At 50.4% G+C, this 139,192-nt stretch overlaps 7 protein-coding genes across 10 annotated transcripts; 2 read left to right on the forward strand and 5 right to left on the reverse strand.

Moving 5' to 3' along the window:
• Positions 1–4,473: 4,473 nt before the first annotated feature.
• Keap1 (kelch like ECH associated protein 1) lies at positions 4,474–13,049 on the reverse strand. 2 transcript variants are annotated; one of them, XM_059267421.1, is made up of 6 exons: positions 12,901–13,049; positions 10,879–11,564; positions 8,087–8,772; positions 6,539–6,744; positions 6,036–6,212; positions 4,474–5,668 (listed from the first exon to the last, which is right to left on the reverse strand). In XM_059267421.1, the coding sequence occupies exons 2-6, from the start codon at positions 11,515–11,517 to the stop codon at positions 5,502–5,504; spliced, it is 1,875 nt and encodes a 624-aa protein (XP_059123404.1). In that variant the 5' UTR covers positions 11,518–11,564; positions 12,901–13,049; the 3' UTR covers positions 4,474–5,501. The 2 variants fall into 2 exon arrangements, with proteins under 2 accessions (XP_059123404.1, XP_059123403.1); XM_059267420.1 differs by lacking the exon at positions 12,901–13,049 and adding an exon at positions 12,615–12,747.
• A 10,192-nt stretch (positions 13,050–23,241) lies between these two features.
• Positions 23,242–25,625, reverse strand: S1pr5 (sphingosine-1-phosphate receptor 5). The gene has a single exon (XM_059266712.1). It carries the CDS (start codon positions 25,623–25,625, stop codon positions 24,423–24,425), a length of 1,203 nt encoding a protein of 400 aa, XP_059122695.1. The 3' UTR covers positions 23,242–24,422.
• A 21,031-nt stretch (positions 25,626–46,656) lies between these two features.
• On the forward strand, positions 46,657–55,590 carry Atg4d (autophagy related 4D cysteine peptidase). The gene is made up of 10 exons (XM_059267422.1): positions 46,657–47,056; positions 48,075–48,158; positions 48,240–48,413; positions 49,617–49,896; positions 49,973–50,037; positions 52,132–52,262; positions 53,426–53,504; positions 53,595–53,671; positions 53,750–53,869; positions 54,228–55,590. The coding sequence occupies exons 1-10, from the start codon at positions 46,822–46,824 to the stop codon at positions 54,408–54,410; spliced, it is 1,428 nt and encodes a 475-aa protein (XP_059123405.1). The 5' UTR covers positions 46,657–46,821; the 3' UTR covers positions 54,411–55,590.
• On the reverse strand, positions 54,436–69,708 carry Kri1 (KRI1 homolog). The gene is made up of 19 exons (XM_059267425.1): positions 69,576–69,708; positions 69,407–69,483; positions 68,107–68,212; positions 67,060–67,174; positions 63,725–63,779; positions 63,598–63,647; positions 63,351–63,447; positions 63,197–63,274; positions 62,582–62,700; positions 61,969–62,095; positions 61,771–61,866; positions 60,906–61,076; positions 57,957–58,032; positions 57,786–57,874; positions 57,436–57,562; positions 57,214–57,344; positions 56,766–56,830; positions 56,600–56,698; positions 54,436–55,261 (listed from the first exon to the last, which is right to left on the reverse strand). Exons 1-19 carry the CDS (start codon positions 69,667–69,669, stop codon positions 54,934–54,936), a joined length of 2,100 nt encoding a protein of 699 aa, XP_059123408.1. The 5' UTR covers positions 69,670–69,708; the 3' UTR covers positions 54,436–54,933.
• Positions 69,709–70,204: 496 nt separating this feature from the next.
• On the reverse strand, positions 70,205–72,773 carry Cdkn2d (cyclin dependent kinase inhibitor 2D). Its single transcript, XM_059267423.1, has 3 exons — positions 72,646–72,773; positions 72,214–72,373; positions 70,205–71,089 (listed from the first exon to the last, which is right to left on the reverse strand). Exons 2-3 carry the CDS (start codon positions 72,352–72,354, stop codon positions 70,730–70,732), a joined length of 501 nt encoding a protein of 166 aa, XP_059123406.1. The 5' UTR covers positions 72,355–72,373; positions 72,646–72,773; the 3' UTR covers positions 70,205–70,729.
• Positions 72,774–76,400: 3,627 nt separating this feature from the next.
• On the reverse strand, positions 76,401–92,769 carry Ap1m2 (adaptor related protein complex 1 subunit mu 2). Its single transcript, XM_059267426.1, is given in 13 exon segments — positions 76,401–76,841; positions 77,373–77,448; positions 78,542–78,667; positions 80,238–80,396; positions 83,284–83,355; positions 83,449–83,591; positions 86,332–86,458; positions 86,543–86,690; positions 86,782–86,912; positions 89,752–89,790; positions 89,792–89,820; positions 89,998–90,154; positions 92,636–92,769. Coding segments are annotated over 13 exon segments (1,272 nt in total). The 5' UTR covers positions 92,678–92,769; the 3' UTR covers positions 76,401–76,818.
• A 10,908-nt stretch (positions 92,770–103,677) lies between these two features.
• Slc44a2 (solute carrier family 44 member 2) lies at positions 103,678–137,012 on the forward strand. Of its 3 annotated transcripts, none has more exons than XM_059267428.1 (23): positions 103,678–103,811; positions 120,313–120,361; positions 121,916–121,989; positions 122,112–122,196; positions 122,399–122,483; positions 122,614–122,724; positions 122,828–122,888; positions 122,971–123,094; positions 123,190–123,273; positions 123,362–123,474; positions 126,192–126,323; positions 126,847–126,946; positions 127,029–127,121; positions 127,779–127,863; positions 128,531–128,793; positions 128,876–128,970; positions 129,782–129,885; positions 129,970–130,043; positions 130,178–130,248; positions 130,387–130,475; positions 134,356–134,440; positions 134,882–135,052; positions 135,688–135,801. In XM_059267428.1, the coding sequence occupies exons 1-22, from the start codon at positions 103,781–103,783 to the stop codon at positions 135,004–135,006; spliced, it is 2,133 nt and encodes a 710-aa protein (XP_059123411.1). In that variant the 5' UTR covers positions 103,678–103,780; the 3' UTR covers positions 135,007–135,052; positions 135,688–135,801. The 3 variants fall into 3 exon arrangements, with proteins under 3 accessions (XP_059123411.1, XP_059123410.1, XP_059123412.1); XM_059267427.1 differs by lacking the exon at positions 103,678–103,811 and adding an exon at positions 119,677–119,826; XM_059267429.1 differs by lacking the exons at positions 103,678–103,811; positions 134,882–135,052 and adding an exon at positions 119,679–119,826 and having other exon boundaries at positions 135,688–137,012.
• The last annotated feature ends 2,180 nt before the right edge of the window (positions 137,013–139,192 follow it).

Genomic DNA, 139,192 nt, shown 5'->3' on the forward strand with positions numbered 1-139,192 from the left:
ATATAAACATATATATAACAATTTTATTTTTTAAAGGTTTATTTACTTTATGTGTGTGGGTGTTTTGCCTGCCTATATGTCTGTAAACAATAGGCCCTTGAAGGTCAGAATAAGACATCTGATTTATCCCCAGGAACTGCAGTTATAGAGGGTTGTGAGCTGCCATGTGGGTGCTGGGAATTGAACCCAGGTCCTCTGGAAGAGCAGCAAGTACTCTTAATCTGAGCCATCTCTCTAGCCAACATATAAAACTTTATTTATTTTTATTATTTACTTATTTGTTTGTTTGTTTGTTTGTTTTTTGAGACAGGTTTCTCTGTGTAACAGCCCTGGTTGCCCTGGAACTCAATCTGCAGCCCAGGCTGGCCTCGAACTCACAGAGATCTGTCTGCCTCTGCCTCCCGAGTGCTGGGATCAAAGGTGTGCACCACTACTGCCCGGCATTTTCTCATTTTTTAAAAAAATGATTTCCTAGTTAGCTTCAGCTGTCAATTTGACGGCCCAGAGTTATCAGAGGCCGTCTCAATTAGGGAACAGCCTCAGATCAGATTAGCCATAGGAATGGCTGTGGAGCATTTTCTGTTTGTTTTTGAAACAGAGTCTCTCTAGGTAGCCCTGGCTGACCTCTAACTCACAAGGAGCCTCTGCATACTGAGTGCTGGGATTAAAGGTGTGTACCACCATGTCCCATGGAGAATTTTCTTGATTGCTAACTGATGTGAGAGGATCACTGTGGGTGGCACCATCCTTGGGAGGGGCGGTCCTTAGCTGCGTAGAAGCTAGGAATTAAACCAGTAAGCAGTTTGCCTGCTGGTTTCTGCCTCAAGCTCCTGCTTTGAGTTCCTGCCATCACTGACTTCTCTCATTGATGGACCTGGAAGTGTGAGCTGAAACAGACCTTTCCTCCCGAAGCTGGTCATCTTCAAGGTCTCAGAACATCACAGCAACAGAGACTAGAAACCAGAACAAATGAGTTTGTTAGGAGTTTCGAAGCCCAGCAAGTCCTCCCTGCTTCCCAGCCGAACAGTTTGTAATGTGGGCCTCGCTCCAATGCACATTTCTTTGCACTGGGTTGAAGATTTCAGCCCAGGAGCGTGGTGGCTTACTGTGGCTCACCACACAGATTTCATGGCCACTTCCTGTTCTTAGGGAGGGAGGGCAGATGTGTGTGTTCCTCCACGGCGAAAGCTCTTCCAGGCTTGATTTTCCCTTTCCTGTTAATTATTTGGGCTTGCCTTGTGCTGCTGGACATGGGTGCTCAGGCCTGTGTTTGCCGTGCTTGGGCCTGCTAGAGCCCTTTACTGAGACTCAAACCTGGGTCCTCTTCCCTAGCGCTGTGCTCTCTTAAACTGCCGAGAGTCTCCCCGACCCTTTTGTTTTTTTCCCATAAGTAAATGTAAACCTGCTTCACAGACAGTGTGGCATTGGCAAGTGACCACCAATACCTGAATTTGCTGCTGACCCCGCCAGACTGCCATCCTTAAGAATCATGAATCAGAGCCAGGTGTGGTGGCACAGCCTTTAACTCGAGCACTCAGGAGACAGAGGCAAGGGGATCTCTGAGTTTGAGATTCTATGTAGCAAGTCTAGGACAAACAGAACTACAGAATTACATAGTAACTACATACTGAGACCCTGTCTCAAAAAAAAAAAAAAAAGTTGGAGTGATGCCCTGGAGGTGAGAGAGAAGCACCCGCATTGGGAGGCTCTCAACCAGCTGGGGTAGAACCCCTCCTGCCTTGTGAGAATTGAGCAGTGCCCAGGCAATGGTGGCACATCACATGACTAATCCCAGCACTTGGGAGGCAGAGCCAGGTGGATCTCTGTGAGTTCGAGGCCAACCTGGTCTACAGAGCGAGATCCAGGACAGCCAGGGTTACACAGAGAAACCCAGTCACGAAAAACCAAAAATAAAAAAGAATCTCCCAGTGAGGGGCTGGAGACATGGCTCAGTGGTAAGAGCCCCTGTCTAGAATCCTCGAGTGAGGGCCTGGGGGTGTGACTGGACAGTGTACTTAAACAGCATATACAAGACTTTGAGTTTTTGAGTTTTAGCTCCAGCATAGTGTGTGTGTGTATGTGTGTGTGTGTGTGTGTGTGTGTGTGTGTGTGAGAGAGAGAGAGAGAGAGAGAGAGAGAGAGAGAGAGAGAGAGAGGAGAGAGGAGAGAGAGAGAACGTCAGAACTTGCTAATAATCTATCATTGGCTTCACTCAATCCAATTAGCTTACTTGTATTTTTTCTTTAGTACGTGCCTACCCACACGCGCCCAACCTGAACAGCCATTCCCTCCCCCCTGGATTATTACCAACACCTTTCACCTAGCTTTCCCTAATGCATCCCGTCCCCAGACAGACTGAGTTGACCTGAGGTACCAGGCTCATGAATGTTGAGGTTGAAGTTTGACCCCCATCCACCTGCCCCTCCCATGCTGGCTGTTGAGTTTATTTATTTATGGCCGTGCTGGGGGATGGGACCAGGGCTTTGCACACGCTCAGCCCATGTTATATCAGAGAGCCCCACTCCCCGCCCTACCTGCTTGCAATCCTTCCTTGCAGCGTGACCAACAAGGTTTTTGTTTCTCATTTTTGCATGTGTGCATGTGTGGAGGGGACGCTTTTCTGTGAAGGCCTGAATTTGAGATCCTGGGGTAGCTTCCTCCACTGGTCTCTGCCTTACTTCCCCAGGCAGGGTCTCAAGGAACCTAGAGCTCTGGGATTCAGCCAGTGGGGCTGGGGGTTTGCACGTGGGATTCCTGTCTCCGCCTCCGTGGGCTATGACTACAGGCCACCACCTGGGTGCAGGGTACTCGAGATTCCCCTTGTGTGGTAAGTACTTTACCCACTGAACCATCTCCCCAGCCCTTGTGTTATTGTTTTGCTTGAAAACAAGATCTTGGACTGGCCAGCAGGTAAAGATGATGTCCACTAAGCCTGATGCCCACGAAGCCTGACCTGAGTTGATTGCCAGCACCCACACGGTAGAAAGAAAGAGTTGACTCCTTCAACTTGTCTTCTCACCTACACCCTAGTGCTCTCCTCTCGCTCTCTCCCTCCTTCTCTCTCAAATGTAATAAAAATTAAAAGTCAAATTAAATGAAAAACAGACTCTCACTCTGAAGCTCGTTAGCCTGGAACTCCTGGAAATCCTTCTACTTCAGCCTCCTGAGGGCTGGGATTACAGGTGAGCCACCATACCCAGCTCACTCAGATGTTTGTAAAAATGTAGGCGGGGCACCACATGCATGCAATACCCGTGATGGCCAGAAGAGAGCGCTGGAGTTCCCTAGAACTGCAGACAGGAATGAATGGTTGCGAGCCACCTTGCAGGTGCTGGGAACCGAACTGAGTCCTCTGCAAGAGCAACAAGTGCTCTTAACTGCCCTCTCTCCAGCCCTCAGCTGGATTTGACTGACTTAGGTGAGTGGTGAGTGTCCAGGGCTGCTGAGTTTCCAGTATTCAAAATGAGAAACTCCCAAGCCTTGTAACCTGGGCACTTGGGAGGCTGAGGCAAGCAGCCCATGTGTTCAGTTCAGTCTGGACTTCACAGGCAAGTGGCTCTGTGAGTTCCAGGATCTGTTTTAAAACAAAAACAAGTGTGAGTCACTTGAAGTCACAACCATCAGTAAAATGCTCGCTGCACAAGCAAGGGAACCTGAATTTGACCCCCTGGCACAAAAATAAAAATCCAGGCTTGGTGAGGCCTCCCTTGGGGGCGGTCAACAAAGTCAGACATACTGAGTTGAGGCAGGACCAAGCCCCTCCCCTCTGCTGAGCTATCTCAAGCTCCGGAAATTTGTTGACCTTGTCTCATGTAGCCTAGGCTAGCCTCCAACTTCCTATATAGCTGAGGATGACCTTAAACTTCCTTTCTTCTATGCTTTTAAAAATATTACCAGAGCCAGGCGGTGGTGGCGCACGCCTTTAATCCCAGCACTCAGGAGGCAGAGGCAGGTGGATCTCTATGAGTTAGAGGCCAGCCTGTTCTACAGAGTGAGTTCCAGGACAGCCAGGGCTGCTACACAGAGAAACCCTGTCTTGAAAAACAAAAATAAAATAAATAAAATAAAAATATTACTAAGAGCCAGGCATGGTGGTACATGCTTTTAATCCCAGCACTTGGGAGGCAGAAGCAGGTGGATCTCTGAGATGTAGCTAATACCAGGGCAGCCAAGGCTACACAGGGAAACCCTGTCTTGGAAAACCAAGTGTGTGCATATGTGTGTGTGTGTGTGTGTGTGTGTGTGTGTGTGTGTGTGTATAAAATATAATTATTACTATTATTTTTGAGACAAAGTCCGGTATAGGTCAGGCTGGCCTTGAGTTGGCTTTGTACTCACACATGACTCTGAACCTATCTCCTGCTTCTGTCTCCTGCTGCGGTGAATACACATGTGGTCTACCAGGGTTTATGTCTGCGAGGGATGCCACCTGGGACTTCATGCATGATTAGCTCTCTATCCACTGAGCCACACTCAAGGTCCCAGAAATCTTTATTTTGCTGCTTGGGTACAAAAAGGACAAGCAGGAACCAGGCGTGGTGTATACAACTGTAATCTCAGCACTCAGGAGGCGGAGGCGGAGGCAGAGGAAGGATCAGGAGTTCAGGGTCTGAACTGAAGGCCATCCTGGGCCACATGATACCCTGTCTCAGAATCAAGCGAAACACAGGAGTCCCCAGGGAAGTGGCACAGAAGTTAGGTCATTGGCATCTACTGCACCTAAAACTGACGGGACTGTGTGGCCCAGAGGGCGCAGGATGTCCTATGTGAGCAGAATGCACAATGGTAAGCAGAAAAACAGACAGGTTTCAAATTCCAGCCCGATCAAGAGCTGAGTGTATTTCAATAGAAGAGCTGTCTCTCCCTGAGGGATTCCAATCACCCTCTGAGGACCTGTGTGCAAGACACTGCTTAATCTGTTTTTAATTTCCATGGGAAAGTTAAAGGGCTACTTAACAAAATAACCATCCAGAGCTTAGAGGCCCCGTGTTCTCTGTCCAGGCTTGTCCCTGGGGATCACAGCTCCTGAGGGAGCCTCAGCCCCTTGGCCTCACCTGGCCCCCGCTTCCCCTTGTCTCCTAGAATTGATCACCAAGTTGCAGGGACCAAAGAAAACACGTGTGACCCCTGCTTTGCCTGTGCCCCCTGGAAGAGGGTCTGGATGCTGGTGGCTTCATCCCCAGCCAGAGGGTATAGGGGTCTCTCACTTGTGAGGTGCCCCTTCCATACCACATCCCAGGCAGGCTGTCTTGGATGCTCCAGGGGCTGTGACAAATGGACACATGGATTTTAGTTCTGGTCTTCCACAATGTCATTTACAAGGCATCCCAGCTGCCCTTCCTGGAGAGGGATGCTTTCTTCTGCAGCCTCTTCGGTCCCTGTGGTTTCTGTTTGTGGGTTTGGTTTTTTCCTCTCTCTTTTCTTCCTTCCTTTCTTGTTGTACAAAGAAAGCAGTAGTCTGGATGGACTGTTTTCTTGTCAGTGCTCAGGAACCCAGGGCTTCAGCAGGTACAGTTCTGTTGATCAATCTGTTTCCGACAGGGTTCCATGGTGACGGCAACACCCACCCCACTGCGGCCAGATGTCATACGGGTCACCTCACTCCAGGTGTCAGTGTCTGGGTCATAGCATTCCACACTGTCTAGAAACGTGTGCCCGTCATAGCCTCCTGCAGAGAGAGTGAAGAGGAAGGTCACCTCCCTCAGAGGACTCAGTCTAATGCCCATGACAAGACAACAGAAAACAGGAGGAAAAAAGCCTCCTGTCTGTAATGGATGGGGATGAGGTGGAACCCTTGCCTAGACTCCCTGGGGAAGCAGCGTGGAGATGTGGGGGTGTAAGGGTGGGTGGGGTGGGGCTCAGTGGTAGAGCCCCTGCCCAGAATCCCCCAGTGAGGGCCGGGGAGTGGCTCAGTTATGGAACACTTGCCAAGTATTCAGGTGTTCCTTGGGTTCTATCCTCAGCACCAAAACTTGGAAAAGAAAAGATATGGAGACAGGAGTCTTTTTCACCCTGACCCTCCTCCTGGGCCTCACCGAGGACATAGATCCTGCCCTGGTGCACAGTGATCCCCAGCGCACTCCGTCGGTGCTTCATGGGGGCCACAAAAGTCCAGGTCTCTGTCTCCACATCGTAGCGTTCCACACTGTTCAGCTGGTCCTGTCCATCGTAGCCTCCCGCTGCGTAGATACAGTTGTGTAGCACACAGACCCCTAAACAGAAGCACACAGTGCAGAGTCACTCAGAGGCCTCTTTAGGGGCGACCTCGGCAGCTGCCTTCCGCCCCTCCATCCCCCTCTCCAGGAGGAACGCCTTAGAAATCAAGCTGGAAGTTGGTGTGGTAGAGCAGGCCTGCCCTGTCGTCCCAGCACGAGAGGCTGAGGCAGGAGGACCGTGAGTTCAAAGTCAGCTACATAACAGTTTTGAGGCCAGTCTGTCACGTATGCTCCTGACTCAAACAAGCTGGAAGACAGGAGGACAGCTGAAGGAAGTCTCTCCAGAGCTGGGCTGGGCGTGGTCTTCCCACTCACCCACTCACCTGCCCCACTCCGGATGGTATTCATTGGTGTGATCATCCGCCACTCATTCCTCTCTGGATAGTAACACTCCGCTGAGTTAAGCCGGTTAGTCCCATCGAAGCCCCCCACTGCATACAGCAAGCGGTTGAGCACTGCCACGCCCACGCCAATCCTCCGTGTCAACATTGGCGCAACTAAGTGCCATTCATCCCGATCTGGCTCATACCTGCGAAGGACATGATCACACCATGGTCACCCTAGGAGCTACAGCTGCCTTCCTTACAAGAAGCCCCATCATCTACTAGCACTTTTTTATTCACTCTACTTTAGAGCTAAGGGCTTGCTGTGTAGCCCAGGCTAGCCCAGAATTCCAGATCCTCCTGCTTCAGCCTCCTCAGAGCTGGGGTGACAGGCGTGCAGCACCTCCTGGCCCTGATCTCTTTATTCTTCTCAAGGGAGGGGGTCAGCAGCTCCATTTCCAGAGGAAGAAACTGAGGCTCACAGCCACCAGTTATGGAAGTGACAGCCAGGTCCCTTAAACCTCAGGTGTATCAGCTGTATCACCTGTGTGCTTCACCTCAGAGCTCATGAGCTCACATCGCAAGTAAGATTTGCATCAGAAATGTGGGGTAGGACATCCAGGATCACCAAGTGACATCGGAGCAGTTGTCCAACTCCAGAACCCCAAGAAAGTCTAACAACTAGGCTACCGCTCAGATGGTACTCCTCCAAGCAACATGATCAGAGATGGGGTGAACACGTCCCGGTTGGCCCGGCAGCATCCAGTCCATACCTGTGTTCCTGGAGTTATTAATAGTGCCCCTGTCCTTCTTGAAAGCGGCCCGCTCAGGGTGACACATCATCCCACCATCCTATTCACAGACCACACACATTAGAGGCCCCTAGGGCATTTGTTTAAACTTCCATTTTTAGGCTGGGGGTGGGGTTAGCTCAGGGGTAGAGGGCTGGCCTAGCATGCACAAGTCCCTAGGTTCTATTCCCAGCACCACAAATACACATTTGTCAAATTTTCTCATTTTCCTATCCTTACTCCAAGCCCTAAATTTGCAGGGGACAGTTGTCTGTCTGGAGACGGTCTCTTGTATCCCAGACTGGCCCTGAACTTGCCATACAGCCAAAGATAACCTTGAATTCCTGATTCTCCTGCCTCCCCCTCTCAAGAGCTGGGATGACAGGCATTAGAGGCTGATGTGGTGCTAGGCAAGCCTCTGCCAGCCGAGTCACATCCCTAGCTCGGTTCTTTCTTCCTTTCTCTCTTTTGGCGGTACTGGGGATAGAACCTAGAATTGGATTCAAGCCAGGGACCAGAGTCCAGGGACTACATCCCAGTTCAGAAGATACATCTCAATGTAAGCACACAGTTAGCATAACATAGTTCACATGTTGTGGTGATTCCCATTGTCCCCAGAGTGCTGATGATTCCTATAGGTTTGGGAAGGCCCCCTCCAGCACTCCCCAACCCTGGACACTGAGGATGAACATCGGCTCGGCCTCCTCTGGAGGCCGGGACAGGAGCAGGTGCCCTCCCTTTGGGCTCAGGTACTCACCTCTCCACGCTGCTGTGGTGGATGCAGCCGTGGGAACCCCCGACTGCGTAGATGTGGCCGTCTATGACCCCCACGCCAATGCGGTTGCGCGGCACGCTCATAGAGGCACAGGGCGACCACTGGTTGGTCATGGGGTTGTAGCAGTCCAGGGCGCTGGAGTCAGTGTTGCCGTCGGGCGAGTTGTTGCGGCCGCCCACAGCATAGAGTAGCCCGCCCACCACGCAGCCCGCCAGCCCGCTGCGCGGCACCTGCAGGTCGGCCAGGCGCAGCCAGGAGCCGTCGCTCGGGTTGTAGGCCTCCAGGTAGCTGAGCGACTGTCGGAAGTAGCCGCCCGCCGTGTAGATGAGGCGGCCCACCTTGGGCGCGCGGCAGGGCACGGCCTGCGTGGGCTTGTGCAGCGTGAGCTCCTGAAAGATCTGCACCAGGTAGTCCTTGCAGCGCGAGTCGGCCTGCAGGATCTCGCACTTCTGCAGCTGCGTCTGCAGGAAGCGCGGCGTGAGCGCGTGGCAGCGCACGGCCCGCAGCAGTGCCTGCACGTAGAAGCGCCGCTGCGGGCAGTCGTACTTGACCCAGTCGATGCACGCGTGGAACACCTCTGACTCGCAGCGCACGTTCAAGTCATCGCGGCTGATGAGCGTGGCCAGCTGGCAGTGTGACAGGTTGAAGAACTCCTCCTGCTTGGCTACCTGCAGGGGGCGCAGGTGAGAGGCTGCGCTGGGAAGCCCTCCCGGCCGGGGGGCCCTCCTGGCCCAGCACCCGCACACAGTGGGGTCTCTTTAGGGCATCTGTATTGTTTGATTTGGGTTTTAACTTTAATTGAACCCAGTCTGGCCTTTAATCCCTAGAAGGTAGAGGCAGGCAGATCTCTGTGAGTTCCAGGCCAGACAGGGCTGTTACACAGAAAAACCCTGTCTCCTAAAATCAAAATAAAATAAAATATAAAATGATTGACAGGCAGTGGTGCAGATTGGCTTTTTTATGTAGAAATATTTTATACAAATGATGAGGAATCTCAAGGATGAAAATGAGGCATAAACAGAACTTCACGTGGGCTTTGGTGGCCCAAGACTCACCACTTGGAAACCGGACACATGAGAATCTTGGTTCCCAGACAAGCCTGGGCTATGAAAACCAGCTGTCTCCAAAATCTAAATAAACAAAATACATTTATGCTGGTCCATATTGACCTTACACAGCTTGAAGGATGTGTGTGTGTGTGTGTGTGTGTTGGGGAACTGGCCTGGAACTCACTATGTAGCCCAGGCTGGCCTCCAACTCATAGATCTGCCTGCCTCTGCCTGCCCAGTTCGAGGATTAAAGGTGTGCGCACCACATCTGGTTTATGTGCGGTGGGGATGGACCTCACGCATGTGGAACAAGGCTCTGTCAACTGAGCCACACTATGCCAGTCCCATCTTGTGAGGTCAGGTGTGGGACTGTCCACCTGAAGGTGACACATGGGCATTCAAAACGGTTTTGGAGCATTTGAGACTTGTGGTTTTGAGGGCTGGTGATGTTCAGAGTGCACTGTCGTGTCCAGGGCACAGCCTTTCTGGTCACTGCCACCCTGAGCTGCTGACTGTGACTTTTGCCAGGGACTCTCACCTTACCTTGAAGACTTCCTGTACTGAGAAGTGAAAATGAAAGTGAGCTGACAAAGCCCACGCAGGGCTGCAGCATGAGGCTGGGGTGCTCGCTGACCGGCTGTTCATATGGAAACACTTTTTCTTTCCTCCCTCCCCCCCTCCTCCCTCCCCCCCCTTCTCTCTCTCTTCTCTCTCTCTCAAGATCTCACTGTGCAGCCCAGGGTGGCCTCTGTCTCCAGACTGCTGGGATTAAAAGTACTAGCCATCACATCTGGCTTGTCCTGACTTCCGGCCCCAGAGACAGCAGCTGCTGAGGCACTATGAGAACTTATCTTCCCCTGTTCCAGGGTCTCACTATATTCCGATTAGGGGCTCAGAACCTGAGTTTTCAGGCCAGCAATATGGTTTTGTGGGTAAAGGCACTTTCTGCCAAGCCCTCTGACCAGAGTTTAAGCCTAGAAACATATGTAAGGTAGAAAGAGAGAACCAGTTCCTTCCAGCTGTCCTCTGACCTCTACACAAGATCAGCCTGTCCATAAGCACAAGCACACATACAAGTAAATGTAAAAGAATTTTTAATTTTTACTTTATCGGGGTATGGTGTCACCCGCCTGTGATCGCAGCACTCAGAATGTGACAGCAAGGACAGGAGTTAAAAAACAGCTGAGCCGGGCGGTGGTGGCACACGCCTTTAATCCCAGCACTTGGGAGGCAGAGGCAGACGAATCTCTGTGAGTTCGAGGACAGCCAGGTCTACCTGTCTCCAATGAGAGACCCTATTTTGTAAAAACAAAACAAAACAAACCCAAAACCAAAAAGAATAAAAAAAAAAAAAATCAGTTCACCTAAAAAATACTGTCAAAAAAATGAAGTCCTGGGGCTCGGACTCTACGGGCAGCGTGTTCGCCTAGCAAGCACAGAGCCCTGGGTTCCATCCCCAGCACCACTTAAGTCAACTGTGAGTGAGAATGTCTGTAATTCCAGTACTTAGGAGGCCGAGAGAGGAGAATCAGGAGTTTAACGCCATCCTCAGCTACATAACCAGATTAGGGCCAGCCTGGGCTACGTGAGACCCTATGGAGGAAAAGGAGGGAAGAAAAGAGCATCAAAGGACTTGAACAACTGTTCCAGTCTCCAGGGGAGATGGCTGTGATGGCCTGTCGCACTCCTTGTGACCGCTGAGCCCAAGCTCCAGGCCTCACTTACCTCCCCGAAGTGCATGTAGATATACTCCCGGGCACGCTGGTGGAGTTCAGTGCAGCCGATCTGCTCGGCGAAGTTGGCGATGCCAATGGCATTGCTGGGGTCCAGCTGCTGCACGAGGAAGTCGCTGCAGGCTCGGACCACGCTGTCGATCTGATACATGACTGCCCCGTTCATCACGTGCAGCACACACTTCTCGCCCACGGAGATGGAGGCCGTGTAGGCGAACTCAATAAGCCGCTCCATGACCTTGGGGTGGATGCCTTCGATAGACACCACCTCCATGCCCTGCTCCCGAAGCCCGTTGGTGAACATGGCCTTAAAGACCGGGCTGGAGGAGGCCAGCACCACCTTGTGAGCCATGAATTGGGCAGCTGGGGTGTCCTCATATTTGACCTGCAGGGTCACGTCGCAGAGCTGCTGGCTCAGCCGAAGCTCGTTCATGATGCCGAAAGCCTGCTTGGTGTGGTCCTCCAGTGTGTAGCTGAAGGTGCGGTTGCCGTCCTGCGAGGGTGTCACCTCGGCCTTGCACTCCGTGGAGGCGTACATCACCGAGTCCCCTGCCCCCTCGGGGCACTTTGACCACAGGGGCAGGAACTGGCTGCTGCGGGGAGCCCCGCTAGGCCTGGGTTCTGGCTGCATGGGGTTCCGGGTGACAAGGTACAGTTCCACCACTAGCAGTTGGGGGCCTGGAGGGAGGGAAGAGTACAGGGCTGGGAAAGAGGGTTAGGTCAGACCCTGCCACGCTTCCTTTTTTTTTTTTTTTTTTTTGACACAAGGTCTTAGGTAGCCCAGGCTGGCCTCAAATTCACTAATGTAACTAAGGCTGGCTCTTAAACTACTGATCCTCCTGTGTGCTGGGATTACAGTGTGTGCCACAAGCCCAGCCAGGCTTCCTTTTGAAAAACTAAGCAGTGGTTTCTAGAGCAGTTTGCCAAGCCAAGTAAACTGGACACACCCGGCTCCATTCAAACTAACTTCTCCCCAACTCACTAGCCCGAAGGCCCGTCTAAGAAACGCGTCACATCATGTCCCCTTCTGCTCAGAATCGCCCCACACCTTTCACCAAGCCCGAGTGGAAACCCGCGTCAATGGCCTGCAAAGTCCCACATAGGCCCTTTCCAACCTCTTCACCCACTCTGTGCCAGCCACCCTTCCCTGCCCTTCCTCCAGCAAGTCAAATTCCTTCCTTCAACACCTCACCAAAATTCACAGAGCCTGCCAAGTATGAACTAGGCACTGTTCTGGGCTCCAGGGACACAGCAGGAAGACAGAGAAGGCCTGAAAATACAAGGTCTGCAGAGGAAACACTAAGCGGCCAGGGTTGTGGGGCAGAGAGTGTGGCGCACCGGGAACGCCCACGGTGAGCAGGGCAGGGGTTCAGGGGACCCTTGGAGACCTGAGTTATGTTTGGAATAGGGGGTCTGGAGAGAGGATCTGCATCTGGCTCCCCAGGGTCTGGGGCCCAGCCTGGAGTCGCGCCCCCCTCCCCGCCGTGTTGTGTCTATTGGAGCTCCGTGGGGGGCGATGAAATGCTCCGGGGGCCCCGAAAGTGAGCGACTGTCACGCGTGACCACACTGCCGGAGCTCAGGCCTGGCACTGCGCGGGGGGCCGTGCAGCGGCGCCCCGGTGCCCGGCGCCTGCTCGGACGGCCTCCCCACCGCTCGGAGGCGCAGCCCAGCGCCTGGAGAGCCCGCGGGGCCTGGTCCCGGGCCCCGGCCCGGTGCGGCGCACTCACCCCGCCATGGCCGCGCTCCGCCTCCGCCTCCGCCGCGCGGGTCACGGTGACTAAGCACAGCGCGCCACCCTGTCACAATAAGAGTCCCGGGGCGCCGGCCGCGGGCGACCCCTGCCCTCCACCGGCCGGCCGCGGCCGCCACCCTACGCGGGCGGCCGGGCTCGGCGGCCGGGGTGCGCACCCGGGGGGACGCGCGCTGCCCCCCACCGCGTGCACGGCCCCACGCGCGACCGCGGGCGGCCCTCGGAGCCGCCTCCCCACCGCATCTCCGCGGGCGCTCGCTCACCTCCGTCCCACCCCCCGGGTGTCTCTGTCGGTGCCACGCGTCCAATCCGCGCCGCCGGGCCGCCACGCGCCACGCTTCCGGGAGGAGCCGAGGGGGACCCTGGGGGCCTTGGATCGGGGACAGCGGTGCTGCGGGGTCGCGGGCGGCACGCGTGGGAGGAGCGGGAGGGCGGAAACGAGCGGCGGGCACGCAGAGGCGGTTCCAGCCCTTCCTGCAGGTGCCGGGCGGAGGGAGCAGGGCGTGGGTCTGGGCGGCCCTAGGAGCCTGCCTCCGGGTGAGGCTGTCCTGCACCCTGGGACCCTCCCACACCCCACACGGTCCAGCTAGACCCATCTACCTCTTGAGATACATACATCTTCTTTTAAAATAACTTTTTAATGCTTTTATCTCAATTTGTATTTTACTTGGTGTGTGTGGGTGCTTTGCCTGCATGTACGTCTGTGCACCGTGTGCATGCTGTGCCTTCTCAAGTCACAGGTGGTTGTGGGTCTGGTCCTCTACGAGAGCTGCAAGTACTCTTAAATGATGAGCCATCTCTCCAGCCCTATAACTTTAAAAAAAATTCCATTTATTAATTTTATGTATGACTGTTTTGCCTACATGTATGTAGGTACAGGACGTGAATCCTTGGTGCCCACGGAGGCTGAGATTCCCTGGAGCTGGAGATACAGATGGTTGTGAGCATGCGGGAGCTGGGAATCAAACCTGACTCCTCTGTAAGAGCCACGAGTGCTCTCAACCACTGAGCCATCGCTTCAGCCCTTAACTTCTTTTTGAAACAGGGCCTCGTTGTCTGTCCTTGGCTGGCCTTGAACTCAGAGACCCTCCTGCCTCTGCCTCCTGCGTGCTGGGGTTAAAGGCTGTGACATCACTTGAGCTTGTTTACGTTACTTTATGTTGTGTGTGCTTGTGCAGAGGTCAGAGGACAACTTGCAGAAACTGATCCCCAGCTTCCCCTCTGTGGGGCCTGGGGATTGAGCTCAGCCTGTCAGACTTGGCAACAAGCTCCTTTACCTGCTGAGCCATCTTGAAGGCCCCTTGTGTTTTACAATCTCATTTTCTCCCTCCCTCGGTTTATCTGTCAGTAGGAGAGGTGTGGTGTTCATCTGAGGGCACTGGAATGCCCAGATCTGCCTCTGTGTTTCTCACAAACTTGATATTTTTTTATGGTAAGAGATACTTATTTGCTGCACGTGGCATTTATGATGGAAAGTTATTTCCTGAACTGTCAAGATGGCTCTGTGGGTAAAGGTGCTTTAGGCCACTCCTAGCTACCTGAGTTCCATCCCTAGCATCCACATGGTAGGAGAAAACCAACTCCTGCAAGTTGGTCTCTGACCTTCATGTACCCACATAAACTAATTTTAGAAATAAAGTTGTAGCCGGTGGTGATGGTGAATGACTTTAATCCCAGTACCTGGAAGGCAGAGGCAGGCAGATCTCTGAGTTCGAGGTCAGCCTGGTCTACAGAGTGAGTTCCAGGACAGCCAGGACTACACAGAGAAACCTGTCTTAAAAAACAAAAACAAACAAACAAAAGTTGTTTCTTATTGGTGCTGGAGAGATGGCTCAGTGGTTATGAACACTGACTGTTCTTCGAGAGGACCCAGGACTCAGGTTCAATTTCCAGCACCTGTATTAGGGTAGGAACAAACATCTGTAACTCCAGTTCCAGGGCACGAAACACCCTCCTTTGCCCCCCACTGTGAAGACAAAATACACATAAGATAAAGAAAAACAAAAATTATAAAATATTTACTATATTACTATTATTTTTGTTTTTGATATAGGGTGTCTTTGTGTAAGAGATCTGACGGTCCTGGAACTCACTCTGCAGACCAGGCTGGCCTCAAACTCACTGCCTCTGCCTCCTGAGTGCTGGGATTGAAGGAGTGCACTACCACCACCCAGCAACATTTATTATTTGATTAATTGATTGAGACAAGATGTTATGTAGCCCAAGCTAGCTTTGAACCCTGAATCTCCCTGCCTCCATCTGCCCAGGGCTGAGATTACAAATTTGTATTCTCTCCCCTAGCTTTACTTATTTTTCAAATTAATTAATTTTTAAAAATTTTATGTGTATTGATGTTTTGCCATGGGATGCCAGGTCCCCTGGAACTGGAGTTAGAGACAGTTGTGAGCTGCCACGTGGGTGGGTGATGGGAATTGAGCCTGGGTCCTCTAGAAGAGCAGTCAATGCTCTTAACCATCAAGCCACCTCCCCAGCTCCCAGCTTTACTTATTTATGTTTGAGACTGTGTAGTCCAGGCTGGCCTTGAATTTAAAGTGGTTATCCTGCCTCCCAAGTGCTGGGGTTTTTAGTGTAGCCAGCCACCATGATTGACTATATAACTTTTAAGTTAGTGTATTTGTGTTTAGCAACTGAGTAAAGAAAGGAATGCCAGTGGAAAAGATGTTGGTCCGTGTGGGAAATTCCTGGAAACCCCAGGTGAATTCAGCCTCTTCAATGTTCATTTTCAGGACTTGGAACCAATGCAGATAAAGCTGCAGTTCCAGGCTTCTCCAAAGGTGGCATCTTGTCACACTCTACCATGGTGGTGTAGTCCTGACACCCTGGCTAAAACCACAATGTCTATTTCTCAAAGTCCAATCTACTGGCTCTGTGAGCTGGCTGTAGAGATTTATCAAGGCTCATTCATGTGCAGATATTTATTGCATGACAATGTAACTGGCAAAGTGAATCATAAGTCTAATTAATCTTATCAATGAAAACCAGGAGTCAGATATTAGGGTAAAACCTGAAAAATCAGAGAAGCAGAGGAGCAACCATCCATGACTTCGTACCTCTCTGGATCTTCTGCTGGGTCTATTTCTGCCAATTGAAAAAGTCTCAGTTCCTTTTAGAATCAATTCAGAAAGCTTTTCTACATAAGTCTTTAATTTTTTACTCTGTTTGTGTGGTAAAAATATCCATTCTAAGGTATTATCTTCTCTCTGAATTAAAATCCCTGTAGGGGATTGTATAGAAGGTAAAATAACCAGAATGCAGTCAAGCTCTGGATCCAAACAACCCGCATGTGCATCCTGTGATTTCTATTCTACCAAAGCCAATTCTCTCTCAACTTCAGCTGATAAATTTCTTGGACTATTTAAGTCCTTGTCACCTTGTAAGGTTTGAAACAAATTATTCAGTTGAGTTGTTAACCCAATTATGTGTCATAGCCAGTTAAGGTCTCCCGACAATTTTTGAAAGTCATTAAGAGTCCACAATTAATGCAGGCAGTGGTGGCACATGCCTTTAATCCCAGCACTCGGGAGGCAGAGCCAGGTGGATCTCTGTGAGTTCCAGGAAAAGCACAAAGCTACACAGAGAAACACTGTCTCGAAAAACAAAAACAAACAAACAAAAAAAAGAGATCTCTCCTGATTTGTACCTTTTGGGGTTGAAATTTTTATAAACCTATTATATATATATATTCTCCTTTTTATATTTTTTCAGGAGCAATTTGTAATCCCCAACAAGGCAAAATTCTCTTTACTTCTTCAAAAGTTTTCTCTAAAGTATCTACATTTGAATCAGCTATATCATACATATAATGGTAAATTATAGATTGAGGAAACTGTACACAAATTATTTCCAATGGCTGTCGTACAAAATATTGGCAGAGTGGAGATGTTTAACATTCCTTGTGGGAGAACCTTCCATTGCTATCTCTTAACAGGCTGAGAATTATTATAAGTAGGCACCGTGAAGGCAAAATTTTCTCTATTCTTTTCTTTTCTTTTCTTTTTTTTTTTTTTTTTTGGTTTTTCAAGACAGGGTTTCTCTGCTTTGTGCCTTTCCTGGAACTCGCTTGGTAGCCCAGGCTGGCCTTGAACTCACAGAGATCCGCCTGCCTCTGCCTCCCGAGTGCTGGGATTAAAGGCGTGAGCCACCACCGCCCTATTCTTTTCTTGTAAAGGTATAGTGAAGAAACAGTTTTAAATCAATGACTATAATAGAACATCCTTTAGGTAATAGAGAAGGCTAGGGAATTCCAGGTTTTAAAGAGCCCATTGGCTGAATCACCTTATTAACAGCTCTTACATCAGTTACCATTCTCCATTTTTCAGATTTCTTTTTCATAACAAATACTGGAGAATTCCAAGGACTGGTCAATTCCTTAATATTTTGAGCATTTAGCTGCTTCTGCATCAGCTGTTCTAAGGCCTGCAGTTTCTCTGATGTCAAAGGCCATTGTTCTACCCAGACAGGTTTGTCAGTTAACTGAAGGTAGGGCTGTTGATACCTTTGAAAGATCAACAGCTGTTGTGCCTTGTCCTTGTACAACCTGAATGGTTGGTGACTGTTCCTTATAACACCTTCTAATATTTTTTCCAGAAACATACATTAGTTTATGGTTTGTTTCTGATATTGGAGGAATGTTAATCTGGGTATTCCATTGCTGTAACAAATCATGTCCCATAAATTCATTGCTATATTAGCCACATATGGCTTTAATTTTCCTCTCTGTCCTTCTGGCCCTATACATTTGACCCATTTCACACTTTGCTTTACCTGAGGTAAAGTTTCAATCCCTAAAAGCTGAACATTTACCTCCTGAAGAGGCCAATTTGTATGCTAAGATTCTGGTGCAATTATTGTTACATCTGCTCCTATGTCTACAAGACCTTCAATTACAATGTCCTTCATTTGTATTTTTAGCTTTAGTCTTTGATCATTTATAAAAGTTTGCCAAAATATTTGCTTTATAGTTTCTCCTGAAATTGTTTTATCTTCTAAAGCTGGTCTATCATCCAGAGCAGTATGTTTTTACAATAGGCATTAGGTCCTTTAATTGTTCTGTGGAAGAGTTTCCCCCATGGTGACAGGGAATGACTGAGCCAAATTTGACATGGGGGCCTGTGAGAGGCCCCCTAAGGCATTTCCTAATGGCAAAGGGTTGTCTGTCCCTTGTTGATCTGCATTTATTGGTCCAGTGTCGGCCTTTGCTGCATCTTCTGCATACTCTAGAAGGCAGGGGCCTTCTGTTTGGATTATTCCTAGAAAAAAACGTTTCTAGGAATGCTCTGTCTACAGTCCCTTTTTAGGTGACCTTGTTTGCCACAATTAAAACACCTGACATTTTGATTTTTCTTCAAGCCTCTGGAAATCACCTCTCCTATGCAAGCATTATCATGGTTATGAGATTCAATATTGACTGTATCTCAGATCCATTCCTCTCAGGGTTGTGGTGGTATTGTGTTCCCCAAAATATTGTGCACCCTAATAAACTTATCTGGGGTCAGAGAACAGAACAGCCACTGGATACAGAGGCTAGAAAATGGTATCACACACGCCTTTAATCCTAGCATTCCAGAGGCAGAGATCTGCCTGGATCTCTGTGTGTTCAAGGATAGAGCCAAGAATGGTGACTTATGCCTTTAATCCCAGAAAGTGATGGCAGAAAGCAGAAAGGTATATAAGGCATGAAGACCAGAAACTAGAAGCTTTTGGCTGGTTAAGCTTTTAGGCTTTTGAGCACCACAGTTCAGCAGAGAGGCATCCAGTCTGAGGAAACAGGAACAGCTGAGGAATTGGCAAGGTGAGGTAGCTGTGGCTTGTTCTGCTTCTCTGATCTTTCAGTGTTCATCCCAATACCTGGCTCCAAGTTTGTTTTTATTAATAAGAACTTTTAAGATTCCTGCTACACAGGGGTGCCTTTTTTTTTTTTTTTTTTTTTTTTTTTGGTCTGGAGCTGAGGACCAAACCCAGGGCCTTGTACTTGCTAGGCAAGCACTCTACTACTGAGCTAAATCCCCACCCCATCCCCCTTTTTTTTTCGAGACAAGATTTCTCTGTGTAGTTTTGATGCCTGTCCTGGATCTTTCTCTGTAGACCAGGCTGGCCTCAAACTCACAGAGATCTGCCTGCCTCTACCTCCCACGTGCTGGGATTAAAGGCGTGCCCCATCACTGCCTGGCTAGGGTGCTCTTCTTGTCTTTAAAGGCCTAATTACCCATTTACATTGGGAATTAGCATTTTCAAAAGCCACAAATTCAATTATTATTTGTCTAGCTTCTGAATTTGTTATCATTCTATTTTCAGCTGAAGTCAATCTTTGTAAAAAGTGATTGAAGGTTTTTTATGAGCCATGTACAACTTTAGTAAATGACTCAGTTCTCTTTCCAACTTCTTCAACTCTGTCCCAAGCATTCAAAGCTGCTGTATAGCATAGAGCAAGGATGTGGTCATCATATAGAGACTGTCTTTGTACATCAGCATGATCACCCTCTCCAAGAAGTTGGTCTTGGGGAGATTTCAATACCTCTAGCCGTACTCCTTTGTTCAATGGTCCTAGTCTCATCTTTCCACCAGGTCCTCCACTGTAATTGAGGACCAGACTCCAATACTGCTGTAACCAAGTCTTTCCATTCCTCTGGGACAAGTCTGTTACTAGTTGACCATGAATTTAACATCTGCTTCACAAAAGGTGAATGCATACTATATGAGAATATTGCTTCCTTAAATCTCCTCAAATCTAACATTTCCGCAGGAATCCAGACAACTCTTGCATAGCCCTGGGGATGCCTGTCATTTGGAAGTTGTTCCCATAAAGTGACTGGATAGATTAAGGTTGCTTGATAACCTTGGGCTGTTACTCTCTAATTCTATAATGTAATGATGAGGTTGGTTCTCCTTTAAATTCCTCTATGTCTGAATATCTCTATGATCTGTTTTAATAAGTTTTTCTAAGGTTTGTATCTTGGCACTCATATCAGTCAACATTTTTAGGGATAAAACAAGAATTATCAAAATGATACTTAACATTGTGTCAATCCCAGTTAAGTTGATTTAGGAGTTGGAGTGATGACTTGGTGGTTTTGAGGACTTGTTGCTTTTGTAGAGAAAGGAATCTGGATTCCATTCCCAGTACCCACATGATAGCTCACAGCTATCTATGACTCCAGTTCTAGGGGACCCAATGCCATCTTCTGACCTCTGTGAGCACCATGCAGGTAGGTAGTACACAGACATACATGCAAGCAAAATACCTATATACATAAAAGAACATAAATAAACCTATCAAAAATAAACCTGGATGGGGTCACACACATCTGTAATCCCAGCAGTTAGTAGAATTACCTCCAGTTCAAAGCAAGTCTGGGCTACCTTGACCTTGTATCAGAAAACAAATGAATAAATAATGAAAAAAGGAACAGGGTTTTTTGGTTTGGTTTGGTTTGATTTTTCGAGACAGGGTTTCTCTGTGTAGCTTTGCGCCTTTTCCTGGAACTCACTTGGTAGCCCAGGCTGGCCTCAAACTCACAGAGATCCGCCTGGCTCTACCTCCCGAGTGCTGGGATTAAAGTCATGTGCCGCCACTGCCTGGCCAAAAGGGAACAGTTTTAAAAGATATTTACCACAAAGGAGTGTGGAGCAGAAGAGTTGAATGTTTGAGAACAGCTCAGGCTGCATAGTGAGATTCTGTCTGAGAAAGAAAAAAAAAAAAAAAAGCTGGGCATGGTGTCACAAACCTTTAATTTTACCACTGAAGAAGCAGAGGCAGGCAGATCTCTGTGAGTTTGAGGCCAGCCTGGTCTACAGAGCAAGTTCCAGGACAGTCAAGGCTACATAGAGAACCCTATCTCAAAAAACAAAATAATTTAAACAAAACAGAAGAATGATGTGGGACAGCTGAGTGTGGTGCACACTTGTAACCCGAGCACCTTGGGAGCTGAGGGAGGAGGTTGGAGTTTTTGTTTTTGTTTTGAAGCAAGATTTCACTCTGTAGCCCTGTCTCTACTGGAGATCACTCTGTAGACCAGGCTGGCCTGGCCTGGAACTCAGAGATCCCCCTGCCTCTATCTCCCAAGTTCTGGCATTAAAGGCATGGGCCACCACCGCCCGGCTAGGATCAGAACTTTTTTTAAATAATTCATTTATTTGTATTTTATGTGCATTGGTGTTTTGCCTGCATATCCGTCTGTCTGTGTGAGGGTGTCATATCCCCTAGTACAAGAGTTACAGACAGTTGTGAGCTGCTATGTATGGGCTAGGAATTGAACCCAGATCCTCTGGAAGAGCAGTCAGTGCTCTTAACCCCTGAGCCATCTCTCCAGCCCCATAGGGTCGTATTGGTGAAATTATTAAGGCCACTCCACGTAGTTAAAAGGGAGGTTTATTTTGTGAGGTAACTTATAAGTGAAGGGATAGGTAACAGGGTCTGGGAAAGGTGTGGCGCAGTTCAGCTGTGTTCTCTGGAGAACTCTGCTTGATCTACCTCCAGCGTCCAGGGTCCAGAAACCAAGAGAGCTGGCGCACCTGAATCTCGAGTCTTCAGGGTCCTCTCTAGGCCCCACCTTGTAGGTGTGACAGTTACTGAAGCCTCAATGGGGCTTGGAACTTCCAGATCAAAGCTGGAATGGCTACCCACTACAGGGTCAGAAATTTTAAGGACATCCTTGGCTACATAGTGAGTTCAAAGCCAGCCTGGGCTACATAATGAGACCCTATTCCAAAACAAAAAACAAAATGGGAATTTTGCGTTTCAGGTCATTTTCCCACAGAATACTTCTGGAAGTTCCCAGAAAGTTCCAACTTTTTAAAATTAATATTTAAATAGGGAACTGGGTGTGTTTTCAATTTAATGTCAGAATCTCTAAATTCGCTGCTGTCAAACCGACACACCAGGAAAGGTATGAGAACTGTGAGGAGGATCCTGCTGTGCCCCCAGACTTCGCAGGAACTTGCCTTCTAGGAAAGAGACTCGGGTTTTGTTTTTGTTTTGTTTTTTGCGCACGTGGCCTACAGCCCCAGCCTGCGCTCATCACCATCACCACCCGCTTTCATGCTCCTTGTAGTTCCCATGATGGTCTCAAGGAGGCACGCTGCACCTTATCCAGAGGCCAGAAGCCGATTTTCCGCCAGCCCTTTGATGCAATTCCCAGGGCTCCTGCAAGGTGGCACCCTGCACTTTAAACAGCAGACAATATCCTTCCCCTACCCACACACCCCTCCCTGCACCCGCCCACCAGCCAGGCAAGTGCCAGGGGTCTTGAATGCTTCTGGGGACTTGCTAGGGATGGCATGGGAAGCAAGTGTTTTGTGGACACAAATCAGAGCTCTGTACTGCCCCCAGGCAGCAATGCAGAACCTTCGAGGGAGTGTTAGTCTAGTCTAGCCAGACCCCTTTAAGAGCAGCAAATACCAGGTAGACAGACCTCTCCCGCATAGGGGCCCTAGGGTCACCTTGCTAAGACACTGGGGCACCGGGGGAACTCAGTGTTTACAGTTTTTTTCATCTACCAAATGGAGGGTGACGGTTGAGACTGTAACTCTGTGAGGCTCCTGCTAGCATGCATCAAGCCCGTTGTTCTATCCCAGCACAGCACAAGCCATGTGTGGCAGGGCACACCTTTACCCACAGGAAACAGAACTCACAAGTTTAATAAGGTCTTTGGTTTCATAGCATGTTCAAAGCCAGCCTGGGCTACAAGAAACGTTGTCTCAAAGTGGGACCTGGCCGGGCGGTGGTGGCGCACGCCTTTAATCCCAGCACTCGGGAGGCAGAGCCAGGCGGATCTCTGTGAGTTCGAGGCCAGCCTGGACTACCAAGTGAGTCCCAGGAAAGGCACAAAGCTACACAGAGAAACCCTGTCTCGAAAAACCAAACAAAAAAAAAAAAAAAAAAAAAAATCAAAGTGGGACCTGGAGTGAGTGGCCTCAACACGCAGAACCAAGGAGTCTGTGGACCTGCGCAGAAATGTGCAGTGAGCAACGGCATCATCAGTGCCAAAGACCATGCGTCCATCCAGATGAACATGGCCAGAGGTGACAAGGTCACAGGCAGGTTTAACGGACAGTTTAAACCTATGCTATCTGCGGGGTGGGCGAGTAAGATGAGTGATTCTCCGGTTGGCTAAGGCTGGTGGAACAGTCTAAAAGAACTTTTCACCAGAGGAAATAGGGTAATATTTGTCATAAATAGTGAGAAACCGCTGGGCAGTGGTGGCTCAGGCCTTTAATCCCAGCGCTCTGGAGGCAGAGGCATGGATCTCTGTGAGTTCGAGGCCAGCCTGGTCTACAGAGTGAGATCCAGGACAGCCAGGGTTACACAGACAAAACCTGTCTCAAAATACAGGGCGGGGGAGGGGAAGGACAGGGTCTCACTATGTAGCCCAGGCTGGCCTGAACTGATATGCCTGGAAGTAAAGGAATTCCCCACCAACTCCAGCCCAAATAAAATACCTTTAGTTCTAGCACTCCAGCCTGGTCTACACAGCGAGTTCCAGGCCAGCTGGGGCTGCACAGTAAGGGCCTGTCTCCCAATAAATGAATAATAAATAAACAAATTTTAAGGTTTTTAAAAAAGATTTATTTAGTTTATGTGCATGAGAGTTTTGCCCGCATTCATTTCTGTGTACCATTCGATGTCTGGTGCCCTTGGAGTTCAGATGAGGGCACTGGATGCCCTGGGACTGACGTTACCAATGGTTATGAGCCACCGCTTGGGTTCTGGGAATGAAACCCAGGTTCCCTGCAAGAGCAACAAGTATTCTTAACTGGTGAACCATCTCTCCAGCCCCAATAAATAAAATCTTTTTTTTTTCAAGGCATGATTTCTTTGTGGGATAGCCTGGGCTATCCTAGAACTAGTTCTGTAGCTCTGTAAACGATGCTGGCCTGGAACTCACTCTGTAGCCCAGGCTGGCCTGGAACTCACAGAGATCCTCCTGCTTCTGCCTCCCAAGCACTGAGACTAAAGGCGTGCACCGCCATTGCCTGACAAATAACTTTTGAAAATGATGATTAGGGCTATCTGGGGAAAATAAAATAATAAATAAATAGATGAATGCGTTTATTCTGAAAGAGCACAGGGAGGCCAGCAGCTCAGTTGTTCTATTGTAGTTGTGTTTTGTATGGAGAACCTGACTCCACGCTCTGAAAGCCTGGCAGCTGAGGTCTGGCTGAGGCTCCCGGGTCAAAGTTTTGGAGCCAGGCTTACCTCGCTGTCTTTCTCCACCACTCTGTCTCGCTCTGTAGCCAGTCACTCATCCCGCCAGCTCCTAGCCCACCCTATCCAGACTTCATCTGCTTCTGAGCATGCCGGGAGCCCCCATTTACAAGATCCTTCATCTGGAGTTACAGGGTACCTGTGGAGGTCTGAATCCTGGCAAGTTCCACCTTGGTTTAAAAGTCTCTATGGCTTCCACCTGACTCAGCCGGGTCACAGGCCTTCCTCAGAGCCAACAAGCCTTCCCACAATCTGCCCTTTAATCTCAGGCCTCCAAAACTTCTGCTCCAGCCACACTGAATGGCTCTGTTTCAGGGGTTCCCAGCTCCGGTTACGTCACCACCTGTACACCTTCCCATCACTTTCTTCTTCTCCTTATTGTCCCGTGGCAAACCCACGAGGGGCATGCATTTTTGTCTGTTCCTGTTAAGGGACAGTCAAGCCACTTCCCTTCTTCCTTTTCTGTCCCTGCTGTCTTCAGCCGTTCCCTACAGATGATGCGCTTGTTCGGAGAATCAGTCTGCTTTTGCGAAAGGGCGACAGACAGCGGGTTAGAGAGCATCAGTCTGTAGCAGCAGGCACCAGGGTCCGGTCGGCGGTTGCTGCTCCCGGACTGCCGGTGGAGTAGCTAGTGTCCACCCTGTCCCGATGAGGAGACGAGTGTTCTGATGGGCTGGAGCTGCGATCCAGGCTTGGTGGCAAGCAGCGTCTCAGGCCACCACCCGAAGGCCCAGCGGCACTGGGGGATCGCTGCAAGCTGTTGGAGGAGCCTTGGCTGCAGGGCCCGCGGCCACAGCAGAGCAGCCGCAGGAGCGCGTGGCGCAGGTCTCGGTTGGTGAATGTATAGATGATGGGATTCAGCAGTGAGTTAGCCATGGCTAGACCCAGGAAGGGGTCGGCCTGCAGGAGCACCGGACACGCGCGAGCTGGGCACGCGACATCCAGCAACAGCAAGAGAAACAGAGGTCCCCAGCAGACCACGAAGGCTAGGAGCACCACGCTGAGCGTGCGGAGCAGGGCCAGCGACCGTGGCGTGTGCCGCGATCGCGAGGACGTGGTGGCCCTGCGGGACCCGGGCCGCGCCCTCAGGCGACGCGCGTTGGCCCGCACTTGGCAGTAAATCCTTGCATAGAGCGCACAGATGGCAGCCAGGATGCCCAGGAAGGCCAGCACGCAGAAGAGCACGTAGGCCTTGGCGTAGAGCGGCAGCACGGTGGAGCAGGTTTCCAGGCGTCCCAGACAGTTCCAGCCCATCGCCGGCAGCAGCCCGAGCAGCAACGACGCGCCCCAGGCGGCCACCGCCAGCGCCAGAGTGCGAGCGCGACTGGTGGCGGGCGCGGGTCCTCGACGGGCCATGGTGAGGTGGCGCTCCAGCGCGATGGCCAGGAGGCTCAGCACCGACGCGGCCAGTGCCACGAAGACTCCCCCCTCGCGTGCGAACCAGAGCGCGGGCGACAGGCGCAGCGTGAGCGGCCCCGACAGCAGGATGTTGGTGGCGTAGGCCGCCCCCGCCAGCAGGTCCGACAGGGTGAGGCTGCCCAGGAGCAGGAACATGGGCGCGTGGAAGCGAGGGTGGCGGCCCAGCACCAAGAGCACCGCCAGGTTCTCCAGCACGATGAAGGCGCACACAGCCAGGCACACCGCGGCATCTGCGCGCAGACCGGCGCCGGGCTGGTAGCGCGCCCCGCGGAGCTTGCCGGTGTAGTTGTAGTGAAGGGCGATGACCTCGCTCACCGGCGCGGGCCGCAGCAGCCCGGGATCCATGGGCCGCCGGCCGCCCGCCCCCTGCGGAGAGGTCGCTGCTGTGTCCCGCCGGCTGTCCACCCGAGCGCTACGTGAAAGTCTACGGGAGGCAAGGACAGTCAGGATCTAGAAGTCCCGGAGAAAGAGGCCTGGAAGAGGGTCTCTAACCCCTGCGCCCTCCCACCCCCCCAAAAGTTGTCCTCTGACCTCCACATATGAACACAAAATAAATAAAGGTTAATTTGTTTTTAAACTAGCCATGGTAGCCACGTCCCTGTGATCCAGCAGTCAGTCCAGATGCAGACAGGAGGACAGCCTATCTCAGAAAGTTGGTGGAGGAATAAGCTGGGCCTTTTGGTCACCCCAGCACTTGATAGATGGAGGCAGGAGGGTCAGTAGTTCAAGGTTATCATCAGCTACATAGTAAGTCTGAGGCCAGCTTGGGCTCTGAGACCCTGTGTCAAGTTGAAATAAAATAAAAAGAAACTCCCATAACACAAAAGCGGAGACACATCCATACTCCCTCATAAACAAATGAGAATTCAGAAAATCACGGCTGCACAGACAGCCTCAGACAGGTACACAAGGGACGGAGCGCCACACAGATGAGGGCCCAGATACACCGGCCCAGCTCTGGGGCCGTAGCTCTGTGGAAGACTTCGTGCCTGCACCCAGGAGGCCCTGAGCTCCAGCCCCTGCACTGACCCCCTCCCTCCTACAAAAGCTGCACACTCCCTCTTAACCAACCGCAGGGGAACATGAGAATACATTTCTACATGAAACATTCACACACAGATTCAATGACAGAAGCCACCACAGAGGCTCAGCCCTGGGAATGGCTCACACCCTGTACAGGCCACAATTTCACAACTTCCACCCACAACCAGCCTGGGGCCCAGTGCCCCATACTACGCATGCTTTGAGTATCATCAGCTTTTGCATGTTTAAAAAAAAAGAAAGAAAGAAATGTCATTCCCTCAAAGCCCCAGTGAGAAAGTTAATCCTGACCGCTCATTGCCCAGTGTCAGAGCCGCAGGGAGCCCTCAGTAGAGAGACATTAAATCACAATGGCTCTTCGAACCTGCCAGCAACCCTTCGATCCTCTCCGGAGTTGTTCCTTTAGTCCCAGTTTACAGATGAGCAAAAATGGGTTCCTAAAGAAATAACTTGCAAGGCTGGCAAGATGGCCCAGTGGGTAAGGGAGCTTGTACCCAAGCCCCATGAGTTTAGCTTAATGTCTGGAACCCACACAATGTAAAGAGAGAACCAACTCCCACAAACTGTCCTCTGACCTCTACATGCGTGTTGTGGCATGCATACATTCACAGTCCCACCCAACCATCCGCCAACACACACACACACACACATACACACACACACACACACACACACACACACACACGTAAATGAGCTATGCAACCCTGACTGGCCTGGAACTTACAGTGATCTACCTGCTTCTGCCTCCCAAGTGCTGGGATTAAAGGCGCACACCACCATGTCCTGTAAAATTTTACAAAAAGAAAGCCTTGCATAGAAGCCTTGGACTCCATTTAAGTAGAGGGCAAGGGCTCAGGTACCTCATGCTGGCCTCAAACCAAGCAGCTGAAAATTACATTGAATTTCTCTCCTCCTGCCTCCACCTTCTGAGTTAGGAGGTCACAGGAACATGCCACCACCCCAGTTTATCTGGACATGCATCCCTCCATCAAATCCTAGGTCCTCTTAGTCCCACTGTACATATGAACAGAAGGAGGCGCCATGGGAGGCGGAGAAGCAAGTGGATCTCTGTGAGTTTGAGGCCAGCCTGGTCTACAAAGAGAGTTACAGCCAGGGCTACAAAGAGAAACCCTGTCTAAACAAACAAACAAACAAACAAACAGAACAAAAAAAAAAGTAAATCCAAAGGTGTCCTTCTCTCTCACAAACAGTCCCACAAAAATAGTGACATGATTCACAGAAGTCCCCCTTAGCAGATAGAAAACCCGGGCCCGCGGGACAGATTTCTCAATTCCAGGAAGGCAAAGGGACAAAGAGGTCCCAGGCAGCTTCAGAGTCGCACAGGGGACCAGCTGGGAAGGCAGACAGACTTGGAGGTACAGGTTGGGCCACTCTGGGTGCCGGAGAGGCATCAAATACAGAGGCACGGGTCACCCAGCCTTCTCTGCTCTGGTACACTCAGCTGAGGGTCGGTCAGGATTTTTGTACCAACACCCCGTGACCTGACTTGCCCAGGAAAAGGAAAAGTTTGCAGGAGCCCAGCCAGGCTGAGCTGGAGGATTGCTGGGGTCTCCACTTCCTCCCAGCAGGGGACCTGCGAGTACTCCTGGGGTTTTCAGTTTTCTCTGCTGCGGGTGGGAGTGGAGGGGGGTCTAGGAAAAGGGATCTAGAAACTCCAGCAAGGAGCGCTGTGCCCTTCCAGCCCCGCAATCGCTCCAAGGAACCTAGTCCTACTTCCTTCAAGGTCCCCAGTGCTGGACACTTACCGCTGCGCCCGGGTCGTGCGCCCAGGGCTGTGCGCCTGGGTACACTTCACAGCTGCACCGCGGGCCGGGCCGGGCTGGAGGTGGCAGGCCTGGGGGCGGGCCCGCGAGGCGGAGTGCCGGCGATCGCCAGCAATTGCCCCCTCCTCCTCCCAGCCCCGGTTGCCAGCCTGTGCCACCCGCCGAGGCACCGGAGAGCGTCCCAGCGGCGACTGGTACCAGCAAGTCCTAGCTTCTCCCTCGGGTCCCCTCCCAGGGACACTCGGGGTGGGAGGGCCCAGAATCGTGGGGAAGGGAGGATCTTTCCAGGTGAACCACTCCCCTACTCCAATTAAGGGGTTCAGTCTGTCCACTGAAGCCTGGACCCCTGAGCCTGCATCCCAAAGACACCTAAAGGGCACAGTATCTGGACAACGCAATTTATGAGATACTTTAAGTGGGTGCGGCTGCTGAAGTCTTCGAGTCCTCACGGGGTGCTCCAGCAGCACAGGCCCCTCCTGCATTTTCCGACGGTTCTCAGGGGCCAGACGGGAACTTCCAGGTCCCCAAATAAGTAGGATCTGACCCCTCCCGCCCTTCAGCTGACCCCTCCCCGCCCCGAAGCTTCTCTGTCCCTGCCCCCACTTCTCCCAACCTTTAAGATCTCAACCACCGGGTATAGATAGCTTTTGTTGTGTTTGGGGGGACAGGGATTTTTTGTTGTTGTTGTTTTGATTTGTTTTATTTGTTTTTCCAAACAGGGTTTCTCTCTGTGTGGCCCTGGCTGTCCTGGAACTCACTCTGTAGACCAGGCTGGTCTCGAACTTAGAGAGATCCTCCTGCCTCTGCCTCCCAGGCACTGAGATTAAAGGTGTGTGCCACCACCATCCGGCTAGGGACAGGGTTTGAGGCTGTCTCGGGCACTTCTGAATAAGTAAGATAATAAACGAATGCCTACTTGTTGTGTCTCTTTCCTGGGGTCTATTTTAAAATTTCTTAAACTTATGCTTATTTATGTATTTGTGTGTGTGTGTGTGTGTGTGTGTGTGTGTGTGTGTGTGTATCATGTCATGTGTATGGAGGTCAGAGGACAACTTGTTAAAGTTGGTTTTCTATATGTCCTCCCCTTTTGGGTCCCCAGGATTGAACTCAGGTCCTTAGGCTTGGCAGCAAGCACCTTTAGACACTGAACCATCTCTCTGGTTCCTCTTAGAGCTTCTTGGTATGTTTCTCCCTGTCTCTCTGTGTGTCTCTCTTTCTCCCTGTCCCTGTCACTCTCCCACGCCTCTCCCAGGCCACTCCTCCAGCAGGCTAGCCTCAGCTGCCTCTACACACAACCAACCCCCTTTAATTCCCTGGAGATTCCTGCCATGGCCCAGCTCTTCCAACCTCGGGCCAGCGGCCACAGCCCGGGTTCTGGTGTCTGTTTGAATGACCTTCCTGCGGACCATACCCTTTGCGCAGGGTCACTCCAACCCCAGCTGGCCAGATGTCAGGGACGGGGTGAGAGGTGAGCACATGTCAGAATCCATAGGAGGCTGGGGGTGGGAGTGAGTCTACAGTTGTTCCTGGTGGGAGGAATCACGAGATGTCCCAGGCTAGGTCATGCCTCTAGTGAACCCTCTTGAAGAGGTCTGAGTCCTGCCCCCTAACGTAACCCCTGGTGTAACCCCTGGCCTAGCTGTTCCCAGTGGGCAGAACCACTCCTCCCAGTTTTAACCAATCGAAACCACCCGCCCCGGGAGCGTAGCCAATAGGATGGTTGGGGCCGGACCTTAGATGCCTGGTTCCTCACAAATCCAAAGACCAGGCATTTCTCTGGGTGCTTGGGAAATGAGGCTCCGGGCCTTCCCTGGGTAGTAGGCACTAGACAAATGGCTTTTTTTTATCAGAGGGGAAGCAGTGTGGGAGGCGGCTGCTTCACACCTCCCAGGCGACAATATCACCTCCTGTGAGCTCTGTCATGCATGGTGAGACTCTTCCGCCCACCACTGGCCATAGGTCCCAGGCCCAGTGCCCTCCACTCCTGCAGACTCTTTGCTTCCTTTCCCACAGACTGCGACCTGGACTGTTGTCATGAGTTCCATGGACCACCCATGCTTCTGTCCCTCACGTCACACCTAGAGCCAACACTTGTTACCACTGGGATTGTTCTCTCCCCTGCTCCAAAGCTTGCCGTGGCTCCCTATGTCTCTCAGGCTAAGTAGCAGACTCAGCCCCACTTCCTGACGTCTATACAGGGAACCCTCTCAGTTCCAGCCCTACTGGCCTCCTTCTTCAAAGAGCCTGGGCCAGCGGGCCGGCCAGATGGCTCAGCCAGCTACCAAGCCTGGTGACCTGAGTTTGATCCTTGGAAGGAGAGCCAACTCCAGAGAGTTATCCTCTGACCAACACAGGAGCACCATGGTGCTGGAGTACCTGGATACACACGCACATACACACACACACTCATCTCACACACACATACACACTCATCACACACATGTGCATACACACACTCATCACACACACATGCACATACACACTCATCACACACATGTGCATACACACTCATCACACACTCATCACACACACACACACACACACACACACACACACACACACACTGAATTCTAACACATAGAAGAAGAAAAACAGAACTTCAGACCTTAGAATCGGTCAGCACTGTTTCCTGGCTGCTCACCTCCTCACAAAGGCCTTTTATAGTTTAACCCAGAGGAGGTCAGAGTCAGTCACTCTGAGGCTGCTGAATTTCAGGGCTCACTGTTGGACACTGACTCTGCATACAGCTGGAGTTCTGTCAACTTCTGTCACCACTGTATCCCGACAGAGGATTGGGAAGGGTGGCATCCGCACCCTGGCATCCACAACACCGCCCCAGTTCCCACTCACACCCACAGGTACAGCTGGAGTCCAGCCCTGGCCCCACACTCCTGCCACAGCCTGCCCCCAGGCTTGTCTGGGCCACTCGCCTGCCCAGCCTGTTCTACACAAGATCCCCAGGCACAAAGGACGACACGCCCATGCTGTGCCCACTCTGTGGGAGGCAGGGCCGGGCCTCACCAAGGGACAGAAATGTGCTCCCCTCAGAACACCACCAACCTGCATCAGAGCCAGAGGGATGCCAGGGGCCGCTGGTTCTCACCCTTCCTTCCCACTGCCTTCTACAGGCCCCAACGTGAGCAAGGTGGGAAGTGTGGCCTTGAGTTTCACAGGGCCAGATGAACTGGTCAGGGTTTGGGAGTTTCACGGAGGCTGGAGGGCCAGTCAGGAGGGCTAACTCAGTCTCCTCACAAGCTTGGTTCCTCAGCTCAATGCCCTTCCCTCAAACAGCAGTGGTTATCGTGTGCTTCTCGTTTATTTAGTTTGTGTTTTCCGGGGAAGGTGGGTATGCACCAGTGTACCGTGTGTGCTGTGGGTGTCAGAGGACAACTCTCTGGAGTGGTTCTCCCTCCACGTGGGTTCTGGGAGTGAAACTCGGGTTGTCAGCTCTGATGGCAAACTCCTTTAACCAGCTTGCTGATCCATGAGTTTTGTTTTGGGAGACAAGGTCTCATGTAAACTAGGCTCAAATTCCGGATCCTGTTGCCTCCAGCTCCCCAGCCCTGGGATGGCAAGCATTCCCAGTTCTGGGGCTGGAACCCAGGGCCAGACAAGCGCTCTGCTGACTGAGGTCCAGCACCAGCAGGCTGTAGTGCGGTTCTTAGCAGGAATCCCCGTGGTCTCTAAGGCCAGATGTGAGGGTGAGGAAAAGGTACTATGGGGCTGGGGGACACACCTTCTCTAAGGTGCAGCGTGAGTCTGAGGCAAGATTCCACCTCTCTCCTCTCACCTGTTCCTCCTCAGGCTCGGAGAACTCTGCAGAGGAAAATCTAACCTCACCTACCCACAAGGGCCCTCCTGTGCAGCTCCGGTGTGTTTCAAAACAAAGCCAAGCACTTAGGAGGGGGAGGGGAGGAGGCCCTGATTGTTTCCTCCGGGTGACCCCCTTCACCCCCTCCCTCCGGAGCACTAGGTTTGGAAGCCTGGCGAGTCAGCCCTCTCATCCCCTCTGTCACCTTCACGTCACAGGCTAGGTGAGACAGGGAGAGGAAAGGACAGTCACCCAGCAGGCTTGGACCAGCACACGCAAAGGCCTGCAGACTGGAAAGCACCTGCGGTAAAAGACATTGAATTCAGTTTGGCCTGGTGTGAGATCGGCTTAGGGTGAGGATGGAACGCGGGGTGGGGGTGGGGTGGGGGTTGGTGGTGGAGGTGGGACAAGAATCTGGTCTGGCCAGGCCTTGAATGCCAGGCCTAAGGAGTGTGACTACCTCCTCACTGGGAGACTGGGCACTGCTTGCTCAACCTCTCTGACCTGTTTGCTCACCGGTGAAATGGAGACATGAGGGCAGTTTTATGTGACAGTGACCTTAATCCCAATCATGTCAGTGAGAGGAGGTAGAAGCCAGAAGATGGTGAGTTTAGGGCCAGCTTGGGCTATGTACCAAGACCTGTTAGAAAGTAGAATGTCCACCCGGCAGTGGTGGCACACGCCTTTAATCCCAGCACTGAGGAGGCAGAAGCAGGCAGATCTCTTGAGTTCGAGGCCAGCCTGGGATACAGAGTGAGTTCCAGAACATCCAGGGTACACAGAGAAACTCTGTCTTGAAAAACCAATAAAGAAGGAAAGAAGGAAGGAAGGAAGGAAGGAAGGAAGGGAAGAAAGAGAGAGAGAGAGAGAGAGAGAGAGAGAGAGAGAGAGAGAATTTCCATCCTCAGCCTTCTGGCTATAATCAAAGGTTAAAAATAGGAATTTCAAGGCTGTGGCTGCAGCACGGTGAAGACTGCTTGGCCAGCAAGCAGGAACCCTGGGCTCCTTCCCCAGCACCACACGAACCTGGCAAACCTGGCGTGGTGGAACACACCTGTGATCCCAACACTTCCGAGAGGGAGGCAGGAGAATCAGAAGCTCCAGCTCAGTCTCAACTAAAAGGTAGCTCCAGACCAGCAGGGACATGTGAGACTCTGTCTCAAAAAACAATAAAGGGGCCTGGTGTGGTAGCACACGCCTTTAGTCCCAGCACTCAAGAGACAAAGGCAGGTGGATCTCTGAGAGTTCAAGTCCAGTCTGGTCTAGATGGCAAGTTCCAGGACTACACAGTGAGTCTTGTCTAAAATAAAAAATAATAAAGAGGGCTGTAGAGATGACTCAGCAGGCAAGAGCACTTGTTTCTACTGCAGAAGACCCGCGTTCGGTTCCCAACACACATGTTGGGGTGGCTTACAGCCACCAGCTCCAGACGGTGTAACTCCAGCTCCAGGGGATCTGATGCCCTCTTCTGGACTCTGCACGTCCTGTACTCATGTGTACAGACACAGACACGTAGACATACACAAATACACATAAATAAAAGCAAATCTTTAGCCAGGTGTGGTGGCGCACGTCTTTAATCCCAGCACTAAGGAAGGAGAGGCAGGTGGATCTCTGTGAGTTCAAGGCCAGCCTGGTCTACAGAGTGAGTTCAGGACAGCCAGGGCAGTTAAACAAAGAAAAACAGAGAAACCCCATCTCAAAAAAAAAAAAAAAAAAAAAAAAAAAAAAAAAAAAAAAAAAAAAAAAAAATCTCGGGCTGGAGAGATGGCTTAGAGGTTAAGAGCACCGACTGCTCTTCTAGAGGTCCTGAGTTCAATTCCCAGCACCCACATGGTGGCTCACAACCATCTGTAATGAGATCTGGCGCCCTGTTCTGTATACATAATAAATAAATAAATCTTTAAAAAAAAATCTCTAAAAGAAAAAAAAAAATGAAAGGACTAGAAGAGATAGCTCAGGAGATAAAAATGCTTGCCGTCAAGCCTGCCGACCTGAGTTTGATTCCCAGGACTCACGTGGTGGAAGGAGAGAACTGACTCCTGTAAGTTGTCCTCTGACCTCCACACGTGGGTGCACCATGACACACATGAACGTGTAGATACATGCATCTACACATAAACTGTACACATATATATCGGTGTAGCCCTGGCTGTCTTGGAACTCACTCTATGGACCACCCCGGCCTGGAACTCAGAGATCGCCTGCCTTTGCTTCCCGAGTACAGGGATTAAAGGCGTGCTCCACCATGCCTGGCAGAGTGTGGTTTTAACAGCTCCGAGATGATATAATTTACACACTATAAAATTCTGGGTCTAATGTGTCGCTGTGCCTCTGTGCCTCTGTCATCCCAACACCCAGCGCTCAGCAGGTGGGGACAGAAGGATCAGGAGTTCAAGGTCATCCTCAGAGCTGCCCTGGAGTACGTGGGACTCCTCTCCCCACCCCCAAATCATTGATTTTATTATTTTATTATAGCCATTTAGTGAGTATGAAGTACTGTCACTGTGCTTTGAACACTTCCTACTGTCTTTAATTTTTTCTTGTTGTTGAAACAGGGTATCATGATGTAGCCCAGGCTAGTCTCAGACTCACAGAGATCCTCCTGCCTCAGCCTCCAAAGGGCTGAAATAAACGCCATGCACCACCACAGCTGGTGCCTGCCTCGTTTTGTATTATCCGTACTCTCTGGTCCTTACTTTGTTTTGAGGCTGTTTGTTTTGTTTTAAAGGTTTATTTATTTACTTAAACATGTGTTGGCATCTATCTGAGCACATGTGTGTGAGCACGTGTGTGCCTGTGTGTGAGCCTCTGTATGTGCCTGTGTATGAGCACGTGTGCATGTCTATGTGTGTGCCTGTGTGTGTGAGCCTGTGTGTGTGAGCCTGTGTGTGTGAGCCTGTATGTGTGTCTGTGTGTGGGCACATGTGTGTGTGCCTGTGTGTGGGCACGTGTGTGTGACCCTGTGAGGCTAATCCCAGTGACCCTCCCGTCTCTGCCTTCTTTGAAGGTAGGAGGGCGCTGGATCAGAACTCAGGTCCTTTCGATGGTGCAGCAGGCACTCACGATGGCTGGGCCATCTCTCCAGCCTCTGTTGTTTGCTTATTTGTTTGTTTTTGTATCTCTGAAGCAGGGACTCACTGTGCTATCCAGGCTGGCCTGAAACTATGTAGACCAGGCTAGCCTCCAACGTGAGGCCATCCTCCTGCTTCTGCCTCACAGATGACAGGCACATTCCATCATGCCTGAGTCTGAAACATGGTCTCTGCCATGCTGCACAAGGTGCACTGGAACTCCTGCTTGTGCCTCGGCCTTCAGAGTGGCCAGGATGATGGGTGTTCGACAGGTGTGCACTGCTGTGCCTGGAGCCGGTTGGTGTCACTGATCACACCTTACACACAGCATTCTTCCTGCTCTCACTCTGCTCACAACGCTGTGGCTCCCTACTGCCCTCTGACTGGAGTTCAAGCCGCCTGGCCGTTGGCATCTGGCTCCAGTCCTTGTTCCCCAATACCAGCAGCGTCTGCTGCTTCACCCTCAACCTGGGGCCTGCTCCTCATCTTCAAAACAGGAGAGACCCGGTCAGACAGGTAGGTCAGAGTTCGAGTCCTGGCTGCAGCTATCTGGTGTGTGTGTATGTGTGTGTTTTGAGACAGGGTCTCATTTTGTAGCACAGACTGGCCTGGGACTTGCTATGTTCAAGGCTGGCCTTGAACTCACAACGATCTACTTGCTTCTGCCTTCCAAGTGCTGGGATTAAGGGTGTTAATTAAGCTGGCTGCTTTAAAAAAAAATTTTTTTTTTCAGTAAGTGTATGGATTTTTTTTTCCTGTATGTTTGTGTACCAAGTGCATGCCTGGTGCCCACAGGGGCCAGAAGAGGGCATTAGATCCCCTAGGTAACACAGGTGGTTGTGAGTCACCACATGGGTACTGGAAATCGAACCCCGGTTCTCTGGAAGAATGTCCAGTAGCCATTGCTCCTGTTCGATTCTTTTTTTTTTTTCTTCTTTGAGACAGGGTTTCTCTGTGTGTAGTCCTGACAGTCCTGGAACTTGCTCTGTAGACCAGGCTGGCCTCAAACTCACAGAGATCCACCTGCCTCTGCCTAGTGCTGGGATTAAAGGACATGCTACCACTGCCTGGCTTTTTTTTAAAATGATTTATTTATTTTTATTTTACATGCATCGGTGTTTTGGCTACATGTATGCCTGTGTGAGGGTGTTGGGTCCCCTGAAACTGGAGTTACAGTTGGAGCTGCCATGTGGGTGCTGGGAATTGAACCAGGGTCCTCTGGAAGAGCAGCCAGTGCTCTTAACCACTGAGCCATCTCTCCAGGCCCCAAATTGAGCTTGCTTTTAAAGATTAATATATATGGGGGCTGAAACGATAGCTCAACATTTAGGAACATTGACTGCTCTTCCAGAGGACCCAGTCTCACTTTCTAGCACCCACATGATGACTCACAACCATCTGTAACTCCAGTTCCAGGGATCCCCAAGGCACCAGGCATGCCGGTGGTGCACAGACATACATGCAGACAAACGTTCATACACATACAATAACATAAATATATATTTACATGCAGACAAACGTTCATACACATACAATAACATAAATATATATTTACATGCAGACAAACGTTCATACCCATACAATAACATAAATATATATTTACATGCAGACAAACGTTCATACACATACAATAACATAAATATATATTTACATGGAGACAAACGTTCATACACATACAATAACATAAATATATATTTACATACAGACAAACGTTCATACCCATACAATAACATAAATATATATTTACATGCAGACAAACGTTCATACACATAAAATAACATAAATATATATTTACATGGAGACAAACGTTCATACACATACAATAACATAAATATATATTTACATGCAGACAAACGTTCATACACATACAATAACATAAATATATATTTACATGCAGACAAACGTTCATACACATAAAATAACATAAATATATATTTTAAAATCCTATCATTGTCATCTTCACTCAGCAACCAATTGAAAAGAGACCTGGGCCGGGCGGTGGTGGCGCACGCCTTTAATCCCAGCACTCGGGAGGCAGAGGCAGGCGGATCTTTGTGAGTTCGAGGCCAGCCTGGTCTCCAAAGCGAGTTCCAGGAAACGAGCAAAAGCTGCACAGAGAAACCCTGTCTCGGGAAAAAAAAAAAAAAAAAAAAAGAAAGAAAGAAAAAAAAAAAAAAAAAAAAGACCTGAGCAACACTAGAAAGCCACCTGTCATAAACAACCTATCAGCTGGCTTAAAGGAAAATAGGCTGCTCTGATTGGCCAGGCTGAGCAGGCTGGGGGCGGGCTCTTCTCAAGGTCTGTGTGAGTGCCTCTGTGGACCCCTAAGGAGTCCTCAAATGATAGTAAATTGCCTCTCTGGCACCTGAGCTTTTTGAAAGCCCACAGGCTCTGGAAGGTCAGAAGTTCAGGTTGGGATTGGTTGGGGTTTGAGAGCCTTCCAGACATCACGTGGTTCTACTGAGTCACCGACCTGAAACAAGACCACACTTGATGGCTTGGTGGCTCATATTGTTTTTATTGCTCTTATGAGAACGTAATTCCGTATTGCTTTGCGGAATACAATTGAGAATTGTAATTAACATGAGGTATCATTTCCCACCGGGAGCTGCCTGACCTCCCTTCCCTTCCTGCCTGGACTTGACTTTGACTGCCTTTCTAGCTGTACATCTCAACTCCGTTTTCTTTTCTGGTTTTTGTTTTGTTTTGCTTTGTTTTTTCAAAACAGGGTTTCTCTGTGTAGCCCTGGCTATCCTGGAACTCACTCTGTAGACCAGGCTGGCCTTGAGCTCAAGAGATCCGCTTGCGTCTGCCTCTTGAGTGCTGGGACTAGAGGTGTGCTCCACCATCATCCAGCTGTTTTTCACTTTGAGACAAGTTCTCACTATGCAGCTCTGGCTGTCCTGGAGCTCATAGACATGCTCCTGCCTCTGCCTCCTGAGTGCTGAGACTAAAGTTGTGTCTGGCTAACCTGGTGTTCTCGTGTTACTTGGTTTATCTTTTTGCTTTGGTGAAAGTAACTTTCACAGAATGTGAGAAGTAACAGCAGTTTTGATCTATTTCATGTTGTGAAATGTTTTGCTTGGTTGGTCTTGACACTGAGTCTATGTTTTGTGTATGAGTGTACAACCTCAGATGCTCTCAGACCCAGGGAAGGATGTCAACTATCCTGCTCTGTTGTTCAATACCTTGTTCCTGAATCTGGTGACCAGCAAGCTTCAAAGATCCCCACAGCACTGGGGTTACAGGCATGCTGGCCACACCCAATTTTTATGTGGGTGCTTGGGACTCAGGTTTTCTTTCTTTTCTTTTCTTTTGTTTTTCTTTTTCTTTCTTCCTTTCTTTTTTTCTTTTTCTTTTTTCTTTTTTTGTTGTTGTTGGTTTTTCCGAAACAGGGCTTTTCTGTGTAGCTTTTGGAGCCTGTCCTGGAACTCACTCTGTAGATCAGGCTGGCTTCGAACTCACAGAGATCCGCCTGCCTCTGCCTCCCAAGTGGTGGGATTAAGGGTGTGTGCCACCACTGACTGGCAGGGACTCAGGTTTTCATGCTTGCACATCGAGTGCTCTTACGTCTTGTATAATATTAAAAGAACCAGCTTTAATAATATACTTCCTAGGGGCTCAGGAGAGAAACTATGAACAGTGAGAATTATTTTTGGGAAAAGAATGTAAGTACATCGAGCTCTTTTTTTTAAATTTATTTTTCTATTATCAGCTTGATACAGTATAAATTCTTATCCTAATAGTGAAATGTTTCATTGAGGCTTGCCCAGTAATTGGGTATAACCAAAACTTATTATAAGCCACAGTCATCCTAGGGTCCCCCCTGCTATGCAGCCTCCCTGGTTCTGTGGGTTGCAGTCTGATTGTTCTTTGCTTTAATCTAGTATCCACTTATGAGTGAGTACATACCATGTTTATCCTTCTGAGTCTGAGTTACCTCACTCAGGATAATATTTTTCTAGATCCATCCATTTGCCTGCAAATTTCATGATGTCATTGTTTTTCTCTGCTGAGTAGTACTCCATTGTGTATACGTACCACATTTTCTTAATCCATTCTTCAGTTGATGGGCATCTAGGATGTTTCCAGGTTCTGGCTATTACAAATAATGCTGCTATGAACATAGTTGAGCATGTATCTTTGTGGCATGATTGAGCATTCCTTGGGTATATGCTCAAGAGTGGTATGGCTGGGTCTTTTTTTTTTTTTTAAGAGTACACCAAAAGGGTCTTTTAATCACCAATTTAGTGGCCTTGGCAATTAAGGCTTCCTATGTATTTCCCAGGCTCCCTCCTTAGCCACATGTTTCATAGTTCGGTGGAGGGAGGGTTTTGTCATTATGAGATTTGAAGGCCTTCACACAATATGGCTGGGTCTTGAGGTAAATCGATTCCCAATTTTCTGAGAAACCGCCATACTGATTTCCACAGTGGTTATACAAGTTTGCACTCCCACCAACAGTGGAGGAGTGTTCTCTTTGCTCCGCATCCTCTCCAACATAGACTGTCATTAGTGTTTTTGATCATAGCCATTCTGACAGGTGTAAGGTGGTATCTCAGAGTCATTTTGATTTGCATTTCTCTGATGATTAAGGATGTTGAGCACTTCTTTAAATGTCTTTCAGCCATTTGTGATTCTTCTTTTGAGAATTCTCTGTTTAGCTCTTCAGCCCATTTTTTAATTGGATTGTTCAGTATTTTGATGTCTAGTTTCTTGAGTTCTTTATGTACTTTGGAGATCAGTCCTCTGTCAGATGTGGGGTTGGTGAAGATCTTTTCCCATTCTGTAGACTATCGTTTTGTCTTATTATTATTATTTTTTTTTTCGAGACAGGGTTTCTCTGTGTAGCTTTGCACCTTTCCTGGAACTCACTTGGTAGCCCAGGCTGGCCTCGAACTCACAGAGATCCGCCTGGCTCTGCCCGGCTCGTTTTGTCTTATTGACTGTGTCTTTTGCCCTTCAAAAGCTTCTCAGTTTCAAGAGGTCCCATTTATTAAATGTTGTGCTCAGTATCTGTGTTACTGGTGTTATATTTAGGAAGTGGTCTCCGGTGCCAGTGCATTCAAGAGTACTTCCTACTTTCTCTTCTATTAAGTTTAGTGTTACTGGGGCTGGAGAGATGGCTCAGAGGTTAAGAGCACTGTTTGTTCTTCCAAAGGTCCTGAGTTCAATTCCCAGCAACCACATGGTGGCTCACAACCATCTGTAATGAGATCTGGCACCCTCTTCTGGCCTGCAGGGATATGTGCAGACAGAACACTGTACACATAATAAATAAATAAATCTTAAAAAAAAAAAAAAAAAAAAAAGTTTAGTGTTACTGGATTTATGTTGAGGTCTTTGATTCACTTGGACTTGAGTTTGTACACCAAGCTCTTTAGTCCACTTGCTTTAATTCCTCCTTCAGTCTCTAGCTTTACAGTTATATATCCAAACAATCACAATCCTCCCCCCAAGCCAGTCGCCAGGCCTGAATTCCTATAGGGTCATTAAGATAGGTAAGAGTTTCCTCAGGCGGTGATTGTCAGTCAGGCTTTCTTCTACAACCTGAAAATGGAGTGGTTAAGGGAGGAGATCAGCTGAGAGCTAACATCAGTTATCATATCAAAAAGGGAATGTATGTACTTAGTCTACATTCCTAGGAGTGGTTAGGTAAGAAGTTAGGGGTCTGTAAAGTTAGTAAGGCTGTAAGAAAGGAGGGTCCAGGCTAAATTGTGCGAAGCTATTACTTAAGGTCCACCTGGCCGGAGGTGGTGGCACATGACTTTAGTTCCAGCATTCCGGAGGCAGAGGCAGGCACATCTCTGTGAGTTCGATGACGCCAGTCTGAGCTACAGAGTGAGTTCCAGGAAAAGGCTCCAAAGCTACACAGAGAAACCCTGTCTCAAAAAGGAAACAAACAAACAAACAAACAAAAACAAAACAAACAAAACCCCTGTCCTTGTGGAATTTACCTTAAATCAGGAGACTAGCTTGTGGTGGTTTGGACTGTTATTCCCTGAATGTGGCTAAGGGAGATATCTGATTCCAGCGTTAAAAGGATAAGAAACAGATGGGCCTGAGGGAAGGAAGTCTTTCCTGAGGTTGTTCTCCAAATACCTCAAAGGTATATATGTCCAAGTAGTGATCAGTCCACACTGTTAGCAATTCCTAGGAAAAAATCAATTGGGAAAGCTATGAAGGCACACACGATTTTCATAACAGAAGACAGCTGATATATAACAAGCCAAATAACACCAAATGCTCCTTGGAATATGGCTTCCTCTGAAGGAATTCCTTGATCCCTTCAGGTAGTGGCTTTGCCATAACCAGCTGAGTTCTTATAATATATTCCTGGGGCCCGTAGCACGTGTGTGTGTGTGTGTGTGTGTGTGTGTGTGTGTGTGTGTGTGTACATGTGCGTGTGTAACACGGAACATGTGTGGAGGTCACAGGACAATTTGGGGGGTCTGTTCTAGTCTTCCACCATGTGGGTCTAGTGGATCAAACTCAGGTTATCAGACTTGGCAGCGAGCACCTTCACCCCGCTGAGCCCCACTGAATTCCCTCTTTCTCCAGTCTTGTGTCTTTCTGTGGCAGTGAGGCAGTGAGCTGCAGCCAGGGCAGGTACAAGGTGGAGGAGGCAGCTTTGTCTGCTGGACCCTCTACATTTGGTATGAAGTCACACGAGACAGAAGCAAATTTCATTGTTCATTTGTTTTTGAGACAGCAGGTCTCTGTAGCCCAGGCTAGCTTCAAATTCCCCATGTCACCAAGAATGACCTTGTTCTTCCTGAGTTGTTAGATTAAGGGGTTCTCTGTCTCTCTCCCTTCCTTTATTTTCTCTTCTTTCTTTTTTTATATTTCTTTCTCTCTCCTTTTAACTAGGGACTCACCTCAGGCACCCATGCTGTACAGACCTCAGAGGCATGGCAGTCTGGCTCCAGACATCGGGGGAGTGAGGAGGAGGGTGATATGAAGTGATGGGCCGTGAGAACACCTCCCTCCCCTCCGCTAGTCATGTCTTCCTTAAGCCTGTGTCATTTACGCCAACAATGCTCACTGGGAGGGAGTTCAAGGTGAGATGTGTCTCACCCAGGGTGTGGGAACTGGGTGGAGTCATGGAAGAAGTTTTGAAATTGCAGAGAGACTTCACTAACTTGAGAGCCAATGCCGCAATGTCCCTGGGAGGAGACCCACCTCACAGAGCCATTCCGGGGCGAAGGTCATTTTGTGCCCTCACGCTGCCTGATGAACTTCTTTTCCTCCTTTCCTTTCTTCTTTCTTTTCTGGTGTTTTGATGGAACCGTTACCCTTGGCAGGCTAATGCTCTCCAAGTGTGTGCGGTAGTGATCACGTAATCTCACCACTCAGGACCCTGAGGCAGGAGGATTACTGTTTGAGTTCCAGGCCAGTCTAGGCCACACAGCTAGTGTCAGGCCAGAAAGGCTCACATAGTGAGACCCTGTCTCAGAAACCAAGGGCTGCAGAGGTGTGGAAGCTTTTCAAGAGCTGGTGCAGGCTGGCGAGGTTGCTCAGCTCTTGCAGAGGACCTGAATTTGGTTCCCTGTGGCTCACAACTGCTTGTAATTCCAGCTCCTGGAGATCCAACATTCTCATCCGGTTTTCATGGGCACCTGCACACACACACACACACACACACACACACACACACACACACAATTCATTCATTCATTCTCTCTCTCTCTCTCTCTCTCTCTCTCTCTCTCTCTCACACACACACACACACACACACACACACACACATACACACACACAGAGATGCATAAAACTTTTAAAAAGTCTTTAAAAAAACAATGTAAACAAACAGGAACACCAGCAGTTGGAGGGCTGGGATGTGGCTCAGGGGCAGAGAGCGTGCATGTGTGAGGCCCTGGATTCCATCACCGGCCCCACACACTAAGTGTGGCAGTGCATACTTGTCATCCTAGCACTCAGGAGGTAGAGGTAGGAGGACCAGAAATTCAAAGTTGAAGCTGGCGAGATGGCTCAGTGGTTAAGAGAAACTGCTTCTCCTGTAGAGCACTTGGGTTCAATTCCCAGTACCCACATTTTGGCTCACAACCATCTGTAACTCTGCTCCAGGGAATCCAAGACCTCTGCCAGCAAAAGGCACACACACATACTGGCTGGCATTCACATATATAAAGATAAATAATTTTTAAATCCTTGTCTATAAAAAAACGTTCAAGGCCATCCTTAGCTGCACACAGTGAGTTGGAGGCCAGTCTTGACTGTCCAGGACCCTCCTGAAAGACTGGCTGCCACATCCCACCCCCTCCACGCTGGTGTGCCGTGGCATCGTGGTTATTTCCCCGCACCATCCTGTGGGTGGCTGAGTGCCCAGGCTTGCTTCCCCTGCTCAGTATTACAACAGAGATGCATGGTAAATGTTGTCAGCCAAGGAAAAGGTCAAAGTTCGAGATTAGAGGCACACTTTCTGCGGAACCCCAGCTGCTCTTGCACCACATTTCAATCAGGAAATCCAGATGGGTATCATTGGTGCACCACTCAAAATGGCGGAGAGTGGCAGGAACTCTTTCTGTTGTTGAGTCAGGGTTTCCTTGTGAAGCGCAGGCTAGCCTCAAAGTCACAAGGCTAGTTTTCACCTCACAGCAGCTCCCTTGTGTCAGCCTCCTGAAGGCTAGAATGGCAGGCTTGAGCCCCCACACCCAGCTGAATTAATGCCATTATAAAATGAGGAAGAAGGCTGGGAATGTAGCCTGCTGCAGAAATGTAGTAAAGTCCTCTCTTTTTACATATTTATTTATTTATTGTGTGTTTGTGTGTGTGCGTGCACTTGTGTACTAGCATATTACAGCATTCATTTCGAGGGGCAGAGGACAATTTTTGGGAGTTGGTTTTCTCCTTCTACCATGTGGGTCCTGGGGGTCAAACTCAGGTCATCAGTCTTAGCAGCAAGCACCTGTACACACATATGTAAAAGCTCCCTGTTGCAGCCATTTTGGTTGATTGTTGTTTTTGTTTTTATTGTTGGGATTTGTTTTTCTTGTATTTGTTTGTTTTTTCGAGACAGGGTTTCTCTGTGTAGCCCTGGCTGTCCTGGAACTCACTCTGTAGACCAGGCTGGCCTCGAACTCACAGAGATCTGTAGTTGGCATTTTCTTTGGGCTGCCAACCAGCTCTCAAATAAAGACATGGAGACTTATTAACTATGAATGCTTGGCCTTAGCTTAGGTTTGTCCCACCAGCTCTTTTAACTTAATTTAACCTGTTTCTATCTATTCATCTACATTTTCCTTGGGGCTTTTTACCTTTCTTTCATTCTGTATGTCCTACTTTTCTGCGCCCTCCACGTCTGTCTGTCCAGCCCCTGTCGTCTCCCTGTTGTTTTTTTTTCTCTCTCTCTCTTAAACTCCTCCTACTACTTATTCTCCCTGCCTAGAAGTCCTGCCTATACTTCCTTCCTTGCTATTGGGCGTTCAGTTTTTTATTAGACCAATCAGATACCTTAGGCAGGCAAGGTAAAACAGCAACACATTTTTACATAAACAAATGCAACACATCTTTATATAGTTAAATATTCTGCAACAGAGATCCTCCTGCCTCTGCCACCCAGGTGCTGGGATTATAGGTGTGTGCCACCACTGCCTGGATTTTTTTTTTTTTTTTTGGATACAGGGTCTCACCATGTATTCTGGCTAGTGTGAAATTTCCTATGTAGATCAGGCTAGTATTGAAACTCACAGAGATCCCCCTGCTTTTGCCTCCTGAGTGCTGTAATCAAATGCATGTGTCACTATGAGAGATGCCCCCCCTCCCAAACTTGCTATATATGTAGTCCAGGTCGGCCTTGAATTCCTGACTATATCTCCCAAATGCCTGATACACATGGTTTATGTGGTGCTAGGGATTCAATCCACACTTTGTGCATGCCAAGTAGGCACTCTACCAACCAAGCCACACCTCCAGCTTTACGTGGCAATCTGATATGCTTTCCTGTTAGGGAAATGTGGACACAAGGTTCTGACATACCCACCTCAACAAAGATTCCTGGGGCCTTTCTTTTCTCTTTCACAGTGCTGGGGATTGAAGGAGGGCTCCAAGCATGCGAAACCAGTGCTCTACTCCTTATCTACCTTCCCTCCTTGCTGATTTCGCCTCCTTTCCTCTTCCCCCTCATCCAACTCTAAACCAGGTCACACCCTCTTCTATTTTATATAAAAAGACAGTTTCTTTTCTGTCCCCCCACTCTCCATCTGGTTTCTTTTCTTGGACATCCATCAGTTGTATGAAGATTCAATTAAGGCCAGGCATGACCATATATGCCTGTAATCCCAGCACTCTGGAGGTGCAGACAGGAGGGTCATAAATTCAGCACAGAGCAGCAGGTAAAGGTATCTGCTGCAAGGCCTGGTGGCCTGAGTTCAGTCCTTAGGAGAAAAGTGACTTTTGAGAGTCTCCCGACAAGTGCTGTGGCAAGGATGTGCACACACAGAGACAGACAAATAAATGTAATAAACTAAATAAACAAGCAAATTCAATGCAATCCTCAGCTACGTAGCTAGTAAGTTCAAGGCCAGCCTAGGGTATATGAGATCCTGTCTCAAAATACCAAAACTAGTTTTCTTTTATACTCTTACAGATACTCCACATTTTGCACGGGAGGAAACTGAGGGACAGAGAATCATGACTTGCAGGGACTGGGACCAAGGATGGGGTCACATCCCCAGGGGTGGTATCTGTTCTGGGTTGATAAACTCTATAGTGATGTTCAACAAGCTCTTTTGTTCTCATGAAGCCAGGCTGGCCTCAAACTCCCTGCACAGTGGAGGAGGAGCATCTGTTCCTGCCCCCACCTCCTGAGTGGTGGGACTGCAGGTATGCACCACCACACCCAGTTAATGGGGTTCCGGGAATAGAACACAGGGCCTCATGCCTGTGGGGCAGGCCCTCTACCAGCTCAGCTCCCCCACAGCAAGCTTAAGCTCAGGCTTTGAGTCGCCCAGCACTTGGGAGGCTGAGGCAGAGAACAGCCAAGAGTTGGAGGCCAGCTTAGCCTACACAGTGGGTTCTCTGCCCGGCCACTCAAATTTCACTGCAGCTGGGGCCACATCTTCTGGGTGTGACACCTGGAGTTAGTCACGCCTATGGATGGCTTGAATACACGGAACTTGCTCTCCTCAAGCCAGAGCTGTCTAAGTGTTTCAAAACACTAGAAAAGGGCCTTCAAATGTCTCAGCGGGTAAAGGTGCTTACTGCCCAGACCGGGAACCTGAGTTGGATCCTCCCAACCCTCGGGATGGAAGGAGAGAAGAGACTCCAGCAAGTTGCGCGTATATATTCGAGCCCTCCAGAAACATGAGAAGCCCCAGGTGTCTCACCCAGGAGATGTGACCTCCGCTGCAGCGGAATTTGAGTGGCCGGGCGGGAAATCTCGCTCTGGAGCGAGAAAAAACCTGATGTCCGCAGCCTGAGGTCAAAACCAGAGTCAGCAAGGCTTCAGGAGGGGACGTACCGGGGGTGTGGCAAAGTGCGTGACCTCCCAGGCTCTTAACACAGATAAGGGCCTGCAGGGGCTCGCCTCGCGCCTGCGCGGTGAGATAAGGTGGGTGTGGTGAGTGCAAGGGAGGAGGGAAAGTGCAGGGCGTGGCCAGAGAGCAGGCCACGCCCACCGTATCCGGGTGCTCTGGGCCGCCAAGATGGCGCTGGTTATAGAATCCCGGGTACCTGCAGCGGCCGGAGCCGGGCCCGGGAGCTCGGCGCCCGGTACCGAGTAGCGCTGTTCTGGCCGCGGGGCTGCGCTCGAGGGTTCGCAGTTCCCCTGACCTCGGGGGACACCTGCGTCCTTCCTCCCCGGCGCGTCCATGAACTCGGTGTCGCCGGCCGCGGCGCAGTACCGCAGCGGGAGCCCGGAGGACGCGCGCCGGCCCGAGGGTCGCCGGGCGAGGGGACAAACCCGGATCCCGGATCCCAACAGCCTGGGACCCTCGGGGTCGGGCGGGGCAGCTCTAGGATCGTCTGGGACCGACCCCGCCGAGCCTGACGAGGTGGACAAGTTCAAAGCTAAGTTCCTGACAGCCTGGAACAACGTTAAGTATGGTGAGGAGGGGGTGCAGAGGTGGGTGGCAGAGGGGTCAGAGCGAAGCAAACCAAACCCTCTCCTGCGGATGATCCCACCTGAGGGAGTCACCAGCAGGTCCTCCTCCCTGCTCAGTCGGGGACCTGGGACAGGTTGGATAGGAATCCTTTTCAAGCCCCGCCCATTGCTCCTGTTTGACCTTGGCCAGATTTCGCCGCTTTCTTGCGGTCTGTTTACTCCCCTTCTAAAATAGGTGCAATAGTAAGAACAGAGCTAGCAGGTGGTGTGGTTCACGCCTGTAATCCCAGCACTGGGGAGGCTGAGGCAGGAGGATTATCAAGAGTTTTAGGCTAGCATGGGCTACATAATGAGTTCCAGGCTGACTTGAGCTCCTCATGAGACTCTGCCTCAAAAAAATCGGAAAACGGGGGGGCTGGAGAGTTGGTTCAGAGTTAAGAGAGGCCTGACTGCTCTTCCAGATGACAGGGTTCACTTAGCACCCACATGGCAGCTCACAACTGTCTGTAACTCCAGTTCTTGGGATCCAACGCCCTCACACAGCCATACATGCAGGCAAAACACCAAAGCACATTTAAAAAAAAAATCAGAAAAGGGCCAGTGAGATGCATCAGTACTTAAAGGCATTGCCGCCAAGCCTCAGGACTTCAGGTCTATCCTGGACCCACATGGTGGAAAGAGAGAACCAACTCCTACAAATTATCTACCCTCCACACCTAAGGCGTGGCACTTGTCCACACATACACAGGCTCACACACAAAAATGAAATGTACTTTACACATTTTACAACAAAAATCAACAGTCAGAATAGAATGGCCCCGATTCCCTGAGTCAATGGTGGACCCTTATGAAGGTGTAACTAAGCACCACCTGTGTTTTAGACAGATGTGGCATGGATTTTGCACAGCTGCCCCTGAGATCCCAGCTAGGACCAGGCCCATTTCACCGTTGGGGAATGGAAGGCCCATTGCTGATACCTGAGTGCTTTAAGTTGCTGGGAGCTGCCCCGTGTCTCCCCAGGTTGGGCAGTTAAAAGCCGGACCAGCTTCAGCAAGCTCTCCAGTGTTCACCTCTGTGGGCGGCGCTACCATTTCGAGGGAGAGGGTAAGATGTCCAATCTGGGACCAGGGTTGGGGAGTCTCAGGGTTCTCCTTGGTTGGCAAGCTGACTAGTTGGCTCTCATAGGTGACATCCAGCGGTTTCAAAGAGACTTTGTATCTCGACTATGGCTCACATATCGCCGGGACTTCCCACCCCTAGCTGGGGGCAGCTTGACCTCAGACTGTGGCTGGGGATGTATGTTACGAAGTGGCCAGATGATGCTGGCCCAGGGCCTGCTCCTGCATTTTCTGCCTAGAGGTGAGTTGGGTATGTGTGTGTGCGCGCGCATGTGTGTGTAGGCTGTGGAACAGTGCCAGGCCAGGCTTTTGAGTCAGCTCTTTAAAATTGCTTTCAAACTGAGAAGTTGAACAGTGCATTGGAATCCCAGCACATGAGGCAGGATTTTGAGCTGCAGTATCCAGTCTGAGTACATAGTGAGTTTCAGGCTGGTCACTGGGATAAGTAAGTGTGTGTGTGTGTGTAATGTATGTATGAATGTATGTATGTATGTATGAATGTATGTATGTGTGTATGTATGTAAAATGAGACTTCAGTCGGGTGTGGAGCTAGAGCCTGGGGACAGAAGTGTAAGGTTGGTTCCCTGGGCTACATGAGAATCTGTCTCAAAAAATTAGAGAAATAATTAAGGAGGCGTGCTCCACCATGCCTTTAACCCCAGCACTTGGCAGGCAGAGGCAGGGGGATATCTGGGAGTTTGAGGTTAGCCTGGTCTACGGAGTGAGTTCCAGGCCAGCCAGTGCTACACAGGGAAACCTTGTCTTGAAAAACCAAAATAAATAAATAATTAAAGATGGCTCAGCTGTTAAGACCATTTGCTGCTCTTGCAGAGGACTCAGGTTCGATTCCTAGCACCCACGTGATAACCTCACACCCATAGGTAACTAGTTTCTGGGGTCTGACACCCTCTTCCCATCTTTTTGATACCAGGCTCTCGCAGAGATCTTAAATACTTGGAGGCAAAACACTTCTGCACATAGGCTAAAAATGAATAAATTTTTATTTAAAAAAATGGGTTTGGGTTGGGGATTGAGCTCAGTGGTAGAGCACTTGCCTAGCAAGCACAAGGCCCTGGGTTCAGTCCTCAGCTCAAAAAAAAAAAAAAAAAAAAAAAAATGAGTTTTATATGTGTTTCAAAATGGTAGGTCAATTTGGAATTCACATGAGTATTAGAATTATGTGTTGCCGGGCAGTGGTGGCGCACGCCTTTAATCCCAGCACTTGGGAGGCAGAGCCAGGCGGATCTCTGTGAGTTCGAGGCCAGCCTGGGCTACCAAGTGAGTCCCAGGAAAGGCGCAAACCTACACAGAGAAACCCTGTCTCGAAAAACCAAAAAAAAAAAAAAAAAAAAAAAAAAGAATTATGTGTCAAACAAGAGGAAGTAGGAAAGTTGTCCCCCAAACACACCACCTGTCTTAACTACAAATTTCATCTCTTCTGCAGACTGGAGGTGGATGGAGGGCACAGGCCTGGCTCCCCCTGAGATGTCAGGGCCAGCCTCTCCCAGCCGCTACCGTGGGCCTGGTCGTCGTCGTGTGCCCTCACGATGGACCCAGGGTACACTGGAGATGGAGCAGGATCGTTGGCACCGGCGGATTGTGTCCTGGTTTGCTGACCATCCGCAGGCCCCCTTTGGGCTACATCGGCTAGTGGAGCTTGGGCAGAGCTCTGGCAAGAAGGCGGGAGACTGGTACGGGCCCTCTGTGGTGGCACACATCCTCAGGTGAGAACCTTTGCAGGGCAGGTGGGAGCTTCTCCTGACCCCAGGGACTCAAGCCTGTCTGCTTCCCTGCCCTCAGGAAAGCTGTGGAGAGTTGCTCGGAGGTCACCCGCCTGGTGGTGTACGTCTCTCAGGACTGCACAGGTGAGGCCGGGAGCAAGCTGCACCTGGACCCAGCGCTGCCCAGGCCCTCATTGCTCAGGGGCTGACGCAAGTTCCGGGGTGGAGGGACGTTGATATCGATTCCACACCTGTGGAGGTGCATTCAGGGTTCCCTCTCCTGCAGAACCTAGAACAAGTCAGAATGGAGGAGTCAAGACAGGAGCTCCTCTTCACCCTCCTTCATGCCTGTCTCACTTTGAACAATCTCCAGTTATTTTTTGTGTGTTTGGAAACCTGTGTCACGGTGTGCGTGACATTGCGGGGGAGTGGGTATTCTCCTGTGGGTTCCAGACATCAGACTTGGGTCATCATCTTGGCAGCGGGACCATCCCGTCAGCCCTGCTCACTCTTAACTCTATGAAACTATTCTGGTGTGCTGGCAAGTCTGGGCTCCTCAGGCCCATCAGGTGCCAGAGGTTAGTGACTCAGTGGTCCAAAAAATCCTGGGTTGGCAAGATGGCTCCGTGAGTGAAGGCACTGGAAAGGCTGGCAGCTTGAGTCTGAACCCTGTGGCTGGCGAGGAAGCTGTCCTCTGACCCTGTGTGTGCTGTGGTGTGTACACTCTCAGCACGGGTCCACACAGACACACAGTCAATGCCTTTACAAAAGGGCGGACAGATAAAGGCTCATTTGGCAAAGGGTTTTGCTGCTGAGCCTGAGAAGTGGATTGGATTCCTGAACCCCAAGGTCGAAGGCGAGAGCCGACACATCCAAATAAATAAAACAGTGCTCCCAGCAGACTGACCAAAGGTTAGCTATTGCCTTCTTCCCGGTTGTCAGCGAGTTGTACTTGGGTAGCTTTGTTTATGTTGTGATAAGGTCTCTTGTAACCCAAGCTGGCCTCAAAGTTGTTATGTAAGAATTGTGGGAATAACCTTGACCTCCAGACCCTCCTGCATGTAGAGGACTGCAGTTTAAAAGGGGCCTTTTGGGACAGGAGTGGTGGTGTACACCTTTAATCCTAGCATTGGAGGCAGAGGCAGGCAGATCTTTGTGAGTTCTAGGCCAGCCTGGTCTACAAAGTGAGTTCCAGGAAAAACAGGGCTACATATAAGACTCTGTCTCAGGGCACTGGCAGTGGTGTTCCACTCTTTTAGAGAGGTGGATCTCTGTGAGTTCGAGGCCAGTCTGGTCTACAGAGTGAGTTCCAGGACAGCTAGGGCTACACAGAGAGATGTTGTCTCAAAAAAAGAAAACAAAAAAGTGGTGGTGGGGGTGCCTCTGTGTGGAGTGAGCAGGTAGCTCGGTTGTTCTCAAGAACTGAGTTCCATCACCAGAATCTAGGCATGGGTAGTAGTGCAGACGGGGTAGTCTCTGGGGTTCTCTAGTAGCCAGCCTAACCTAAGTCCTAAACCAGGCAGGACGGGCAGTAGTGGCACATGCCTTTAATCCCAGCACTCAGGAGGCAGAGCCAGGGGGATCTCTGTGAGTTCAAGGCCAGCCTGGGCTACAGAGTGAGTTCCAGGAAAGGCGCAAAGCTACACAGAGAAACCCTGTCTTGAAAAACTAAAACCAAAAACCAAGGTGAGGTGTTCCTGGGGGACAATACTCAAGATTGCCCTCTGACCTCAAGTGCCCCACACAGGCATGTACACACATATATACACATACAGGGGCTGGGTGGGGGCTGGGATATAATTTAATAGTAAGGGGTTTACACTCACTCACAGAGCTCTGAAATTCATCACCAGCACAAGAAGCACTCAGAATCCCTGCATTATTGGGGTTATGGCTCAGCTGGTAGAGCAGTTCTCTGTCATGCATAGAGCCCTTGGGTTTCATGCCGAACACTGTGCAAGCCAAGTTTGGTGGCACACACCTGTAATCTCAGCACTTGAGAGGTAGAAGCAGGATGATCAGGCCTCACAGTCATCTGGCTATTTGAGAGTTCTAGGCCAGCCTGGGACACGTGAACTCCTCAGGTCCTCAGTCCCCAGGATTGTCCAGGACTTGGTGCACTGGGAAGACATGCTCTGCTGATGACGGCATTGCTCCTCAGGAGCTGCAAGTGGGATGTGCTGCTGGGGGTAGAAGGCTGGTAGAAAGTGACCTGCTGCCACCGCCCTGTCCCCACAGTGTACAAGGAGGATGTGGCACGCCTGGTGTCCCGGCCAGACCCCACGGCTGAGTGGAAGTCTGTGGTCATCCTGGTACCTGTGCGCCTGGGTGGGGAGACCCTCAACCCCGTGTATGTGCCCTGTGTGAAGGTAAGCGCCTCCTGGGGGGGGCACCTCTGCCGGGATCCTTCCGTACTTAACAGTTGGGGGTCAGCCATGGGTGTCATTCTTGGGACCTGTCTGCTTTATCTGTGTGTGTGCTCTGTGTAAGTGTATGTGGTGCATACACATGAGTGTGCACACTTGGAAGTGATGGGAGACACAGGATTTCTGTTCTGTCACTCTGCCTTATTCCTTTGTGACAGGGCCTCTCACTAGCCTTGGAGCGGGGGTGGCAGCCAGCATCCCCAGTGACACCCCATTTCTGCCCCCCAGCACTGGGTTAGAGGCATGTGTGGCCGTTCCCAGCCTTTTCCCTAGGTCCTGATATTTTGAACTCACGTCCCTGTGGTTGGTCAGCAGGTGCTTTTATCCTTTGAGCCATCTCCCCAGCACCCCCCTTGTTTTCTGAGACCGTTATAGTCACATGCTACCATGCTTTTGACACAGGTTCTGGGGACTGAACACAGGTCCTCATACTCAGCGCTACCCACTAGTGAAACAGCTGCAGTAGATCCATTTACTATCCAGGGGGCTGGGATCCAAACACAGTGAAATGAGCCGATGTTGGGTAGAGGGGACATTCTGTTTGAGAACAAGCTGGAATGTTCTGGAAGACTGGGGAAGGAGCTCAAGGTGGAGCTCTGTGCCAGGTTGCATTCACACTTAAGTGTAATCCCAGCACTTGAATATATTTTCTTATTAAAAACAGACACATCCTCCTGTCCAAGCACTTTAAGAGGCTGAGGCAGGAGGATCTAGACTCCAAGGCCAAACCCAGTTACACAGCAAGTTTGAGGCCAGCCTGGGCAGTGAAATATATAGTTTCATTCTTTAATTCCAGCACTTGGGAGGCAGAGGCAGAGGCAGGTAGATATCGGAGTTTGAGACCAGCCTGGTCTACACAGCGAGTTCCAGGATAGGGAGGACTACATAATGAGACCCTCTCAGAAAAACAACCTAAACTCTCTTAAGAAGGTATGCAGCCATTTCTGTACTCTTCCATCTGACAGCCAGGTTTCTGCTCTAGGATTTCAGTGCTGTCAGGCTGGGTTGGTTAGCGGATGGCTGCTCAGTTGGTCCCCTGGCTTCACAGACTCAGACCTGCTGCTGTTTGTTCAGCCCATCTGATGCCAGCTTTCCCGTCTCTACAGGAGCTCCTTCGGTCAGAACTCTGCCTAGGCATCATGGGGGGCAAACCCCGGCATTCGCTGTACTTCATTGGCTACCAGGGTAAGCCACAGCCCCTTTCCTGGGTCCCAGCCCTCCGCCTTCCTCCTACCCACCCTGGTTTACATTTGCCCCTGCCCCAACCGCCCACAGATGACTTCCTGCTCTACTTGGATCCCCACTACTGCCAGCCCACAGTGGATGTCAGCCAGGCTGACTTTCCCCTTGAGGTGAGCTGGTGGCTTTGGGTGGGAGCTGCAGGCACAGGCACAAAATTGGGGTACCTCAAACCTCTCTTATCTGCCCAGTCCTTTCACTGCACCTCGCCCCGCAAGATGGCCTTTGCCAAGATGGACCCCAGCTGTACCGTAGGGTTCTACGCTGGGAACAGGAAGGAGTTTGAGACTCTCTGCTCGGAGCTGATGAGGGTGAGCTGTAATCCCTGGGGGCGGGGTGGTAGAGCCCTTGCCTACCATGTGCTAGACAGACACTGGGTCCCACACTCAGTCCTAGGACAGTAACACAGTGCACATGCTTGACAATGGCAGCGGACATCAAGGTGGACAGACTTCTTCAGTCCAGGAAGCTCAGCCCGGAACAGATGAGAGCAAAGTGAAGGGTGCCTGAAAAGGCTTGGGCCACTGCTGGGGGGTGGGGTACCTGGGAGCTCATCACAAGTTCCAGGGCAGCTGTTCACAGGCTGGACAATTAGTTGTGCATTGTCTAACTGCTCAGCTGGTTCCAGAAAACCCTGAACTGAGACCACTCTCCTTCATCCTTCTGCAGATCCTCAGCTCCTCCTCAGCCACAGAGCGATACCCCATGTTTACTGTGGCTGAGGGCCACGCTCAGGACCACAGCCTGGATGCCCTCTGCACCCAGCTCTCCCAGCCCACACTGCGGCTGCCTTGCACAGGACGCCTCCTGAAGGGCAAACGGCCCAGCTCTGAGGACTTTGTGTTTTTATAGTGGGAAGGGATGGGGAAAGATGCCAGACTATTTATTTTTTTATTTATGTCATGTCAGGTATGGGATCTAGAACTCCGATGGCAGTGCTGGATCCCCTGTCCTCATGTCCCCCATCCTCCCCAACACAGCTGACATCTGTCTAGGCCCCCAGCTTGGGGCTGTGCCCTTTAGCTGCCCCCATGCCCCCTCAGGAGCCAGGGATGGAGAGTGGGCTCCAGGGCACTCACTCAGGGCCTGATTCAAGTTCTGTAGCCTGCACTGGATCACTGTACTCACTGGTCCCAAGGTCCCAAAGCCCCTGTCCTGGGAGAACCGACTGGCTGCTGGGTGGAGGCTGATAAAGACGCAGACTTGAACACGCTGGGGTTGCTTGACTTTTCAGGCTGTTTTATACACAGTTCGGACAGCCTGTTTCCACACTGAGAAGAGACAGCCAGCGTCCTTGCGTACAGGCAGATTATACAGGTTGGGGGAGGTAACTAGTCAACAGCTTGGTTGTAGAGGTAGCCTGCTCCCTTGGCCCTCAGGGGTGGCTCTGCTGTTTCCTCCTCTGGCGGCCCAATTGGCGGAAATGCAGCCTTTTTGGGTTGAGACCAAAGGCCTGCAATCTCTGTCGGCTGAACTTGTGACCTCCAAGTGTCACCGTGGGACCCAACAGCCTGGCCTTCTTGTTCTTGTGCCTCTGGGAAGCTGGCTTCTCTGGGCAGGGTGTGTGTGTGAACTCTTCTTCCTTGGCTACTTGGAGCTTGTGGGAAGAGGTCAGAGTCTGAGACCCATCAGCCACGGACAGCTGTCCCTGTGGGCTGGCCTTGCCCTGGGACTTCCCTGTGGCTTCTGTGGGCATTTCCATCCTACAAGAGAAAAAGTCAAAGTTCAGGTCAGCTTGCTGTTCAGAACAGGCAGTGATTCCCCCATTTTTCTTTCGTTCTTTTTGTTTGTTTGAGGAGGGTATTGTGTAGCCCAGGCTACCCTCAAACTCTGTGTACCCAAGGATGCCCTTTAACTTTTTTGTTTGCTTGTTTTTTTTTTTTTTCTGAGACAGGGTTTTTCTGTGTAGTTTTGGAGCCTATCCTGGATCTCACTCTGTAGATCAGGCTGGCCCACTCAGAGGTCTGCCTGCCTCTGTCTTCCGAGTGCTGGGATTAAAGGCGTGTACCACCACCACCCAACTATCCTTTAACTTCTGATCCTGCTTTTTTTAGGGGAGTGAGGTGTTGAGAGGGTCTCACTAATATAGCTTTGGCTGTCCCTAAGCTCACTGTAGACCACACTGACCTTGAACTCAGATCCATCTGGTTTATACAGTCCTGGGATAGAACCCAGGGCTTTGTATGTGTTAGGTAAGCACCCTGCCCAGCCCCAGCCTGTTTTGTTAAGATAGTCTCGTTATGGAACCCAGATGGCCTCAGCTTCCTGAGACAACTGTCATAAATATGACAGCCACAAATTAGCTGGACCAGCCGAAGCCCTTTGGGTTAGTCAGCTCCTTGTAACTTCAGTGAAGTTAAGAGTTATCTGTCTCGCCACCAGGGTGGCGCACGCCTTTAATCCCAGCACTCGGGAGGCCCAGGCAGGTGGATCTCTGTGAGTTCGAGGCCAGCCTGATCTATAGAGTGAGTTCCAGGAAAGGCGCAAAGCTACATAGAGAAACCCTGTATCGAAAAAAAAAAAAAAAAAAAAGGTTATCTGTCTCACCTGAGTTGGGGAAGGAATGGCAATCATCCTTGTAACAGGTAACAAGCCTGTGAGGTGCTTCTAAGAATTTATTTTGTTCAGGCTTTGGATGAAACTCAGGACTTCAACCATGCTGAACCACCTCACTAGGTGTGGTGGTGTACACCTTCAATCCCAGCACTTGTGAGGCAGAGGGAGATCTCCGAGTTTGAGACCATCCTGGTCTACACAGGGAGCATCTGGTACACAGTCTTTACTCCATGACGACAGTCTGTTGCTGTGGACTCAGGGTGGCTTCAAATTTATCCAACTCAAACCCTGCCTCTGCCTCCCTAGTGCTGGGATTACAGGTGTGTGTCCAAGTCCTCTGATCCTTATTCTGAGTGTTTCATGCATGAACTCAGTCTGAACCATAATGTCTCCTTACTGAGAGGGATGGTGCCTGGTCTAAAGAGGACATGGCTGGGTGTCAGCTAGCCGGGCTGCTGCCATCCTCCCCAGGGCCCAGTGCTTACTCTTCCCGGCACAGAGATTTGAAGATCTGCCTCTTCTTCCATAAATTCTGGGCCTTCTGGCTGTACACCCGCTTCTCCTGCATCTCTTCCTGCTCTGACCTGTGTGTCAGAGGTGTTCCAGAAACTGTCCGAACTGGGTCCCACACCCCCACCACCCTGCTGTCACCTGTACATGCAGGTCTTCTTCAGGGAACACCAGCGGTTCAGTTCCTTGTCATCAGCTGCAAGGATCTGCATGGGAAAGAGTGTCTACTGTGGGGCCCTGGGGTCTGCCTCTTGAGACTCACTCACTCACTCACTCAGTGGGGATGTCAACTGAGCTCAGTGTTTTCCCTGTGTTTGAGACAGGGTCTTGTGTAGCCCCAGTGGGCTTGGATTTCCTGATTTCCCTGCTTGTACCACCATGCTGGCTCTATTTTGGAAAGTCACTGTATAGGTCAGGCTACCTTGTAATTCACAGTCGTGCCCTACCCACCGCAGCTTCTCCAGTGCGGGCCTACATCAGCACTATTTCAACTCCTCTTGGTTCAAGTTCAGACCCTGCCTCTCCAGACAATGTGCACCTCCTTCCGTTCTCTGGACTCCTCTACTCTCCTGTCTGCCCTGGTCCTAACCTCCTCAGTGCTGAGTCCAAAGTCGCAGGGCACCACAGTACGGTACTTGAAGCGACAGGGCAGGTCGTCGATGATGTCCTCATAGTCCAGCCGGTAGTACTCGTCCAGGTATTCCTCAAAGGTCTTGTCCCCTGCACACGGGACAATACACAGCCAAGGCATTGAGTGTTCAAGGCCCTGTGAGCCATGCTCCCACACTCCCCATCATGCCTTGTGTCTCACCAGGGTCAAACGTGGGTTTCTGCTGCCCCACTGCAGCTGCAAAGGGAGACTTGCGCTTCTTCTTGCCTGAGGAGGGGGCCTCACGAAGCTTCTTCCGAGGTTGGCTGGGGTCATAGTCAGCGTCCATCTATCAGGAAGGGCTGGTTAGATCAGGCCAGCTCTAAATGCCCTCTGGGAGGCTCCAGTCCCCTACCAGGGACACTCATTGTTCTTAAGGTCTCACAACCCATGCTGGCCTCAAACATGCTATGCAGCCAAGCCTTGAGCTCCGCCTCTCAGCCAGGGCTTTGTTCATGGAAAGCTGCTCTGCCTACCGCACCCTACTTGGAGCTCAGCCCAGTGGCACTCACGTTAAAGTCAGGGTCCTCACAGTGCAGCTCCTGCTGGCTCCAGGCTCCATCTTGTTCAGGTCCACCCCATGTGTCCCAGTTCCAGTCATCTGCTTCCACAGAGGACAAAGTGAGGACTGCCGTAGGCTGCACAGCCGAGCCCTGGTCCCCCTGCTTTCTGAGGACACCCACCTTCAAGCCCTTCCTCTTCCTCAAACTGTGGCTTCTCTTCCTCCGCAGTGCCATAGAAGGCATCTCCAAAGCATTTCTGCAAGGGAAGGCCAGGCCTAAGGACAGCAGCACCTGCATGCTTCCCCATGCCAACGCCAGCATGCCTCACCAGCCTACTGTTCAGTGTTATGAGAAACGGTTTCATGTAGGCCAGGCTGGCCTCATACTCACTAGGTAGTAGAGGCTAGCCTTGACACTATGATCCACTTGCCCCCACCTCCTGAGTGCAGGGATTATAGGTGTATGAATGGCAGTTTTTTGCTTTTAATGAGACAGTCTTTTAGCCCAGGCTGGTGATCCTTCTGCCTCTGAACATGCCCAACTTTATGTGGCTCCCGAGCCTTCCAAGACATAGCTCCTTGAAAGAGTCTCCTTTCAAGGTGTGTTGGGATCCTCCACATCACCACCTGTTGTCTAGGTTGCATTTCACACAACTACACTGTGTTCCAGCTCTGCAGGATTCAGACCTGCCGTCATCTGTGCCCTATGACCTAATCACTAGTCAAGACTCAACTGAGCTGTCATCATTTGTGATAGGCCGAGAGGAAGTTTCCTCCAAGATCCTACTCCACTAGATATGGTACACACCTATACTTAGCACTGTGGAGGCTGAGCCCAGGAGATCATGAATGAGTAGCAGGCTAGCCTAGGCTACAGAATGAGACTGGAGCTCAGATGGTAGGGTGCTATCCCAGCATGCACAAAGCCCTGGCACCATCCCTAACACTATAATCCACACCTGGAGCCACAGCTGCAATTAGGATTCAGGGAGGCGAAGGCCAGGTATCTCCATCACTCCCCTGATCCCTGAGTCTACAGGGACATGTCAGGAATGGTGTAGGCTCTTGATGACAAAGAGGCTGGGACTGGAGAAACTCTGATATCCACTGGGGCATGGCAAAGGAAAGCATTTCAGCCTTTACTTGTACTCTGTGCACGTGTGGGTGTTCTGCCTGCCTGTGTGTCTATGCCACATGCAATCCTGGTGCTCCTGGAGGCCAAAAGAATCAGATCCCCTGAGACGAGTTACAGTTGTGAGCTGCCATGTGGGTGCTGGGAATTGAACCTTGGTCTTCTGGAAGACCAGTCAGTGCTCTTAACCCCTGAGCCGCTCTTTAGGCCTATCTGCATTTATTAAACACCTTCTATATGCGCAACCCTGAGCAGCTTCTCACGGTGATTCTTACAGCCACCATGAGCAACAGCAACTGGCTCCCCTCTATTGAGAAACCAAAGCTGGGAACTGAGAAGCCCCTAAAATAATAAGAGAGCAGACATCTCCATAGTGCTCCTCCTTTGTTTTTACCAAGCCTACCAATGCCCCTTCAGCCTCCTTCCACAACTTCCTAGGCTTGGCTAGTGGCCTCTTTGGGGCATGTCACAGTACCAAACCTTTTCTGTTTTGTTTTGTTTTTGTTTTTTTTTGTTTTTTTTTTGGTTTTGAGACAGGGTTTCTCCGTGTAGCTTTGGAGCTTATCCTGGAACTCACAGAGATCTGCCTGCCTCTGCCTCCTGAGTGCTGGGATTAAAGGCGTGTGCCACCACCACTTGGCTCCAGGCCTTTTCTTACAGATCTCTCAGTACCTGTTTCCAAAGCATGATGCTATGTTCTCCCAATACAACAAAGGTTACTGGCTCAGAAGACGAGCTGAAGGGCTAGTCATAGTGCATTTGTAGAGGGGTTCTATGGTCCTATCCCTACATCACCAAATACACCACAACAAAAACACTCAAGGACTATGAGATGGCTCGGTGGATAGAAGCACTTTAGTGTGATCCCTGGAACCCATACGGCAGCCAGAGAATCAGTGCCACCAAGATATCCACCACATAAATGCCATGGAACATGTGACACCTCTAACATGTAAATGTTAAATAAAATTTACAGCGAATAGATAAATTCAAGATTCAAGCCAGGCATGGTAGCACACACCTGTAACCCAGTACCTGAGAAGCAGAGGCAGGAGGTGGTAAGATGGAGGCCAGCCTGGATGTGTGGTGAAAGTCTTTCTCAGAAAACCAAAGGAAATCAAGACATCCTGACGTATGTCCATGACTCGGTCTGAACTCCTATCCTCCTTGCGTCACAAAGCCAGGCTTACAGAATTGTATCTAATGCTATCTGTCTGGAACCCTCTGCTGACGGCAAACAGAGGCGGGGCCTGAGTTACAGCCTCCCAGCCCCACAGTCATTAAGAAAACAAGACTAAACTGTGCAGTGTGCTACTCTGGGTTATTCATTAGCTTTGTGGGGTTTTTTACCCCTCATTTTTGTGGCACTGGGGCTGGAACTCAAAACTAGGTAGTGGCTCTACCACAGCCATGCCCCAGTCCCTCACTGGGGATTGTAGGCAGGGTTCTACCACTGAGCCACACCCCAGCCCCTCACTGGGAGATTGTAGGCAGGGGCTCTACCACTGAGCCACACCCCAGCCCCTCACTGGGAGATTGTAGGCAGGGTTCTACCACTGAGCCACACCCCAGCCCCTCACTGGGGATTGTAGGCAGGGTTCTACCACTGAGTCACAACCCAGTCCCTCACTGGGGGATTGTAGGCAGGGTTCTATCACTGAACTGTGCCCCAGCTCTTCACATGCCTCCCCACTCCAGATATTATTATGTAGCCAAGTGCTGATCTCCAGCCCAATATGTACCCCAGGCAGGCCTTGAATTCATGATCCTCCTATCCCAGTGCAGGAGCTCTGTATACAACCCACAGTTCCTGAGCACGGATCCTTCTATCCTTTCAGGTCAATTCCTCCCATCCATCCTTTCCTTGGCCCAAGGCAGTGCTCCAGTAAACCTTACAATGCAGGCAGGGGAAAGGTTCAGAGAGGCCAAGTCATTTCTGAGGCCACATAGCCAAGAGGTGACCTCTGGTCCCACAGACAAGTTCCCAAGCAGTCATACCTGCATGAGCTGGTCATGCTGGGCAGGGTCAAAGTCATCCTCCAGGTCCTGCTCCTCAAGGCCCAGTGTCTCGTTGCCAGTGACCTGCCGCAGCTTCTCCAGCTTGGCCAGAATCTCCTTCCTCTTTAGGTTCTTGAACTGTTTCAGCTCTTCCTGCTTCCTGGCCTTCTCCTGTGGGTGAAAGAGGCTCAACATTCCTGAGATAGAGTCCCGCAAACAGGGCCTCCCAACACAAGCAGTTTTCTGTTCTGAGACGGTCTCAGGTAGCTCAGGCTAACACTGAACTAGGGATCCTGCTCCCTCCACGTCCTGAGCTCTGAGAATACAGGCACTGTCTGCTGTACCCGGTTCCTTCAGGGATCCCTTCAGTGCTTGGATGAAAACTGTGCTTTGTGCACAGGCAAGTACTCTAGCCACCAAGTGGCAGTCTGTGTTTTGTTCGTTTATGAGACAGGGTCTCACTATATAGCTCAAGATGGCATAGAACTCTTCCTGTAGACCAGGGACCCTGAGGTTGTGGTGACCTGCCTCTGCCTCCCAGTACTGGCAATACAGGTGCATACCACCATGCCAGCTTAGTTTTTCTATTTAGTGTATTGTTATTTTTCACACAGGGTCCTTGTAGCCCAGCCTGGTCTAGAACTCAGAGATTCTCGTACCTCTGCCTCCTGAGTGTTGGGATTAAAGGTGTATGCCACGAGCTTCTTCTTACTATCTTCTGTGGAGATGGTGTAATTAACTATGTTCCCCAGCTTGGCCTTGAATGCTCTACCTACCTCGGGCAGGCCTGAAATTTTCAATGTCTGTGCCTTGGCTCGAGGGCTGGGGACCGCTGGCATGCACTGCCACACCTAGGCATACTCACCCTCTTCTTCCGCTCCCTAGTCTCTTCCCTCTTCTCCTTCCTGCGCTCATCCTTGCGGCGCACAGACGATGCAATGCTACGTGGGTATGTCTTGACCTGTGGGCAGGGGAGGAGACCAGAGGACCTCAGAGATGATATGGGGTGAAGGGCCGGACCCAGGGCAGCCATGTCCTCCCTGACCCAGGCCTGGGCACACACTGAGGCTGAGTCAGGCTCCTCAAAGCGGAAATTGTACTTGTGTTCAAAGTCTTCCTGCTTCCTCAGGAACAGTTCCCCTTCATCCGAGGAGTCGTCCACTGCCAGCTGGACTGGGGGGCCTGGAACCCTGAAGGATATGACAGAGCAAGGCTCAGGGACACTGAAGAACCCGGTCAGACATGAACTCATTTTATCCCCACAAGACTCTACAGCAGGGGATGGTGAGATGATTCAGCAGGTGCTTGCTGACAAGCCTCAGAGTCTAAGCTCAGTCTGCGGGGTCCACATGGTGGAAGGAACTGACTCCCATAGGTGTGCTGCCCCACCCTGCAAATACATAAATGTAATGAAGAAATCAAAAATAATAGTAATAATAAAAAAAAAGCTAGGCGGTGGTGGCACATGCCATTAATCCCAACACGTGGGAGGCAGAGGCAGGCGGATCTCTGTGAGTTAGAGGCCAGTCTGGTCTACAGAGCGAGTTCCAGGACAGCCAGGGCTACAAAAAAAAACCTTCTCTTGAAAACCCCAAGCTCATAGTGCCCACTGTTGCCTGGCCTAGATGCTGGAAAATAACTGAGGCACACCCTGGGAAGAGGCGGTGGCTGCTCACCCCTCCTCCTCCTCCTCCTCTTCTTCCTCCTCTTCGTATCGTTTGTTGAGAATATAATCCCTCAGGAACTGCTCCCCCTCATCCAGTCCTGGGCTGTTCCAGTATTCCTTGAGGTGTGTCTGTGGGGAGAGAGGGTGGCACAAGCTCAGTCCCTGGAGGGACATGAAGGTAGCCTGCGATGGACCTCAGGAACTGAAACTTCACACCTGACCTAGCACAGGTCCCTTTTTCCTTTTCTGTAGCTCAGGCTGATTTTGCACTAACTGCAATCCTGTCTTAGCCTCTTGACACTGAGATTACAGATCTGGGCAACCACACCTGGCCTGTATTAGCCTTGTTTTATTCACTGAGGAACTCAAGCCCAGAAATTGTTCATGTTTATCCTTAAAAAATGTGCCTTTGTTTTTGGTGCTGGGGCTGGCACCAGGGCCTTGTGCATGCTAGGTAGGCACTACCCTTAAGCCATGACCAGCTGCTCACTGGAGGGTTCTGGAAAGATGCTCTACCACTGAGCCACACTCCAGTCCCTCTAGTGTCCTGGGGTATCTAGAAGCGGAAGGTGAGACAAAGTTATCACAGGCTGTTCGGCCCTGGGGACTGCATCTGAGGACTTACCAGTTCTTTCAAGGACTCGGTGCCGTGAATCTCCTTCTGCCCCTTCAGCCACTCAAGGTAGTCCACTTCCTCCTGGGCCTGCGGAAGGCCAGCAGTGAGTTCCTCGGGAATCCAGCTGCCCGTCCAGGCATCCCAGCAGATCCCAGGCACTAACCTTTTCCTCTCCACTCTTAGTGTGTTTCCGCAGCAACCCAGAGGCACCTTCCCCAGCACTGTCCTCGTCACTGCTGTCCTCCACGAAAGCTCGGAAGCTGCACACGCCAGGAAGAGATAGATGTCAGCCCTGAGCTCTCAGATGCTCAGTGACACAACAGCACTGTGCTGTTGGCACCGCAGCTGCTCTGTCCCCACCTTACGTCCGGTCCCTGCAGCCACCAACCCCAACCCCAACCCAAGCTCACCTTTCCTTCAGCTGTTTTTGTTCTTCTACGTAACTCCTGGTTGCTGTTTCCTGCAGAGGAGGAACTGATGTGGGCCTCTGGCCAGCTGTGAGCCCTCGTGCCCCCAGCCAGCCTCTGTTCCACCTACCTTGAGCCTGGGGTCAAAAGTCTCCCCGTCAGAGTCGTCCTCGTCAACGTATTTGCTGTACAGAGAACAGGAGAATTTAGAACAGTGACGATGCACAGTAGCTCAACCCACAATGTCTTGACTTTACAATGGGTTTATTGGGCATTAATGTCTATTTAGTATTTACTTTTCCCAAAGAAATCTTTTATATGCGAATGTATGTAATGTGTGTGTCTGTCTCTGTGTTGCATGTACATGGCTGCAGAGGCCAGAGGTGTCAAAAACAATAGAAAAAAATAGAGAGCCATAGAGGGCATATGTGGCCTTGACTGGCCTAGAACTCACTATGTAGACCAAGGTAGCCTAGGACTAATAGAGATCACCTGCCTCTGCTTCCAGAGCACTGTGACTCGAGGAGTGTGCCGCCATGCCCAGCCCCCTCCCCCGTTATTTGGAGACAGTAGCTCTCACTGCTCACTGTTACAGCTAGGCTGGTTCCACCAAGTTCCCTCAATCCACTGTCTCCGCCCCTCAAAGCTGGGGTAACAGGTACATGCTTGGCCATGCCCAGCATTTAACATGGGTGCCAGGGATTTGAACCAAGTCCTCTAGCTTTAACAGTAAGTGTTCTTACCCACTGAGCTATTTAGTCTACCCCAGCCCCTGCCAGCATGTAGTTCTACCTGACTTCAAACTTATGAGGACTCTCCTGCTCCTGTCTCTTACAGGTATGTGCTCCTGAGACTGGCTAGCACTCTTTAAATACATTTCTACTTCACGATATTTTCCTTCCTTTTTTTTCAACAGTGTTGAGGAGCAAACCAATAGCTTTCCACATGACAGACAAGCAGTCCACTGAGGTCTATTCCCCGACCCTTGTATGTTTACTATTACTTATGTGTGTGTATGTGCATGTGTTTATATGCCACATGAGTGTGGATGTCTATAAAAGAAAAGGGCCAGAAAAGGGGTTGGATCTCTTGGAGTTGGAATTACAGGCAGGTGGTAGCCACTTGATGTAGGTACTGGGAATTGAACCCATGTCCTCCGGAAGAACAGCAAGACTTCCCGCCCCGCCCCTCCAGAAAGGATTTCTCTGTGTAGCCCTGGCTGTCCTAGAACTCGCTCTGTAGACCAGCCTGGCCTGGTACTTACAGAGATCCACCTGCCTCTGCCTCCCAAGTGCTGGGATTAAAGGAGTGTGCCACCATGGCCCAGCTCTAAGTTTTATTTATTTTTTACTTTACTTTTATTCCATGTGCATTGGTGTTTTCCTTGAATGTATGTCTGTGTGAGGGTGTCGGATCCCCTGGAACTAGAGTTAGAGACACTTGTGAGCTACAATGTGGGTGCTGGGAACTGAACCTGGATCCTCTGGAAGAGAAGTCAGTGCTCTTAACCACTGAGCTAGCTCTCCAGTCCCCTCCATCTTCCTACTTTACCTCTTGAGTTCTGAGATTAGAGCTGAGCATCTCCATGTTTGGCCTCAATCTTCAGTGATTTCTAATTGCAATGGGTTTATCAGCACAGAGCTCTACACACATATATTCTCTGTGGTCCTCCTGTCTCCATCCCCATGGGGCGGGGAGCTGCTATGAGCTCCTGGTGGGAGCGGCCTATGACTGTGGGTTGGATCACTGAGACTCTGCTCCAAGGGCTTCCCCTGTGTAGGTTTGGGCTCTTCCTCCTCTCCTCTCCTCTCCTCTCCTCTTCTCTTCTTCTCTCTCTCTCTCTCTCTCTCTCTCTCTCTCTCTCTCTCCCTCCCTCCCTCCTTCCCTCCCTCCCTCCCTCCCTCCCTCCCTCTCCCTCCCTTTTTGCAGACAGGATCTCACTATGTAGCCCTGGCTGGTCTAGTATGGAAATTAGGTTGACATCAAACTAACAGAGATCAGCCTGCCTCTGCCTCCCACACCCTGGGATTATAGGCTGATGTCATCATATCTGGAGATATTGGGCTTTCTACCTGTAAAACCCTAAAGAATGGGCCAGCAAGATGTCTCTGCCTGGAGAGGCACATCCTGTACAAGCCAGAGGACCTGAATTCAAGACCTGGGTAGGAGAGAATGGATACCAGAGCTGTCCTCTGACCTCCATATACCTGCTGTGGCATAGCACATGCGCCCACCCACTGCTCTCCTTACAACAGTAATAAACAGTTACTGTTTACAAACAGTGGCAAGATGGCTCAGCAGGTATAGGCTTTTTTTTCTATTACCTAACCATCCATCCATCCATCCATCCATCCATTTATTGGTTTTTTTTGAGACAGGGTTTCTCTGTGTAGTTTTGGTGGCTGTCCTGGATCTCACTCTGTAGACCAGGCTGGCCTTGAACTGCAGAAATCCACCTGCCTCTGCCTCCTGAGTGCTGAAATTAAAGGCGTGCGCCACCACTGCCCAGTTCAGTCAGGTAAAGGCTCTCAGTGCCAAACCTGCAGACCTGAGGTTTGATTACTGGACCCATATGGTGGAAGGAGGCAACAGAGTCCCAGAATTTATCCAACTTCTACATGTGCTGTGGAAAATAAATAGATTAAGAACGTTAGGGCTGGAGAGATGGCTCAGAGGTTAAGAGCACTGACTGCTCTTCCAGAGGTCCTGAGTTCAGTTCCCAGCAACCACATGGTGGCTCACAACCATTTATAATGGGATCTGGTGCCCTCTTCTGGCTTGCAGGCATACATGCAGGCAGCATGCTGTATACATAAATTAATTAAAAAAATAAAAAACAGAATGTTAAATTGGGGGTTGGAGAGATGGCTCAGAGGTTAAGAGTACTAGCTGCTCTTCCAGAGGCTCTAGTTCAATTCCCAGTACCCACACGGCAGCTCACAACTGCCTACAGCTCTGATTCCTGGGAATCTGACACCCTCACACAGGCATACATGTAGGCAAAACACCAATGCATATTTTTAAAAAAATGTTAAATAAATAAATAAAATTAAGAATGTACCCGGGCGGTGGTGGGGCACGCCTTTAATTCCAGCACTGTGAGGCAGAGCCAGGTGGACCTCTGTGAGTTCAAGGCCAGCCTGGTCTACAGAGTGAGTTCCAGGAAAGGCGCAAAGCTACACAGAGAAACCCTGTCTTGAGAAAAACAAAACGAAACAAAAGAATGTTAAAAAGACCAGGTGGTGGTGGCGCACACCATTAATCCCAGCACTCAGGAGGCAGAGACAAATGGATCTCTGAGTTCCGAGGCCAGCCTGGTCCACAGAGTGAGTTCTTAGACAGCCAGGGCCACACAGAGAGACCCCATCACAAAACAAAACAAACAAACCAGCACCAACAAAACCCCGGAACCCCTTTACAGTCCCTAGAAAGCTGGAGGCTGATGGGGGACGAGGGTCCCCTTACCCTTCTTTCTCTAAGATGACCTTCCTCTCGTAGTCCTTCAGGTACATGGGCTGTACTTCCTTCTGCTTCCCGGAGGCTGCCGGCTCCTCCTCACTCTCTGAAGATGAGGTTTCGGCTGTGGGCCAATGAGAAAATACCTATTCCTGCTCCCAACTTCCCTCTCCCCATGGGCAGGACTGGGAGCAGACAGGAGTTGTGAATCCCTCCCAGCCACTTCCAATTGTAAAACAGCAAATCATCTTTACCCTGTATTTTTCCAGGGAGAGAGTATAATGTAGACTAGGCTAGACTAAAACTCACTATGTACCAAAGAAAGAATCCAATCAACCAAACAAAAGGTTTAGGTGCAGATATAGTGTCGGCCTTGCAAGGCCCAGCCCCTGTCCAATTTCAGTTATGTGCATACACCTGGAACCCCAGAATTCTGGAGGGGGGAGGCAGGAGGATCACAAGTTCAAATCACATTCTTGGCTACATAGTAAGTTAGAGGCTAGACTAGGTTACATGAGAAACTATCTCAAAAATAAAAAAGCATTTCAGACCTGGTATTTTAGACTTACAAATTCATAGAGAGGGCCTTTTAAAAATTTTTTAAAATTTTTATTTTATGTGCATTGGTGTTTTGCCATGGGTGTCATGTCCCCTGTAACTGGGGTTACAGACAGTTTTGAGCTGCCATGTGGGTGCTGGGACTTGAACCCGGGCCCTCTGGAAGATGGTTAAGATGCTCTTAACTGAGCCATCTCTCCAGCCCCATACGGTTTTTTAAAGTGAATGTGGATGCCAGAGGTCACCCTGTATGTGTCATTCCTCACATGCCATCCACTCACTTTTTTTTTTTGAGACAGGGTTTCTCTGTGTAGCCTTGGCTGTCCTGGACTCACTTGGTAGCCCAGGCTGGCCTCAAACTCACAGAGATCCACCTGCCTCTGCCTCCCGAGTGCTGGGATTGTGGGCTACACTGCCACTCTGGTGTCTGGCACCTCACTCAGGATGGGAAACAATCCATCAACACTAAGGTACTTAGAGAAGCAGCGCCCTCCATACCTGTTCTCTGATAGAAGGTAGCATCTTTCTGGTAAATTCGGGGGTCCTTCTTCTTCAGCAAGGACAGAGTCCTGTAAAAGTCTCTCTCCTGCTGGGGGTCAAACTCCTAGAGCAGGAAAAGGAATGGGCTGACTTCAGAAGGTGGGCGGGCGGGCGGGCACAGTGTGAGCAGGGCTGGTGAGGAGGACAGGAAACCGCCAGGACAGGCAACCCTGAGGCGTCCTATGAAGAGAAGCAGGTAGGGGCACTGGACCTGGGCAGGTGTGGCCAGACAGAGGGCAGGGACCATGGGTAGAGTGGGGAAAGGAGGTACATCCTCAAAAGGGCAGGGTGGGCCACTGAGCAGGGGCTCTCAGAGTGATCCTCTTGGGTGGACCGCCTGAAGGCTTGGCTACTTGGCTACGTTGGATGAAGCCAAGATTAGAGCTGCCATGGGAAAGCAGAGGTGCCCCCCGCGGTCTAGGATGCATCACAATGACGGCTCGTGGGTTTTAGAAATGGGAAGGGTGGTTCTCAGCGGACAGAAGGGTTGGTGGGGTCAATCTGTGATGATGGAGGATAAAGCGATCATAAAGCAGAGGGGATATGACAACCCTTAGCGGTGGGTAGGGCATTGTCTGTCACTTAAGGGATGGGGGAGGTGTCTTGGAACTACCTTAGGGCTCTACTGGGTTAGGGGAAGTTTCCTTCTGCAAATTGATGGGCGGCCTGGAGTCAAGTAGTGATGATATGGTGTCTCCTAGATATGAGGAGGGTATAACTGCTGGTAACCCAAGGGGCCAGGGCGTGGGCCAATGTGATTAAGGTAGGGTGCTCTGTCCTTTTGGGGAAGCAGGGACGATTTGGCAATACCCTAGGTACAAGGAGCATGCTGCTTGTTACTCAAGGGGTTGGGATGCAGGTCTTGGGATGTGCCTATGGGACCCCATGTGGTTAGGGTCAGACTCCCGCTGTGTACCTAAGTAGGGGTGCTGTGCGAGGCCTGTGGCCAAGTTAGTAAAGTAGGAAGATTAGCGACCACTGGGAAGGGGCTATCTGTCACTCAAGGGGTTAGGAGATAAATCTAGAACCATTCCCGTAGGGTAAGGCACTCCAGTGCGTCCAGATGAGAGATCAGCGGATGGGAGGCTTGAGATCTCTTCCAGAAAGAAGGGTGTATTTGGCGATCCCTGGGTTGGGGGGAATGCCTGTCCTTCAAAGGAGGGGGGCGGGTCTTAAGGGCTCCCGGACAACCCAGCCTGGTTAGGGAAAGCCCCGAGGACGTCTGGGTAAGATGGGAAGCCTGGTCGCGGAAGCTTACCACACGCTCGTCGCTGGAGTCAGACTCGGAGCTGGAGCCGCCGCCGCCGCCGTCCGGATCCCCATAGCGATCCTTCACTGTGGGGTACACACGGGTTCTCCACAGCCACCGCCACCAGATGCACCCCCAGCTCCCCACACCCCTGCCTGCGCAGGCGCCCCTCACTCACGCCGCTGCAGTTCCTCACGCTCGCGGTAACGGCTGTAGCGTGCGGCAAACGCTGCGTTCACCCTCAGGGACCCGGAGCCGTGCGGTTCCGGCATGGCGGCTGTGTGGCCTAGTGCGCACGCGCGCAGGGCCCCTCCCGCGTGACCTCCTCGAGGCACGCCCACTGGGAGCACGTCTTAAAGGAGCAGGACCCCAGACCCGCCCTGCTCCACCCCCGACTCTTCCGGGACCCGGTTGGCCTTTTGCTCCGCAGGCCACACCCACCACGGGCCAAGCCTCTGCGGGGAAAGGCCGCAGGCCACCGCCCACCCTTCTCCACCCTGCCGGCTCCCGGCACCCAGCTGACATCTGGGGGCCCCTTTCTCCACTCGCGGTTTCCTGCCTCCCTTCCGTTCCGACAGCACCCGACCGCTGCCCCACCCAGCTCGGTTACCCTGACGCTTTGGGAATGACCACGTCGCCCCTTGGCCGCACAGCTCCCTCAGCCCCACCATCCCTCAGTTCCATCCCACGCACGCACGTCCCGGAACTCCGAATACCCCATCCCAGACTCCCAAATCGGAAGTCACCCTCACCGTCGTCATGCCGAAGTCTTAATGGGCCAAAACATTAAATGATCACACAAAACAATTCCTTTCCATAAAGCAATAAATACATATATTTCAAACTCTGTACAACAGACTGGAAAACAAGCTTCCAAGAAAAAAATCAACTCACGCTATCCTTTTAACTGATTCGAAATGTTTCCCCTCCCCCTCCCATGCCAAAGTAGGTGGCTCACACTTCAGGGCTCTCTAAGCACAGCCTGCCAAGGTCACCAGCTTCCAGGAGCCCAGGAGGTGATGACCTCACTCGGAGGCTAGGGTTTTAAACCTCTGCCCTGAGGTCTCTGCAGCCGGGTGCGGGGAAAACTGAACCGTTTAGGTGGCTGTTGCCTGTCGGAGCACCTTCTCTGTCCAACACACAAATGGGGTGAGAAAAACAAATGAGAAACAACGTCCCCCAAACACACTCACTCAAGAAATCAACACCAATAAACCACAAACTGCTCCTCCCACTCCCTTCTTCAAGGGACAGAGTGAGGAGTGAAAGTTTCTTTTCTCTGTTGTTGACTTGTAACCCAGTGAGACTCTGGCTGGAGACAGTGGCCCTGGGTCACATTGGGATCACCATGTGCCCCCGCAGGATGTCCATGAGGTGCTGATCCCCTCTCTGCCGGGCCAACTCCAGGGGGGTGAGACCCGAAGCGTCCCTGTGATGGAGGTCAGATTCGGCAGCTAGGAAGCTGACCACGGAGCCATGGCCCTCTCGGATCGCCAGGTGGATGGGGAGCGAACCGGTGCTGTCCAGGACATTGACATCAGCACCATGCTCCACCAGGACCTTCAAGGTGTCCAGGAACCCAGTGCGGGCTGCATCATGCACTGGACTGGTACCAGAGGCATCTTGGACATTGGGGCTAGCGCCTTGCTTCAGGAGTTCCAGAGCAACTGCTGGACTTCCAAACATCATGACCTATGGGGGTGGGGAGCAGAAAGTCAAGAGGTTCCCATTGGAAAATGGTCAGGCAGAAAGAGGTCTACCAGAAATCCAGAGTGCCACTGAACAGGGACACCCCAGGAAAGACAGGCCCCCCAAGGAGCTGTTTGGGACCTAAAAGAACAGGTTCTTTGGAAATGAGGACCAGACACACCCAAAGCTCATGTAACAATACAAAGACTCACGAACACTCTAAGCGGCCAGGCATAGTGACCACTCCCGTAATCCCTGCACTTGGGAGGCCCAGGCAGGGGACAGCCTCAAATTTAAGGCCAGCCTGAGACACAGAGTGAGACTTTGTCTCAGAAATAAAGAAGTAATGAAGAAGAAAGGGAATGGAAAGGAAGGGGAATGGGGAAAGGAAGGGAAGGACAGGAAGTAGGAACTCTCCAGGAGCCAAGAGCCTCTCTCAGGGGCAGGGCTCTCCCATATGGGGGATCACTACGACTCTTAGACCCCTCCAGACAATGAACTCATTTTCTGAGAACTACTTAGAATTTTTAAGAAAAGAGATGCTCTAGGGAACTTGGGTTCCCTTTGTCCAGGGAAAACTTCTTTAGACATAGGCATGATCTTCAGCATGTATGAGCACCCATGAGAAAGTGGGACCCCCTACAAATGCCACCCCAAATTATGGGGCCTTCAAGCAATAGGGAATTTTTTTTTGTAACCGAGGCACTCAAAAGATTAAAAAAATCCACATCACTTTCAGAAATGAAGACCTCTCCCCACCCCCAAAGAACCAGAGACCCTTAAAAAGGACTCCTACCCCCCCCCAAAAAAATGGCTATCTCGCTTAGAGAAGATTACATCCTACCTTCCTGAGATCGAATGTCCTTTTAGAAGCCCCAAGAAATGTGAGCTGTCCTCAAGGACTGGCATGAGAAGACACTGAACCCCAACCCACCCAGGGAAACTGAATCCTCCAGGCTTGAAGACAAGGGATTCTTTAGAACCGAAAAGTCATCCCCTCCCCCACCCTCCATGCACCACCCCACCCAACATTGGTGCAAATAAGGGATGGTCCTCAGGGGATCACCAACGCGGGGCAGGAGACAGGGAGGATGAGGCGTGGAAGCCGGGCGTCAGCCAGGCCTCACCTGCAAGGCTGTCTTGCCAAAACGGTTCAGAGCGTCAGGATGCACCAGCTCCCGGTGCAGAAGGCGGCGCACCTCCTGCACGTCGCCACGGGCCGCTGCGCCACTCAGCCGGTCGCCAGCGAGGACTTCTTCCAGGAGCATGGTGACACACACGGGCGGTCTGTGAAACCCACCCAGCCCCGAGCCCAGCCCAGGTCAAGGCTGAGGAACCAGCGAGCGCAGGATCCGAACACGGGGGCTTCCCTTCCCCGGGGCTGCGGCGCCACTGGGGCCCACTCTACGGTTACTCCCCGGCCGCAGACCCTCCGTCCTCGGTCCCGCACGACCCCGGCTCTCGCGCCCGGCTCCTCCCCCTGTCACCGTGAGAGGCGGCGAGGAACCCCGCCCAGCCCCTGGGCGCCCGCCCCTTGGGCCGGGTCTCCCCAGACTTACCCTCCCTCCTCCGCTAGCGCGGGCGGGGTCTGCTCTGAGCCGGCTCTCCCCGGCCGCCGCAGTCCGCCGCCAGGAGCGACGCCGGCGCCACAGGCCCCGCCCAGAGCACCCTTGTTTTCTTACAAACTCGCAACACAGTAGCCGGAGCCGGGGTGCCCAGAGCCCGACCTCCGTAGGTTCCGCCTACCGGCGACCTCAGCCAATCAGCGTGCGTTGCTGGGAAGGTTTGTCTCGCCCACAGAGGTGCTGCGGCTCGTGATTGGCCAGCGGGCGGCAACCGGTGGGGCTGCCCGCCACCGCGGGGAGTTTGGTTTTTCAAACCCGACAGGCAGGCGGGCGGGCGGGAAAGAGAGGGAAAGTTTAACTGACCCCGGGAGAGAGGTTGGAGACTGGCTGGCGCGGGCTGATCCTGGATCTTTAGCGCCTCCGAGAGGGATGGAGGCGGGACTGGAAGCTCCCAGAGCTGGAACGTTCTGTTCGTTTATGTGCCCCGAAGTCCTAAGGAGCTCTTACTATGCAATGGGGAACTTAGTTCATTCATTCGACTGCTGTGTTAAAGGAATGGCCTCTGGACGGTCAAGTGCGCGCCTTCTAACCTTATTTTGTTGGCTTTAAATGTATGAGACAGGGTCTCACTATGTAACCTTGACCGGCCTGAATCTCACTGTGTAGATCTGTCTGGCTTCAAACTCAGATAGCCACCTGCCTCTACCGTCCGTGCTGGGATTAAAAGAGTGGGCTCCTTTTTTTTTTTTTTTAAATAAGAAAGGATCTTGGAAGGCCGGCAGTGGTGGCGCACGCCTTTTAATCCCAGCACTCCGGAGGCAGAGGTAGGTGGATCTCTGTGAGTTCAAAGCCAGCTTGGTCTAGAGAGCGAATTCCCTGACAGGCTCCAAAGCTACACAGAGAAACCCCATCTGGGGGCGCCAGGGGTGTCTTGGAGCTGGAAAGATGGCTCAAGGGCTAAGAGCATTTGACGTTCTTGTAAAGAAGCAAAGGTTCGGTTTCCAACACCCACGTGACAACACTCAGCCATACATAACTCCAGCTCCAAGGAATCCAACACTCTTTTGACCTTAGTACACATACAAATACCCACATAGTCACATAATTTTCTTTAAGGTTTGTTTTTTTTTGAGACATGATCTTATTATGTAGCTCTAGCTGTCCTGGAACTCACTATGTAGACCAGGCTGACCTTGAACTCAAACAGATCTGCCTGACTGCCTCCTGAATGGACTATGCCTGGCAATTTTCTTTTTTTTAAATGTGCATTGGTGTGTTGCCTGCATGTATAGTTGTGTGAGGGTGTTGGACCCCCTGGAACTGGAGTTGCAGACAGTTGTGAGCTGCCATATGGGTGCTGGGAATTGGACCCAGGTCTTTTGGAAGAACAGCCAGTGCTCTTAACTGCTGAGCCATTTCTCCAGCTCAGCAATTTTAATTTTTTTTTAAAAGGGTCTCATGTATCCCAGGCTGGCCTCCAACTCCTTATGTAGCCAAGGATGACACCTGAGCCTCCTGAATGCCACTCCCAAGTGCCATTACAGACTGTCCATTCAGCACTGGGGATGGAACCCAGGGCTTCATGGATGCTCAGCAATCACTCTGCTAACTGATCTATAGTCACGGCCCCTTAACAGGGTTGTTGTTTTTTTTTTTCTGTGTGTGTGTGTGTGTGTGTGTGTGTGTGTGTGTGTTTCAGACAGGGTTTCTCTGTATAGCTTTGGAGCCTGTCCTGGAACTCACTCTGTAGACCAGGTTCAAACTCACAGAGATCCACCTGCCTCTGCCTCCCAAGTGCTGGGATTTCTACACAGAGACAGGGTTTCTCTGTGTAGTTTTGGAGCCTGTGCTGGATCTCACTTTGTAGACCAGGCTGGCCTCAAACTCGCAGAGATCCACCTGGCTCTGCCTCCAGAGTACTGGGAGAGCGCTGGGATTAAAGGTGCACTTAAAGCCACCACCGCCCGGCTGAAAAAAGTTCTTATGTAGCTCAGGCTGGCCTCGAACTTACTAAGTCTAGACTAACCTCAAACACCTGATCATCCTGCCTCTACCTCTTGAGTGCTAGGATTACAGGTATATGCCACCATGTCTGGCTTAATTTTAGACTAAAGTTAGAAATTGTAGTTGGTGAGAAAAGAATCATGGTCTCGGGTTAATCATAGCTCGGGTTAAGCAGTCCTTGCTGAACAGAAAGTTGGCCTGCTGTCTGCCATGTAAGGTTCTGGGAGGCAAGTCTTGCTGAGAACCTCCTGAGATGGCCATGCACAGAGCCCACTAGACACCCACAGTCTAGGCCAGGAGATGTGACGGTATTTTTTCAGAGTAGTAAATGTTTTGAGGTGATAAAGGAAAGCCATTAAACCCAGTAATCTTGGCACTCAGGAGTCTGAGGCAAGAGGATTAAGTTGTAGGCCATCCTAGGATAGATAGCTAATTCTCAAAACTGTATTGCCAAGTGTGGTGGTAGATATCATTAATCACAGCATTCTGGAGGCAGAGGCAGGGGAATCTATGAGTTCAAGGCCAGTCCAGTCTACATAGTGAGTTCCAAGACAGCCAGGGTTACATAGTAAGATTCTGTTTAAAAATCCAGAAAAACGGGCTGGAGAGATGGCTCAGTAGTTAAGAGCACCAACTGCTCTTCTAGAGGTCCAGAGGTCCTGAGTTCAATTCCCAGCAACCACATGGTGGCTCACAACCACTTGTAATGAGATCTGGTGCCCTCTTCTGGCCTGCAGGGACACATGCAGGCAGAATACTATATACATAATAAATAAATAAATCTTTAAAAAAAAAAAAAGTCCAGAAAAACAAGACAGAGGCAGTTGCATTTCTGGGAGCCTGAGCCTGAGGCCAGCCTGGTCTACAAATCCAATTCCAGGACAGTCTGGACTGTTACACAGAGAAACCCTGTCTCAAGAAAAAAAAAAAAAGAAAAAGAAAGAAAGAAAAAATTAAAAGAAAAATATTATAAAATAGGATATTGGCTTAATGTAGGGTCACTGAAAATAGGATATTGGCTTAATGTAGGGTCACTGCATATGCAAAGGCCCTGAGGTTTGAAAGCATCTGGTATGATATGGAAAAGGAGAGTGGGAGGGCAGGAAGGTGGGCAGGTGGTGGAGTAATGTGCAGACCACTGTAATAACTATTCTTAAGAAGATGGGGAGGAAACCCAGGTGGTGGTGGCCCATGCCTTTAATCCCAGCACTTGGGAGGCAGAGGCAGGCAGATTTCTGAGTTCAAGTCCAGCCTGGTCTGCAGAGTGAGTTCCAGGAAAGGAGCAAAGCTACACAGAGAAACCCTGTCTCAAAAAAATAAATAAATAAATAAAATAAATTAAAAATTAAAAAAGAAGATGGGAAGAGCATGAGGGTTAAGCAGGGCAATGATGTACTGACAGATTTTACAGTGACCTCTGGTGGCTACAGAAGGGATCAGCGAGTGATAGGGAATGAAGGGAGGAAGCATCAGCATCTTGTTCAGACCTTATCATCACTGTGGAGCAGGCCAGCCACCCCATTTTAAAGATGTATAAGCTGACGCCCGAGGAAGCATGGTAAGGGATGGGTTTGGGACTAAACATGTCAAGTTTTAGAACTGTCCCAAACATAGCATCAACGTCAACAGTCCCCATGCCCTCCATTTTTCCAGGGTGGAAAAGAACGGCAAGTAATCAGTTGACACGCCCACCTGGGCACGCCCACCTAAGCAAGTATGGTCATTCCCAGTCCAGAGCCAAGAAGCACATTCACAGCTGTTAGATTTATTTTAATGACACCCTAAAACTCAGATGGAGGGCAGCAGGGCCTAGGCTCAGCAGCTATAAAAGAGCCCTGGAGCTGCCCAAGGCAGGTCATTGCAGGAAGGCACACACGGAGGGGAGGGGCAGTTCGGGCCCTTTATATTTCTTCATATAAAATCAGGATGGGAGAGCTCCAAGGGTGAGGGACACAACCATCCTAGACAGCTGAGAGGTACACGGGGGTGGGCACTGGCAGCAAGACTGTGTTGTCAGTACCCCAACCCAGCATGAACACACACGCACACACGCACGCACGCACGCACGCACGCACGCACGCACATCTCTCATAGTCTGAAGCTGTGATCTGAGAAGAAGGAAGCCACATGTTCAACTCATGTTCAAACCCCCACTTCTCCCTTCTAGCTGGTACGAAGTTGATAATCTGCAGAAAAAAAATGAGCGGGAGACCATCTGAGAATTGAGAAAGGGGAAAGAGTCCTCCAACACCCACAAAATCTATCCTGGGTCCCAACATACAAAATCACCCCTGGAAATATTTTACAATGCTTAGGGATACAGGCTTGGGACATGGGGTGGCTTGATGGTAGAGTTCCTACCTATCATGTATAAAGCCCTGGTTTCTGTCCTAGTATTAAAAAAAAAAAAAAAAAAAAAAAAAAAATCTTGCTTAGGTCAGGATGGGTTCCACACGTAGCCTCCATCTGGTCAGCATGCCCCATTGTATGGAGATGCTAAGCATCAGCATCTTGTTCAGACCTTATCGTCACTGTGGAGCAGGCCAGCCACCCCATTCTAAAGATGTATAAGCTGACGCCCGAGGAAGCATGGTAAGGGATGGGTTTGGGGCCGAACATGTCAAGTTTTAGAACTGTCCCAAACATAGCATCAACGTCAACAGTCCCCATGCCCTCCATCTCCTTAAGCTCACTGTCCCACAAAGCCAGGCTCTTACCCCCACTCTGGGTGATGTAGCGGACCCAGGGCAGGGCCTGGTATCCACTTTTCTCAATGATCTTCATGTAACGGACCTGGAAGACAATAAAAAGGAGTGGCCAAGGACTAGAGATGTAGCTCGGCAGCAGAGCTTCCTTCTGGAGTCACCTGTGAGGAGCTGGGTATGACTCATGGGAAAGCCCCTGCCTAGCATGTACCAGTCCCTGAGTTCCATCCCAGTGTGGGGGGAATAGTGGGAGGGGGGATGACTAGGAAGGAAAAGGGATGGCCCACATCAAGAGAACATACAGGGCACATGTTAGGATACAAAATGACCCAAGCTGGGAGTCTCTGGGCATGACATGGGCAAAGAGGAAGTGATCCAAGCCAGTAGGGAAAAGGAAGTACAGAGGGAAGATACAGGACAGAGTTGGGGACAGGTCAAGAGAATGGAGAATACTCTGCAGGTGGGGGAGGGCAGAAGTGAACAGTGACTGAGCAAGGGGACAGCAGATGCCAATGTGAGAGGTAGAGAGGGAAGAGCCCCAGCCTGAGAGCAGAAGAGGCAGCATTCCCTAGGGAAGACAAAGAAGTGGACACCCTGGCATGGGGACACATGACTTTCACCCTAGAGCTTGGGAATCTAGACAGAGGGATGTGATAAGTTCAAGGCCAGCCTGGGTTGTGCAGTGGGTTCAAGACCAGCCTGGATTCAGTGAGTCCTCGGCTAGCTTGGGTTACAAACGAAGTACAAATGCCTGGTGTGGTGCATACCTCTGATCTCCGCACTTGGGAAGCAGAGGCAGGCAGGTCTCTGCTTGAGTTCAATGCCAGCCTGGTCTACAGAGTGAGTTCCAGGTCAGTCTGGCTACAGTGAGACCCTGTCTCAAAAAAATAAAGGGCTGGAGAGATGTCTTGGTGGCTAAGAACTCCGGCTGCTCTTCCAGAGGACCTGGGTTAGATTCCCAGCATCCATATGGTGGATTGCAACACTCTGTAACTCCAGTTCTAGGGGATCTGACACCTTCTTCTGACCTCCACAGGTACTGCATACGCATGGTACACAGACATATATGTAGGCAAAACACTGATACACGTAAAATAAGAGCTCAAATGAATAAATGTGAGATGAGAGGTGACTGAAGCCACGAGGGAAGAAAGTAGGGACTTCCCACCCTTGTTCCTCACCTGGATGCCAGAAACTGTAAAGTATGGAATCTCAAACTTGACCCCAATGGGTGGCCGGCCCTCCACCTCCTCAGTTTCCACGCTGGGGAGCCCAAAGTGGGCACGCATCAAGTACTCTTTGCCGCCCTGTGGACACACAGAGGCATCAGACTCTCTGGACCACCCTCTGTCTCTCAGATCTCTCTCAGAGCAGCCTCCACAGAGAAGGTCCCTTACAGAGACTTCAAAGTCTAGCGTGTTCTCTGAGACTCATAGAAAAAGTCTAACTCTTGTCCTTCAGTCTGGAGGAAACAGATCAAATCCTCCAGTGGCTGGGTTCGGTGGCAAAAGCCCATAGTTCCAGCTACTCTGGAAAGTAAAGCAGGAGGATCAAAGATTACAAGTTCGCCGGGCGGTGGTGGCGCACGCCTTTAATCCCAGCACTCGGGAGGCAGAGCCAGGTGGATCTCTGTGAGTTCGAGGCCAGCCTGGGCTACCAAGTGAGTTCCAGGAAAGGCGCAAAGCTACACAGAGAAACCCTGTCTCGAAAAACCAAAAAAAAAAAAAAAAAAAAAAAAAAGATTACAAGTTCAAGGCCAGTCTGGGTTAGAGTGAGACCTTGTGTCAAGAAACCAAGGACCAGGATGGCAGAATAGTGGTAGAACACTTGAACAGGATGTTCAACCCTGTCTCGGAAAAACGAATAAATAAATAAAATAACAAATAAAAAAGTCAGTAATAAAGAAAGGGCTGTCAAGATTAAGAAGCAAGAAAGCACTTCCTGCCAACCTGGGTTCAATCCCTGGGACCCACATAGGGAAAGAGAGACCCAATCCTCCAAGTTGTCCTCTGACCTGTACCCCATGGCACACACACACACACACACACATGCACGCGCGCACACACACACACACACACACACACACACTAACAATCACTAACAATAAAGCCCTCAGTGCTCAGATGTGGAGAATATGAGTCATAATTGGACATTATGGCACACACACCTTTAATACCAGCACTTGAGAGGCAGAGGCAAGCAGATCTCTGTGAGTTCGAGGCTAGCAATGACTATACAGTGAGACCATGTCTAAGAACATCAACTAAATGAATGTGGGTCAATTGTCATCCATCCCATTTCACAGATGAGCTGAGTCTATGAAGGAAAAACCAGGAACCAAGGCCATATCCCTGAAGGACTTATGGGAGTAGGGAGATGCTGTTTGAGGAGGCCTCAGTTTCCCCACCTTGGTTTGGTTTGGTTTGGGTTTTCAAACAGGGTCTCATGTAGCCTAGGCTAGACTTGAAGTAGTTTTGTAGGCAAGGATAAGCCTGAATTCTTTTTTTGTTTGTTTGTTTGTTTTTGTTTTTTGAGACAGGATTTCTCTGTGTAGTTTTGGTGCCTGTCCTGGATCTCGCTCTGTAGACCAGGATAGCCTTGAACTCACAGAGATCTGCCTGGCTCTGCCTCCCAAGTGGTGGGATTAAAGGCGTGCGCCACCACTGCCCAGCAAGCCTGAGTTCTTTATCCTCTGCCTCCACCTCCCACGTGGGAAGTAGACAGACATGACCACACATCAAGTGCCAATCTAGAAACAGCCTGGGTCCCCTTTATCAGCCCCCACGGATAGCCATGTGCATACTGATGAGGTTCCCTGAGGCCCCACCACCACTGAAGTCCCCTCTCTCCCTGGGCCCCGCCTTTCTCAATACTCACAGGGAAGGACTTGATACTCCAAATGACAACATTCTTCTCAGGCACATACTTGGCACTGCCCACACTGGTCTTGAAGCGTGGGGAGTCTGCATCACTGGGAACAGGCACAGATATTTCCACGCCATTGGCCACTGACTGCTTCTTAAATTGCCCCTTAGCCTGCCAGGAGAGAGCAGGAGGCAAAAAGTATTTACTCCTGAGCGAGACTAGAGGTGGACACTTGTGATCCCAGCTACTCTGGAGGCTGATGCAGGAGGATGTCAAGTTCAAGGCCTGTCAGGACTATAAAGAGAGTGTTTGAGTCCAGCCTGGATATAGACACAACATTCAAGGCCAGCCTGGACTATAGTGAGTGTTCAAGGCCAGCCTGGACTATAGTGAGTGAGATCTCTTGTGTAAATACAAAACAGAAAAAAAGGATGAGAATATAGCTTGGGGCAGAGTGAAGGCCTAGCATTCAAGAGGCCCCGATGACATCCCTGGCGAGAGAAAAGAGAAGAGGCTGGTGAGATGGCTCAGCAGGTAGAGGCACTTGACGCCAGGTTTAAGGACCTGAGTTCAATCCCTGGGACCCACATGGTAGAAAGAGAACTGATTCCTGCAAGTTGTCCTCTGACCTCCATGCCATGTGCCTGCCCACACACATACACATACACAAAATAAATAAATGTGGCCTGGCACAGTGGCACATGCCTTTAATCCCAGCACTTGGGAGGCAGAGGCAGGTGAATCTCTGAGTTTGAGGCCAGCCTGGTCTATAGTACAAGTTCCAGGACAGCCAGGGCTACACAGAGAAACCCTGTCTTGAAACAAACAACAACAACAACAAAAATCAAAACACAACAAAGCAAAACCAAAACAAACAAACAAGTAAACAAAGAGGGATCCATGGGCGATGGCAAACCACTATAATGGCAGCACTGGGGAAGTGGAAGCAGGAAGAATGATACTTCCAGGTCATCCTGAGCTAGAAATGGGGCTGACAACCTTCCTTGAAGATTCATGTGCAGTTAACAGTTCCAGCAGGGAGAATTCACCAGGCCCTGCCCCTCTCAGAGGATGGATAGGCAGTAAACAGTTGCTGAGGAGAGAGAGACCTTCTTCAGAGGTGTGGCCACTGGTAAAAAGCCCACAGCCCTGTAAATAACCCCCACGAAACTCACCAGGTCACAAAAACAGAAAAAAAATAGAAAGTAGAAATGGGAATGTTTGGGAAGGGAGAGGTCAGCAGATTGGGAGAGGACTAGAGGGTGGGGAGGTAGATATGATACATCATATGTCTTGGTTAGAGTTTCTATTGCTGTGAAGAGACACCATGACCACAGCAACACTTATGAATGGAAACATTTAATTGGGGTGGTTTACAGTTCAGAGGTTTAGTCCATTATCTTCACGGTGGGACATGGCATCATGCAGGCAGATGTGGTGCTGGAGCTAAGAGTCCCACATCTTGGTCCACAGTGAGTGAACTGAGACAGTGGGCATGGCTTGAGCATATATGAGACCTCAAAGCCCACCCCCACAGTGACACACCTCCTCCAACAAGGCCACACCTACTCCAACAAAGCCACACCTCCTGTTGTCACTCCCTATGAGCTTACGAGGGCCAATTACATTCAAACTATCACATCATGTAAACTATGAAAATGTCATGAGTTGGGTGGTGGCGGCAGCGGCAGCGGCAGCAGCATACTCAAGAGGCAGAGACAGGCAGATCTCTGTGAGTTGGCCTCTGTTGAAGTCAAGCTGGTCTATTTGGCAAGTTGCAGGACAGCCAGGGCTACCTAGAGAGACCTTGTCTCAAAAAAACAAAAAAATAAAAACAAAAACATGAGGCTGGAGAGATGTCTCAGTGGTTAAGAGAATTCGTTACTATTGCAGAGGATCCAGTGTTGGTTCCTAGCAACCACAGGACAACTCACAACCATCTATCACTCCAGTTCCATGATACAGAACAACCTTTTCTGTCATGCAAAGGTACTAGGCACACAAGGTGCACGCACATAAATGAAGATAAACATCTGTGGTAGTTTGAATGTAACCGGCCCCATAAGCTATTGGCACTATTAGGAGGTGTGGCTTTGTTGGAGTAGGTGTGGCCTTGTTGGAGGAAGTGTGTCACTGTGGGGGTGGGCTTTGAGGTCTCATATATGCTCAAGCCACACCCAGTGTCTCAGTTTACTTACTGTTGCCTGTGGACCAAGATGTAGGATTCCCAACTCCAGCACCACATCTGCCTGCACGATGACATGTCCCTCTATGATGATAATGGACTGAGCCTCTGAACTATAAGCCAGCATCAATTAAATGATTTCTTTTGTAAGAGTTGCCATGGTCATGGTGTCTCTTCACAGCAATAGAAACCCTAAATAAAGGCCAAGCAGTGGTGGCATACACCTCTAATCCCAGGACTTGGGATGCAGAGGCAGGCAGATCTCTGTGAGTTTCAGGCCAGTCTGGTCTACAGAGTGAGTTCCAGGACAGCCAGAGCTGTTAAACGGAGAAACCCTGTCTTGAAAAAACAACAACAACAACAAAACCCAAAAAAAAACCCCTAACTAAGACAACATCTATAAAATTCACATAAAATAAAAACAAATCTTAAATAAATAAATAAGGGCTGAGAAGATGCATTCATCTCTAGACCCAGCCCTTAGGAGGCAGAGGCAAGCAGATCTCTGAGTTTGAGGCCATCCTTGTCTACACAGAGAGTTCATCCAGGGTTACACAGTGAGATCTCCCTTCAAAAAAAAACACTAGATCTGGAGAGAAGGCTCAGTGGTTTGGCTGCTCCTCCAGAGGATTCCAGCTTGATTCTCAGCATCCACAAGGAGACTCACAAACATCAGTGCCCTCTTCTAGTCTCTGTGGGCACCATGCAAGCAAGTCTTGCACATCAGACACACATGCAGGCAAAACACCCATACACACAAAATTATGGAAAAAGAATTAAAAACAAACAGAAACCTCGCATGCCCAGCAGGAGCCTCCCTGGCCAGAAGGTATCCTGGAGCCTGAGTCGAGAAAGCCTTCCCCTAGAGCTCACCTTGACCATGATCTCCACTCGGCTGTGGGAGAATTTCTCAATGACGGACTCGATCCAGATCAGGGGTTTGACCTGCAGGCAGACAAGGCAGTTACCGCAGATCCCGATGTCAGCCCTTGGTCCACTGCCCACCACCTCTTTGTGTTGGGCCGGACGCCGGCTCACCTGGGTGCTGAGGCGGTAGGACATGAGTTCAAAGTCCCCATCCGGGGGGATGAAGGAGATGGTGCGGTCATTGTCAAAGCGCGAAAGCCTCACACACTGGTGGAATTTCACATCTTCCAGTTCCACAGACTTGTTCTTGCTGCCTGAAACTCGGAGTGGAGCAAGTAGCGTGACCCTGGGCTGAGCAGTGCGCTCCGCCCCACCAAACCTTCTCCAGGTTTTCAGAGGACCCCAGGACCTGAGTGGTGGTGCTGAATCAGAAGCCGGACCTGCCTCCCACCCAAGCTTCTGTTTTCTCTTTTCATTTCATTTTATTTGGAGTTTATTTTTCTAAAAATTTTAGTAGGATTTTTTTTTCTTAAATTTTGGGGTTTTTTTTTGAGACAGGGTCTAACATAGCCTTGGCTGTCCTGAAATTCCATATGTAGACCAGGCTGCCTTCCAAATCACAGAGATCTGCATGTGCTGGTGCTCACAGAGGCCAAAACATGGTGTCAGAGCTCCTGGAGCGGGGAGTTGTGAATAGTTGTAAGCCAACTATTGTAGGTGCTGGGAACCGAACTCAGGTCCTCTGCAGGAGCAAGAAATGCCCCAAGTCACTGGGTTGCCTCTCCAGGCCCTAATTTTCCCTTTGTGTGCATGTGTGTACTGTGAGAATATCGTGTGTATGCACGTACTATATGGATTCATGTGTACATGTGTGCATTAAAAACCAAAGATCAATCACTCCCTAACTTCTTCCCTAAATTATTATTACATTTATTTATTTACTTGGGAGGTGGGGCATGCTTGCCCCAGTGCAAATGGAGGTCAGAAGACAACTTGTAGAAGTCAGCTCTCTCGTTCCACCGTGTGGGTCCTGGGGATTGAACAGATGGTCAGGTTTGCTGGCAAGTGTCTTCAGTCACTTTGCCTCTTTGTTTAACGTATTGCTGCGAGTGTGTCTGATGTGTACAAGCACAGATGCATGGCTGCCATGCTTCTTCCCTCTGCCTTGTCAAGGATCACTTGTTTCTGTTCTGCGATGCCATCCAATCTAACTAGCCTACGAGCTTCTGGAAGATTCTCCTGTCTCTGCCTCCATTGAGCATAGGAGCCCTTAGACTTCATGGGGCTGGAAAGATGGCTCAGTGGTTAAGAGCACTGGCTGCTCTTGTAGAGGACCTAGGTTCAATTCCAGCACCTTCATAGGGGCTGACAACCATCTATATGTACTAACTCCAGTCCCAGGGAATCTGACACCCTCTTCTGGCCTCTGTGGGCACTGCATACACATGGTGCACATATATACATGCAGGCAAAATACCCACACACAATAAATAAACAAATAAACACTAAATAAATAAAATCTTTAAAAGGTATGCTGAGATTTAGATGCACACCAGCACTTCCAGATTTCTCTGTGTGGGTTTAGGGATCTCATTCAGGTCACTATGTTTGTGGCCAAGAGATTTCCCTGCTGAGCCTTCTCTCTGGCCCTCTGCCTTATCTTTTGACACAAGGTGTCTCATTTAACCTGGAGCTCACCAACTGGCAAGCAGGGCTGGCCAGAGCACTCCAGGGATCTCCTGCCTTACTCCTCCAGTGTCACAGAACAGATAAACACCACCATGCTCATCCTTTGTATTTTATTAGTTTTGGGGGACAGGGTTTCACCATGTAACCTTGGGTGTCCTAGAACTCACTCTGCAGACCAGGCTATTCTGGAACTCACAGAGATCCGTCTGCCTCTACCTCCTGAGTGCTGGGATTAAAGGCATGTGCCACCACCACCTGGCCTCCATGCCTGCTTTTTATTTATTTATTTATTTATTTATTTATTTATTTATTTATTTTTAATTTTATGTGCATTGTTGTTTTGCCTGAATGTATGTCTGTGTGAGGATGTCAGGATGTCAGATCTTGGAGTTGCAGACAGTTATGAGCTGCCATATGGGTGCTGGGAATTGAACCCAGGTCCTCTGGAAGAGCAGCCAGTGCTCTCAACTGCTGAGCCAGCTCTCCAGACCCCTATGCCTGCTTTTTGTACGTCTTCTGGGGTCTAAACTGGGATCTTCATGTTGGTGTGCAGGGCTATACTGGCTGAACCATCTCTTTGGTTTCTTTTCTTGTTTGTAATGTTCCTGCTTTTATTTTCTTTGTGTTGGTGTGATCTTTTGAGATGGGGTCTTATGAAGCCCAGAATGGCCTCAAACTTTGTAAGTTGCTGAGAATTACCTTCAACTCCTGCTTCTACCTCCCAAGGTCTGGGGTCACCCTTATGTAACACTATGCTCTGCTCAACTTGGTTTTTGTTTGGTTGACTTTATTTTAATCTGGTGTGTGTGTGTACACATTTGTATGTATGTGCACATGTATACACGGACACCAGAGGGCAATACCAGGCGCCCTTCCTCAGGTGGCATCCACCTTGTTTTTTTGTTTTTGTTTTTTCCTGGAACAGCATTTCTCTTTTGGCATGGAACTTGCTGATTAGGCTAGGCTTGCCCCCTTGAATTTCTAGTGAACCAACCATTTGTCTCTGCCCACGTCTCACAAGGATCCCACTAACTTAAGGAGATGACATTGAACTGCTAACTCCCCTGCCTCGGCCTCCGGAGTGCTGACATTACAGCTTGGATTACTGTGCCTGACTTTGTGAGATGTTTAAATATTATTAACCTGTCTCCTCCTAACATTAGAATGTCAAGGCCAGAAATGGGCTTGGTCTGCAGCCAGCTCTCATTAACAAAGAAAGCATTTCCTAGGTGAACTTTGCTGCTGAGATGCAAGGCTCAATTATCAGAGGGCATGTGAACACTTATCTCAGAACTGGCTGCAGTCTAGGAGGCCTCTGGTTGTTTCCTAGCCCATCCCCAGGAAAGGGTTCCCCCCCAATCTTACGGCCAGTAAGCTCAAAGAGCACTCGGTCATTGAGGCCCAGCCGCAGCTCTGGCATCCCAGACAAAAACACCTTCAGCTTGATGGTGCCCACAATCTCGCTGAGCAAGACACTGCCATTAGCATTGACCTGCAAAGGGGGGTATCCCAATATGGGGTGTCAACAGGTAGAGTTACCTCTCCTGCCCCCAGGACATGAGGCGCAGGAACTCACCAGAAGGTTAACAGACTCTATGACGTCAATGAAGACCTCATTCTTTTTGTACTTGATCCCCTCGGAGCGCCATGAAACAGCATTGGTGACCGTAGGTGGTACTCGAGACTTGCCTGTCTCCAACTTGTTGCCCTGTTGTGTGATGTACCTATTGGGAAGAGCAGCGAGGGTCTGCAGCTGAACCACGGACACCTCAGAGGGACCAGCCTCCCGGTCACAGGCGCCTTTCCCGCACTCACTCCTGCAGGATCTTGCTGTCCGTGGTCTGTGGAAAGCCGAAGTCCATGAGCTCATCCAGCAGCTCATACACAATGACAAAGTTATCTCGGATGCTCTCCTCCTCCAGCTCCTTAAAGTACTCACAGAAGACCTGGGTGTGGGGTCCCAGGGAACACGCTCAGCCAGCCAGTAAGCAATTACAGACCATCTACTGTGAGCCTGGACTGCAAACAAAGAGACAGGCTCTCTCCCAGGGAGCAATTTAATGAGGAAAAGGGATCCCTGGTGGTGGGTTCAACCATATCCAAAATGTCAGGGTAGGAAGGAGAGAAACAGCAGTGGAAACCTACACCTTGAAGAATCTGGACAGACAGCTAGGGGGGGTGAGAATGGATTTTCTAGGTGTGGGTACGATACAGGGGTTGGAGGAAACCAGCACCTCCCTTTAGATCAGCACTCAAATGAGCAACACCCCCAACCCCTCACTGGAGGAGTCTATGCAGGGGATTACTGAGGAGCCACACTTCAGACTTTTTTTTTTTTTTTTTTTTTTAAAGATTTATTTATTCATTATGTATACAGAAGAGGGCGCCAAATCTCATTACAGATGGTTGTGAGCCACCATGTGGTTGCTGGGAATTGAACTCAGGACCTCTGGAAGAACAGTCAGTGCTCTTAACCTCTGAGCTATCTCTCCAGCCCCCAGACTTTTTTTTTGAGACAGTCTAGGTTGGCCATGAACTTTCCATACTCTTGCTGTAGCCTTTAAAGCTCTAGAATGAGGGGTCTGATCCATCTTGATCTCCCTAAAAAAAAGTGTGGAGGCCAGGTATGGTGACTAGTGTTTTTAATCCCAGCACTCAGGAGGCAGAGACAAGTGGGTCTTCCTGAGTTCAAGGCCAGCCTGGTCTACATAGCCAGGACAGCCAGGACTAAATAAAGAGACCCTGTCTCAACAAACTAAACAAAACAAAACAAACAAAAAGCGTGGGGCTGGAGAGATGCTCAGTGATTAAGAGCACTGGCTACTCTTGCAGAGGACCTGTGCCCCATGTTCAGCACCTAGCACCAAAATGGCAGCTCACAACGGTCCGTAACTCCAGTCCCGGAAGATCCAACATTCCGTTCAGGCCTCTGTAGGCACTGCATACATGAGGTACACAGACACACTTGCAGGCAAAACACCCATACACATAAAATTAAAAGTAAATAAATCTGTAATAAAGTGTATATCTTAAATTTCTGAACGTCTGTGTTCTGCATATACATCATGAATCTGTGTATCTGTCAGGTGATGTATAGGGGCCAGTGATGTGAGCAAATAGCTAAGAATAAAACAAAGTGCATGAATGAAATTCTCTAGCTCAGGAAAAGCCAACATCAAAACAAAACAGACCAGACAGATGGCTCAGCAAGTAAAGTCACTTGTTACCAAACCTGAGGACCCTAGAATCCATGTGCTGGAAGGCTAGCTGTCCTGGGATCTCCACACCCATGCCTCACACGCGTGTGCACACACACAAGAACTAACTGAATAAATGTAAAACATTCCAATATAAAACAACTAGGTACACCTGTGATCCTGGAAGTTCAAGGTCAGCTGGGCTGCAAGAGAGCCTGTCTCAAAAATAAATACACAGACATAACTACCTGAACTAAACTGAACAGTCAGCAATCTGTTGTGGGGAGGGATGCAGGAGACACCACCCCCCTCCACGGATCTACATGCATTAATGGTTCTCTCTCTCTCTCTCTCTGTGTCTGTGTGTGTGTGTGTGTGTGTGTGTGTGTGTGTGTGTGGTTTTCTGAGACAGGGTTTCTCTTCGTATTCCTGGTTGTCCTGGAACTTGCTCTATAGACCAGGCTCGCCTCAGACTCATAGAGATCCACCAGCCTCTGCCTCCCAATTATGGGATTAAAGGCCTTGGACACCACCGTCTGGCAAAAACTTTTTTTTTTAGTGGCCTTCCAGAGGCTGCAAAGATAGTTAAGCCATTAAGAGCACTGGCTGCTCTTCAGAGAACCCAGGTTTGATTCCCAGAACCCACATGGCAGCTCACAACCATCCTTTAACTCCAGTCCCAAGGGATCCAATGCTCTCTTTAAGCCTGTTTGGACATGTGCTTCACAGAAATACATTCTAGCACACTTATACAAATAAATAAATTTTTAAAAATTTAAAAATTATCTTCTGTCAGGCAGAGGTGGTGCACACCTTTAATCCTAGCACTAGAAAGGCAGAGGCAGGAGGATCTCTGCGAGTTTGAGGTCAGCCTGGTCTACAGAGCAAATTCCAGGACAGCTAGAGCTCTTACACAGATAAACCCTGTCTCGAGGAAAAAAAAAAAAAAAAAAAAAAAAGGGTAGATAAGGTATACATGTATACATCAAACACAAACTCATTTCCTGAAGTCTTTGGTACTATTCCCAGGATGCCTCACTACATATCTGCAAAGATTCTAACATCTGAAAACATCCAATATCCAGCACCAAGCACACTGATGCTCAACCTGTATCTCTTGGGAGGGGAGACGCACTCGGTCAACATCTGAACCTTGCTCTGCTCAAACCACTTAGCCTCTATCCGGAAAGAAGAGGATTTAAACCTCTATAATTTACTCTATCCAAGTAACTCTTTTGTCAGACATATTTCTAAGTGTATTTCTAGTCACACCTCAGGGCCTTTCTGTCCTCCGCTGGGACACTTCCTCTGCATTACTTCATCCCCACGGCCACCTTTTCAGCTATCTCTTTTTCCCTTCCCTTCCCAGGCACAGAAACAAGGGACTTCCTGAAGGTCACACAGCACAGAAGTGGGATTAGACCCCAAGCGCAGATCTGGGGATCTGGGGGAGCCTCTTCCTACCCCAGGTGTGAGAGTAGAGTGAGGGAGGCTTTAATGAGCATGGTCAGAAGGCGGCAACTGACAGGGGTAAGCACAAGTAGACAGACAGACAGACCCAGCTAGCCAATGAGAGGCCAGTACCTACCTCCACGGTCTTGTACAGAAAGGAGTACACCAGAGAGGCTGTTGGCGTTCTTCAGGGTGGTGGCCACCACTGGCACAGCAAGGTTAAGGAACAAGAGCCTTTTCGAGGGAGGGGTGTTACGTGTCCCCTGTTGCTCCCCACCCCATTTCTACTGGCCCTTACCCCACGCACTGTGGAAACTCTCTTCTCAGTACACTGCCCTCTGGATGGAGTTCTTGGCACTCCTGACCAGTGGGGGGTGGATGCAGTAGAGGTTGCTGTGTTTGATCCACAGGAAGTGCACTCGGCCATGGCTCAGCAGCGGGGCCAGCACCCCCTCCTCCTCACGCTGCATAAGCAGTGGCATGAAGTGGTCGATCTCTGTCATGGGCACATCACCTTTGTAGTTCCGGCTAATCAGGGGCTAAAGATAGGCAAAGAGGAGTCAGTCACCACAGTACCCAGACCTGGGGTATGGGGGCCTTAGGCTGTCTATTCTCTTTTCTCATAGGACACTCGCCCTCTATTTTGTTTTATGGAGGGGATGGTGAGTTAGTACCTCGTGTCGCCTAGGCTGGGCCTTGAATACAAATGTAGCGGAGGATGACCTTAAACTCCTGATCCCCTGCTTCCACCCAGCTAGACTACGATTACAAACCCTCTACCAAGTAAACTACATCCGTAGGCTGTCTTTTCTTTTCTTATTTATTAGATAGTTTTCCTATGGAGCCCCAGCTGGTCTCAACTCTCAATCCTCCTGCCTCAGCTTCTTGAATGCTGAGATTACAGGTGTTTGCCACTATGCTCAGTGTCTAATTCTCACAGATTTGTTATCTGAGGGGCCTAGGTAAGAGTTTACCTCTGTATGCCTCAGTTTTTATGCCTATTAAGTGGGTGCACAAGACCCACAGCTAAAAGTATCCTGGTCCATACCAAGCCCTATCAACTTTCTACTAATGAGTGTTATACTGGGCATAGGTTTGGGAGGTGGAGGCAGGAGGATCAGAAGTGCAAGGCCATCCTTGGCTATCCAGTAAGTTCAAAGCCAACCTGGGCTACCTGAGATTCTGCCTCACAAAAGAAAAGGAAAAGGATGATGGGCTAGAGTACAGCTCAGCAGCAGAGGACTAGCCTACCATGCATGAAGTCCTTGGTTTCATCCTCAGCCCTGAGAAAGTCAATCATCATCAACCAGGAAGACTGGCTGTGCTGGACCTCTCCTTAACAAGGGCCTGCCATCCCAGCTACTATGGAGTCTGGGATAGGAGGATGCAAGTTCAGCCTAGCTAAGCTACGAGTAAATTTGAAGCAGGCCTGGGTAACTCAACCACTTCAAAACAAGAAGTAGAGAGGGGCTGTGAGAAAGCTCAGTGGTGAAGCGTCTTACCACCAAGGCCAACGGCCTGAGTCCATCTCCAGCACCCCACACGGTAGAAGATAGAAGTAAGTGAGAAGAGAGCCGGGCGGTGGTGGCGCACGCCTTTAATCCCAGCACTCGGGAGGCAGAGGCAGACGGATCTCTGTGAGTTCGAGGCCAGCCTGGGCTACAGAGAGAGTTCCAGGAAAGGCGCAAAGCTACACAGAGAAACCCTGTCTCAAAAAAACCAATCAACAACAACAAAAGTAAGAAGAGGGTTAGGATGTGATTTAGTGGTGGTGTTCGGGCTTAGCTTGGGTCTCTCCCCACACTGAAGAGGAAGAGAAGAAGGAGCCTTTGCTAAGGAGTTCAGTGCCTGCCTCATCTGGAGGCAGGTGTCTCTGCCTCCATTTCCCAAACTGGACCACTCCTCCTGAGCTGTTCTTGTTCAAGGGTGTTTTATGTGTCTTGCTGTTGTAGACCAGGCTGTTCTTGAACTCCTGGGCTCAGGGCATCCTCTGCCTCAGCTTCCAGAGTAGCTAGGATGGCAGGTGCGTGGTACTAGATATGGCTTTCTTGTCCTTATTTTTTGTTTGTTTGTTTTTGTTTTTCCAGACAAGTTTCCCTGTGTAGCCCTAGCTGTTCTGATCCCTCTCTCCCTCTCTCCCTCTCTCTCTTTTTTTTTCTCCGGAGCTGAGGACCGAACCCAGGGCCTTGCGCTTGCTAGGCAAGTGCTCTACCACTGAGCTAAATCCCCAACCCCTTGGAACTCTCTATGTAGATGAGGCTGACCTCACAGAGCTCTGCTTGCCTCTACCTCCGGAGGCGTGCATCCCTGCCGTCTGGCTCCATTGTCGATATTGTTGGTTTGTTTTTACACGCACTATTATTTCCTGTGTGTGCATGATGTGTGAGGCGGTGTGGGTCCATTGCTAGTGTGTATGCGGTCAGAGCACAACCTTGTGGATTGTCCCCGTTCCCCTTGCTTGGGTCTGAGGCTGAAACTCAGGTCGCCAAGCTTGGGCAGCCAGTGCCTTGACTCGCTGAGCCTGTTTGACTTTGGGGCAGTGTGTCATGTAGCTTCACACTCCCTTGGTCTCCGAGCCTCCCGAAGGCCTCCACCGCCCAGTGCTGGAATCTCCGGTGTCCATGTGGTGCTCTGGGATCAAACCCAGCGGCTCACAACTGAGGCGCTTGCCCAGCCCTGTCGTTTTATTTCAGGGCTCTTATTTTCTTCTACCGCTATGACTGCCACCGGAGAAGGGACGGGCAGCTTGCAAGGAGCCAGTGAAGGCCTTCCACTCCAGTTAGTTACACTGTGCGAATTCATTGAGCGCCGTGGTTTGCAGAAGGGCTGAGCTCACTGGTTCAGGGCGCTCATACGGGAGGGATCTTTCTTATTTCCATTTTACACATAGGGAAACTGAGGCAAGAAGCGAAGGCCCTTGCCACAGACGCTGGCTGGAGAGGGTGGGTCCCCAGCTCGGGTCCTGCGCCCTGGGCCCGCGGCCTCTCCGGGGTCCCTCGACCCCGCGCCCCCTGCCTCACCTTGCCCTTGACGTCCAGAATGAAGACTGCCGAGGCCGACATGGTGGCGGCCGGTGGAGCTGGGAGGCCGGAGCGAGAGGCAGAGGCGGCAGTGCAGCTTTCTTCTTCCTGCGGAAGCGCCCTCGCCCAGGTGAGCTGCCAGGTGAGCGCGTCTTAAAGGGGAGGCCGCCAGGTGAGCGCGTCTTAAAGGGGAGGCCGCCAGGTGAGCGGCGTGGTCGGCAGCAAACGCCAACACTGCTTCAGGAGCTGGGAAAGGCAGAACTTGAGGTGTGACGGCTGCTCTGTCTCGGTTTCTTTCGGCGATCAAGAACGCCTGGGTGGATGGTGAGACCCCCACGACGTTGATCCGTTGATCCGTCTACTCGCCCACCGCCTCCGTACGTCTATTCATTCCTCCTCTCACTCGCCTACCCATTTATCCATCCGTCCACCACCCCCTCACGTATCCGTCCCTCCGTCTGTCCTGCCGTCCACCCATTTATCACCGCTCCCACTTACATACGTACATCCACATCAACCCACCCATGCATACGCGCATCCGCCCACCCAAGCACCCGTCCGTCCCCCAGGGCATCAGTCTGTTCATGTATCTATGTTCTCTCACCCACACGTGCCAGTCTCCACAGGACTTCGCCCCAGTGCCCACCGCTGGATGTTCAATGTTAGTCCCTCTCACTCACTCACACTATACATTTTACTACCTCGGGTTGGTTTGTTTTTGAAACAGGGTTTCTCTGCGTAGCCCTGGCTGTCCTGGAACTCGCTCTGTAGACCAGGCTGGCCTCGAATCCGCCTGCGTCTGCCTCCTGAGTGCTGGCATTAAGGGCTCCACCACGTCTGGCTTGTGTTTTTGTATTATTTTTAATTCCAGAAGGAAGGTTGAGATAACCGAGGATGACCTGGTCATTGTGCGGTTCAGACTGGACTCAGTCTTACAAGTCCTGAGATTACAGGCACGAGCCACCGTATCTGACTTTGTTTTTTGTTTTCTAACTTCATTTATTTATTTAATAGCCCAGCCTGGCCTTAAACTCAAGATCATCCTATCTCTACGTTCCAGTTTCTGGATACCGCGTCGCGGAGGTGGGTTGGGGGTGGAGCCAGCGGCGTGGTGCTCTTGAAGAAACGTTTCCCGCACGGCCGTCAGGGGGCGACACAGCCCGCTTGGGCCTCGTTGCCGCACCCACCCCATCCACCCCACCCCACCCCACCCCCTCCCGGTCCGCTAGCCAGCCTCAGACCTTTATCAGGCCAGGAGTCCAGATGAAGAAAAGTCGGAGATCAGCTACAAGAACCGCCCGCGGGAATTGTCCTAAAGCAGAGGCAGGGCGCCTGTCTGTAGAGTTGAACAGCCACCACCCGGGAAGAATCCGAGCACAGACTGGCTCAAGGCCACACAGCCAGGTCACTAAGTCACAATCCTGTTGTTCCAGTTGTTTTTGCGGTCCCGTGGGACTGAAGTCCCACTTTTGCGTGTGCCAGGCAAGCGCTGTACCACCGGGTTACACTCGCTGCCCTCAAAATGTTTCTGTTGGGAGCCTCCACGCATAGCACAGGCTAACCTTAAACTCCAGCTCTTCCACCTCACCCTCCCTAGTAGCTGCACCGTCTTCAGGCTTGCCATAAATACCCCCCAAGAAGAAACCCGACAGATAATCACACACAGACCTTTTTAAAAAGGCCCATGTAGCCCAGGCCTTCCGATACAGCCAAGAATCACCTTGAACTCCTGATGAGACTGCTCTACCTTCCAAGTGCCAAGATGACATACACACCCCACCACAGTCCACGGACACGATGCAGTGGTGGGGATGGAACCCAGGGTTTTGTGTATGCTAAACAAGCACTCTACCAGCTAAGCTACAGCCTCCACGCTCTCAGGGAACGCCTGGGCGGTGGTGGCACAGGCTTTAATCCCAGCACTCGGGAGGCAGAGGCAGGTGGATCTCTGTGTGTTAGAGGCCAGCCTGGTCTACAGAGCGAGATCCAGGACAACCAGGGCTACACAGAGAAATCCTGACTAAAAACAAACAAACAAACCAATAAACACCCTGTGAGGGCAAAGGAGAGCTGCAGTTGTCTTCCTTGACAGATGGGAGACTGAAGTTTGGCTCCAAGAGGGTAAAGTTTTGATTGTCTGATTTTGTGATTTGTGTTGTTACATAGCCCAAGATGGCCTGGAAGTCATCATCCTCCTGCCTCAGTGCTGGAGGAATCACAGGAATGCACAATCACGCTCAGCTCGTGTGGTGCTGGGGTGGACCCCAGGCTTCTTGCGTGCTGCGCCCACGCTGTACCAGCTGAGCTCCAGCCCTAAGGTTTTAGGTTGTCTCTGCTCACAGGAGCGGGAACCTTCCTAATCATCAGCTAACTCAGGGCAACCTGGGCTCACCTCATCCCTGCTGGGAAGGGAGGGTGCAGATTCCTGGGGCTCCCTGACCAGCCAGCCTAGCCTGGCCACCGTGACACACACACACACACACACACACACACACACACACACACACACCATTCACACCACATGTACACACCACACACATACATACACACACAGAGGCAGGCAGATCTCCATAGTGAGTTCCAGGCCAGCCAGGGCTATATAGTGTTACCCTGACTGAAAACAGGACAAAAAAATCAAGGTGTGTTTATGGGGAGGTGGTCAGTGAAATGACTCAAAGGTGCCTGTCTCAGAGAGAGAACCGACTCTGTCAACTTGTCCTTTCACCCCCACACACACACAAAACATAAATCAAATACAGTTTTAAAGACAGGTGGGAGGCTCCTGAGGGTGCATCGGGAGTGGTCCTCCGGCCTCCAGACTCAAATGCGCACTGCACAGAGCCAGCAGCAGTCTCCTGGGGCCTGAGACGCATTCACACTGTAAATGGAACCCAGAAGCCTGGGCCCAGCGCCCTGGAATCTGAAACTCAAGGCCTATTTAGCTAAAAAATTCATGAAACCAAGAGCTTCAGTGGGGGCAGAGAACAGACTAGCTCTGTCTTGTCTCAGCCAACCCAGCCCAGCCTGACCTAGCCCAGCCCACTCTGGCTTAGTAGCCACCACCATCCCCCAAGAGGTGGTGGCTTTGTTCCAGTTTGTCCAAAATATCTTGTCCTCCAGGATCCAGCTTCTGCTTACCGGCCTCCTTCCCTTTTCCCCACTTAAAGAAATCTGTCTAACTCACCAAGATGATGGCCTGCCCTCCCTGTCATATCTTCTATGACTCCCAACCCTGCATGGTCAACTTCCTGCTGGCCTCAGGCACAGGGTTTCACTACACCAGGCCCCAGACTTAGTGACTTCCTCCCCTTCCTGCCCCTGACCAATCATTGCAAAATTCTCTAGCCAAAATGGCTGGATTATATAGGGAAGAGCGTCTGGGGGAAGGGCAGCCCAGCCCCGGGGCTGGAGAGTTCAGAGTAGAGGGCAGGGTGTGCCAGCCATAGGCTGGACAGGTAAGGACTGAGGAATGCTGGGAGAACCAGGAGGCCAGGTCTGCTTTGCTATGTTAAATAGGCACCTCAGCCAGTTGTCCTGGGTTTGAGACTTAACATTCACCATCTTGCTTTCTTTACATCATTCTTTGTCTGAGGTTTCTCTGTGGAGAGGTCCCCCTGACTCCCACTCTGTGTTCAGGGCAGGACCCTCTCCTCTGTGCTTTCCTGTGCCCAGCAGGCTTGTAATCATGAGCTTTGTTGATTTTTGTTTGTTTGTTTGTTTGTTTTTTGTTTTTCGAGACAGGGTTTCTCTGTGTAGTGTTGGTACCTGTCCTGGATCTCGCTCTGTAGATCAGGCTGGCCTCAAACTCACAGAGATCCGTCTGCTTCCCAAGTGCTGGGATTAAAGGAGTGTGCCACGACTGCCTGGCCTTGTTGATGGTTTTAAGATGGGGTCTCATGTACATGCAGACTGACCTTGAAATCCTGATTCATCAGTTTCCACCTCCTAAGTGCTGGGAACACAGCTCTATGCTCATAAAGTATATTTTATATCTATTTTAAAGCATTTACATTTTTCTTTTATTTACCTATTTATTTGTGTGTGTGATGGGGTGGCGGGGGTGGGGGTGGGCTGTGCCAGGGCACACATGGGAAGATCAGAGAGTAACTTACAGCGTTTGGTTGGTTCTCTCCTTCCACCAGGTGGGTCTCAAAGATCAAACTCTGGCCCTCAGGCTCAGCTGTTGAGCCCCACCTCACCCCATTTGAAGGCTGCTTGGTGGATAAAGCACTGGCTGTGCAAGCCTGTTGGATCCCCAGCACCCACAGGAAAAGCCAGACATGGTAGAAACATGGTGGGTCCCTGGAGCTGGTTGGCCAGTCAGTGTAAACTGGTGAGCTCAAGGCTCAGTGAGAGACCCTGTCTGAAAAATCAATGTCAGGGACTGTACTAACCCCCCCCCCCCCCCCCCCCCGAGATGTTCTTGTTGTGGTTAAGACAGGGGCTCACTTTATAGCTCTGGCTGGCCTGGAACTCCTTATGTATACCAGGGAGGCCTTGAACTCACAGAGATCTATTTACTCCTGAGTGCTGGGATTAAAGTTGTGCTATGGAAAAGATGAAATAAATCTTTTTTTTCCCTCTTTCTTTCCTTTTTTTGTTTGTTTTTTTTGTTTTTGAGACAGGGTTTCTCTGTGTAAGAGCCCTGGAAATCGCCTGCCTCTGCCTCCCAAGTGCTGGGATCAAAGACACCACCATGCCCAGTCCTGAAATAAAATTTTTTTTTTTTTGGTTTTTCGAGACAGGGTTTCTTTGTGTAGCTTTGTGCCTCTCCTGGAACTCACTTGGTAGCCCAGGCTGGCCTTGAACTCACAGAGATCCGCCTGGCTCTGCCTCCCGAGTGCTGGGATTAAAGGCGTGCGCCACCACCGCCCGGCCATAAAATTTTTTAAAGTCTCCTTTGCACCTGCACTCCCAGGTTCCTGTCTCTGAAAATCATTATTTGTTCCCGTCATTTACATACATATGTATGCACACATATGATGTCTTCTCAAACTCAGTTTCTTCTCATGCACTGCCACCCCCAACACACCATATGGGACTAAAGGACTAAATATATAATTTGCCCAAAACCATGCCCAGGCGTCTGCTTCACAACCTTGGAGAGGTTCCACTTCCTGGGGTTCAAGTCCTTGTTCCCCCCTGTGCTTACTGTGTGACAGTAGGGAAATTGCCTAACCTCTCTGAGTTCTTTCTCCACACTGGGAAGTTGCTATAAAGACTTCATATGGCCGGGCGGTGGTGGCGCATGCCTTCAATCCCAGCACTCAGGAGGCCCAGGCAGGCGGATCTCTGTGAGTTCGAGGCCAGCCTGGGCTACAGAGTAAGTTCCAAGAAAGGTGCAAAGGTACACAGAGAAACCCTGTCTCAAAAAAAAACAAAAAAAAACCCAAAAAACAAAAAACAAACAAACAAAACAAGGATAAGGCTTCTATTGCCCAAAAGCATTTTGCCCTACAGGATACACAGCATAAAATATATGCTGAATGGAAAGATCTAGAAACTAATTGATGGGAAGGGCCTGATGTTCTAACACTAGTGAGGCTATACTTGTATTTTTCCAGAAAATGAGTGAAGTCCCAGATGGCTCCTGCTCCAATGCATCCGACCAGGACAGCTTCCCAGAGACCCCCAGACAAATGAAAAGTCTGAAGATGGACAACAAACCCATCAAGAAGAGACACCCAAGAGAAAAAATAAGCCGATGATTTAGGGAGAAAACAAGGACACAATACTACTGACCCAAAAATGATGCTGTTACCTTTACTGACTGGGGGAGGGGGACAAAAAACAAAAAACTCAACTATCTTTATGGAAGATGTCACATATAGTCAATCTGCAGAACCCATTTTTTTTTTTTCGAGACAGGGTTTCTCTGTGTAGCTTTGCGCCTTTCCTGGGACTCACTTGGTAGTCCAGGCTGGCCTCGAACTCACAGAGATCCGCCTGGCTCTGCCTCCCGAGTGCTGGGATTAAAGGTGTGCGCCACCACCGCCCGGCCATATGAAGTCTTTATAGCAACTATGTGACCCTGCTCCAGAATGTCACAGAGCTTTTAAAGCTGAAAATTGCAAACATCTATGCCATGTTACAGTTCCATTTTCCACCAGTCAGGATTCAGGGATAAGGGACTTTCCCAGGAACACTGCTCTGTGGCACATTTATCTTGTCTTCATTGGTTGGTTCACTCTAGTGTGGTGGGACGGCTTACCCACCATTCACGTCTCCACTTGCCAGCCGATGTCAGTGGTGTCGGTTACCCAGGGAAGTCTGGGGAACTTAAACTTTACTTGGCCCGTATTCAAAATAGAAGTTCTATCCAAAATGGCTTCAGTTTGGTTCCTTCTTATACTTCCAGCTCAGATTCAAGTACCACCTCTCCCACTGACAACAGTGTTCAGCCAAATAAATGGTAATGTGCACCCAACTCCTCGCTGTTCCCAGTGTAGGGTGGGCTTATGATTCTGGTGATCTGGTTCGGTGGCTGGGCGGCGCCTTCTTTTGTGTTCTCAGGTCACGTTTTGCTCATTCGTCAACTCCTCGGCTGATCTTGTTTCCTCAGACTGCAGACTGTAGGATTCTGGATCCATCTCCCGAGTGGATCTCAGCTGAGCAGGTTGTTCAGTAGGGTAATCTCACCAACACCTCCAAGTTGTTGGGTTTCACAGGATCGGCACCTGGGCCCTGTTGGGTTGGCCTCAGGCAGAGTGTTCGGATCCGTTCTCTTTTTTTGTTGTTGTGTTTTTTTTTTTTTTTTTTGAGACAGGGTTTCATTGCGTAGTCCTGGCTGTCCTGGAACTTGCTCTGTAGACCAGCCTGGCCTAGAACTCAAGGATCCACCTGCCTCTGCCTTCTGAGTGTTAGAATTAAAGGTGTGGGCCACCACCAGCCAGCTCTATTTAAGTTTTTGAGATGGTTTCATGTAGCCCAGGCTTTCCTGAAACTGGTTGTATAGCCAAGGATGACCTGGAAGTTCTGATCTATTTGTACACCATGCCCAGCTCCTCTTTGCTTCTTTCCACAGCCCATGAAACCCCACACTCTCCTACCAGACTCTTACAGCTGCACACCTCTCCCTCTCCCTCCTTTTCTCTCTTTCTTTCTTTGCAGTATCTGGGGATGGAGGGCATGAGCCTTACACATGCTAGGCAAGCTTTCTACCACAAAGCCACACCCTCTTCTCTTTCTCATTTTAAGCATTTTCAATTTTAACTATTTCTCTTACTTTTTGTTTGTTGTTGTTTTTCTTTCTTTTTTTTTTTTGTTTCTTTTCTTTTTGTTTTGGTTTTTCGAGACAGGGTTTCTCTATGTAGTTTTGGTGCCTGTCCTAGATCTTGCTCTGTAGACCAGGCTGGCCTCGAACTCACAGAGATCTGCCTGGCTCTGCCTCCCGAGTGCTGGGATCAAAGGCGTGCGCCACCACCGCCCGGCCTGTTGTTGTTTTTCAAGACAGGGTTTCTGTGTATAGCCCTGGCTGTCCTAGAACTCAGTCTGTAGACCAGGCTGACCAGGTACCTTGCCTCTGCCTCCAGCTCTCGAGGGCTGGGATTAAAGGCGTGCTTCATCACTGCTTGGCACTTCTACATTTAAAACAACTTGTCTGTGCCAGCACGCACGTGTGGTGGTCGGATGACAGACAGCAGGAGTGTCTGTTCTCCTCTCACCCTGTGGGTTCTGGAGATGGGACTCGCGAGTGCCTTCACCTGCCGAACCACCTTGCTGGAACCCGCTTTCCATTCTTAAATGTGATAAGTACTAAAGGGGCAGAAGTCAAGTCCCCACACAATGAACCACAGTTCCTTGATTTCCTGTCTCCCAGATGTCCCACCAGGTACTGTCACCTGCAGAGCAGCGGCTGATCTAAGTTCTGTTGAGCATTAACCCTTCTTATTCTAGAACATTATGGCAAAGATGTCTTCTCCTGTTCAGCATAAAGTGTTTAACACTTCTTTGTTTTAGACTGTGTCTGTCAATGTTTAACCTTCCGACCAAAGAAAGTTGTTTTTGTTTACTGAGACAGGTTCTCATGTACCCCAGGCTAGCCTCAATTTCTTTATGTAGCTGAGGCTAGCCTTGAACTACTGTCCTTCTTCCTCCACCTTTCAAGGGCTGAGATGATAGGTGTGTTATATTAAACATGGCTACAATTTTTTTAATGGGCTTCACATCTGCGCAGTGTTTTTTCGTTGTTGTTGTTCTTTGTTTGTTGTTTTTATGCTTTTGTTTGTTTGTACCTTTGTGAGTATGCCACATGAATGTCTGGTGCCCACGGAGGTCAGAAGAGGGTGTCAGATGCCCTGGAACTGGAGTTATGTATAGTTGTGAGCTGCCATGTGGTTGCGGGAAACTGAATCTGGGTCCTCTGCAAGACCAGCCAATAGTCTTAACAACTGAGACATCTCTCCAGGCCCTCCACCTTACTTTTTGAGACAAGGTTTCTCACTGAGTCTGGCACTGGCCAGTGAGCTCCATAAATCCTCTTGGAGGGTGAATGAATTGGTTAGTTTTATGTCAACTTGACAAAAGCTAGAGTCATCAGAGAAGAGGGAACCCCAATTTAGAAAAACGTCTCCATTAGATTGGGCTGCAGGCAAGCCTGTAGAACATTTTGTTAATTAGTGATTGATGGGGAGGGCCCAGCCCATGGTGGATGTTGTCACTCCTGGTCTGGTGGCCCTGGGTTCTATGAGAAAGCAGGCTGAACAAATCACAGGGAGCGGGCTGGAGAGATGGCTCAGAGGTTAAGAGCACTGACTGCTCTTCCAGAGGTCCTGAGTTCAATTCCCAGCAACCACATGGTGGCTCACAACCATCCGTAATGAGATCTGGTGCCCTCTTCTGGCCTGCAGACATACATGCTGTATACATAATAAATAAATCTTAAAAAAAAAAGATTTCTGTCAAAAAAAAAAAAAAAATCACAGGGAGCAAGCCAGTAAGCAGCACCCCTGCCCTGCTTGAGTTCCTGCCCTCACTCATTGTTTTTGATGATGAACTCTTGTATGGAACTGGGAGTGAAATAAACCCTCTTCTCCCCAAGCTGCCTTTGGTCATGGTATTTTATCACTGCAACAATAACCCTAAGGCAGAGAGATAGTGCAGCAATTAAAAACATTTGCTGTTTCTGTAGAGAACCTGAGTTCAATTCCCAGCACCCACATGGTGGTTCACAACTGCGTGTAACTCCAGTTCCTGGGGATCCATCACCCATACATACATGTAGCCAAACACTCATACCCATAAAATAAAAATAATAAAATTTAAAAAGCAACCTTTACCAATGACTTATTTTTATTTGTTTGTGTGTCTGTGTATGTACATGCATGTATTTTTCCATGTTTTTTATACTAATAATCAAGGCTGGCACTAACACTCTTTGGCTCCTTTCCATGGCTTCTCTCATGGCTTCGCCAGTGAGACCACTCTGGGATGAACTTGGTTGGAATTTCATCTTTTTGCCACTTGACTATTTTCTTTCTTTTGTTTTTTTATCTATGTGTGTGTGTGTGCACCCATGCACCCACGTGAATGCCTGTGGAGGCCAGAAGAGGACATAGATCCTCTGGAGCTGGAGTTACAGGTGGTTGTGAGTCTCCTAATGTGGGTGCTGGGAACTGAACTCAGGTCCTCAGGAAGAGCAGCTAGTGCTCTTAGCCGTGAAGCCATCTCTCCAGCCCCGCCCCCCCTTCTGAGACAAAGTCTGGCTTTGTGTAGCCCTATCTGGTTGGCCCAGAACTAAAGGAGATCCTCCTGTTTCTGCTTCTCTATTGCTGGGATTAAAAGATTAAAGTGAACCACCATTCCTGGCTGACAAGGAATTTACCATTCCTCAGCTTTTTTTTTTAAGAGAACAGAAAAATTATTTATTATCTCACAGTTGCAGAGCCAACAAATTTGAGGTCCAGTTGTGCACAGATTGGTTTCCTAGAGGATGAGCAGTAGTGTGTCCAGCACATCTCCTAGTTCTGGTATCTGTTTGCAGTCCTCGGTGTTCCTTTGGTAGCCTGTGTCCAGTTGACCTTCCTGTTTAGTGCTTCCCTCATCCTCATGGGATTTCTTCCAAGATGTTCAGTGAATGCCTGAAATCACTGACAGCTCTGAACTCTACATTTTGGTTTTTTTTCTGTAGATAAGTTCCTCTGATAATAGTTTAATAATAACAACAAAAAAAAGAACAATTATAATACTATCCTAAAGCCATTGTCCTAATAACCGACTGGTTACTGTGACAAGTGGTGGCTAACCTACACAGTATGGATATGTAGGACAAAGGGATAATTCTCACGGAAGTTTATCACACAACTTGGTACATCGTATGACTTAAAACTTACTCCTGTCTAGTGTTTTCATGTAATGGTTTGACTCCAATTGAGCATAACCAACTGGAACCATGGGAAGCACAAAGCATTGTTAAGGAGGAATGTGGAGGGTACATGCTCAGCTATGTTCATAGCAGCATTGTTTGTAATAGCCAAAACCTGGAAACAACATAGACGCCCTTCAACTGAAGAATGAATAAATAAAATGTGGTACATATACACAATGGAGTACTACTCAGCAGAGACAGACAATGACATCATGAGGTTTGCAGGCAAATGGATGGATCTAGAAAAAATCATCCTGAGTGAGGTAACCCCGCTCCTCAGCTTTTATTCCTTTTTGACTTGTGTTCAAACTCTCAAATTCTTGCCAATCTGATGAATGAACACATGACAAGTTTTTTTTTTTTCAGTCCTCTAGCTCACAGTCAGAGCTCAGTACCCGGGACAAAAAATGACTCTCTGGGCAGTAGTGGCTCACACCTTTAATCCCAGCACTCGCAAGGCTGGTCTACAGAGTGACTTCTAGTCAGCCAGCGCTACACAGAGAAACCCTGTCTCAAAAAACACAAAACATGCAAACAAACAAGAACCACTGACAAGCAGATGCAACCCACTAGCTGCGGGTCACCAAGGAGTCCACAGTGAGAGCAGATTGGAAACTCCGGGCCCTGGCCACGCCCCCTCAGGCGCGGGGCTCCCATTGGCGTGCGCTCCGGGGGCGGGGCCAGCCGGGGCAGGGCGGAGCCTGCAGCGCGGGGTGTCTCCCGCCCGCCTGGGTAGGGGTCGTGCTGTCTTCGGACTCGGCTCCCCTCCGGTTGCGGCCATGGAGGACGATCGGAAGGACGCAGTCTATGGTAGGAATCTCCTCCGGCCTGGAGGTCGCCTGTGCCCACTTGGGGAGGAGAGGGGTTTTGAGGAAGGACGACATCTCAGAGCCTTAAAACAAAACACTCGTGGCTGCAGCCAGGACGAAGGCCCTTCTGCCCGCGCCCTCAGGCCTCTGCATCCCGCGCTGGCTCAGCCAGAGCGTTTGGCCCCAGCCCAAGTTGTCCCTTCCCTAGGATCCTCAAGCTTACTCCATTCCTCCTGAGCGATGGGCCGAGGAGTACGGCGCATGCTCCTTCCCTGGAGGTCCCGTTATCTGGGAGGATTAGATGGTGGGCGGGGGAGGGGAGGGGAGGCGGTCATAGCTTCGGGTGTGGGCAAGAACAGGGCCCCGACCTCTCCACATGTCCCGTCTCCTCAAGAGCCCAATGTTCTCTGCATCTCTGCCATTTACATCCAGAAGTAGCGATCCCAAGCTTTGGTGGGGAAACTGAGGCAAGGTAGTACGCACCTGTATACTGGAGTTGGGCGCTCATCCTGTCAGGGAAGGGCAGAAACGAGGGTGCCTTTGATGAGGGACAAGCTGGGTGCAATTCAGAAACTTTCTCTGCCTAAGCGGATTATTGCAGGTGTCTGTAATTTTAAGGGGTCCAGGAGACCGGGACCCTACCCTCCGTGAGGTCTGAGGGCGGCCTCAGCCACTTGAAGCTGGGGGTGGGGCCAGGATGCGGCTTTCTCACCCCGCCCGACTCCTCCGGATTCCCACGAACCGGGTGTTGAACTCTGAGCCTCCTTCCTCTTATCTATTTTGGGTTCCCTGGGCCCAAATCTGTCATGAGCCTTAAGTGGCATGGCTGAGACTATGGCAGAGGGGCTCTATCCCTCCCCCGATCTCCCACTTTGTGTGACAGGAACTTCCTGGAAACTGCTAGACGCTAGAGTCTTGGGGAGTGGGCCGGAAACGGCTCAAAAATAACTAGAAAAGCAAGTAGGCTCTCCCTGAGCCTCCTCCTCGTTCCCCATACTGTGCCCTAAAGAAAAACGTGAATGGGCAGATGAGAGGGTTCGACCTACCCTGCCCAGCCTAAAGAACCTAGCCTCCCAGGGACCTCCTGGGGTGCTTGAAGTTGCCAGCCCCAGACCACTAGAGAGGCTCGCTGCCCGAAGCCCAGGCTCTGGGGTCACTGGTGCTGTGCAAGTCTTGGGTGTGGCTGGCTGTCTCTGGTGTGGGAATCTCAGTCTGGGAGCCTGAGTACGCTTGGGTATCGCACCTGAGGGTATCGTTGGCCTTCTTGAAGTATGTTTGGAATAAGAATGGGGCAGAGTGAACAAAGATATGATTTGCCCAGGCTTGAATTTGGCCAAAGGGTGAGACTGTTTTTATGTGTACACGTGTGTGCTGGGGGGGGGGGGCATGCAGAGGGAAGCTATATATTGTGCTAGGGTGGAACTCAGGGCCTCGCGCCTGGTCAATAAACGATGGGACTGAAAGCTGGTAGTTCTTTTGTGTTTAGTGAGAATTGGAACCCAGATGGTGTCGCGCATGCTCAGAAAGCACTGGGGTGGAGGGGGTGGAACCCGGGGCTGGGAACAAGCTCTGCAAGCGCAGACTGGAACTCAAGGCAATGCCATGCTCAGGCTGGGACTGGACCCTCAAGGTCTCGCGGGTGCATTGCCGAAACCCAAGGCCTCAAGCATGTTCCGCAAGTGGCTGGGTCTACATCTCATTCTGCTGCTCAGCCAAACACCCCCAATTTCAGACCTCCAAGAATGGAACAAACGTTTCACAGGCAATGGTCTGCCAGAGAACACAGCAGTCCACCAAGCAGAGAAACCCCAGACCGCGTGGGAGTGGACAAGAGAATGAACATGTAATTATAGGTTGTTACGGTTGTAGAGCAACGGGCAAGACGTCATGCGTAGAAGAGCCACTAGGGTCTATTTTAAGAGATGAATGTTGGAGAGTGAAGGCCAGTGAGATGAATGGAGACAAGTGTCTTCCAGGCAGAAGGAACAGCAAACACACCACAAGCTTGCTTAATATTTTCCTCTGCAAGACTTGGGGAGCCTGTGAAAGATATCTACCTGGCTTCCAGGCCCACCATCCTACTTGGCTGCTTGCAAGTGGAATTTTTTTCTTCCTTCCTCCCTCCCTTTCTTCCTTCTTATGGATACCAAGGATTGAATGAACCCTGGGCCTCAAGTATGCAAATTGGTGGCTTAGGTCTTGCTGTGTAACTCAAATAGCCTTAAACTTGGCCTTCCCTTTGTGCCTCAGCCTTTACGAGTAGCTGGGATTTCAGGCCACCATGCTGTACTGTAGGTAGGATCTTGTTTTGCCTGTAGCTTAGCCCACCTCACCAAAGATGAAAAACCTGGACTGCGTAGACATCCCCATAACATTCCTGCAAAATAGTTTAAGGTTTCTCTCCAAATTCACAGTGTAGCCAAATGACTAATCCTCTTCCCTTCAACTTCGGAATTTTGGGATTATAGATGTGTACCACCACACCCAGGTTATTCAGTGCTGAGGAAGGAACCCAGGCTTTCCTGTGTGCTGGATAAGCACTCTACCAGTTGGGCTACAGCTCAGTGTCAGACTGCTCTTGGACACAATGGCTAATCCTACATACCAGTAGTGACTTCCCACTCGTCACTGTGCCCAATGGGAATGGCTTCAGGTAGACCCAGCTTCAAATCAAGGTTCTGGTTTTTGTTTGTTTTTTGTTTGAGACAGGGTTCCAGGGTTTCTCTGCATAGCTCTGGCTGTCCTGGAACTCACTCAGTAGACCATGCTGGCGTGGAACTCACCTGCCTGCCTCTGCCTCCCAGTGCTGGGCGCCACCACTCCCTGTTAAGGTTCTGATCTTTACATGCTCTATGACTCTGGGTGACTGGATGAGCTCTCTGAGCCTGCATCATTGTTCATAAGGCTAATGGTTGGCTGTCTTTTGATACTGGATCATAGGTAGTGCAGGCTGGAATTGAACTCACTACCTAGCCAAGAATGACCTTCAATTTATCATCTTGCTCCACCTTCTAAGTGCAGAGATGACAAGCATGTGCCACCATGCCTAGCCAGATTTGGGTTTTCAATATCTGGGAAGGTCTTGTGTGGTCAGGTGACCCTGGGGCTGGTGGCATGGAGGACATAGCTTATCTATGAACTAATGAACAAGCAAACCTATGTCAGGGAACAGAGTGAGGCATGACTGGGCAGGGCAGGAAGTGCCTTTCCCAGCAGATAACATGATTCTGGAAGAAGGTAGCAGCTCCACAGGAAAGGGAAATGGCTCAGGGCCTGGCCCGTGTCTTTAATGGCACAGCCTTCCTGCCAGCCCAGCCTTGGCATAAGCAAGAGAAGATTCTAAAACTCAAAGCAGGGGAAACACATAGTGAAGCCTGGCTAAAAAGCAGACTTCTTTGGCTAGGTTTGTACCTATTGGCACAGCACTTGCCAGGCACACACGGATCTCCAAGTTTCAGCCCCAGCGCCTCACAAACCAGGTGGTGGTGTCCCAGCTCCCGGGAGGTGGGGGAAGGAGGATTAGAGCTCAAGGTCATCGTTGGCTACACATGAGCTTGAGGCCAGCCTAGGCTACATGAAAGCCTGCCTCAAAAAAATTAATTAATTAATTAGTTAATTAATTAATTAAGGGCCTGATTAGATGGCTCGGTGGTTGTGAGTGCACACTGCTCCAGCAGAGGCCCTGAGTTTGATTCACAGCACCCGAATGGCAGTTACCACCTGTAACTCATTCCAACTCTATAGGCTTTCACATCCTCCTCCAAGTGCACCACACACTTGAACACAAATAAAAATAAAGAAATAAAAGCTAGGTGTGGTGGTGCACATCTTTAGTTCCAGCAACTGGGAAGCAAGCAGATCTCTGTGAGTTTGAGGCCAGCCTGGTCTACGGAGTGAGTTCCAAGACAGCCAGGGCTCAGCAAGTGTTCTTAACTACTGAGCCATCTGCTCAGCCTCACTATGATATTTTTATAACACACATGATATACTTTGATCATATTCACCCGTCACCCCCTCTCGTCTCCTCCCACTCCTTCTGATCCCTCTCTCTTTCCAACCAGTCCCTTTTACTCTGTGTTTTTTCTCTCTGTAGACCAAGCCGGCCTCAGATTCACAGAGATCTGCCTGCCTCTGCCTCCCAAATGCTGGGATTAAAGATGTGTGCCACCAGCACCCAGCCCAGTTTATGTATTTGTGTGTGTGTGTGTGTGTGTGTGTGTGTGAGAGAGAGAGAGAGAGAGAGAGAGAGAGAGAGAGAGAGAGAGAGAGAGAGGTGGGGGTGAGGAGTGAGGGCTGTGGGCTCCTTACCAGTGGCCACATCGCTGAGGAAAATCTCTCCCTCCCCAGCAATAGTTACTACCTGTCAATCCTCAGAGAGGGGCAGGGTCTGGTGAGTACCGCCTATCCACATATATACTTTTTGGGGTGTGTGCTCATGTGTACATATGTAGAGACCACAGGTTGTCACTTGGTGTTTCCCTCTGTTCCACTTTCGTAAGATTTTAAAAATACATTTACTCTTGCATTGTGTGTGTGAGGACAGGCCTCGGAAGTGAGTTCACGCCTTTTACAGTTTGCATTTGGAGGATGGTGCTCAGGGCATCAGGCTTGGCAGCAAGTCCTTTGCTTGTTGAGCCCTCCAGCTCTCTAGCTTATTTCCTGAGGCAGTGTCTGTCCCTCAGCCCGGTACAGTTTTTACCCCCAGCTTTTATGTGGGTACTGGGGACTGGAACTCAGGTCCTTATGCTTCAGGCCAAGGCTTTTACCCACTAAGCTGTTTCTCCGGGACTCCCCCACCCCCAGCCCCAGCCCCAGCCCCGACACATCTATATCTTTTTAGATTCATCATTTTTTATTTTATATGCATGGGTATTTTGCCTGAATGTATGTCTGCACCACGTGGATGCTTAGTGCCCACAAAAGTCAGACGAGAGTGTTGGGTCCTCTAGACCTGGAGTCGTGGATGGTTGTGAGCCACTGTGTGGTGCTGGGAGAGGGTCCTGTGCAGGAGCAGCCAGTGCCCAGTGAAGTACAGTGTAGCAGGACTGGAGAGCTGGCTCAGTGTAAGAGCACTGGCTGCTCTTGCAGAGGACCCTTCCTTTCCCAGCACCCACGTGGTGACTCACAACCAGGGGACCTGGTTCTCTCTTCTGACCTCTGCAGGCACCAAGCTCGTGCATTGTGCACAGACATAAGATGTGCAGGCAAGACACTCGTGTAAAATAAAATGAATTGACCTAATGTAAACATTTTGGGCCAGGCAGTGATGACGCACACCTTTAACCTTTAATCTCAATACTTGGGAGGCAGAGGCAGGCGGATCTCTGGGAGTTCAAGACCAGCCTGGTCTACAGAGCAAGTTCTAGGACATCCAGGCTACACAGAGAAACTCTGTTTGGGGGGGGGGGGGATAAAAACAAAACAACAGAAAATTATTTAAATATATACTTTTTATCTTTGTCCAAGGATGAGACTAGCCCTGCTTTGCTGGGGAGGAACAATATGCAGTTTTGTTACCGTGTGAATTAGCCAAGAGGGAAGAGTGTGGGAGAGGAAACTAGAGGTGTGGGCGAGACCCCGGGGTGAGGCAGTGTGACTTTCCTTTCATCCACCCCAGCACCACGATCATGGTGCTTCGGAGACAGAGGGTTACAGATGTGCTGGGTCTGTAGCTGGAGACAGCATCTGGAGGGAGAGAGAAATACTCACCTCTCCCAGTACAGGAAGTGAGGGTAAGGGCCGTTGCACATTGCATGTCTGGTTTTGTTTTTTTGCTTTTCTTTTTGTTTAATTCTGAATTGAAGTGTCTGTGTGTGTTTGGGACAGGATCTCTAGCTGCTCAGGCTGCTCTCAAACAGGACTGGCTTTGAGCTCCTAACCCACTTCCCTTCACCTTCTGATGGCTGGGGTGCGAGGCGTGCAGCACCCTGCCCAGCTGATGTGGTGCCCAGGAGGAAGGACCCAGGTTTCTCAGCATGCAAAGCCAGTGAAGCCCGGGCTCCGCCCGTGATACCTGTAGCTTTTATTGTACTTATTTATTTGTTTGTTTATTCGTTTGTTCGTTTTCTGAGACAGGTTCTCTCTACTTAACCCTGGGTGTCCTGGAGCTCAGCATGTAACCAGGCTGGCCTCGAACTCACAGAGATCTGACTGTCTCCACTTCCTGAGTGCTGGGATTAAAGGCGTACGCCACTATGCCCAGCTTTTAATTGATTAATTAATTATTAATTTTTGAGGGAAGCTCAGGCTGGTCTAGGATTCACTCTGCAGCCTCAACTGGCCTCAGTTTTGCCATCCTCCTGCCTCTGCTACCCGAGTGCTGGGATCGTCAGCCACCTGGCCCTTTCCTCCATCTTTCTCTCTTCCTACCTTCACTGCATGGGCACTGCCCCCAAATCCTTGTCAGAAGGACTTGTCTGAGCGGCTGAGATTTCCATTTTGTAGGCCAGGCCCAGACTTCTGGGAAGGCGGGGGCTGTGTAGGCGAGGCCTTGGACACTGGAGCCCTTGACTTAGCCAGTGTTTAGGAGTTGTGGGGGTTGGGTGTCACTTGATGTCCTGGCAAAAGCATTATGACAGGCTGCCTGTGTGGGTTCCCTTATCTCCCCCACACTGCTTGGGTGGATGAGCCCTCGTGCCCAGCCTGGCGGGACCTTCCACACTGTCCTCACAGGCCCACCTCCCCTCTTCTCCGCCACCATTGCTGCTCCCTGAGACTTGGTCTGGTTTCTTTTGCTCTTAGCCTCAACAGAAGACTAGGTAGATTACACAAAACGAGGGTTAGCGTCCAGTTTGCTCCAGGGTCACGGGCCTTTATCTGATGGTTTACTTGCTAGAAGAAATCCAAGAGTCCGGGAGCCACACGTGTGTGTGCTGTTTTTGTTCTTGCCGTGACTAGGGATCGAACCCAGGGCCACTGCCATGGGGGGCAAATGCTCTCCCTTAGAGCCACGCCTTCAACCGCTCACTGGGGGATTCTCAGCAGGAGTTCCACCACTGAACCACACCCCCATACCTTACTGAGGAATTGTCTTAGGGTTACTGTTGCTGTGATGAAACACCATGACCAAAAGCAACTTGGAGAGGAGAGGGTCTCTTTGGCTTTCATATCCTGAATCACAGTCCACTGACAGGAGCTAACTTCAGGAACTCACTGAAGAAGGAACTCAAAACAGGCAGGAACCTGGAGGCAGGAGCTTATGCAGAGGCCTTGGAGGGGAGCTGCTTACTGACTTGTACCTCATGGCTTGCTCAGCCTGCTTTCTTATAGAATCCAGGACCACCAGCCCAGGGGGGTCCCCACCCACAATGGGCTAGACCCTCCCCCATCAATCACTAGTTAAGAAAATACCCTACAGCCAGATCTTACAGTCTGTATTAGGATTCTCTAGAGTCTAGAGTAACAGAAGTTACAGAGTGAACTTCTCAGAAGTCGGCTCTGATGTCTGTGGAGGAGTGGACTTTCCAGCACGGTAAGATCAAGCAATGGAAGAGCAAAGTCTTCCTTCTTCCATGTCCTTTCATAGGCGTCCAGCAGAACTCATGATACAGATTAGATCTGGGTTAAAGGTGTGTCTTCCTACCTCAAAGATCTGAATTAGAAGTGCATCTTCCAGCTGGGTGGCAGTGGCACACGCCTTTAATCCCAGCACTCAGGAGGAGGAGCCAGGCGATCTCTGTGAGTTCGAGGCCAGCCTGGTCAACAGATCGAGATCCAGGACAGGCACCAAAACTACACAGAGAAACCTTGTCTCAAAAAACCAGAAAACAAAACAAACAAACAAAAAACCCTGCATCTTCCTACTTAAAATTAAGCAAAAAATTCCTCACAGGTGTACCTTCTATTTTTGGGTTTTAGTTCCAGATGTAGTTAAGTTGACAACCAAGAATAGCCATCAGAGAGGCGTTTTCTCAATTGGGGTTCCCTCTTAGATGACTCTGTGTCAAGTTGTCATGAAACTAGCCTGCACAGGGACACCAGGCAGATGCTCTACCACGGAGCCGCATCCCCAGCCCCTCAATGGTGGATTCTAGGCAAGGGTTCTACTGCTGAGTCATGTGTTTGCACGCACACGCTCTCTCTCTCTCTCTCTCTCTCTCTCTCTCTCTCTCTCTCTCTCTCTCTCTCTGTGTGTGTGTGTGTGTGTGTGTGTGTGTGTGTGTGTGTTTTGAGACAGGGTCTCACTAAGCTGACAAAGCTGACCTTTTTTGGGGTGGGGTACAAGGAGAAATCGTTTATTTTGGATCACAGTTCCCGTCCATCCCATGGGGAGGGTGAGACAGCGGAGCCTGAGGTGGTCACATGGCACCCACTGTGCGGGAAGAGAATGATGACCGCATTAGGAGTGGCCTTGCACTCTGTGCTTGAACTTGTTGTCCTCCCTGCTCAGCCTCCTCAGTAGCAAGAGTGACAGTCTTGTGCCACCACCAGACCCAGCTCCATTGTAAAGCCACTAGGGCTCAACGCAGAGGCACACTTCACGTTTCCTAATCACCTCCCAAAGGCCCAACTGTCTGCACTTAGTCATTATCTTAATACCTCCCAGTGGGCTGGAGCTGCAGATGGACAGGCTGCATTCAGACCCACATGCAGGAGCTACCAGAGAAGTGCCAGATTAGACACTAAAGGCCTCTCTGTCTATCCAATCTGTCGCTCACCAGCTGTGTGGATAAACCAAATGGGCTCAGTTTACCTCCCCATCAAGTGGAATCATACTTACATTAGCTCTTTCTTTCTTTCTTTCTTTCTTTCTTTCTTTCTTTCTTTCTTTCTTTCTTTCTCTTTCTTTCTTTCTTCCTTCCTTCCTTCCTTCCTTCCTTCCTTCCTTCCTTCCTTTCTTTCTTTCTTTCTTTCTTTCTTTCTTTTCCTGGCTTGCTTGCTTGCTTGCTTGCTTGCTTGCTGGCCTCGAACTACAGAGATTCACCTGCTTCTGCCTCCCGAGTGCTGGGATTAAAGGCGTGCGCCACCACTGCCTGGCTACATTAGCCTTTTCTATTTTCATTTTATTTACCACTTTACCCCGTGTGTGTGTGTGTGTGTGTGTGTGTGTGTGTGTGTGTGTGTGTGAAGGGGAGAGAGAGAGAGAGAGGAGAGGAGAGGAAAACAGGGAGGGAGAGGAAGAGAGCAGCATCCAGCAAGCATCTGTGTGAGCAAGAGCTGGGTGAGCAGCAAGCAGCAGAGGAGGCCAGAGGTGTTTGATCCCCTGGAGCCAGAGCTACCGGAAGGAACTCAGAGCCTCTGTAGAGCAGTGTGAGCTCTTACCTACTGAACCATGTCTCTGGTCTCCTTGTTGTTTTACTATGACAAAGTCTCATGTGCTCAGGCAGCTTTTGAAAAAATTGTATCTTGCCTGGTATGGTGGGGCACGACTTTTAATCGCAGCACTCAGGAGGCAGAGACAAGTGATCCTCTTGTGAGTTCTAGGCCAGCCTGGTCTACAGAGTGAGTTCCAGAACAGCCAGGGCTATGTAGACAGACCCTCTCAAAAGAACAGAAAAACAATTATTTATTGTGTGCACGTTTGTGCTTTGAGTTCCAAGTGTAAGGCGGGGTGCAGCCTGCAGGACTCCGCTCTCTGGGCCATCTCACCAGGGCAAGGAGGCCCTGATACATACTGTTTCCTTTTTGTGTGAGGTGTGAGTGTGTGAGCGTAGAGCACCAATGGCAACCCAGAATCCACCTGTCCCACTCCATTGATGACTGAGGTGACAGGCATGCAAAGCTGTGCCTTGCTTGCTTGCTTCCTCCCTCCCTTCCTTCCTTCTCTTCTTTCTTTTTCTTTCTTTTTCCAAGGGTATCATATGTAGTCCTGGCTGGCCAGGAACTTAATTAACTGAGATTAATGGTGTGTGTCACCGTGCCCAGCATATGCCTGATGTATGACACTGTTTCCTGGGGAGAGGAGACACTACTCACCCCAGAGAGGGAGCCCACACAGACTAACTTGGCGAGCCAATGAGGGTTTTTGTTGTTGTTGATGTTTGTTTGTTTGTTTTGTTTTGCTTTTTGGTTTTTCGAGACAGGGTTTCTCCGTGTAGTTTTGGTGCCTGTCCTAGATCTCACTCTGTAGCCCAGGCTGGCCTCGAACTCATTGAGATCCGCCTGGCTCTGCTTCCCGAGTGCTGGGATTAAAGGTATATGCCTCCACCACCGCCCAGCCCAATGAGTTTTGTTGCGGTTACCTACAGGAATATGGGTGAGGGGTCACTTACAGGAGCAGAAATGACGCAAAGACAGATGCATCACCAAAGCCCACCCCAGCCTGGGTGACAGCTCACGACGTCTGGAACCTGAGCACACGGCTCAGCCTGCAGGTTGGAGAGCGTCCTTCCCAGGTGCAGGTGGTCTAAACCTCTTCCAGGCAGCTTTTTGTCTGAGTGTTTGTAGCTTTCCTCCTGTGGGCACCACCTTTGCGGCTCAGCTTCACCCCCTCTTAGAGGTCCTCAGCTCTTACTGTTTACTCTGGCAGGGAGGGGCCGAGGGTCATCAGTCTCAGTGAGCTTTTGAAGCTACTTAGTTTTTGTTTACCTCCTTGTTTAAGGAGCTTCCCTACAGGATAGAACGTTTTAATCTATGTGTAGCAGAGGAGACTGTTACATACAATGCCTCCATCCATCAGTCCGGTGTGTGTGTGTGTGTGTGTGTGTGTCCCACCAAGGGTTTCTCTCTGTAGCCCTGGCTGTCCTAGAACTCCCTGTGTAGACCAGGCTGGCCTTGAACTCAGGGGTCCGCCTGCCTCTGCCTCCTGAGAACTGGGAATAAAGGCGTGCGCCGCCACACCCAGCTGAGTGCCTCACTTCTTAAATGGATTCTTAGAATTCAGTCTGGGGTCTCCATGGTTGCTATCAAGTGCTCTTACCCGTGTAGCTGTAGCCCCAGCCAATGACCTTGAACTTCCGATTCTCTGTTTCCCAGGGGCTGAGATGGCCAGCATGTACACCCTATTTATTCGACCCGGGGGATGGAGCAGGACTTCCTGCCTCCTAGGCAGGTGCTTTGGCCACTTCCTCCTCCCCTCTTTCACGCTCGCTTTCTGTTCGTACCATCTGGCATTGTGGTTGCAAAGACCCGGCCCTTTCCCATCCTGTAAGTATTGGATCAGCCTCCATGATCAGAAACTGTTAGCTTTTGCGGCTTCCCACCTTTCTCATCCCCAAGTAGCTGAGCTTAATGAGCTACTAGAGCCCATCAGATGGGAATGTTCTCCTGTTTTCCTGAGAGGCCTCAGTGCCGGGCCTGAGCCAAGCCCATTCTGGATGACTACTCTACATTTAAACCAAGTTACATTTATTTATTATGTGTGTGGGGGCTGCAGGCAAGCCCGCTCACTTCATAGCATGCACACGGAGGTCAGAGGTCAGGAAAAACTTACAGGAGTCAGTTCTTTGCCTTCAGCATGTGGGGCCTGGGGATGGAACTCGGGTCATCAGTCCTGGCGGCAAGCTCCTCTACTTCTGAACCATTTCACCCCTGTCTGCGTTCTGAATTCTGTCTGAAGGTTAACCCGAGTTCCATCTTTCTCTGAGAGAGAGCTGTCAGCTGCTAGACAACAGAATCCCACACGCTCTCTCTCCTGGATAGGTCTTTCGTTCTTGCTCAGTCATTCTCCGCGGCTCCCGCTTGCCCATCAATCCTAAGTTGGGGGCAACACTTAGAGCTGGCAGGCATGGGTTTCCCAGGGGAAGTGGATTGAAAGGTGTCAGCAATGACTCTCTGTGTGGCTGTTCCCCTCGGCCAGGCATCCCGGTTGACACTAGAAACATCCAGTGCTCCCTTATCCTCCCTCCCACTTGCCCGACCAACCTTCCTATCAGAGACACAGTTTCCTGGAGCTTCTTCGTGCTTCTAGTTGTTTGAGGTTTTATATATTTGTATGATTAATTCCTGTGGAATTTGTCTGCCTCTGAGTCAGGCCTATTTTCTTCCACTTACATATCAAGCATACCGACTTAAACATTTTTGCTTTATCTGTGGACTGAAAATTTGTAGCTGAGTTTCTCTCTCAGTTTACTATGTCGCTGAGGCCAGCCATGAACTCCAGGTCTTCCTAAAGGCTCCTCCTCCTCCTCGTCCTCCTCGTCCTCCTCCTCTTCCTCCTCCTCCTCCTCCTCCTCCTCCTCCTCCTCCTCCTCGTCCTCCTCCTCCTCCTCCTTCTCGTCCTCCTCCTCCTCGTCCTCCTCCTCCTTCTTCTTTCTCCTCCTCCTCCTCTTCCTCCTTCTTCTTTCTCCTCCTCCTCCTCTTCCTCCTTCTTCTTCTTTCTCCTCCTCGTCCTCCTCCTCCTCGTCCTTCTTCTGCCCAGTTTTTGGAGACAGAGTTTCTCTGTGTACCTGTTGGCTTTTCTGGCCTCAAACTCACAGAGATCCACCTGCCTCTCCCTCCCGAGTGCTGGGATTGAAGGAGTACGCCACCACTGCCCAGCGAGGGCACCTTCCTAATGCTGGTCACAGGTGTGTGACCCAGGCCAGCTTTAAATTCTTGGTGTGGTTTCGCTTCTGTTTTTGACAGTGTCTCCCTGTGTAACACTGACTGGCTTAGAACTTGCTCTGTAGACCAGGTTACCCTGGAACTCATAGAGGTCCACTTGTCTCTGCCTCCAGAGTGCTGAGATTAAAAGTGTGTGCCACAGTGGCCTGCTCAAAGTTTTAAAATGTTTAAAAAGTATCTGTTTACTTTTATTTCATGTGTATGCACGAGTGCCTGCAAGTACATCTGTTTACCGTGTACCTGGTGCCCTGAGAGGTGGAAGAGGTGCGTGGAGTTTCAGGAGGAGCTGTCATGTGGGTGCTGGGAATTGAACTCCAGTCCTCAGCAAGAACAGCAAGCGTTTTCAACCCCTGAGCCACCTCTCTAGCCCCAAGTAGTTCATTTATTTCAGCCAGGGTGTAGCTATGCAGCCCAGGGTGGCCTCAACTCAAGGCAATCCTGCTTCAGCCTCTCAAGTGCTGGGGTGACACTTGTAGAACACCAAGCCCAGAATTTAGGGGAAAGAGGTTCCTGGGGATTGAACTTAGGGCTTTACAGAAATCAGACTACTAAGCACTCCATCTCAAATAAAGGAACTGGATATGAAGCAAGACTCCTTGGGCTCAGCTCAGAGCCCAACACCAAAGGAGCGGTCATCACCCTGCTGGGTCAGGTTGAGAGGCAGAGGTTTGCAAATGACCTTGACAAGAATGAGATGACACTGAGGCCTCCGTGAAGAGTAGCAGGGGTCAGGTGAGCCCATGTGAGGGAGCCATTTGAGGGCTGTCATTGAGGATGTGGTGGTTGGGGACACTTTGACTGTCCACAAGGGACTGTCTAGCTTGGAACAGAAGCAGCTTGTTGCCTGGGACCAATCTGCTCTGTCCACTGCTAAATCTAGGTGAGGGCTGCTCTTGAGGCCCGCTGGGGCTTCAAGAAACACAGCGTCTCTTTGAGAGCTCTGGGCAGCCTGGGTCAGCTTGGAGCTTTTAGCCCCGCCTGTTTGCTGAAGCTGTGGCTTGGGGGTCAGGCAAGGCTTCTTTACAGTGAGCCAGAGGAGGGGAGGTGGCCTTTCTCTGGGGACAACTGATTAGAGAGCAGAGCCCAGCTGGGTGTGCTAGACTCTGAGGTGGCAGCTGCAGGTATTAATAGTTTTTGTGGGAGAGTGTTCAGCTAGAACTCATGCCTTCCCCAGGTTAGGCTCTACGACTGAGCCACGCCCCCAGTCCCTCATGGGGAAGGGGGGGATTTTGGCAGGTGCTCTACCACTGAGCCACACCCCAGCTCCTCACTGGGGATTCTAGGCAGGACTCTACCACTGAGCCACGACCCCAGCCCCTTATTGGGGGATTTTGGCAGGTGCTCTACCACTGAGCCACGCCCCCAGCCCCTCACTGGGGGATTCTAGGCAGGGACTCTCACTGAGCCACACCTCCAGCCCCTCACTGGGGGATTCTAGGCAGGGGCTCTACCACGGAGTCTCTTCCCAGCCTCTCACTGGGGGATTCTAGGTAGCAGTTCTATCACTGAGTCTGCCTCAGTGTGGTTTGATGGTTGTTTTGGGTGTGTACAGTAGTGATGAGGGGTATAGACAGGGACTCTCACCATGTGTGTTGGGTGCCCTTATAGTACACACATATGATGGCATACACATTACACCAACTGTATACCCTGCTTCTTTGTGTTTTGCTTTTTTTTCTTCTTCTTCTTCTGAGACAGGGTTTCTCTGTGTAGCTTTGGCGCCTTTCCTGGAACTCACTCTGTAGCCCAGGCTGGCCTCAAACTCACAGAGATCTGCCTGCCTCTGCCTCCCGAGTGCTGGGATTAAAGGTGTGTGCTACCAGCACCTGGATACCCTGCTTCTTCAGTATACTTCCTGGTGGATTAAATACCCTTATGGAAATGCACAATCTATACCTCCATGCCTACTGTATAATGTGACCCCAGCTGTGCCCCATGCTGACACCTGCTGTTGACCCCACCATGACTGAACACCCGACAGCTCATCTTTTGCGTCCTTAAGCCCTAGTGCTGGCTGCATACCCCTGGCATCCTGTGCCTGATCCCAGAGGCCAGGATTGGCATTTTCTGCTGCTGCTGTGTGAATCTCAGACTGGTCTTGAACCTTATCTTTTTAAAAAAATTTTTATTTATTTTCATTTTATATGCATTGGTGTTTTGTCTGCATGTATGTCTGAGTGAGGACATCAGGTCCCCTGAAACCAGAGTTACAGACAGCTGCCATGTGGGTGCTGGGAATTGAACCTGGGTCCTCTGGAAGAGCAGCTAGTGCTCTTAACCTCTGAGCTAAATCTCCAACCCTTGAACTTGATCTTACATGTGGTCTAGCCAGATTTTTCTTGTTTTGAAAGAGATTGGAGAGGCTGACCTCTTACAGCACCTATAGACAAGCGAAAATTACCCACCCCCATAAATACAATTATTTTTTTCCGAGGCAGGGTCTCACTGTGTAGCTCTGGCTGTCCTGGAACTCTCTTTGTAGACCAGGCTGGCCTCAAACTCACAGAGATCGGAAATAAAATGTTTAAAAAAAAAAAAAAAAGAAAAAAAATCCAGGTATAATGGCGTGTGCCTCTCAAGACCCCAGCATTCTGAAGGCCAAAGCAGGAGGATCCTTGAGAGTTAGAGGCTAGTCAGACATGCATAGTGAGACCCTGCATCAAAACAAACACACACACATGAGGGGCGAGAGAGACGCTCAGTGTTTGCTATTCTTGGAAAGGATCCAGGCTCAATCCTAGCACTGGGGAGACAGAGGCAGAAGGATGAATAGTTTAAGATTGTGCCTGCCTGAACATGAGCTGTATGCCCGCAAGACTCTCTCTAAAAAAATAATTAAAAAGAGCCAATAGACCCCCGCCCCATTCCATCCATTTATTTGAGTTTTAGCCCAAATATTTTCTCTTTGGTTGCTTGTTTTTTGTTGTTGTTATTTTGTTTTGTTTTCCGAGAGAGGGTTTCTCTGTGTGTCCTAGAACTCGCTCTGTAGACCAGGCTGGCCTCGAACTCAGAGATCCACCTGGCTCTGCCTCCCGAGTTCTGGGGTTAAAGGCATGAGCCCCACCGCCGGCATATCTGCCTGCTTTCTTTCCTCTCTGTGCCTCAGTTTCCATCTTGCATGGTGGAGCAGTCAGGATGATCTTTTAGGGTTGAGGAGTGTCCCTGGATGCATTGTCGCGTGGGTAGGTGGAAGGTGGATGGATGGAGGGTGAAGCCAGAGCCCGGAGGAGCCACCTCAGGCTCCTGGGTGGGGGCTGGGTGAAGGTGGGGGCAGGGAGGGCTAAATCCGGCCTTCCAGTGAGTGGCAGGAGCAGCTGCGGCCCCGCCCGGCCCGGCCCCCTGGGTCGGTCCCTCCCCTCTTGGTTATTTGGCTGGGGCCTGTCTGACCGGTTTGGGCCGTCCCGCCTGCCACTCTGCTTGGAGGAACTGCTGCGGGTGGCGGCTGTGTCCGGGAGGGCACGGACCGTCAGGGCGCCGTCCGGGCTGCACTGCAGGGATGGGGAAGGATTCACAGCATTACTACGGGAAGCACGGTATGCGAGCCCTCCTTGTGCACCCTGGGGAGAGCAGTGGGGACCTTAGACTGTCAGGGAAGGTTGCAAAAGGGAGGGGAGTAATTACACTTGAATCACAGCCCCACCGCCACCGCCCCCCACCGCCCCCCGCCCCGGCCGTCCCATGTGAGCTCCGACAGCTGCCTCAGACACCGGTCCACTCTCCAGGGCCTGCACCCATACCCAGAACACCTGCACCTCTCCGCAGTGGACTTCGCGTTCTTTGCTCTGATCCTTGTAAGGTTCCCAGGCATTTTCCCTGGGACAGCAAGCTGATCCATCAGCTGGTTACCCCCAGGGACTCTAGTTCCTGCTGTGGTCTCTGGTGACCTCAGAGTGTGAGTGTAGTCCCCTGGAGGTAGGATGCAGATACAACTCTGCGCTCCTTATGGCTTGGGGACCCTGTGTCCCAGCTTCCTTGGCTATGTCTTCTCACCAACCCTGCTTAATCCTATTGACTTTCAGGGACGCCTCAGAAATACGACCCCACCTTCAAAGGACCCATTTACAACAGGTAGGAGGCCTTACCTTCCTGGGGAAGAGGGGAAAGAATGGGAGACTGTCTGTGTCCCTGCATTCTCCAGCAAAGCGGGGTAAACCATTGCGATGTGAGTCAAAAGCTAATTTCCTTAAGGTTCTAGACTCCTCCCGGTGGAGCTGGGAACGGAATTTAGCCTCACACACCGGAGGCTTGCATTGTGCCCCTGCCCTGGCGTAGATCCTTTTCTTTCCTTTTTTTACATTCGTGTGTGTGTGTGAGTGTGTGTGCGTGTGTGTGTGTGTGTGTGTGTGTGTGTGTGTGTGTGCATGCGCGTCAGTATGTATGGGTGGCGTGTGCATGTGTCGCTGTGCATGTGTGGAGGTCAGAGGACAACCTCAGGAGTTGGTTTTCTCCTTCTATCATGTGGGTCCCAAGGATCCAAAACAGTTTGCCCGCATCTGCTGAACCATCGCCCTGACCCTCCCTCTCTCTACCTCAGTGCTAAGCAAGGGCGCCACCACTGGGTGCCAATCCCACCCCTACTTTTTGTTTGTTTGTTTACTTTTGTGGGTTTTTTTTTGTTTGTTTGTTTGTTTGTTTTTTGGTTTTTCGAGACAGGGTTTCTCTGTGTAGCTTTGCGCCTTTCCTGGATCTCGCTCTGTAGACCAGGCTAGCCTCGAACTCACAGAGATCCGCCTGGCTCTGCCTCCCAAGTGCTGGGATTAAAGCCGTGCGCCACCACCGCCTGGCGGGGTTTTTGTTTTTGAGACAGGGTCTTTCTTTGTAGTTCTGGCCGTCCTGGAACCCTGTAAGTAGACCAGGCTGGCCTCGATCCCGGAGAGATCCACTTGTCTCTACATGAGCCTTGTACACATAAACAAAATTTTATTTCAGCTGGATGTGGCTTCCCAGTCCTGTAATCCCAGCTATTTAGGAGGCAAGAGGATCAAAAGTTCAAGGCCTTGGGGGGAGGGTAATACAATCATAATATATTGCATGGAATTCTCAAATTATTAATACAAGTATTTAAAAAAGAGAGTCCTGCCGGGCAGTGGTGGCGCACGCCTTTAATCCCAGCACTCGGGAGGCAGAGCCAGGCGGATCTCTGTGAGTTCGAGGCCAGCCTGGGCTACCAAGTGAGTTCCAGGAGAGGCACAAAGCTACACAGAGAAACCTTGTCTCAAAAAAACCAAAAAAAAAAGAGAGTCCTTGTCGGACTACATGCAGTTCAAGGGCCCTGATGCCCTCTTCTGGAGTCCACAGGCACTAGGGGCAAACATGACTCACAGACGTGCTGTGCTGATAAGACACCCATACACCTAAGTACAAAACTCTAAAAATGCACATAGGCCAGGTGTGGTAGCATATACCTTTAATCCCAGCACTCAGGGGGCAGGGGTAGGTGGATCTCTGTGAGTTTGTGGCCAGTCTGGTCTACAGAGTGAGTTTTAGGCTAACCAAGGCTACATGGTGAGACCCCTTTTCAAAAAAGGGGAAAATAAGGCACACGATCCTTAGCCCACACTTCAGATTCCTCATAAAAGGGTGTGTGTAAGTCAGGTGTGCTGATGCTGCTATCCTCCCCAGGGGCTGCACAGATGTCATTTGCTGTGTGTTGCTCTTCTTGGCCATTGTAGGCTACGTGGCTGTGGGCATCATAGGTAAGTTTGGAAAGGGAGAGGACTTGGGCTTCTCTGGGAGGGGCCAGCACAGCCTCTGGGGTACAGAGTGGTACTGTGGCTGGGAAGGGACAGAGCCTCTGAATCTCTGGGTCTCTCCTCAGCCTGGACCCATGGAGACCCTCGGAAGGTGATCTACCCTACTGATAGCCGGGGCGAGTTCTGTGGGCAGAAGGGAACAAAAAATGCGTGAGTTTGTTTATTTATATGTGTGTGTGTACTCAAGCCACAAACACCCGTGTGGAGTTCAGAGAGTCTGTACTTTTCTTCCGTCGTGTGATTCCCAGGGATGGAACTCAGGTTGGCAGGCCTGGTGCCCTAACCCTCTGAGCCATCTCTGGGCCCGATAGGTGAGAAGCTTGACCAACTCTGTTCACCTCCTCCAACCCAGGGACAAACCCTTCTTGTTTTACTTCAACATCGTGAAGTGTGCCAGCCCCCTGGTCCTGCTGGAATTTCAGTGTCCCACCCCTCAGGTAACGTGTCCCACCTCTTCCTGTTCCCTCCCATGTTTCCCATAGCCCTCTCCTCGTGAACACCGAGGACCTCTGTCCTGGATGGAGTCTCAGTGTCCTGATTCCACATCCCTTCGTTCCACTCCCCCAGATCTGTGTCAAGCAATGCCCGGACCGCTTTCTCACCTTCCTGGATGCACGCAACTCTCATAACTTTGATTATTACAAGCAGTTCTGCGTGCCCGGCTTCAAGAACAATAAAGTGAGCAGAAAGACCCTTTCGGTGCCCAGGGAGGGAACATGGGAGGGGACACAGGAGGGTGCCCTCCTCAGGGATTCACTTCTTCTTCCCATTCTGTCTGCAGGGGTTGGCTGAGGTGCTCCGAGATGGGGAGTGTCCAGCGGTTATCACCCCCAGCAAACCCTGTGAGTACTGGGGACCCCACGGGACCAGGTGACACTGGGGAATCGGCAAGGGCTGGTGTGACAGTCTCTTCTGGTCCCACAGTGGCCCGGCGGTGCTTCCCAGCCATCCACGCCAACAAAGGGGTCCTCATGGTGGGCAATAAGACGACCTATGAGGATGGACATGGCACCATGAAGAACATCACAGAACTGGTGGAGGGTGCCAAGTGAGAAGGCAGCCCTCTAGTAGACGCGCCTGGGCGTCCTGGGTGGGACTGGAGCTGGCTTTTCTGGGTATGACTTGAGTCTCTTCCACCCCTAGGAAGGCCAACATGGTTCTAGAGGCCCGGCATCTCGCCATGAAGATATTTGAAGATTACACTGTATCCTGGTACTGGATTGTGATGTGAGTTGGAAAGAAGGTGGCTGTCCCCTGGCTACCACATCTGTGAGCCTAAGGATAGTGTCACTCACGCTCCTGTCTTATTCCCCAGAGGTTTGGTCATTGCCATGGTGCTGAGTCTCCTGTTTATCATCCTGTTGCGATTCCTGGCAGGCATTATGGTCTGGGTGATGATTGTCATGGTGATCCTGGTACTTGGCTATGGTGCGTCTCCCTCTTCCTCCTACTCTTCCCTGTCTAAGGTCTGGAAAGTGCCAGTGCCTTTTGCCCTGGTGACAGCTCATCAGAAATGTCATCTTAAGCCTTCAGATGTTTGTCACTGTGTAACTCACATGCTTGTGAAAATGTTCACGCTACTGTTCCTGCTACAACAGTGCTGCTGTTGGAAGCACTTTGAGGGAGCCAGAGCCCGTCAAGAGGGCTTGCTGGGGCTAAGCTTGTAACTCAGGCACTTGCCTATATCCTGCCAGTGAGGGGCTGTGATTGTAGCTCAGTGGTAGATCCCCTGCCTGGAATGCCCCCAGCGAGGGGCTGGTGTCCTGGCTCAGTGTGACAGTACCAGCACATGCAAGGTCCCCTACCACAAAAAAAGAGAAAAGAAAAAAAATTTCCCTCTGAACTTTGAGAACCAGGGCCCTGGTTGGTATTTTTAATCAACAATAAAAAACATTATGAAGACATCCACTTAGTCTAGTGAGTAGGCTTATGCACTGTAGTACCTAAGGTGCTGGGTTCAAATACCAGCTTCGCTGCTTCCTAGCTCTGTCCTTGGGCACATGACTAAGCCTCCCTATGTATAATTACTTCCACCATCTGGTGGGAATAATTAATGTTTCCTAGTTGGAGACTTAATGAGAAGGTGGTGATGTAGTAATGTGATGGTCTTATCAAGAGGAGGGCCTGTGCAGGGCGGAGGCCTGGTGAGGAACCAGTGGCTCATGTTCTGATTAAGTCTTCTTCTTTTGTGTTTGTTTGTTTGGGGGAGTAGTTTTTCGAGACAGGGTTTCTCTGTGTAGCCTGGCTGTCCTGGAACTCACTCTCTAGACCAGGCTGGCTTTGAACTCAGAGATCTGTCTGTCTCTGCCTCTGGAGTGCTGGGATTAAATGCCAGTGAGTATCTCCACTGCCTGGCTTTTCTTTTGTATTTTTATATTACGTTCATTTATTGTGTGTGTCTGTGTGCACGCATATGTGTGTGGATACACGTATTGTGTGTGTCTGTGTGCATGCATATGTGTGTGGATACACGTGCACCACGACGCGTATATAGAGGCCAGAGGACAAGTTGGTTTCTCTCCTTTAACTATGTGGGTACCAGGGATTGAATTTAGGTCATCAGGCTCAGCAGCGGGTACCATCATCCACTGAGCCTTTATTCTAATTTTCTTCCTTTTTTTTTTTTTTTTTCTTTTTTTTTTCGAGACAGGGTTTCTCTGTGTAGCTTTGCGCCTTTCCTGGAACTCGCTTTGGAAACCAGGCTGGCCTCGAACTCACAGAGATCCGCCTGCCTCTGCCTTCCGAGTGCTGGGATTAAAGGCGTGCGCCACCACCGCCCGGCCTAATTTTCTTCCTTTTAAACTCCCTGAAATGATAAATGCTTGGGAGCTCAATCTGAAGATGCAGATCCCACAACATTTGTGTTAGCATGGTGGTACATGCCTGTTATCATCTGCCAAAGGAGGCGAGGTCAGGAGGATCATAAATTTGAATATAGATCCTGCCACATAGTAAGAGCTTGTCTCAAAAATAGAAAAAAAAATTATTCATGTTAATCACAGTTCGAGCTGTTGTTGGCAATTTAGGTGACTATTTTTGTTTTGTTTTTTGAGACAGGGTCTCAGTGTCTATAGCCCTGGCTGGCCTGGAACTAGCTGTGGTGATAATATTGTGTACCCTAATAAACTTTGCCTGAAGATCAGAGGACAGAACAAGCCACAGCCACCACCTCTTACCTCACCAATTCCTCAGCCTGAAGGAACCTCAGCCAATAGGCCTCTAGCCAAATGAGCTTCCTCAGCTGAAAAGGCTTTAATTCCTGTCTCCTCACGCCTTATATACCTTTCACTGCCTGGCCTCTGTGTTTAATCTAGTGGCTTATTCTGTCCTCTGATCTTCAGGCAAAGTTTATTAGGGTACACAATATATATTAATTATAACTTTCTTTTATTATTTTAGACAAAAAAAGGGGAAATGTGGTGGTATATTGTGCACCCTAATAAACTTTGCCTGAAGATCAGAGGACAGAACAAGCCACTAGATTAAACATAGATGCCAGGCAATGGTGGCACACACCTTTAATCCTAGCATTCAGGAGGCAGAGATCCGTCTGGATCTCTGTGAGTTCAAAGCCACCCTGTACTACATGAGATTGACTCAGTCTAGGAGAGAAACAGAGCCAGGCAGTGGTGACATACACCTTTAATGCCAGCACTAGGGAGTCACAGGTCTTTAATCCCAGCACTTGAGAGGTTGAGACAGGAAGTGATATGGCAGGGCAGAGAAAGGTATATAAGGCTGAGGAGACAGGAACTAGAAGCTTTTCAGGCTGAGGAGTCCTAGAGGTGAGAGGTGGCACTGGCTTATTCCTTTGTCTTTCTGTTCTTTCAGCATTTACCACAATTTCTGGCTCTGGGGTTTTTTATTAAAAGACCATTTTAAGATTCGTGTTACAACTAACCATGTAAAGATCTGCCTTCCTCTGCCTCTCGAGTACTGGCTTTAAAGGCCTGGGCCACCCTTTAAATCTGGCTGCAGGTTGTCATCGGGTGGGAATCCTAACACCCATTCATTCTTTCATCCATTTATCAATCTAGAGCCTGGTCTTATAGCAAGTTCCAGGCCAGCCAGGCCTACATAGTGAGACCCTGTCTCAAAAAACAAACAAAAAAGAAAATTACTGTCTGGGTTGTGGCTCTATGCAGGTATATTTCACTGCTATATGGAGTACTCGAGACTGAGTGGAGAGGCAGGCTCTGATGTCTCCTTGGTGGATCTTGGCTTCCAGACAGACCTCCGAGTGTACCTACACTTGCGGCAGACCTGGATGGCCTTCAGTGAGTTCTGTCGTCTGCCCCCATGCTTGCATTGTGGGAAATCTTGGAGGGGTTAGGGTAGGCTCCCAAAAAGCTTACTCTCAGTTCTTACAGAAATCATTTAATTGTATGTTACTTTATTTATTTTTAAATCAATTTTATTTGTCATTACTTTTTGTTTTATTTTGTTTTTTGAGACAGAGTTTCTCTGTGTAGCTTTGCACCTTTCCTGGAACTCACTCTGTAGCCCAGGCTGACCTCGAACTCACAGAGATCCACCTGCCTCTGCCTCCCGAGTGCTGGGATTAAAGGCATGCGCCACCACCGCCCAGACTATTTATCATTACTTTTAATTTTTAAAAATTATATATTGTATTTCTTTGTTGGGAGGGGACATCTGTGCCAAAGCCCTGATGTATGGAAGTCAGAGGACGACTTTCACCAATCATCTCTCTGCTTTGACCTGTGGGCTCTGGGAACTGAACTAAGACGCAAGTGTCTTTAGCTGATGAGTCATCCTATGGCTGCCCACCTTTCTCCACAGTGATCATTTTAAGCATCCTAGAAGTGGTTATCATCTTGTTACTCATCTTTCTTCGAAAGAGGATATTGATCGCCATAGCCCTCATCAAAGAAGCCAGCAGGTGAGGCCTGGAGAGCCAGGGATGTGCCTGGCTTCTCAGCCTGGGGCATCTGGCCCTGATGTCTGTCTCTGTTTCTCTGCAGAGCTGTGGGACATGTCATGTGCTCCATGCTCTACCCACTGGTGACTTTCTTCCTCTTGTGTCTCTGCATTGCCTACTGGGCCAGCACTGCTGTGTATCCACTGCTGGATTGTCATTCTGTGGTTCCCAGGGACAAATGTCCCTAAATGTCCTGTAGCTCAGGGTGGGATTGGACTGGGTTGGGGTGTGTGGTCCTTTCCCCATGGCTCTCTTTATTTTAAAAATTTCTAGGCTGGGCGGTGGTGGTACGTCTTTAATCCCAGCACTCGGGAGGCAGAGCCAGGAGGATCTCTGTGAGTTTGAGGCCAGCCTGGTCTACAGAGCGAGTTCCAGGATAGCTAGGGCTACACAGAGAAACCTTGTCTCGAAAAACAAAGCAAACAAAAATGTTATTGCATGTATATATTTTGGGTAAAGGGGCAGCAGTATTCAGAGGTCACAAGACAACTTGCAGGCGTCAGTTCTCTGTGAGTGGGTCCTGGGTATCTTACTCGGCATTCGGCACAGCGGCGGGTGCTTTATCAGATGGGCCATCTCCCTGCCCTTTTTCGCTTCTTTCAGATAGAGCCTTACTCTGTGGTTTAGATTTTCTGGAACTCACTGTGTAGCCCAGACTGGTCTCCAATGCACAGTGATTCTGTTACTTCTGTCTCCCAAGTCTTGGGGTTACAAGGGCGAGCCTCTACTCCTGGCTTCCCTCAGCTGCTTGGATTCCCAGTCCCAGATTTCAGTTTCCTTAACGAGCCTGCAGCTTCCTGTCTACCTCTAATGAGGCTGTGTACAAGATTTTTGATGACGCATCCTGCCAACTTGTGGGGAATACCTGCAAGCCAGAGGTAGGCATCCCTGTCGTGGGGAGGAGGCATTGCCCTCATGGCCTCTCCTTGAAGATAATTCAGCAAACGTTTGGCACTTGCTCTGTCTTTGCCTTAGCGGGGTGGAACTCTCAAGCCATTGCTGGATTTGGTTGTTTTTCAGGGCAAGGCAGGAACTGATCAACTTGGGCTGTCCCCTACCCTGCATGCTGAACTATGTACCTCTTTCCCTCTGTGGTGCCACTTTCTGTCCCTCTACCCTTTTCTTGACTTCTGGTGTGTGTGTGTGTGTGTGTGTGTGTGTGTGTGTGTGTGTGTGTGGTGTGGTGTGGTGTGGTGTGTGTGGTGTGTGTGGTGTGGTGTGGTGTAGTATATGTACATATGTGTTTGTGGAGGTGCCTTGCTCTGTATTTCTCAGCCTATTCCCCTCAGACAGTATCTCTCACTAAATCAGGAGCTAAACACTGGAGCTACAGGTGAGCACAGGCCACACCCACTGTTTATGGGAGTGAGTGATGGAGGCTTGAACTCAATAAGTCCTCTTACCCACTGAGCCATTTCCCTAGCCCCCCATTACTTTTGTAATGAGTAGTCGTGCTTCTAGGACCTGCCCTGTGGTCCAGCCTCAGCCTACTCTGAACTTCTAACTGACCCTGTGTTCTGTCGGGGCCCCTCACCCCTTCCCCAGACCTTCCCCTCAGCCAATGAAAGCCGCCAGTGTCCGGGTGGCCGCTGCCAGTTTGCCTTCTACGGTGGCGAGTCTACCTATCACCGTGCCCTGCTGGGCCTGCAGATCTTCAATGCCTTCATGTTCTTCTGGCTGGCCAACTTCGTGCTGGCTCTGGGCCAGGTGACCTTGGCCGGAGCCTTTGCCTCCTATTACTGGGCTATGCGCAAGCCGGATGACATGCCCGCCTTCCCCCTCTTCTCCGCTTTCGGCCGAGCCCTCAGGTAAAGAGGAGTGTTGGCATGGCAAGAGAAGGGACGCAGGGACCTCATCTGTGGGACCACTGATCGCCTCTTTTGATTCCAGATACCACACGGGCTCCTTGGCCTTTGGCTCGCTTATCCTGGCCATCGTGCAGATCATCCGAGTGATACTGGAGTACCTGGACCAGCGTCTCAAAGGTGTGGCCCCGCCTGCAGCTTCCGCTAGGGTCTGGGCTTAGTCCCAGTTGGGTATTGCTTAGGGGTGGGGGCCAGAGCTAAGCCTCTACTGGGTTTCCGTTTGAGGAAGAGGAGGAGCTAAGAGGCAGAGGAGGAGCTAGAAGAGCCAACTGAACTGATTATAGAGTTCCTGTTGTTGATGGGCCGGTCCAGGAGGAGCGGTAGGCCATTGGCTCTGGCTAGCAAGGCTGGGCTGGGTTTTTGGTTTTTCGAGACAGGGTTCCTCTGTGAAACAGTCCTGGCTGTCCTGGAACTCACTCTGTAGACCAGGTTGACCTTGAACTCACAGAGATCCACCTGTCTCTGCCTCCCAAGTGCTGGGATTAAAGGCGTGCGCCACCACCGCCGGCTGGGTTTTAGTTTTTTGAGACAGCTTTTTACTGTGTAGTCCTGGCTGACCTCAGACTCGGTATGTAGACCAGAGTGGCCTAGAACTAACAGGTCCACCTCCTCTGTCTCCAAGTGCTAGGATTGAAGCCATACATCACCACCCCCAGCTGTCTTGATTTAAAAGGCTGGCATCCAACTCACTGAATAGCCAAGGATGACCTTAATTCCTGATGCTTGGAGATTCCTTTTGTGGGTCAGCTCCTGGATTGATTGATTGATTGATTGATTGATTTTGAGACATTCTCACTAAGTTGTCCAGGTTAGCCTAGTAGTTCAGGCAGGCCTCCAACTTGTAATCCTTAGCTGTCTTGGTGGACTCTAGGGTCTCTACCAAACCAGGCCAGTCTCTTGCCTCCCCTACATCCTTTCTCTTCTCTTCCAGCTGCACAGAACAAGTTTGCCAAGTTCCTCATGGTCTGTCTCAAGTGCTGCTTCTGGTGCCTAGAGAAGTTTATCAAGTTCCTGAATAGGAATGCCTATATCATGGTGAGCGGCAGGGCTGTGTGCTGTCCTGGGTGGGGTGCCCCCCCATGTCCATTGCACAGGCCTCAGACCCTCTCTTCATTCCAGATTGCCATCTACGGCACCAACTTCTGCACCTCAGCCAGGAACGCCTTCTTTCTGCTTATGAGAAACATCATCAGGTTAGGGGACACACTTCTCTCTCCCAGCCTCCCTCCCGCCCTCGGCCCCTTTCCTAGCCAGTCTTCCGCTTATCCTGCCTCCTCCCCCAGGCTCGGAGTCCACATTCACCCTTACCCTTTACTCTTCCCTACAGGGTGGCTGTCCTGGACAAAGTTACCGACTTCCTCTTCCTGTTGGGCAAACTTCTGATTGTGGGTAGTGTGGGTGAGTGGCACCGCTGGGCCTGTCCCTGCTGGGGTATGGAAGCCTGTGGGGAGTGACCTGTCGACTGGTGTCAGGCTCAGGTCATCTTCTGCTGAGTCCTGTTTGAGGACTCAGCCATCTTGCTTCACCCCATCTTAGGCATCCTGGCCTTCTTCTTCTTCACCCATCGGATCAGAATCGTGCAAGATACAGCCCCGCCTCTCAATTATTACTGGGTCCCGATACTGGTGAGGACCTTTGGGGACAGATCAGGGTCTGGGTAGAAGCGAGGGTGGGGAGTTAGGATTTGCTTAGATTCCCTTGGTGAAAGTCAGAGGTGGGACAGTCATTGGTTACTTGGTCCCCAAATATTTACCGAGTACCTGCTTCGTACAAGGCACAGGGGTGGAGGGGCTTTTCCTTAAGAGGTGCTGGTGGTGTTCTTCACTTGTTTATTTTGTTTGTGCGGGGTGGGTGCACTTGTGGAAAGTCAGAGGGCAGCGTGTGGGAACTGGTCTCTTCTCCAACCATGTATGTTTCGGGGATTGACCTCAGGTCTCTGGCTTGGTGGTCAGGGCTGCTCACTATGCCAGCCCTACAGGTCCCATTACTAGTATTATTATAGTAGGGTGTTTGGTGTGCCGCCATTGTCCAGCCTAACTTTTTTTTAAAGATTTATTTACTTTCATTTTATGTGCATGGCTGTTTTGCCTGATATATGTCTGTACACCACATGCATGTGTGATGCCCATAGTGGCCAAAAGAAGGCATCTAATTCCCTGGACCTGGGATTACAGATGGTTGTGAGCTGCCATGTTGGTCCTAGGAATTGACCTGGGTCCTCCGGAAGAGCAGCCGACGCTCCTACCTGCTGAGCCAACTCTCCAGCCTCCCCTCCTGCCTTCTTTTTTTCTCCTTGGTTGAGACAGTTTCCCGCTCTGTAGACCAGGATGGCCTTGAACTCACAGAGATCTGCCTAGCCTGGCAGAGAACTTTTGATCTTCCTGCCTCCCAAGCCCTAGGATCACAGCCAAATTGTATCATGCCAGGCAAGGCCTTACAGTGTAGATGCCTAGGGACATTATCTAGTGATGTACTGATGGCACACGCCTGTCGTCCCAATGCTAGGAAGTGCAAGCAGAAGAATCAGAAATTCAAGGTCATCCTTAGCTACATAGTGAATTCAAGGCCAGCCCTGGCCACATAAGACTCTCAACAACAACAAAAATGTAGAGACTGTCTAGGCAGAGGGAATAGCAGAGACCCCGAGGTCTGGCTCCACCAGAAACAGTGAGGAGACCACTGTGGCTTGTGTGGGAAAGTAAGAGAGGAACCGAGGATAAGAAGCCAGACCCAGACCACAGATGTTTACTTCAGCTCCTGTCTTTGCAGGTTAGGAGTGACTCAAAAGAGGAACTCAAGCTGGCAGCAGTGGAGCATGCCTTTAATTAATCCCAGCACTCAGGAGGCAGACAGCCAGAGCTATGTAGAGAAACCCTCTCTCAAGAAACAAAACAAAACAAACAAACAAAAAAAGAGTAACTCATATGTTTTGCATATGTGTATGCCTGTTCATACATGTGACAGCGCATGTGTGTACATATAGAGGCCCAAGGTTAATATCAGGGTGAATTCCTTGATGGATCTCTTTATTTATGGCAGGGCCTCCTGCTGGAACCAGAGCTCCCTGGTTTTTGGGCTAGTCTAGGTAGCCAGCTGGCCCTGGAGATCTGCTATCATCAGCCCCAAGTGCTGGAATTACAGGTGGGGCCACCACACCCATGTTCATGGGTGCTGGGATTCGAACTCAGGTCCTCAGTATTGCACAGCAAGGGCTTCATCCACTGACATCTCCTAGATATCCCAGGCAGTACTGAAAGTTGCCATGCTGCTATGCAGACCCAGGCTGGCCTCAGTCTCAGGCTGTCCTTGCATTGGAGCCTCCAAAGTAACGAGATTATAGGCCCAATGGAATGTGGGATTCAACTCCGTAATGCCCCAAACACACATAGAGCTGCAGCTGGATGAAGCCACAAGAGGACATATGCAGAGCTAGGACAGTGTGAAGTGGGATTTAGGTATCAGACACAGCTTCCAGAGATGCCTACCTGAGGACTTGCTGGGAAAGTTGAAAGCAAAAGGTGTGTGAGCTGCCGGGCGGTAGTGGCGCACGCCTTTAGTCCCAGCACTCAGGAGGCAGAGGCAGGCGGATCTCTGTGAGTTTGAGGCCAGCCTGGTCTACAAAGCGAGATCCAGGACAGGCACCAAAACTACACAGAGGAACCCTGGGGTGGGGGGCAGCGGAGGGGGGAAAGGTGTATGAGCTGTAAACTGACCAGCATGTGCAGAGGCACTGAGGCTGGGGAAGCAAAAGAGCACTGTGTGGCTGGTTGGTTTCCCCTAGCTGAGGTGTGGAAGGTGCTCCTCCAGGCCTGTTATCCCAGTCCTTCAGAAGAGCAGAGGCAGGAGGTCAGGAGGTCAGTGTCATCCATGGCTACTTGATATTTTGAGTTCAGACTAAGATGTATGAGATAGTCAAAAAAAAAAAAAAAAAAAAAAGAAAGAAAGAAAGAAAGAAAGAAAGAAAGAAAGAAAGAAAGAAAGAAAGAAAAAAGAAAATCTATCCCAGAGAGCTAATTGGACTGGGTGTGGTGGCTCATGCTGTGGCAAGGGATCATGAGTTCATAGCCAGCCTGGGCCACAGAACGGTACACACACACAAGCAAACATACCATGTGTACATCTGTAACTCTAGTAATGTGCAGATCCCCAGAGCTCACTGGCCAAACATTCTAGCCAATCAGTGAGCACCAGTTTATCTCAAACAACTAAGGGAAAGGTCCAGCAAGGTGGCTCAGGGACTTGCCAAACCTGAAGGCTTGAATTCCGAGCCTTGGACCACACGGTGGGTGGAGAGAATCAACCACCACAATTTACTTCTGACCTCCACTTCTGTACCGAGGTCTGTGCACATACCATGCAATATGTGTACATTTTATATATATTATATACACACAGAAACACACACACATTTAAACTAAGTAGGGAGAGGGACTCCAGACACTGGCCTGGCTTTCACACACACCCACAACCAAAGAGGACTCAGCCGAGTGATTACACCTACAATCTCAGCACTCACAAAGCTGAGTCAGCCATAGACCAGAGGCTCTGCAGGAAGGGGCCGTTCTGCTCTTGCAAAGGACTCAACTCCTAGCAACTGCTTTGGGCTGCCTGTGATTCCAGCTCCAGGGGATCCAGTGCCCTCTTCTGGCCTCCCCAGGCAATTGCACTCAGGTGCATATGTGCATATATATAAAATCAAAAATCTTTTTCACTGGGGAAAAGCAGGAAAAGATTTACTCAGTGTAGTCACACTGACATGATAATATTTTTTTTTTTTTGAGACAGGGTCTCACTATGCAGCCCTGGCTGGACTGGAACTCTGTGTAGGCCAAGGTGGTCTTGTGCTCACAGAAACCTGTCTGCCTCTGTTTCCCAGGTGCTGGGATTAGAGGCATGCACCAGCACACCAGACAAAAATAAATGTTTTAAGGGACTGGAGAGATTCCTCCGCAGTTAAGAGTGCTTGTTGCTTTTGCAGAGGACCCGGGTTCAGTTCCCAGCATCCACATAGTGGTAGTTCACAACCATCTTTAACTCAAGTCCCAGGGGATCTGCTGACCTCTCCTGATGTTCATGGGTATCAGGCACACACATGATACACATACAAACATGCAGGCAGAACTCACACATAAGTCTCTTTTAAAAAAGGTAAAAGGAGGCTGGAGAGATGGCTCAGAGGTTGAGAGCACCGACTGCTCTTCCAGAGGTCCTGAGTTCAATTCCCAGCACCCACATGGTGGCTCACAACCATCTGTAATGAGGTCTAGTGCCCTCTTCAGGTGTACAGGCACACATGCAGGCAGAACACTGTATACATAGTAAATAAATCTTTTATTTAAACAAAAAAGGTAAAAAGAATGTTTTAAAGATGAGGCAGGAGGATTGCCATGAGTGCTACAACCACCGACAGCCTCTGGGCTCATGAGAATGAGAGGTCTCTCAACCTGGGGAGAACAGAGTGGTGGGTAACTGTAACAAGCTGTAACAATGTCTCCTCTTGAATAGACGGTGATCGTGGGATCCTATCTGATCGCACATGGCTTCTTCAGCGTCTACGGCATGTGTGTGGACACATTGTTCCTCTGTTTCTGTGAGTGACCCCTTTACCTCAGCCCACCAGGGGCCCTGACTCCCTTCTCCCCACTGGACAAGGAAATCCTCCCCCACCCCATGAAAGCACCACGGTCACCCCCGAGTTCCCGGGGTCCTGGGTGTCCCCTCTACTAGGCCCGTGCATGCCTTTCTGCTTCTCACCACGCTCGGAGCTAACTGTCCCTCACCTCCTCCGCCCTGAGCTGTAGCTGGAACACTCTCTCCCCTGGGTCTTCGGCTTTGAAATTTCGAGCTTTGTTGGGAATTAGAGCAGGTTCCACGGCTGCCACTAACTCTGGTCTCCACATGTCTTCCCCACCCCCTCCTCCCCTCCCCCATGCCTGTGGCTTCTTCCCTGTTTTTCCTCCGCCTCCCTTTTCCACCCCCTCCTTTCCTGACCACCCCATTTTTCACCCCTGCTGGTTCCTGGGGGGCCCAGGTGAGGACCTTGAGAGGAATGACGGCTCTCAGGAGCGACCCTACTTCATGTCGCCCGAGCTGAGAGACATCCTATTGAAGGGGAGTGCGCAGGCGGGCAAGCAGGAGGATGTTGAGGAGGAGTAGAGAGTGAGGGAGACTGGCGAGCCGCCAGGGGGCCTCTGGAGACCGGGTTTGTGCATGTGATGGGCTTCCTTGGCTGGGAATGTGGGGCGCCTGCCTGTAGTCATTGCCTACCCCTCCCTCCTTTTCCACGAGGAGGCAGTCTACCTCCCACTGAGCCACACCCCCAGCCCCTCACTGGGGGGTTCTAGGCAGTCTACCTCCCACTGAGCCACACCCCTAAACCCTCACTGGGGGTTCTAGGCAGGGCTCTACCACTGAGCCACGCCCCCAGCCCCTCACTGAGGGGTTCTAGGCAGGGGCTCTACCACTGAGCCACACCCCTAAACCCGCACTGGGGGTTCTAGGCAGGGCTCTACCACTGAGCCACGCCCCCAGCCCCTCACTGAGGGATTCTAGGCAGGGGCTCTACCCCCGAACTGTGCCTCTAGCCTTGTTTACTTTTTATCTGGGGACAGTGTCTCATTCTTTTCCCAGGCTGGCCTTGGACTTATTGTAAAGCAGGTCTTGAGCCTGGAGTTGTCTCTCTCTGCCTCTTAAACACCTTGGGTGCCACACCCTGCTCTTCTGTGTCGCTTTCTAACCCGAGGCTTCTCTGTAGCCCTCTGTCCCTTCCCTGTTCCCCCTCCCCACCCTGACTGTGGACTCCCTCTCATGGCGCCTGCTCTGGGGCTCTGTCCACAGTGGAGGACCTGGAGAGAAACGACGGTTCTGCTGAGAGGCCTTACTTCATGTCTTCCACTCTCAAGAAGCTCTTGAATAAAACCAACAGGAAGGTAGCAGAATCCTGAAGACATCTGCCTCTTGGCCCTCTCAGGAAGCTGTGATCCGGTGCTTGCTAAGCGGCTGGGTCAGAGTCCCCAGCTCATCGGACTTGCCTGAAGTCACATCACTGCCTCTCTGCTACCCTCCCTGAGTTCTCATTTCCAAGGACCCAGAGGATTTGGGGCATCTCTTTCCTACGCCCAAGGGCACTTGGGAGTTTTCAGTGGAGCCCTGGGAGGTGGGACAGAATGGGTCCCTCCAGCCCTCACTGGCTCAGATGGTACAACATAGTAAAGTAACTTGACGTCGAGGGTGGGAGATGGCCCCAGGATGTCTGCAGCAAGTGTCTTTGTACTTCCGGTGCCCCTTCCAGCCAAGAGGGAAAGACTGGATGAAAGAGCCTCTGCAAGTGGGCTCAGTGAACCCCAGCTCCAAGTCCTGCCTGCCCCCGCTGGGACAGAGTTGGATCTCTGTGGCGGCTGATTCAGCCCAAGGGCCAACAAATGCATTTCTCATTCTTACTACTTTTTAATCTAGACGTGCAGTAAGGGGTCTGTCTGCTTTTAGTCCATCAGGCTCCACAGCTGGATGGAGCCACGAGTGCCTTCATTTGTAACCCCGCCTCCAGCCTGGGGGCGGCTGGGGTCACAGGAAGGAGGAGTGCACACCCAGAACTGAAGGAATCTTCCTGATAAAGAGACAGTGTGGGGGGGGGGGCCTGCTGCAGGGTGGCAGTTGGAGGTGGTTGTGGGGAACAGGCCTCTGTGGTTAGGTCCTCCATTAAGTGGCTAATGGCTTCTTAATGGAGACCTGAAGCTCCCGGTCCAAGCTGGAGAATGAATGAAGAAGGGCCTATGCTCTCGGCCAGTAATCCACACTGCTGTCTTTGTAAGAGGACTGAAGCTCAAGGTCACCCAGGGATGAGGTGGGTGTGTTGTGTGTTCCGAGCTGACTAGGCCCACTTTGTTCTTTCACCTGACACTAGAATCTTTTTGCCAAACTTCTTGAACTTGGGAGCCAGGTGACTGACCCTCCACTTTACTTCTCAAGCTCAGACCTTCCCCTCACCCCTACTTTGCCTGTCAGTGAGATGCCAGACTCTTGGAAACAGAGCCCATCCTGGGGTCCCTCAGTTTCCTGTGCCTGCCTTGTGTGTGCTATCCCACTCAACCTTCTCCTGTGTGCCCAGCCCTGTGCTTACATAACTGCATTCCAGCCATTTAATAAAGTGCCTCTTGTACACATCCAGGCCTGGTGTGTTTGTAGTGGGAATGTGGGAAGCTGCTGGGAGCCAGGGCATCGGTGCGCTGGGCATCTCTGAGCTAGGGCAGTTTGCTCAGGGAAGAGAAGGGACCAGAACCCAGCCCTGATCTCACCTCCAAAGCCGCCCCTGCAGCTTCTGTGAGGACTTCTGTAGGTCCCTAACGAACAAAAGGTTCTGATTAGGACCTGAGCAGAGGAGGGGAGAAAGAGCCGCTTGCTTCCCGCCTCCTCCTCCCTCAGTAACTTCCCTGGACACAGTCACCTTGCCCTGTTCCTGGGATCTCACAATTGAGGAGAGCTGCTTTTATTTTTTAATTTATGTGTGTGTGTGTGAATGTATTCCACGTGAATGCAGTTGCTCATGGAGGCCAGAAGAGGGTGTGGGAGCCCTTGGTGCTGGACTTAACCGTGGTCAAGAGCCACATGTGGGTGCTGCTCTGCAAGAGCAGGATGTATTCATTGTTTATTTTTTGTCTGCATTTGGGTGTTTTGTCTGCACGATGTGTGTGCCTCCTTGGTCTTGGAGACCAGAAGAGGGTTGTGGGCCCTCTGGAATTATAGACAGTTGTGAGCCCTAAAAAAATGTTTGTTTCTAAAGCTGCAAGCTGAGAGAGGTGTGGGAGCTGGAGGGGTGGCTCAGCTGTTAAGAGCACTGGCTGCTCTTCAAAAGGACCTGGGTTCGATGCCCGCTACCCAAATGGATATCCAAATGGCACTACACATGTAAAATAGTTAAACAAAAAAACAAAACTACAGGGCTGGAGACATGGCTGGGGGTTATGGGTGTATTCTGCTCTCACAGAGGACCTAGTTTGGTTCCCAGCATCCTCAGCAGGTAACTCACAACCTCCTGCAACTTTAGCTCCAGGGAATGTGACACCCACTGGCTTTCGTGGATACAGGCACATATCCACACGCAGATCCAAACACAAGTAATTTTAAGAAATACTATTTTAATTTTGAAAAATCTATGTGTATGGGTGTCTCCATGTGATGTCTGTGTAGCAAGTACATAGGGGCCAGAAAAGGGCATCATATCCCCTGGGACTGGAGTTACAGATGGCTGTGAGCCACCATGTGGGTGCTTGGAATTAAACCACATCCTCTGGAAGAACAGCCAGTGCTCTTAACCAATGAGCCATCTCTCCAGTACCTTACATTTATTTACGTTTATTATATGTGTGTGGGGGGGGTTGTGTGTGTGTGTATTTGGTTTTTCCAGACAGGGTTTCAGCCCTGGCTGTTCTAGAACTCACTCCGTAGACCAGGCTGGCCTCAAACCCACAGAGATCCACCTGCCTCTGCCTCTTGAGTGCTGAAATTAAAGGAGTGCGCCATACTACCTGACTACATTTATTCTTTTAGTGTGTGAATGCGCCAGTGTGTGTGTGTGTGTGTGTGTGTGTGTGTGTGTGTGTGTGTGTGTGTGTGTGTGTGTGTGTGTGTGTGTCCGTGTCCTCAGGTTCAGCAGCAAATCTTTCAGCCACTAAGCCAGCTTTGCTTCAGCGTGGCTGTCTTTGGGTCGGTCTGGCTGCCAGACTGCAGGAATACTGCTGCCCCCTGGTGTCTGCTTTTGTTACTACTTCTAGCCAATTGTTCGGCTCCTGGAAAATCTCTATCAACTGCTGCCATCAGCTGTCTCTGTTCTTTTCTTTTCTTTTTTCTTTTTCGTTTGTTTGTTTGTTTTGAGACAGGGTTTCTTTGTGTAGCTTTGCACCTTTCCTGGAACTCACTTTTTAGACCAGGCTGGCCTTGAACTCACAGAGATCCACCTGGCTCTAATAAAGGCGTGCGCCACCACCGCCCGGCTGCGTCTCCTTTTCAGTACAGAGTATTGTGTTGAACAGGACCTTTGCACATGCCAGGCAAGTCTTACCACTCAGTCATATATCTAGCCCCATCTTTTTTGGGGGGTGGTGGGCAGTGTCTCGTGTGGCCCAGGATGGCTTCTGATTCAATGTGTAGCTGAAGACAACCTTGAACTTCTGACTCTCCTGCTTCTGTCATTCCAGCAGTGGGATAGCAGGCCTGAGACACCACGCTGCGTTTACATGACGCTGGCATTAAAACCAGGGCTCGGTGTATGCTGGGTCAGTTCTCTACCAACTGAGCACATCACCAGCCCTCCTTTCTGAATATTTCTTTAATTTAAAATTTACCA

The sequence above is a fragment of the Peromyscus eremicus genome, chromosome 7 (genome assembly GCF_949786415.1).
Source record: "Peromyscus eremicus chromosome 7, PerEre_H2_v1, whole genome shotgun sequence".
Taxonomy (NCBI): domain Eukaryota; kingdom Metazoa; phylum Chordata; class Mammalia; order Rodentia; family Cricetidae; genus Peromyscus; species Peromyscus eremicus.

Bases quoted from the DNA above. Each gene is read 5' to 3' on its own strand.
- Atg4d (XM_059267422.1), top strand. From the start codon at position 46,822: ATGAACTCGGTGTCGCCGGCCGCGGCGCAGTACCGCAGCGGGAGCCCG. The intron at 48,159-48,239 runs GTAAGATGTCCA...TGGCTCTCATAG, and splicing joins CTACCATTTCGAGGGAGAGG to GTGACATCCAGCGGTTTCAA. The intron at 50,038-52,131 runs GTGAGGCCGGGA...CTGTCCCCACAG, and splicing joins CGTCTCTCAGGACTGCACAG to TGTACAAGGAGGATGTGGCA.
- S1pr5 (XM_059266712.1), bottom strand. From the start codon at position 25,625: ATGGATCCCGGGCTGCTGCGGCCCGCGCCGGTGAGCGAGGTCATCGCC.
- Keap1 (XM_059267421.1), bottom strand. From the start codon at position 11,517: ATGCAGCCAGAACCCAGGCCTAGCGGGGCTCCCCGCAGCAGCCAGTTC. The intron at 8,773-10,878 runs GTAAGTGAGGCC...CGCCCCCTGCAG, and splicing joins TCTACATGCACTTCGGGGAG to GTAGCCAAGCAGGAGGAGTT. The intron at 6,213-6,538 runs GTGAGTGGGTGA...GCTTCTGTTTAG, and splicing joins TACCATCCGGAGTGGGGCAG to GGGTCTGTGTGCTACACAAC.
- Kri1 (XM_059267425.1), bottom strand. From the start codon at position 69,669: ATGCCGGAACCGCACGGCTCCGGGTCCCTGAGGGTGAACGCAGCGTTT. The intron at 67,175-68,106 runs GTATGGAGGGCG...ATTGGCCCACAG, and splicing joins TACCTTCTATCAGAGAACAG to CCGAAACCTCATCTTCAGAG. The intron at 57,345-57,435 runs GTGAGACACAAG...TCCCGTGTGCAG, and splicing joins GAAACCCACGTTTGACCCTG to GGGACAAGACCTTTGAGGAA.
- Cdkn2d (XM_059267423.1), bottom strand. From the start codon at position 72,354: ATGCTCCTGGAAGAAGTCCTCGCTGGCGACCGGCTGAGTGGCGCAGCG. The intron at 71,090-72,213 runs GTGAGGCCTGGC...CCACCCCCATAG, and splicing joins TTGGCAAGACAGCCTTGCAG to GTCATGATGTTTGGAAGTCC.
- Slc44a2 (XM_059267427.1), top strand. From the start codon at position 119,790: ATGGGGAAGGATTCACAGCATTACTACGGGAAGCACG. The intron at 126,324-126,846 runs GTGAGTTCTGTC...CTTTCTCCACAG, and splicing joins GCAGACCTGGATGGCCTTCA to TGATCATTTTAAGCATCCTA. The intron at 126,947-127,028 runs GTGAGGCCTGGA...GTTTCTCTGCAG, and splicing joins CTCATCAAAGAAGCCAGCAG to AGCTGTGGGACATGTCATGT.